Source organism: Diospyros lotus, chromosome 9, assembly GCF_014633365.1.
Source record: "Diospyros lotus cultivar Yz01 chromosome 9, ASM1463336v1, whole genome shotgun sequence".
Taxonomy (NCBI): Eukaryota; Viridiplantae; Streptophyta; class Magnoliopsida; order Ericales; family Ebenaceae; genus Diospyros; species Diospyros lotus.
In genome coordinates, this window is record NC_068346.1 from 11575086 (window position 1) to 11707480 (window position 132395).

A 132395-nucleotide genomic window follows, 5' to 3' on the forward strand; every position below is an offset into this window, starting at 1 on the left:
GCGTCAATTCTGTCTCCCTCTTATCTCTATTTTTTTAAAATTTTTTAATTTTATTATTATTATTATTATTATTTAGGGGCCCTATAAAATCATATATACCACACAAGACAATATTATCGAGTCAACCAAAATTATTTGCACAACGGATCAATTGCAAACTCCAATAAATCAATTCTTAAGTACACCTTACCCCTCAACTTGAATTGCGCATTATCTTCAATTGGCGATAAAAGGATAAAAGATAGGCATACTTGGCGGTTTTCAATGCATGAACTCGTATGCAAGAATTTTATTTAGACTGCACACAAAGAAACACTATTTAAGTAATGCAGAAAATGAACAACTTATATGTGTATATATACTTCTTTAAAAAAAAAATTATTATATTTTTATTTTATTATTTTTTTAGAGTTTTTTTTTTTTTTCCAATTAAGGATCAAATGAGTTGTTACCCACCTAATCGTATAATATCTCCCATTCACTACACCACTTTTAAAGTTATTTTCAAAATTATGTAAATTGATTTTTCTCATGAATGCACATACATATTTTGAAAATATATCATCTGGTGGTGTTGGTTTTATTACATCAGAGTACGATACATTAATTTGCATAAACACCTTACACATGTTTAGTTTAATTTGATCCCCAATAATTATCGACTAGCCTAAAAGATAGAAATTTAGGCTTAAATGTGGATAAACTTATGATATCTTCACATTTTGGCTCTCGGATTTTATCCTCTTCTTCCTCCCAGGTTTCTTCTTTTCTTACATCATTTTGGTCTTTTTCTTCCTCCCAAGTTTCATTGACATTTACCTCACTATGATCAACCACTCTCTTTTCTTGCACCAAAAGGTGTACTGTCCTAGGGGCATCAAGTTTCTCAATTATTTCTCCATTCCTTAAGACAGTCACTCATATGTCATGCTCCTGACTTTCACTTTTGATTATGGGTTTTATTAATGGGATTTGGAGTGAGTTGGGATGGACAGGCTCTGACATGCTTAAAGTCTGTGTTAGCTGTGTCAATTGGTTCCTAATGTCCTCTGTAACTCTAATGGTATGTTCTTGACATTTGGACATTTGGCCTTGCATAAATAGATTGAATGTATCTTCTAATGAACTCCCATGAGGGGGTTAATATGCATCGAATGTAGACCCTTCATTCGTTTGAAATGATTGAGGCTGGGAAAGGAAGTGCTCATGTGGTTGGGCTACAAAATCATTTTCCCATGAGAAATTTAGATGAAAGTGTGAATTAAGGTGATATGCATAAAAGTCCGAATGGTAGTTTTCCTCATGGTTCTGGTAATACATTCCCTCATAGTTGTGTGTGTGTGTGTAACTGGATTGACCATACAATACCTCCTTAAAAGCAGGTATTATAGGGCAGTCATCCGTCGAATGAGTTGAAGTTTCACACACAACACACCAAACCTCAATTTCATGGTAAGTGGGTAACAAATGGATAGTGTCTGGTTGCAAATTAAAAGTGGTTTTCCTAGGAGGGTATAGATAATCCTTAAGAGGTTTAGACAAATCAGATTCAAAATGATTATTTTCATCATGATATGTATCTTGTGCAGACAGATTGTAGTAGTATTGAGACATGAGTGTAAAGTTGACAATCAAATTGCAGGTAAAGAATCAAAATGATATGAAAATGCTGTTTAAGAATTCTACCTGATCTCAGTCTCATATACAATGCACAAACAAAAATAAAGTAAAAGAGAAACAGAGTTACTGATTTTATTAGGAGATGCTTATTCTTTTATTTATTTATTTTTTTTTTTTGTTCTTTTTGTTTTTGCCTTAATCTCTCCGGCAACGGCGCCAAAATTTGACTGCACTCTCACCCTGCAATTAAAACACAATAAAAACAAATCATAATAAAACTTTTATATTTTTTTTTATTTTAGTGAGAGGTTTATACTCGTCAGTGTACGAGTGTAGTTGTAGTCCAAATTTAAATTTATATTTTCTAGATGAATCCAGGTCGTCCACTGAGAGATTTATTTATGGCAAAAGAAAAAGAATGTCACACACACGCACACGCATTTGGACAAATTGGCAACAAGGTTTTTTATGGGTTTTTTTAGATAACAGATACTAGAAAATAAAGTAAGGCAGAAATTGAAATAAACATTAAACGTAAAAATATGAATTTGGATAGTGCTTGAGTTAAGACAATTTCAGTACCAACCCGTTGATTCCCAAATTTTAGCATAAAAGATTAGCAACATTAATTTAATTTCGGATATGAGGGTTTGTTATTAAATGCAATTACAATTAATATACAAAACAACTAAATTAATCATCCGGGTTTGAGTATGATAGCGTTTCCAGTTCTAGTAACTCTCATACATGGCATGAAAGCTCTAAGTTAGGCTTACCCTCCAATCCAAACCTAGTTATTTCTTAATAATTAAGACACACTCATACTGAAATTTAAATTAATGTTACTCATTTAAAGCGCAGCTTTCTTTGGGAATCATTGGCGTTGGACACTGTCCTTGCTTTAACCCAAGATTAGATTTAGCTACTCATCTCCATTTGAAAATTAATTGATAATAATTTAAATGACATAATTTGAATAACAGAATTTAAATGACGGGAATTAAAATAGTAGAAACTAACCGTCCATTTAGGCGGTGAACAATTAAATGATAAGAATTAAAATTACAAAAATTTAAAGGCATAAACTAACCGGCCATTTAGGCTGTGAATAATAAAGTAACCATAAATGACATAAGAATTTAAAAGAAGAAAGAAAGGAACTAAGATCACAAGAGAAAATACTAAAGAAAATGAGAGAGAACAAAAGTAATTCTCAAAGAGAGAATTCTAAGGAAATAACTAAATTTTGATTCAAGAATAATAATCACACTTATAAATGCAATCAAGTGAGCTATTTATAGGCCACAAGATGAATACAAACTACACAATTTTAATTATTTAATTAAACATAATTATATCTAATGGGCACTCATACACTTAAAGTTAAATGGATTTTAGCTATAATACACACCTAATATTAAATGGATTTTAGCTAAAATACATACCAATAAAGCACTCATAAAGTTAAATAGATTTTAGCTATAATATCCACCTAATAGTTAAATGAATTTTAGCTAAAAAACACACATAATAAAGCTCTCACATAAAAAAATAAAAATAGATTTCTATAAATTGATTTTTAATCTTCATTAGGATTAAAAATAATCCTTGGGTCTTCTCCAAATAATATCTTCCATGGGTTGCTCAAATTGGGCCTTAATTCTTCATGGGCTTGAATTCTTCATGGACTTTAATTCTTCATGGGTTTGATTTCTTCATGGGTTTAATTTTTCATGGGCTTGATTTCTTCATGGGCTTGAATTCTTTATGGACTTAAAGTCTTCATGGTTAAAAAAAAAAATAATTTAATGTTATTAATAAATTATATATTATATATATGTATTACACATGGCACATATATATATATTAGATTATATTATATATTATTATTATTTACTTTAGAACTTCATTTCATTCATCTTTCAATTTAAACTTGCATATAACCATAAAATATATATTAATATCTAATTTAAGCCATTTTTAAGATCAAAAGAAGGGTATAATTATAACAAAATTTTTACAAAATTAACCACTAATCACTCTTCACATTATAGTTTTTTTGGAATACTTTCATAATTGAGTAAACAACACTTGCCACCACATCATATGTGGAGCTCGACATTCGACTTTGAACCCATCATAAACTATACATTTACAATTTTTTGGTATGATAGACTAGTTAGATCCCACCTATTGTCTGGTTAAGTGCAATGAGTTGAACATCACATCCCTCACATTTTAGTTACTTGATTAAGTGAAAGCCGTTGAACACTGCCTCATCTCATGGTTAATAAGAGAAATCAAACAATTTTTCATGAAATGTAACCTCACATTTTAGTTACTTTGGCACACCCAATCAGACTAATGAACCCCTATGACAATGGAAAGCCACGGTAAATTAGATTTATCGTTTAGCTCTAATATTAATTTTAATGGGAAGATTTTTGGGTTTCTTATTTTAAGGTCTCATCAGATTAATGGTATCACACAACCATTGAATAATAAAATAAACAATAAATTAACCAAGATGACTATGGGTTTGTTCATAAAATAAACTCGAGCCTCCAGAATTTAAACTATGCCGCATATTAACTCCTTGATGGATTGTTGCTTCACTGCTTTAGCTACGATCAACTCCTTGACACCATCTTCATTTATAACTTTTGTAAAATAAAGACTAAAAGAAGCTATTAGAGATGTATGCCTCAGTACATACCTAAATGAATTAATTATTACATATTTGAATTAAATCAAACGAAACGCTGTAACATTCATTCATTCATACCAACCCTATACTCATCCTGAACATACATCCGCTTCTGTTATTTTAAAATAATTTTGAAAATATTTATCCTACATATGTCAAATAATACAGTCCGACATCCAAACAAGTATAATATCTAAATTCTCGTATTAATGTCAAATGTGAATTAACGCATAATCATAAAACGAAGCAATTAGAACATGTTGTCTAGCTGTCGAAATCGACACATCGATTAAATGCAATATTTGACACATACATCCGCGTATATGCATTAAATATCAAGCTGAGGCTCTAATACCACTGAAGGAAATTGCGTGTACGGCGATATGGACAAAAATAAAATTTTTGTCGTATATCAAATACACGCAACGGAATATAATATAGACGCCATAGACTAGTTTGGGTATTTAAGCAACACGCATATTTAACAATTGAATAAAGAAAAAATGTATACATGCTATTCGATGTAAGATTGGGATATAGAAACAATTTATGTACTGAGACCGTATCCACCTTATGTTGTGGTGGTCCTAATCTGTCCACATCTAGTATGTCGAATGGTATTGTTTCAGTCACCTCTTCCCATGTTAGACATAGAGATTTCGTGTATCACCAGTGCCTGTATCTCAAAATTATACGCGTAACAATTACATGTATAATTTCTGTGGCGGCATAATATTTTCAAAAGAAGTAGAGAAAGAATAAGCTGCACGCATAGGAGAGATAGAGAGAAAGTAGAGGCCATGCCTCATTTTTTTTATTCAATCCCCCATTCCCCTTTTTCTTCTTCTTCTCCTATTTGAAATATGCCCATGTTATTATGCAATCAATAATTGATTTCACTATACAATCAATAATTTAGTTCACTGTGCACTATTTGCAATCCGTCATCAATCTACTGTATAATCAATAATTGATTTCACACTATACACTATGCACTATCCATTATGCATTATTGGCATGAGAAACCAAGGTTCAACTTTTAACCAATCACTTCCAGAGATATTTTGGGTATACAATGTCGATACTAAACGCAACACTATATGGTGTGTGACTTTCTACATTCACTACCCGTTATCAATTAGATAACACCAAAATCCTTTTCGATATTAGTCAATCCCTTGATCCATCACCGAAACTTCTCTAAATCCCGATAACGTTCTGAGAGTTCCTAAATAGCGTCTAATAGCGGTTCAGTACAGTATATGTGGCAGTGAAGTTTCACTTTAAGTGAACCTATTACAGTTGACAATTACTGTGTGTTATAATCCTTATATCACCTAACGTCCCGACTAAGCAAGAGTCATGGAGTGACAAATTCACAATCTTAGTAACTATGTGTCAGACCTCATTAATGTGACTAGATAACACCTCAAAAAATATTTTTCCTGACTTTTAATTTGTCCTAGGCAAGGACTGTCCCGTCACATCAGTAGTACATTACATAGGATGTTTACCTCATCAAATATCGATGAGGGCAACAAATCTTATTCTCAACACTTGTCTCTATATATCAACAATACGAAATCATATAGATGAACGTTTCCACCTCCTGATTAGATAGTTTGGCTCATTAGCAAATCTCGCACACCAATACACAAAATAACCCTGCCGATTCAAGTCTAAGGATTAACATACCATCGCAACCTAATGACTTGACTATTATCCACCAGTCCATGTGATCAGTCATCGACGTCACATTCGACTGATCAACGTCCACCCACAGTTTGACTAGCGACATCTCATATCATATGGCGCGTGACACACCATCTTTCCATCGATATGCCTATACCAAACGAGGTAGTAACTCCTGAGGTAATCCATACTCGATTAATCGAAGTCCCTATCCAATGAATCTAAGAACTAAGAATAGTTTAAGAAATTCTGTTACCAGATAATCATGTCACACAATCTTAATATTTTGAGAATAAGATTCTCAGATAGAAGATCTAGATATTCAATCATATAATTAATTAGAGAAAATATGAATGAAGAAAACATTGTATTTTATAGATTTATACAAAGATATAATGAATGCATAAAAATAACCCCGCTAGTGGTTGCACTCTCACCCTGCAATTAAAACACAATAAAATTTATATTAGATTTTTTTTTTCTTTTATTTTGGTGAGAGGTTTATACTCGCCAGTGTACGAGTGCAGTTGTAGTCCAAATTTAATTTATTTTCTGGATAAATTTAGGTCGTCTATTGAGAGATTTATTTATGGCAAAAGAAAAAAAGGATGTCACGCACACACACACACACATCTGGATGAATTGGCAACACGATTTTTTTTGTGGATTTTCAGATAACGGATAGTAGAAAATAAAACAAGGCAGAAATTAAAATAGACATTGAATTTAAGAATATAAAATTGGATAACACTTGAGTTAAGACAATTTTAGTACCAACCCGTTAATCCCCAATTTTTAGCAGAAAAGATTAGTAACATTAATTTAATTTAAGATACGATAGTCTGTTATTAAATGTAATTAGAGATTATGATAGTTCTAGTTTAAACAATCTCCATACATGATATGCGGGATTCTAGTTTAAGCAACTATCATAAATTCGATTGCAATTAATATGCAAAACAACTAAATTAATCATCCGGGTTTTGGTATGATAGCATTTCCAGTTCTAGTAACTTCCATACGTGGCATAAAAGCTCTAAGTTAGACTTACGCTCCAATCCAAACCTGTTGATTTCTCAATAATTAATACACACTCCCACTAAAATTTAAATTAATGTCACTCATTTAAAGCGCAGCTTTCTTTGGGAATTATTGGCATTGAACACAGTTATTGTCTTAACCCAAGATTTGATTTAACTGGTCATATTCAGGCAGTGGATAAGAAAGATAAAAAATAACATAACATATAATAAAACTTCAGAAGCAAACTATACTACACCGCTTAAAATAAGAAGAATAGAAAGCAGAAATTAATCGGCCATACTCAGACGGTGGATAATAAAGAGACGGGAATTAAAATTGTAGAAATTAAATGGTAGAAATTAACCGATCATAATCAGGTGATGGATAATAAAGATGACAAAAATAATAGAACACAATTATATATAAGCTAAAGTTGAGAATTTGAGAGAGAAATTCTAAGAACACAACTATGCTTTGATTCAAGAATAATGATCTTCTACAAGTGCAACCAAATAAGCTATTTATAGTCCACAAGATGCAATACAAATCACACAATTTAAAAATTATACAACTAGACATAATTATATCTAATAGGCACTCACAAAACATCCACCTAACTAGTGGAAGAAAATTAGTTAAAACACACACCTAAAGAAGAACTCATAAAATATATATTTAAAAAATAAATAAAAATAGATTTTCACAAGTTGGGTTTTTGGTCTTCTTTATGTTGGATTTGGGCCTTCATTGTGATTAAAATGCTTGGGTCTTCCTTGTGTTTAAAATGCTTGGGTCTTCCTTGTGTTGGACTCCATTTAATAGTTGACCCAATTGCACTTGAATTTGAGTAGTAACGTTGGCCATCCGATTGATTATTTAACATCTTCAATTACGCGACAAATGTCAATTTTTTCATATCATCCTGACAATAGTACATAATGTGTATAATTATTCAATTTAAATATTAATATAAGATAAAAATAGGGATATGATTCATTAAGATTTAGAAAAAATTAACTCCTCATTAGTTAGATGTCATCCAAATCTAGCATTAAGGGCACACAACACTAACAGAGTTAACTCTATGAAATAGACAAACTTGGTCAGTCAGTCCACCACCACTAGAATACTATCCTTACCTTCTGACCTAGGCAATTCCTTTATGAAATCCATATACACACTCGCCAAGTTGGGTCTGGGATAGGCAAAGGTTGTAGTAGCCATGGATATGCCACTGTCTCTTATTTACACCTCTTGCAGGTGTCACAAGCTTGCACAAACCCCTTAACTTCTATTTTCATCCCCGATCAATGAAATATCTGCCTAACCTGCAAATAAGTGTTCTATGCCCTTGAATGTCCCCTCAATGGAGATTCATGTAAGGCTTGCTTGATCTTCTTTTTAAGTTCTGCTTTGTCCCCAATCACTATTTTTCCCTGGTACCTCAACATACCATCCACCAAAGTACCACTCAGTAACCACCAATGACATAGCTGTTGAATTCCCTTTTTCATGGCACCTTGAAAGTGCATCAGCTGCTACATTTTCTTTCCCCTTTTGGTACTATATCATATAATCCAAACCCATTAGTTTGGCCATTCTCGTCCTTTGTAGCTATGTTTGAAGCTTATGTTGCAACATAAACTTCAAACTTTCATGGTCCGTTTTGATTATAAATATGCCCAGTTCCGAGTAGTACCTCCAATTGTTAACAGCCACCAACACAACTAAGAATTCCTTTTTCATATATACTAAGCCCCAAGTGTTTAGGGCTCAAGATCTGGCTTAAGAATGTCAGTGGTCTTCTTTCCTAGACCAAGACTATCCCTACACCTATTCCACTTGCGTCTGTTTCCAGAATAAAGGGCTTATTAAAATTAGATAACCCTAACACTAATACCCTACTCATAGCGCCCTTTAATTTCTCAAAACTCTCTTCTACTTTTAGCCCCCGGTTGAATCTCATTTTCTTCAACAATTCAATTAAGAGCTTGCTAAGGACCCCATAGTTTTTTACAAAATGGCGGTAGTATCCTATTAGCCTTAAAAATCCCCTTAAGGCCCTCACTGAAGTAGGCCTTGGTCAGGACACCATGACCTCTACCTTTCTTGGATCCGTACTCACCCCCTCTTGTAATATGATATGTCCCAAATATTCCACCTACCCTTGACCAAATGTACACTTAGATTTCTTAATAAATAGTTGGTGAGATTTGAGGATGTCAATGGTGGTTCTGAGGTGAGTAAAATGTTGTTAAAAAGTAGGACTGTAAATGAGTATATTATCAAAGAATAATAGTATAAATTTTCAAAGATGGGGTTCAAAAATTCTGTTCATGAGAGATTGAAAAGTTGCAGAGACATTGGTGAGTCCAAATGGCATCACCAAGAATTCAAAGTGCCCATGATGAGTCCTAAAGACTGTTTTGGGAATATTCTTGGGTTTCATTCTAATTTGATGATAACCCAAGTGTTGGTCAAGTTTAGAGAAGAATTAGGCATGGTGAAGCTCATCCAAAAAATCTTCCACCAAGGGTATAGGAAATTTATCCTTGATGGTCATGGCATTAAATTGGCAATAATCTATGCAAAATCGCCATGATCCATCCTTAGGACTGGAGAAGCAAAAGGGCTTTAACTAGGTCTAATGATAGATTGTTGGAGCATATCTTTAACCATTTTCTCAATCTCATTGTTTTGAATTGGAGGGTAACAGTAAGTTCTAATGTTAGCAAGCTCTATTAATAGAGTGGTCAAACATTCTGGTAGGGGGAAGGGATTAGGGTTCAATGGAAAGATCCTTATACTCTACCAACAGTTTATTAATGAGATCCAAGTGGTGTACCTAATCTGGTATTCCCTAGGGTGTGCTGACTGTTAGGTATATCTCCCTATGCATTCCTTGATCTCCTTATACCTCCTCTACTACCACAATTGAGAAAATGTGTGCCAACCAAGGTTGTTAAAATCGGGATTTTAAGTGGGATCGACAAAGGGTCTATAAAATCGTATTGTAAAATAGAATCGTAAAATCGTAAGATTTTAGAGATAATTAAAAATACCCTTTAATTTTTGTAAATATATGTGTATAATAACATAATTTTGTAGAAAATAAATTAATATCATTTAATAACCTGATTATTCCTTATTATAATTCAAAAGATGATACTTTTAAAATATAGCTAAAAAACTAGCAGGTTGGTATAGGCAATTTAGAGGAAAAATATAGGTAATTTAGAGGTAAAATATAGCTTAAAATTCTTTAGAGTATGCTTCCAACGTCTTCCATTAGATTTAGATTGCAATTTTTTCTTGATTTAACATTGATTAAATCAAGTAATATCCCGATTTGAAGTTGGGTGGTCCATTAATTAATTACTTGTTTGTCTTGATTTACTTATGCAATCAATGTTAAATCAAGTAAAAATTATAATTTAAATCAAGTAAATTGAAACTTATGCAATTAATGTTAGATGCTATGTGATATTGGAACTTATGCAATCAATATTAAATCAAGTTCCAATTTAGAGGCAAAATATAACAATTCATTGCATAAGTTCCAATGTCAGATGCTATGTGACATTGAGACATTGGAAGCATCCTATAAATTACAACTTAAATCAATGGAGGTCTTTGAACCGTAAAATCGTTTGGGGATCTTTGAAACATAAAATCGTAAAATCGTACATGTAAAATCGAGATTTTATAGGATTTTATCCCAAATTAGATTTTACATGGGATTTGAATCGTTTGGGGGTCTTCGAATCGTAAAATCGTAAAGTCGTACGCGTAAAATCAGGATTTTAACAACAATGGTGCCAACTGATTCCACTTCCCCTTGATTACCTTTTATAACCTTTTCCCAAATATCATTTTGTAGGTTCTAGCCTCTTTCCCCCCTAATAATGTCATCTCTCTTCCTTCCTTCTCAAAGGACACCTCAGTTCGGTTAAAATCAAAGCTAATAGTTCTTACCCCCTTCATCCAATCCATTTCAAGAACCACACCATAACCCCCCCAACTACAATAGCCTCAAATTTGCTTCAAATCTTTTCCCTTGCATCTCCTAGCAAAAGCCATTGCAAGCTGATTTGCTCAGCACCCGTTAATAATTACAGTAGAAACATTAAAAAAAAAATTGGTTATAGTGGTCTAGTTCCTTTCATGACAGGTTCTACATTTGATTAGTATAAGATACTAATTATAAAAGATGATGAGTCATATGCCATAATCCATGAAATGAATATAGTATATATGTGGTGGATATTAGTTTAACATCTGTTGAATGTGACACAAGTGACAGATCACATGACTGAGAAGGTTAATGATATGTCATTGGCTTCGATTGTGTTATTGGTCCTTAGATTGGAGATAGGATAATTGTCTTATATGTTGGTGTCAAAGATTTTTCGTTGCGCGGAGCCACCCATATATCACAATGAGAATGTGCACTGTGTGGTCTCTATATAGTAAGGTATGGAGGCAAGTGTTTGATAATAGGATCTATTGACCTCCGTCGTGAGGTGAACATCCTATGCGATCAATACTAGTCTGTGATTGTATAAATCCTTGATCAGGGTGCACATGATTGGAAATGAGTTTTTAATTTCGAAAGGAATTCCAAAATATCATCTCAATCACACCATGCTAGATCTTGGTATAGTTATCGAGTCAATAAGTTTGATAAGTCCATGGCTATCACTCGATCAGAATGTCAGTCGATGAAGGGATTATAGTATACGAGAATCAAAAGCTCTAATAGGATTACCTAAAGTTTGACTTTATTATTGGTAGGATCGTCCTGACACAATGCTAGTTATCACTCAAGACTTCTCGAGGTACATCGAGGAGATGGAAAGATTTTTCTTGTAGATCAAAGAGTTTGATTGACGTCAAAGTATTTAACGTGTCTCAATTGCTACTAAGTGATGAACATAGAAAGTCACATACATTCCGAGTGTAGTGGTTGATTAGTGATGTAATGTTGTAATTAATTATTGATCATCATTAAGAGTTAATGATGACACCGTTATAGTTAATGAAATGAGTTTAATTAATGGGAGCAATTACTAAGTGTTAACAGACATGCTATTAAGAGTTAACGGGGGATTCGGTTTCATTATGAGATAATAAAAGGGCCATTAAGAGTTAAATGTGGGCCTAGATGCAATTTACAGAAAGTTGCAACGAGAGAACAAACTCGATCGATCGAACCTTAACCAAATCGGTCGATTGGTCCTCGCTAATCTGTTGCAAACCAGTTGATCATTTCCTTAAAACCGATCAATCGTTTCCTATAGCAATGGTCATGTTCGGGAATGTTCACTTGTTTTTTGTAACCAATTTCAGGAACGTGTGGATGAAGAGCAAGGTTGTTAAAATTGGTATTTTAAGTGGGATCGTAAGAGAGTCCATAAAATCATATCATAAAATCGTAAGATTTTATGGATAATTAAAAATATTATTTAATTTATATAAATATATATTTATAATAATATAATCCTTAATATAAGAGAAATACATGTACTTATTTCAAAATTACTTAATCTATCAATTTCAAAAATACAAAATAATATGAGATTTCTAAATATTAAGTCCATTTATCATCAATTTATTATTTATCCATCTATAATCAAGATTTCAAACAACAAACATTATCATCATTGTCAACAAACATTGTTCTTAAATATAAATAAAAATACTAAGTCATAAAAACAACAAACATTATTAAACTTCTACATTATGTCATTATAAGCACAACATACAAACTAAAATAAATCATTAGTAGAAATATTTAAATCTTCATCCAAGTCCAAGCTATGACCATCACCATCATCATCAACATCTTCTAAATTAATGTCATCTTCAAGTTCAAAATTGCCAGCAAAAATATCATTACTATCCAATTTTGAACCTCCTAAAGGCTTCGATGGGCCTTCATCATCATTTATGTCTTGGTCATACACCATATGATCTTCACCTTCATCTTCATGTTTCCCACTCTCCATCATTGTTGCACCAACGAGAATATATAAACCATTTCCATTGGAGGAATCAATATGGATAAACTCCTCTATTATCCATTCATCACTTGAGGATAGCTCATCAACGCCAAAAGTTTTTTCATCTTTTATGGATTGTCTATCTCTCAACTTTAAATTATACATTACAAAAACCAAGTTATTCATCTTCTTTTGATGCAAACAATTTCTTTGCTTTGTGTGAACCTGAAACATGATTTATAAAGTTATCACAAACCAATTGTTAGTTTGCATCAAAACATGGTGTTCAAATTTTAAAACATAATTAAAATAATGACTAAGTATATTTTGCTTACCATCTTAAATGCACTCCAATTTTGTTCACACCCAAAAGAGTTGCATGTCAAGCTCAACACACGAATAACAAACCTTTGCAACTCAGGACATCCATCTCCATAGGTGTCCCACCACTTTCTTGGAACCTTTTTATCCCTTGAACGCTTAGCAGATTCATGGCCAAATAACCCTTTTGCATCCTTAAACATATCAAGTTGCACATTTATTTTGTCCCTTTCATCTAGATCTCTAACCATTCTTTCAATGCAATTAAATTGTCCCAATTTTATTTTCATATCAAGTTTAAAATTTGGACTATAATGATAATGGGGGTTCAAGTAATACCCTGCAGCATGTAATGGCCTATGCAATTGAAATCCCTTTCTTTCATCAACAATCTTTAAAATTGGCTTGAAACTACATAAAAAATGATAAAATTAAATAAATAGGTGTATGTAAAAGAATGCAAGGATTGTAAAATTATAAAACCATATATAGTTAGTAACTTACTTTTTCTTTACATTGTTAAAATTTACTTTAGTCTTTTCTCTAGCTCAATCCATCTTCTCATAAAGAAAGCTTATAATTGGTTACTCATTTAAATCAACCAATCAAATAACTTTTACCAATGGCAATGCTGCCTTCAGACAATAAATTATATTTTTTCAAAATCTGGAATCTAACACCGTTTGTTGAACTCGTTTTCCATCTTGTTGAGACACAAACCTACTAGATGTCTATGTCTTTGAAGTGAACATTGTTATCAAAGGAGCTTTTAGTTCACCAAGGCAACCTAAAGTCAAATATATAGTTGCAAAGCGAGTAACAACTGGTCTTATCAAGTCTCTTTTTTTTGTAAAATGTCTCAACATAAAAATAAGAAGAGTTCTAGAATAAATGTAAATTGATATCCTCCTAGCCTTTGTAATGGTAGTAGAATGGACTTTGAGTTTCTTTTCAAAATCCTCTAGTATCAAGTCAATATAGTGGGCAGCACATGGAGTCCAATACAACCATTTTCTTTTCTCAATTAACATCTCACCTGCAACTTTACAATTTGCAGCATTATCAATTATAACTTGCACCGCATTCTCCTCTCCTACTTTCTCTACTATCGCATCTAACATCTCAAACACTTTGTCAGTAGTTTAGAAATATCATATGTATCAATTGAGGTAAAAAAAAATTGTCCCCTTTGGGCTATTAACTAAGAAATTACAAATTGAACGCCTCTTTTTATCAGTCCACCCATTTGACATAATTGAACAACTTGTTTTTTTTTCATTCAACTTGGTACTCCTCAAGCAATTCCACGGTGCGAGTTATTTCTTTTTTTAAATATTTCACTCTAATCTCGTGATAGGAAAGAGGTTTAAGTCCACATCTATATTTGCGTACCAATTCAAGCATCTTTGCAAACTTAAGATGCCTTACACAATTAAAAGGAATGGCACATACATAAAAAAAATCTAGCAGTTGGTAACATTCTTTTCTTAATTCCTTTTTCAATATATGATTAATTGTTGTTTAAATACTTCTAGTTGCACTTGCATATTTCCCCCTTTTTAAAAAACATCCAAACTAGTATTCTTACTCCTTTCTTTTGATGTAACATGTTGCACCTAATCACCCTCTTCATCTAAATCATCAATACCATGAATTATCTTTCTTTTTCTTTCAGTAGCTTCAGCATTCTTCACCAAAATTGTCAACATTTCCTTTTTAACATCATCTGGAACAATTACATAAGGCTCCACATCTTTACGAGTACAAGCTAAGTGATGTTTAAGGCCAAAAATACCATCAAAAAAGATCTTATCACAAAATTTACACTACACTTTTCTTGAGTTCTTATCCACATTAATGGCATATTGCCATCGCACATCAGACCTATTTCCTATTGTATTTTTTTCATAACTTTTGATTTTGAGGACCTAGATGTTGACATTCTTTATCAATTATTAGTAAATAGTAATCCTGTAAAATGTGATTCAAAATAAATTCGAACTAGAAATAAGGACAAGATAGAAATAATTTGCAAACTACTAATTAATTTTCTTTTAGTTAAAACAATAATGAAAATTTAAACCCAATCCACATAGTAATTCAAAGTGATTTTGCAATAATCGTCATTTTAACTAAAACATAAACACATAGTAATTAATTTCCATTCACAAAGTAACATTTCAAGCTCATCTCTAAACTTCGTTTCAAGCTCATAACATTTTAAGCTCATCTCTAAACTTTATTTGTAACAAACTTGTAATGTATGACATATATGCTCCAACTTGGAGCTTAGTCTAAGCATTATTAATGGTTTAGGTGTATTATCCATGTATTATATTTCTTAGTGTAACTACAAATAAGGCCAAACCTCGTTTGGTACCTAATATTCCTTCTTCTGCTCAAGCTTTACAAGATAAAACCAAACAAACTAATGGGCCTGTTTGTTGCAGCTTAAAAGTTGCAACTTTTAGCTTCTATCTTCAAAAAAGTTGGGATGTAGTGTTTGTTTCAACTTATGGAATTCTAACTTATAGATTCTACTAGCTTTTAGAAGAGGTAGAAGTTGGCTTTTTCAAAGCTGGGATACCCCAGCTTTTACAACTTCTGCTTAAATAATTACATTTTTGTGACAATTTTGCCTTTATTTTTAACAAAGAATTACCCTCTTGTCTACGCAATCATGAATTTTTCTTCTCCACCGCCATCTCCATTTTCAGATCTCTTCCTCTCTCTCTCACCATCTTTCTTTCTCTCTATACTCTAATTAATTTTTTTATAATACTTAAAACTTATATATATACACCAATTAATTTTTAAATTATCATTCTATAACTATTAAGGGTATTATGGATAATTATACAAAAATAAGTTATTTTACAGCTTATCATATCAAACACCACAACTATTTAACTACAATTTCTAAGAAGTTGCAACAAACAGGTTCACAACTTATTCTAAGTTTTAGAAGCTATAATCTAAAAAGCTAGAAGTTATAATTTCTTTAATTAAGCTACAACAAATGGAGCCAATATTTAAAATTGTGCTCTGATTATCAACTACAATGCAAAGGACTGTAGTGAGACAAAGGAAAATTCTACATGTGATTAGGCACAAATGCTTCCAATTAACTTAATAAGAAAAAAGAAAAATTAAGACTGCGTCATCTTTGTTGTTTTCAACCCATTTTTAGTTTTCAGTTTTCGAAGACAATGAAAATACGTTTGCTTTGTTATTTTCAAAAATATATTTTCAAAAACAAGAAAAAATTTTATAAAGAAAATTCAAAACAATAAAATATTTTTTTTGTTGTTTTCAACCAAAACAATCTCTAAATTCAAAACATGAAAAACACAATTCATTTTTCATGTTTTTTGTTCTAAAAAATAAAAGAAGGAAAAAATGAAGAAAAATTTATTCTTAAATTTTAAAAATAAATTTTTATATTTATTTAAATTTACAAAATATAGTATACCTATTTATAATTAAAAATATAAGATAATAGTATATTATTAAGTATATTACACATAAAAAATATAATAATATTTAATATAAATTATTACTCAGATGTGAGTAATTTATTAATCAAATTTATTATTTTATTTTAATAGTAAAATTTTATTAAAAAAAGTTAATTTTATCATTTAATAATCAAATTCATTGAATAAAATATCATAAATTAATTTTATTCAAAATTCTAAAGTAAACGCGTTTTCTAATTTTTTGTTTTAAGAAACAATTTTTTAAAATGAAAAAAATAATATATTTTTAATTTTTTGAAAACAGACTATTAAAATAGAAAATTAAAATAAATTTAAAATTCAAAATTAAAAATTAAAAATAAAATAATTTGTCATTAGTATACTTTCGTGTAGTTCAAGGTATACCAATAGCGTTATTCTAACTAAATAGCCTTCACATTAGCAACAAAATAGTTGTTGAATTTTTTATAGCATATCACTATTGTAATTAATCGTTGTTGATTTTTTCAATTCAAAATAGCTGTTGGATTTTTCAGTCAATTGATGCATTAATTAATCGTTGTTTGTTGTTTAAATGTTAATTTGTTTACAGCATCACTGTTGTTTGCAATCAGACGAACGAATTGTAAAATTGTTATATATACATGCCCACATTTACTAATAAAAAGACTTTTATTAACAGATATCTGAACCTAATTTTTCTAAAAGAGAACTGCAGTGAAGTGAAGTGAACAAAATGTATGCACAAAATATGCACCCAAAAATATATAATATTATATATATATGTGTATGTATCACTCACTATCTCACTCACATACTCAGCACAATACACATACAGCGATCGAACTTCAGGCGTAACACATAGCTCGACACAGCACAAAAATAGTAATCTGACTTGGCAAAAAACATATAGTCATGACTCATACCTTTGAGGCTTTGATTATTTGAACTTTGAAGGTGAAGCCGTGAACAAACGAAGAAGAAGCAGAGCAAATACAGAACAATCGCATGCAGCAAGCACCACCGACACCGCTGCACTAATCAACCACGTCGTAGCAAAGGAGAACTCTGATCAAGCACGTTGCAGCAAGCGGAAGCGTCAATTGCAAGGGTTGTAGCGGTCGATTAGGTTTGAAGGATGAGAAAACTTACGGAGCAGCAGTGCTTTATATATATATATATATATATATATGTTTGCTAGTTTCGTCTATAACCTGGAAATGGGGCCAGTTTCGTCTCTAACCTGAAAATGGGGCCTAAATTGAACTCGGTATACTCGGTCTGAGTTTACGAGTCCCACTCATGAGTTTACTTTGATTTTGCCACAAAACCGATGTAGCCTAAATTGAACTCGGTATACTCGGTCTGAGTTTACGAGTCCCACTCATGAGTTTACTTTGATTTTGCCACAAAATCGATACTACATCCGAGTTGAAGCGTTAAATGTTTGTTGACTCGTAAACTCTTAAATTGTATGAGTCAACTTGCGATTTTAACAACATTGATGAAAAGGATGACGAGAAGGACAGCGTGTGATTTACCTTCATTTCCCTCTCTCTCCCTTGTCCCCCCCCCCCCCCTCTCTCTCTTTCTCTTTCTCTCTCTCTCTCTTAGTCAATTTTGTCCAATTTGGAGGATATGTGAGGGTTTAAGTGTAAAAGGGAAAAAGAAGAAATAGCTCAATAACCTTGTTGCATTTGATGTTATTGCTCTCTCTCTTGGTTGTGAGCATTTCTTACTCTCCCAGATTCATAAACCCATCCTCTCTTCTTCCTCCCATTATTCCTAGTTTCTCCTTACTATTGTAGCAATTTCAATCCAATAGTGAGATTATTTGGATTTGAAACCCTTTTGTTTCTAACCCCAATTACAACTACATCACCTGCAAGAAGCTTGGCTAGTACATAAGCTTTCTTGCAGGTTTCATCCATTACTTGAAGCATGGACTAATTAGGGCTCTTATGTAAATGAGGGTCGGATTGGTCATCCGATTTTACTGTTCAAAGATGTTGTTCGAGAGCCGTTTGTTGAGGATGGAGCTGTCTCGGGTGGATTTCAACCTCTTCATCAACAATGAAACTTTCTAGTGAGGTATACATTCTAAATGCCCCATGGATGGTTTCATTTTTATTGCATATGGTTGTTAGATATTGGGTCTTTCAAGGTGATTTTGCTTTCTTCCGTTGCGTTTATTATGTATTTTCGAAAAAGTTTTGAAAATCAACTAAAACCCTTGCATGAACCACCAATTGTTGGCATTTTCTTTCAATTTCTTACTAGGGTTCCTCTGAGCATGGTTGACTCCAGGACCACCGTGTACGGTTGAGAAAGTTATGTGTCTACAATAGATAGAGTCTCATGTCCCCCTGCATAAGCGTGCCACGTGTCCTAGTCACAATCGAGGGGTATAAATACTCCCTGACCCTTCGTATTCTTGATATTTTTTAGACCCTTGAACTTCCTACACTACTCATCCACACAACTCACTCACAGAACTCACACCCCTTCAGTTTACCTGCACATTTCTCTTACGTACGTCATCCGTGCATCACACTTTCTCAGTTCACGCGTGCACCCTTCCATAGTTCACCTACGAACTTCTTTCGTTCCCAATACATGCATCCATACTGCATCTTCACTCTCATGGGATAGTATCTGACTTAGGCAACGGAGGCCCATGTAAGAGAAATCTTCACGTGCCTTTTGACTATCTTTTGCCATGCAATTTACCTCATATGAGCATCCCCAACTCTCATGGATAGTTGTGACTCCACCCAAGGATTGCCATCCAAAGACTCCATCTGGACACTTCTCTCGAGACTTCACTCGTGAACTTCATCATGAGAGATTACATCCGTAGGCAATTTCACCTCCACATACCATTTTTTTCGTTTCCCCGGACAATGGGTAAGGCCCCACGGCTATTAATTCCTTTCGGCCAGTCCTTACTTTTTTGTCTTGCCAGGTCTTATCGACTTTTTGCAAAGTTTTTACGAAATAAATAAATTTTAATTATTATATTCAAATAACAATAAAATGTAAAATGATTAATTCTTGTGAATGAATAATGACAAGAGAAACGAAAGAGTTTTGTGTTATTTCAAAAAATACAAAAGTGATGAATGTCTTTTTACTAAACGTTGACTATGGCGTATAAAATTTATCAAAATAATTTTGTAAACTCACCATTTTTGGTACTTAATTACCCGGAGGACATGCCCTTAGGCCCACCCTCGTTCACTGCCATCAAAGAAGAGGAGAGAGAGAAAGAGAGAGAGAGAGATTATGGACGTGGGGAGGAGAAATAAAAGGCAAAGCATAGCCATACATTATGCGAGAGGCTATCAATAATCTTATCCTTTTCCTCCCTCCTCCCATCATCAATATCATATTTCTCCAGCCACTGCCACTGATAACATTATGCTGCTCTCTCTCCCTCTCTCTGTCTCTACTAAAACTCCATTTTCCACCACAAACTACTACAACTACTACTACTATTATTACTCTTTCTCCTTCCTCCTCCATACACACACACACATATTATAAATACCACCTATTCTAACTGAGCAACTGCTTGCTTGCTTGCTTGCTTACGCGCGGCCATGGCGTCGGCTGGTCTCTCTGTCGTCAATTCATCCCTCCAGGTCTGTGCTCCATCCCAATTAATATTCTTATAGTTAGTTGTAGTTTGATGCTTTGATTGCTTCAACATATCTGTATATGTTATCTTACGTAGTATATATATATATATATGGGGGCGCAGGGCAACACAAGCAGAACAGGATTTTCCGAATTCTCCGGCCTCCGCAGCTCTTCGGCGTCGCTGCCCTTTGGCCGGAGATCCTCCGAGGACTGGCAGTCTCTCGTTGCATTCCAGACCTCTGTTGTCAGTGCTCTCTCTCTCTCTCTCTCCCTCTCTCTCTCTCTCTCTATGACAACATTCGGCTACTGCTAATATTGCGGCGTTTCATTCATAAGATTGGGAACATCATGTTAGCGAAATGCCTCTTAATTACGTTATTGATCAAAATGATGTATATTTAATTCGATTTTTAATAAATGTACAATAAAATTCTGTGATTTTAGATGGCAGTTTTTTTTTTTTTTTTTTTTTTTTGAAATAGAAACTTAGTAAATTAACTTGTAGTTGGAAATGATATAGGAATATAACCGCATACATAATGCATAAAAATGACTAATAATCATTTAGGATTTATCAAGTTAATTATATCAAATATCAAATCAAAACAAAAGACACATTATTATAAGAATTGTGATTAAGTTGTCATCATCATTCAATTAGTTGCAGCAAGCTGCATTATCTTAGCCACGAGAAATTTGTCAAAAAGATTTTTTGGGTGCAACCTCTGATGTTTGTTGTTAAAAAAATTTCTTTCTACGATATTTATTAACTTTTTACATTAGGTAAGAACACAAATTTTAGAAGATTATGATTTTCAATGGTAAAATATAATACAAATTAAAAGCAATTCTTCATTGATATTAGAAGTTAATGTGATGCTTATTCTTTAATTAATCCATTTTCATGCAACCATATTATATAGAGAGAGAGAGAGAGAGAGATGGTGTGAAGAATTGGTGATTATGGAATATATATTCTGATAGGTGGGGGGGAAGCAGAAGAGGGGAGTGGTGGAGGCGAAGCTGAAGGTGGCCATCAATGGCTTCGGTAGGATCGGCCGGAACTTCTTGAGGTGCTGGCACGGGCGCAAGGACTCTCCCCTGGACGTGGTTGTCATCAACGACACCGGCGGCGTGAAGCAGGCCTCCCACCTCCTCAAGTACGACTCCACCCTCGGCATATTCGACGCTGACGTCAAGCCCGCGGGGGACGAGGCCATCTCCGTCGATGGCAAGATCATCAAAGTCGTCTCCAATCGCAACCCGGCCAATCTCCCCTGGAAGTAATAATTAATAATTATTTAATTCATCATCGTCATCGTCATCTTCAATTCATTTCTTTCACTACTCGCAATGATTGGCTGCTAATCTGGTGATAGGGATCTGGGGATTGATCTGGTGATCGAAGGAACGGGGGTGTTCGTGGACCGTGACGGCGCCGGAAAGCACATTCAGGCTGGGGCGAAGAAGGTTCTGATCACGGCGCCGGGGAAAGGCGACATTCCGACGTACGTGGTGGGCGTGAACGCCGACGCCTACGACCCGGCCGAGCCCATTATCAGCAACGCCTCTTGCACCACCAATTGCCTTGCCCCATTCGTCAAGGTCCTCGATCAGAAATTCGGTAATATTACAATATCAACGTTAAACCCTAACCCACTCTGTCACTGTTGAAATTATCACGAACTATTGCCTGTCTCTTCAATACAAAAACCCATCTAAAATTGAAAATCTTCCTACCACAAAAATAAAATAAATAAAGATTCTCTATGCCTCTGTCTCTTCAATACTAGAGGGAGGAAGGGCTGCTTGCTTGCTCAATTAGAAGATTTTCACTTGGATTTTGGTGTAAATCTCAATTTCTATGTATCACATGACAGGCATCATAAAGGGCACAATGACCACCACCCACTCCTACACCGGCGACCAGCGCCTTCTCGACGCAAGCCACCGGGACCTCCGCCGCGCACGAGCAGCTGCTCTCAACATAGTCCCTACGTCGACCGGCGCGGCCAAGGCTGTGGCGCTAGTGCTGCCAACGCTGAAGGGGAAGCTGAATGGAATCGCGCTGCGGGTGCCGACGCCCAACGTGTCGGTCGTGGACCTGGTGGTGCAGGTGTCGAAGAAGACGTTCGCGGAGGAGGTGAACGCGGCGTTCAGGGACAGCGCGGAGAAGGAGTTGAACGGGATCCTGTCAGTGTGTGACGAGCCGCTGGTGTCGGTGGACTTCCGGTGCACGGACGTGTCATCGACGGTGGACTCGTCGCTGACGATGGTGATGGGAGACGACATGGTGAAGGTGATCGCCTGGTACGATAACGAGTGGGGATACTCGCAGAGGGTCGTCGATTTGGCCGACATCGTCGCCAACAACTGGAAATGATTATGATGATTTTGTAGTGAATTGATTCTGCCATTAACTTTGCTTTGTTATATATCCGTTCCACAGTTTTATTTCTCCTCCTCCTCCTCCTCCTCTTCTTCTTCTTCTTCTTCCGCCATTAATGCATCGATTTTCTTTAGATCTCTGCTTCGGCTGGGAATTGTAACGAGGATATATACATATGTTTTTCTCTTGTTTCTTGAAAACTGGGTTTTAGGAGGCGGCTTTGATTGTTAAAGGAGTTTTTATTTGAAATATTAATTTTAATGAAATGTTATTTGAATACACAAGTTTAATATTTTAATTGATATTTTATATTTATCTCATATATTTGTATTGACATGACAGCAACACATCAACATAAAATATTATCATAAATATCAAACTTAAATAACATTCCGTCAATTTGTCCTCATTGCATCATTGTTCTTTGCTAAACATGTAATTATACTGAAAAAAAAAAACCATAATTATACGAGTGTTGGGCGTATTATTGGTGTGGGCTGTCATAATACATCTTACAAATCTCAATACTTCATTCCATTCTCTAGATAGGGATTTAAATCCCTATCTAGAAACAATGAATCATACCGATCTTCAGCAAAGAAACCCAAGAAATATTCCTTGCTTTCAGAGAAGGCAACCTCGTACAAATGCTTAGTTAGTGCAAATATATATCATTCACTTCTCTTCTGACCCTTCCTTCCTTCCCCACCTGACAAAGTTTTAGATGATGACTCGGCAGTGCTGTTACCTGTGTCCTCAGTAGGGTTGGATAAAGCATCTGAGATGTTACTGGCATATTTCTTGATCCTCAAGGAGATCAGAATGCTCGACAAAATTCCGAGAAGCGGGAAGATATAAGATTGAATCTGAGATTTCTGAGACCGGGATGCTGAAGCCACTGCAGCACCAGCCAGGCTGCCAATTGACGTGTTCTGCAAGATCATAGGAATGCAGCCGATAACAGTTGGGAGAAGGAAATCCACAATGAACCCAACTCTGGTAGCAGCCAAGGCATAGTTTATAATGTAGGACGGTATTGGTGAGAACCGAGCAAGAAGAACAAATTTCCAGCCATCTTCTTCAACTCCCTTGGAAAGTATACGGAAATACTTGTTTCTCTGGGCCCACTCCATTGCTGTATTTGAATTTCTGAATACAAGCCTGAGAAAGCACAGGATGTTATGGTGGCTCAACGTACATGTACAGAAAGATCTCATTAAATGAACAACTACTACAAGTTTTTATTGTCTAGAGAGGGAAAAAAAAAAATCAGATTTCTTAGCATCACAATTCTAATCACTTCCATAAGATTATTCATCCAGCATGAACTGTTGAAGGACCAAAAATTCCCACTTGATGGCACTAGTAGATGCATGCATATCACAAGATTCGTGCCAGTCAGCACCTTTTAGCCGTACACTTCTCAGATCTTCACGTCATTGAGTTCTGACAAGTCTCCCAAGTTAATTCAAACAACATCATGGGAACCATGATGGTATGATGCCTGGCCCTGGATGAACATATTCACAAGGCAATGGTTTTGGTTCAGTTCAGCTAGGAAACAGTCATCTTGACTGGATTAAAGAACCTAGGCTCTATAACTAAAACTGGGTAAAAGAGGATTTCAGTACTCCAACTGTTGGGAATGCCGTCTTGTGGCTTGATGGGTTAAGACAAAAATTTGCTTTTGCATGATAATTGGAATTTTGTACTTGGTATCATTACAAAATGAATTTTGATATTCTTGGCAAGAGGCTCCATGGGATGACACATATCCTTTAACCCCAACTGACTCCTAGTTCCTAAACAAAAGCTTGAGTTGTTTGAGTCTATCTTGTCATTGACAGACTGAATCATGGAAGGATTTAACCAGTGCCTTCAATATTCTGAAGGCTCTACTTCAAATTAAGTAGGCAAGAGCCCTTGCCTGTCTACGTTGGATTACACTACTTTATGATGCAGGCAAGATGATTGGGACCCACAAAATAACTACTAAAGTTATTAGTTTCATTAATTGGGTATTTTTATTTATCTTGATACGTTTTAGCTTAAATAGGAGCTAATTGATTATACCATAAAATTTAAGCGGTATTATGTTACACAAGCATACTATAAAATGGGAATACATTATTATTAACATATAGATATATCTCAACACCCCATTTGGAAACCACCACCCAATCACAGTTCATTATCCATGTCACGGGATCTGAGAATCGGTATCTCTGTTAAGCAAGAATGTAGATTAAATAAAAGATGACTTATATCTATTTGCAAACGTTGATAAGCAAAAGAGCAAGCACCAATTAGTATGCATTCTCTTCCTCGCCTTCCCCACAAAAAACACTCTTTCACATCTCAGAGACATATTAGTTGTACATTCATAATGTTTAGGCACATTTCCCCAAAATGCTCCAGCAAAGTTAGCAGTATTGAACACATGATGTGATGTGTGTGATAATTGCGCAAGGAATAATCTGGTGACTGTTTTGATAGTTTTTATAAATAATCATCTAAATTCCACACACTCTTCAATATGCATAAATATATAGTGCAAGTGGCACGCGATAGCTATGATGAAAAATGAATTTGTGCAAGAAAGCCATCCGAGCAGCAAGTAGCACCATTAGCAAGTGTAAGAATAATTTATTCTATTACAGGTTGTTCCCAAACTAGAAAAGGAGAAATCCACATATGGACAAAAAACAATGAACAGAGATGCCAATGTAAATATATGTCGAGAAGTTCAGTTGTAGAGAGAAAGGTCCAAAAAACTAACTTTAAAGTTGTATGCACATTCATTGGATATGTGAAGTATTTTATGACAATTGAATGTAAATATGTAAATAACTTTTAGTTAATAGAAGATGACAAATGTAAATTGTGGCAAATATGCAAAGGTGACTGTTTTTCTAGAAATAAAAAATCTGATAGGGTTTCACTAATAAGGCATACCAAATTAATTAAGGTCATGACTTTCAAAATAGCAAAGACCAGAGGTGGCGTCCCCCATGCAGTTTCATCATCAACAACCTTATGCCCAATAGGGCGGTGTGCATGCAATGATCACCATCGTCACAAGACTTAATCTCACGAGATGGAGTTAGTTCCATGAATTAATGAATTCTCTCACAGCCATCTCTATCCATGATCATATCTTCTATAAAATCATTAGATTGCATCATGTCTAAGGGTTTCCCATCAAGGTTTTTTTTTTTTTTTTTGGGTGCTTTCCCAAGCCATCTTAATTGCATCTCAGACAATTGAAAAAAAAAAAAACTGTACCATGCATGATCTCATTTTTATGTATTTCTTATACGGCTATACATCCATCATAACATCATTATCTGAACTTTGCTCATACTTTATGCATGTTAGATACTTAATTGCTTAATTCCATGCACATGCAATGCATGAAAATTTTGTAGCTATCAATGAGAAAATTTTGGATATATGAGAAGAAGGCCATAGATGCATCGATGAGGCAAGTAGATGAAATCCACAAAATTTGTAGTAAAAGACAGAGAAGAAGACCCAAGAAAACTTGGTAAGAAACCCTTAAATATGGCATAAGATATAATGGCCTTACAAAGGATATGACTATGGATAGAGATGGTTGGAGATCTAGAATTGTGCAGCCAAACCTATCAAGTGGGATTAAGGCTTATGAGTGTTGTTGTTGTATTGTAATTCTTTCAATATCTTTTCAGATATATAACTTATCAATCTCAAATAATGGAAGTAAATAAAGACATTAGGAGGGAGTGGTCATTTTACAGTGACATATTGCCCTTTTCTCAAGTTAAATTAATTATATAAACATTGTTAGTAGAAGGGGGAAAAAACTCAAAACTCTATAAAATCACAGTGATATTGAGCTCGAACTAGAAGAAGGATGAACTGTATATAAAAAATTTGAAAAGTTTGACTTAACACACCAGGCCTAGGAGAAAGCATGGTTCATGAAATTTCAGTTAAACTGCCTTTGACTGAGATTATTTTGAGAAAGCTTGACCATGAAACTTCTTAAATTTGAATACTAGAAACCTAGATGCCATTTGAAGTGCAACAAAGGGCTTGAGAGATGATTATAACAAAAAAAAAGAAACAGCTAAGAAGAAAGAATAATTTTTTTTCGAAAGATACCACTATTTTAATGGAGGCAAAGAAAATGGAGGATCTGAAGGTTCAAAGATTCTGTGGACATGGACTCATTGACAAAGTCAGAAAAAATGTAGCTGAAGAAGGTAGTCTTCACTGTGGAAACAAACCTTTTAGTTCGAGAAAGCTTCCAATGTGAACAGGGTATTTTGAATAACAGTTTCCAAACCTTTTTTTTATACATTTACAATTTTGCTTTTGCTTGTTAAAAGCAAAAATAACAAATACAGGTCAATACGGCAATCAGTGTGGTTATTTCCAGAAACTACAAAATGATCGCTTTAATTTCTGCTTCCACAAATGGACCTCTTCACTTTTTAATTGTAGTATTACCAACATGGCATTCCTATTCATCAACGTGAGACACAGAAACAAACATAAAAATCTTTATCTCACTTCTGCAATCATAAATGAGGTTCTAGGAGAAACACAAGCAGGAATTAGATCCTCTAATAACTGAAGGGCTTAATTCACTACAATGACTCCACAATCTACACTAATGAGGTGCCAAGTACATGCCCACATAGGAAGCCAGTAATAAAAGGAAAGTGTTATTTGAGTTTTGCATTGAGTGGCTGGATATTCTAGAAGATCTCAGTCTTATTAGATTAATATTTGGCAGTGGCAAATTAGGAAATAAAAGGCTAATTGCATGTAATTTTTAAGTGAGGGGTAGATAGGGTATTCTGGGCATTCCTCTTGTAACTCACGCCTCTTATGTCTATAAATAAGAGGCGAGAGTCAGTCTGTCGAAGCCTTGAAAAACTGATCATTCTCATTGAGTATTGAGAGCTGTATTGTTAGAGAAAAGGTTGAGAGAGATCTTTGTAATCTGCAGTGAGAGTTCTTGATTGCTTCAGTGAGGGTTGTGGGGGTGTGCAAGTGGATTACTTGTACTGTTCTTCATCAAGATCATAGTGGATTGCTCTCTCGAAAGGCTAGATGTAGGACTGGTTTTAACCAGTTCAAACCAGGATAATTCTCAATGTACTTGTGTGGTTTGATTGCTCTATCTTTATCTTTTGTCAATTCTTTAATTTTCTATTTATGTTGTTTTGTTGAATTGGTGAGAGAGTGCTAAAGTGTGGGCATATTTGTTGGTTTATTGGGTGATTTCTTGGACCGATAATGCTCCCAATTATAACAGAAAGCATAAAAGGAAATATATGCCAAGAACAATTTTTCAATAAATATTCGCTCAGTGGGATAAAGGCTGGATGTGTTGTTGTTGTTGTTGTTGTATTCGCTCAGTGTACTAAATTAAGCACCAGGTCATTGTTCAGCACTAGAAGTCAAACCTAATGGGATTTCTGTATCAAATATATCAAAGGGAAAAAGCATCATGCTCAAGAAATTTTCTCCATCCCCAAAGGTTAAGCCCTGATTTTTCCTTTCATAGAAGTCATACCAGGGTAAGCTCAAGTCAATGTTTCAAAACTGTCTGAATCTTTTTTGGTTTTTTAACTCAGCTCATGGGCTATGCTTAAGTCAGCTTTAAAACTTTTTGATACTTTTTTTTTTTTTTTTTAAACTCAGATCTTCAATTCTTATTCCCAATGGAGTTGCTCAAGGTACTCCACTAGAAGTCCCCTGCTAGCTTAGAGATGATCTTTTTTTCTTGTTCCTAAAATTTGAATAAACAAATGTTGGCACAGGCTTTTAGTCTTCATTTCTTTTTGCTTTCTCTGAAAATATACTTCAAAAACAAGGGCTCAAAAATTAAAAAAATCAGGTAGTTCTAATAATTAGGGGAAGAATGAAGAATATTTGCCTCCAAGAGACAAGATGGGTTGGTGAAAAGGCTAAAATATTGACCGAGTCAAGATATAAACTTTAGTAGACAGGAAAAGATCACGTGAGGAATGGAGCGGAGATTATTACGAATAAAACTTTAAAGAATGAGATAGGGGATATGAAGTTATTAGGAGATAGGAAAATCATAGCTAAAGTTGTTCTAGGAAAAGAGACTTTGAATATTGTCAGTACATATGAACCATGAGTTGAATTGGAATCGAAGATGAAAGATGGAATTTTGAAAGGATTTACAGGGATTATTTCAAGGAATACTTAGAAGAGATATAATTATCATAGGAGACAACTTATATGGTCATGTGAGTAGAAGTGAATGAATATAGAGACATGCATGGAGGTTATGGCCTTGGAGAAAGAAATAACAGTAAATCTCATATAAAGTTTTTTTTTGGTTTAGGTTATCTTTAATAACACCACCTATTCTTCCAAGTTGGACTAAGTCTTAAAATGTTGTTGTTTATGGCCAAAAGCCAAAAAGATAAGTGTATCGTGTATTGGAAAATAAAAGGTTAGAAAAAGGCAAAGAAAAATTACATTTAGACAAAGCAATTCTACTTAAATCATATGGATTGAAATATGAAAAGGAAACCATTCGCCTTACTTCAAACTCTCCTATGATTGAAATTTTTTTATTCTATTTTCCAAAAACAAAAAATACATGTAAGATCATCAATTGACCACTATGACGTCAATTTACTATAGCCACTACAAATCACTAAAGCTTTGATTTGATTTATTATCTGTTAGGATTTCCATTAGTTAAGTTGTTAAGTCTCGGTAGAGGGCTTTGTATATAGCTGGAAAATAGTTTTGTATGTTTATATTTTATGTGTTTAGAATATAACGGAAATAACTTGTAGGAAGTTATTTCCGATAGTCCTTTTATTTCCTTCTATTTACATCTAAGTCCTTGGTTTGTAATCGCCTCTATCTCTTATAAATAGAGGCAGATAGGTTCTCAGGAGGGTGTGATTCAGCATTCATTCTTCTGTTTTTCCATCTTGCACGGGTTCTAGAGAATTGAGAGAGAGCAAAGGCTCAGTCCTTGTATTCTCGAGAGGTAAGGCTATTGTTCATAGCTAGAAGTGTGTGAGAGGGAGTGCTGTAATCTTGATCACTTTCTAGTGGATTTTGTCAAAGGCTTTGGCAGTCTGGATGTAGGGCATTTCCATGCCTGAACCAAGATAAGATTCTTGTCTCTTTACTTTTCAGTTATTGCTTTGGTTTTCTCTAACTTGTGTTATCCTATTTCTGTTCCTATCGGGTGAGAGTTGGTTGTGAGAGAGTGGGGTTTCTTGTGTGGTAATCGGTCCAAGATTCAACATTATCCATTAACAAATCAGCAGCAACGAGATATCCAGCCTTAATCTCACTAGATGAGGTTGAATATATGAATTCTAACTTACCAATCATTTCTATCTAAGGGTATCTCTTCTGTGAGGCCCTTATAATTCATGCTATACCTAACAGTCTCCCACCAAGTTTGTCTATCAACAAAATTAAGAAAAATAAAAATATATATATATATATAAATTCTTACACCCCTACACCTTATTCCTAATAAAAACCAACATAAAATCATTCTTAAAAATATTTAAGGTATATTTAATGTAAGGCTCTAAAGGAATGGACTTTGTTGCATGTAGAAAGATGTCATAGAAAGTATTAATCATGCATTATATTTTTTTGCAGTTTCTAGAGAGGTTTAAATTGCGTAATACACTCTTTAAATAAGCAAATGCATGAGTATAATTCTCAGGTTTGAAGTTCATTAAATAATTCTTTTTCCAATTGGGAAACTTTTTGCTTCTTGGATTGAAGATTCTATGTGGGGTTCCAACAAGGTGTGGAAGACTGCTCCCTTAGGATTAATTTGTGCTTGCAGATCTAGAGAAATAAAAGACTTTCTGGTAACACCAAGGCCTCCAGTGATTGTCTGAAGGGAATAGTGCATGCTACTTTTGGCTTAAGAGACCATATATTTCTTCAAATTGTATTATATATTATGCACTCCTTAGAACGTGTATAAAAGGTGCCAAGGCTGGATGCTTTGCATGCATTGTGCATCAAGGGATTTCAAATCCAGAGCCTAAATCCATGTAGTTCTTGGGAACCTAATGATTATGTGGATTTAGATTCTGATCAAAATAGGCAGCTGATTTTCAGCCTACAGGTTAAGGATTTGAACTAACGCCACAAAGGACGCAGAGAACTTGCATTCCACCAGGATCTTCTCCTGAAACGTTTCATGTCCCTACGATGCATTCTTAACATTTTCCCACCTCTTCCGAAGGTAGTAACAAACTAACAACTTATCCATGACTCGCATACATACGTATAAAGAAGGCAACGCATATATCTTCATACATATAACAGTCACAGGAAAAGTGAAAAATGCTGTTTTCATCACTGCATATGTGTTTGCGACTGGGGTTCTGCAACAAGCAGAGAGTACTAGAAACTTTCCAGCACAAGTGAGCAAGAAAGAGGAAATTTTATCAGATAGATGGATGTTTACGCATTTGTTTGTGGTGAAACAGTTGACTAGTAAAAGTGTACCTGCCGATCCAGAAAGAGAGGGAAGCGCCGAGGACCTTGGCGGAGAAGACGCAGAGGAGTGCGGGGAAGAAGCCGAAAAGGAGAGAAGCCCCTGCCTCGAAGAACACCGCGTAGGGAAGGCAGAGAGCTAGGGTTAGGGTGTGCAACCCAACGTAGGCGGGGATTGCCCATACTCCCAGCTGATCCGCCATGGCCCTGAGCATCTGCACCGCCGCCTCTTTGTCCCATCCCCAACCGTACTTGCTGCTCGCCGCTTTCAGCACCGCTATTATCGCCACCGCCACTCCGATCATTCTCGCTCTGCTCGCCACTTTTCCCATACCGGCGACAGAACCAGTCCGCTCTCCCAACGATCTATTTCCCGCACACCTTACATATTCAACTTTAGATATGGGGTAAAATTAATATATTAAATTTTAAAATTATAACTATTTACGCACTAAATTCTAAAATTATAACTAATTATTCACTTAAATTACTACTTACTCATTGAATTTTATTAAATGTTAACCATTAATCATTTATTATAACTCCGTGAGATCTTGCAAAAAAAAAAAATGTTCGCATGATTAATAGAATTCGATGTGACAAGGATAAATTTAACATACACTTACTAAATTTTAAAAATATAACTATTTATTTACTGAACTTTGAATTGCTATTACTTGTTCACTAAATTTGACTCAACGTCAACTATCTATCACCCCTTACATTTCCATTTGATCTTGAAATATATTAAAAAAAATTTGTATGTATTTGATATCATTTGCTTCTCAAAACTATAAGGTAAAAATTAAACCATTATTCAAATTAAAAAACTATTAATGCAAAACAGAAACAAAAAATATGTCTGTTTAGATTTTTTACCTTTGTTATGAATAATGAAATTCACAAAAATGTATTCAATAATGAGACCAAAAGCTAAAAATTGATTACAAAAATCGTAATTTTGGTATATAATAAAGGTAAAAAATCTAAGCAAACTTTTTGTTGTTACTTATGATTTGCATTAGTAACTTTTTTAATTTGAATCATTAGTTTAGTTTTTGACTTGTGATTTGAGAAGTAATTGATCTCAAAATGCTTACAATAAGTTTTTAATTTGTTTCAAGATTAGACGGTAATGCCCCCATAACATAACTTGGATGGTAAATGACGGGCCATAATATGTTGGTATCATTCTAGCGAACTATGAGTTCAAACCCTAGTTTGCATGAGGCTTATCCCGTGATTTACCTCATTATAAAATTAAAGGAATAAGCACAGAGGGACCGTGCAAGGGCGATAATGCCAATATCAGACAGTGATGTAACGAGTGTTTTAAAATCAGACGGTAATGTAAGGGGCGATGGATGGTTGACATTGAGCAAAGTTTAGTGAGTAAGTAATAACAATTCAAAAATTAGTGAGTAAATAATTACATTTTTTTAAGTTTAGTGAATGTATGTTAAATTTACTCTTGTCATGTCGAATTCCGTTAGCCACATATGTATTTTTCGTTTGTAAGATCTGACGGAATTATAACTAGTAATAGATGGTTAACATTGAGTAAAATTCAATGAATAAATGATAATAATTTAAAGTTCAATAAGTAAATAGTTATAATTTTAAAGTTGAATTAATGTATATTAAATTTACTCTTATATCTTATGTCGGTCTCCTCGGGATTATACTGAAAAGTAATTTTTTATAAGAATTATAAAAAATTTAAGGGCGTTGGATTGCACTCAGCCTTTAGATTTTTATTGTTGTTTTTCAATTTGCTTGTAAATAAAATAAGAATTTTGTTTAATTGTCTATCTTTATTTTTAAGAGTTTTTAACGCAACAAAATTGTATTATTTTTTGTTTTTTTACTTTTTAATTTAACTCTGGTTGATATTCAACTATTATTATTGATTAACTTCACAATAAAAATGTCAAGTAAACTAAATCTGAACCTACTCGTACTTTGGTAGTTGGATCAAATGAATAGCTTGTGAATTTTGATCGCAAACTCATTTTATTTCCTTACTTTCAAATTATGATATATTTCATAACCTTCAAATATTTTTCTTATAAAATTAAACTTAATATATTTTATATATCTAAATCAATTTAGTTTTTTAGTTACACAATTACTGCAAAATAATTATAAACTACTGGCATTCTAACTTCTAATGTCATATAAAAATATTTTTAAACTTGCAAATCTAATAAAAATTCAATTAACGCATTTTAAATATCTAAAATTATTTTTTATAGTTGAATTTGTTATATTTAAAACATTTTTAATAATTTATTTCAGACATGTAATTATATTAACACTTTGATTATTAACTACTTTTAGAAAGTGACTGTTTGTAATTATTTTCTCTATACAAATTTAGATTTTAGGTAGATTTAGTTTAGATATGTTTATGTAAAGTTAATAGTAAATTGAATGGAAAGTATATATTATAACAAATTTTAGATATATTTGAAATTGTAATTATTCTCATATTTTTTTTATTTACATATACATGATACCTCTTTGATCATTCATATAGTGAAAATAATTATAATAAAAATAAATGGAAAAGAAACAAATTAAATAGTTTTTTTATTTAATTTATTACAAATAAAAGATAATACTAATATTAAGATGTAATAAAATGCATTTTATTTTTGTTTTTAAAGTTATTTTATTATTAATAAGATATTATAAAATATAATATATTTGTCATCAATTAATAAAAATAATTTTAAATTAAAAATAAATATATTTATTAAATCTCAAAATATTTTTAACATTATTTACTAGTAAATAGTAGATAAAGAAAACTATTTTTGAATAACTATAATATAGAACCAGGGTATCAATGGTTTGTATTGGTTCGATTATGTAAGAATTCAGTAATCGAACCATTTTTAATAGTTTCAAAAAAATAAAAAGTGTAACTGAACCATCACATATATAAAACCAAATCATGACTAATCCGTCACACTGGACCGGTTTCGATTTTATCCAATTAACATTTAGGTTCTAAACATTTTCGCAAAATATGAAATTACAAACAAATTTGTTAATTAAAATAAACCCATAACTTCGTTAATGTTTCAAGTATTAAAGTAAAAGTAGAACAAAATAATTCATAAACTATCTCATCAAATGAGATTACTTCGACTATTTAGTATAGCAATAGTGTATAAAAGTCTATAAATAAAAGAGTTATTGAATCTTGTTAGTTTTATAGAAAGTGATACTATTTATGCGTATGTGTATATATATATCTAAAAAATTATAATATATATATAAGTATAATATTAGTTCTGATTCGGTTCGAACCATGATTTGAAAAAAAAAATCAATAACCAAATCAAATATATCAGTTCTTAATTTTTGTTAGAATCAAATTCTAATAATTGAATTATAAAACTAATCTAAAAGGCACATTCGATCCGATTTGATCAAATTACTGATTTTCGATTTTTTTCTTTTTTTTTTTTACACTCATAGAATAATTAGGATGACCGGCACTTAGGGTTTTTTAAGACCCACTCCTCCGCCGGCGTTGACCGCCGCCACCACACCGATAATCTCCCTCCGACATCCGCAACCATCATTGCAACCATCACACCGCCACCTTCTCTGTGCCGGAAACCACTGGTCTTGACGCAACCGTTCTCACAGTCGTCCGACAGCCATAGCCACCGCTTCTGTCATGCCGGCCACCGCCTTCCGTCACGCCACCGGCCACCAGTGCACCATCCTCTCCCTCCGTTCTCTGCTCTCCCGACCACCATCCGCCTCTCTAACCAGTCAATGTCTCCCCTTCTCCGATCCGTCCAGACGCCAGAACTACGAGGGGCCGGTCACCACCTCGCAGATCTCTGTCTCTCATCCTCTCGCCATCCACCGCGACCATGTCTCCTCCTTTGATCTCCGTTGGAGAAAACACATGACTCGACCCCCCATCTCACTTCTCTCTCTGCCATCGAATTCCACCATTGCCGATGCCTTTGGCCAGTGCCACTGCTGGGTATAACGTTAATTTAATTTAGTTTAATTCATTTTATGTAAATATTGTGTATTTAAAAGTTTCATGTATAACACATGTATATATTTGTGTATTTAATTTTATGTAAATATTGGGTTGTTGGGATGCTTGTTTGACTAAATGGATTTTGCAAAACGTCAAGGTTTGATTTAGGACACTCAACCCTCACATGCTATTCAATTTTGGATCAATCTATGTTTCTTACCACGACTCCTAAAACGATAATTTCAATTTAAGGGATATAAACCCTAAATTACTTGGAATTTTTTTGGATATTTTCTACACATTGTATTATTTGGCCAAAAATTGTTTTGTAAAATTGGGTGGGATTTTACGTTTAGCGTAAATCTTAATACTACTATTCCATTATTGTAAACCCATTGCAACAAACCTGGCACTATTTCTCCTCCAATCCTTGATTTTATTATGTGGATTTCATTAATTCCTAATCCCTTATTTTGAGGTAACTAAATTGTATTATGATTATAATTAGGGTCATACGAGGATACATCGGCATATGACTGGAAGATAGGGGTTAACAAAGTGGTGTTGGGAAGCTCGAACAAGGTAAACCTTTGACTTGCTAGTGTCGTTTATTTGAACTAGATAGAGTATGTAGCCTTGGATATTTAATCTTAATCTGTTTGTATGATCCTAGTATTGAACCGTATGTTGTCATACGTGTCTTTTTTATGACGCATGGAGTAGACCCACAGAGGGCTCGACTAGACTCATTTGTTTCGCTTTTCAATTGGGTAGAAAGTTGTCAGATCTTAAGGATCTTGTTATAATTGGGAGCACTGTCAGTCCAATAAATCACCCAATAAACTAACAAATATGACCACTCTTTTATGCACTCTCTCATCGATTAAAATATACAACAGAAACAGAAATTAAAGAATTGACAAAGATTAGAGTTAAGAGCAATTAACCACACAATACATCGAGATTTATACTAGTTTGAACTGATTAAAACCAGTCCTAAATCTAGCCTTGATAGAGAGAGCAATCCACTATAATCTTGATGAAGAACAGTACAATCAATCACTTACACACCCCTATAACCCTCATTGATACACTTGAGAACCCTCACTACAGATTACAAAGCTTTCTCACACACTTTTCTCTAATAGTACAACACTCAAGACTCAATGAGATCGATCAGATTTCAAGGGTTCGATAGATTGTCTATCACCTCTTATTTATAGACATAAGAGGCGCTAGTTACAAGAAAGGAAATACCTAGAATACAATACCCCTATTTACTCCTCACTTAAATACATGTAATTAGCCTTTTATTCCTAATTTGACACTGCCGAGTATTTAAACTAATATACTCGAGTTCTTTTAGAATGTCTAGCCACTCAATGCAAAACTTGAATAACAGATCTGGCAATGAATTCTCTCTAATTGGATGAGAATTAGTGAAAACAGAGGGCCGAGAGAGAGAGAGAGAGAGAGAGAGAGAGAGGGGATTGTATTCAAAATGAATTCTCTAGATGGCTCCAAAGGATTGGATCAGTTTATTTATATTGATCCCCTTGGTCACGCAGAGAATGCTCTTCTTGCCAAAACAAACAACCGCCCAAGTACAACTATATATAGCATCCATCTAAGTACAATGCATGGCAGCTTATAACTACCCTCAATTACTTGTACTAAGGCTATAGGTGCAGATACATGACAAATACCCTCCCCTCAAAAAATTTATTATCCTCAAGAAATACTAAGTACTGGCTACCCTCGGAAATTGCTTGAGCAGATTGGGAAAATATTCCCATATATTATTGTTTGAGTGGAGGTTAGACCACTTCACTAGCACTTGAGTTATAGGTGCTCCTTGTTTGTAGATGACTCGTCTATCTATTATAGTAGCTGGTTTCATAGTAGGATTGGTGTTAGCGTGTCTTGGTGGTAAAATAGGACTCACCTGATGTACTCCCATTAACTTCTTGAGTAATGATACGTGGAGCACCAGGTGGATTTGAGAATTTGTTTGTAATTGCAGTTTATAGGCTACATTTCCAAATTTTGCTATGATGTCCTGGACCTGATGTCAATGTTTTGAGGTAGGTGTGCCTTAGCTTCAAGTAACTTCCTCACCCACCGTGAACTCCCTTTCACTTCTCCCTTTGTTCGTGAACTGCCTCATATAGTTTTGGGTAGTGGTTAATTGCTTTTTGAGTTGTTGTAAGACCTATTGTCTCTGTTGGAGGTATGCATTCACTGCTGCCACGATAGTGGTTTCCCTTGTGGCTGTTAGGAGAGGGGTTTGTATCCAAATAGTGCTCACCATTGGGCTAGAGATAACCACTTGTGATAGCCCTTGGGGTGTAGGAAAAAAAGGCTTCAGAGGTAGGTCTCTATACATTGGTTGACCCTCTCAATCTGTCCATCAGTTTGTGGATGATAGGCTGAGGATATGTAGTTTAGCCCCTAAGGATTTCAACAAGGCTTGCCATAGTAAGCTGGTGAACACCTTGTCCCGATAAGACATTATAGTCTTGGGAGTCCCATGTAACTTAAACTACTTGATTAAGAAAGGTTCTAGCCACTTCTTGAGTTTTGTATGGGTGAGTAAGGCTTAGGAAGTGTTCAAACTTCATAAATCGATCCACCACTACCAATATGCAGTCTCTTCCTTTTGACTTTGGTAACCCCTCTATAAAGTCTATTGACACACTCACCCAAGCCTGTTCAGGTATAGCCAATGGTTGCAATAATCTCGGTGAGGCAACTGTCTCATGCTTACATCTCTTGATGTTATGTGTTTGCATCGAGTCTAGCCTAAAAGAAGTCAGTGAAGTCAAATTGATTCAAGCGGTAGTGTTAGTTAATTTGAGTTTAACGGTAACTTAATATAGACATTGTGTAGTTTTTTATAATCCTTGTATTGTTCGCCCAAATGCCTATAAATATAAGGCATAGGGTAGTTGATTGACATCATTCATTCTACATTTTAAGAGTGCTGTGAAATTGAGAGAAAAATCTAGAAGCAGTTAGCCTTAGTAATCTCGATTGTGATTGTACTCGTGCGAGAGGGATTCTTGTACTGATTTCATTCAAGATTCTAGTGGATTGGCTCTCGGGACAAGAGGCTGGATGTAGGATCATCATTGATGATCTGAACCAGGATATATCCTTGTGTACTCGTGTGGTTTGCATGTTTCTTCTCTTACTTTAATTCTATTCTTGTTGTTTTTTCTGTTTTGGGATCAAATTAGTATGTGTGTGTGACTATAAATTGGCAAGAACAAGTGATTTCCAGTGCTCCCAATTTCACAAATTGGTATCAGAGCACGGGTAACTCATCTAGAAAGCCAAGATTCATTAGTAAGCGATAGTTAGACTTGCAGGAATGGCTTCTACAGCCTTTGCCACTCGATATGATATTGAGAAATTTGATGGGAGAATGATTTTGGCCTTTGGAAGATGAAGACGAGGGCCTTGTTAGGAAATTTAGGACTGGAAGAGGCACTCGAAGGTAAGTCCAAAATGCTAGTCACCTATACCATTGAAAAGAAAAAGGAATTAGGAAATAGGAAAGAAGGCCTTTAATACTCTAATTTTGAGCCTAGGAGACAAAGTGCTGCGAGAGGTCTCAAAGATGAAGACTGCAGCCAAACTTTAGTTGAAATTGGAGAGTCTTTACATGACTAAATCCCTATCAAGTAGGTTGTATTTAAAGACAGTTTTTTACATTTAAGATGCAAGAAGGATAGAAACTTCAGGATCGCATAGATGATTTTAACAAGTTATTGTCATGACCCAAGAGGAATTAGAGGGGCAATGCTGTCATTAGTTACAATTGTTTGTTAGGAGATGCTATTCATTCTCTTAAAGTGCACATGGGTGTTGTTCTACAATATTCTACAAGTTGAACAGCCTATAAATAGGCCATAGTATGTAGAGAAATGTATGCTGAAATAATATAGTGAATTCATATTTTCTCTCATTACTTTCTCTCTCTTGTTCTTCCTTGTTCTCCCTCATTTCTCTTGATTTCTGCTCTATATCTCCCTCCAATTCTTCTCTGTTTCTCTCTCGAATTTTTCCCATTTCCTTCCTAGATTGGTATCAGTCGTTCGTTCCTTGGCGGTTCTCTCTATCAAGTAATTCCGATAGCTCTGGCCGTGATTCTGAAGTTTGTAGTAGTTAGCCAAGGCGATTTAGCGCCAATGATTTTTGACGAATTGTAGGAGAGGCCAATTCCTGGCCAATTCCGTAATCTGATTCAATTTGAGTTTTGAAGGTGAAGTTGGTGGTGATTGGGTGAGAAGGAAGACGCAATTCAGGAAGTGGAACAGAGGCAAATTCAGATCCAATGGTCCTCGGCAGGTTAATGAGGGTCGAAATTGCAGGCAACACAAGGCGAGCGACTCTCGGAACAGGTCTAGGTCATTGCATGTGACCGAGGTGGGAAGGAAGGCGTGATCAGAAACGGTTCAGAAGTTAATTCCGCAAGCAACGATTCTCAATTGCCTTGATTTCTATTGTGATTCTCAACTCAGATTTGGAAGTTGAGTGAGAGGGGAGTTTTAGGCAAATTCTAACTTGATTCCGTCACATTTTATGGGTTGTAGCAGAATTAACCAACATAGAAGGTGGAATAGGTCTAGGCGAGCGTGGAATTGAGATTCCAGGAGTAAGGAAGGCTGTCGATTTGGATCAATTTTCAGGAGCAAAACAAGGCTAAGTAATTTAGGCAATCCAGAAGCTAAAGACGAAGCAGGTGGTAGCCTCGTGGTGGGAAACTCGGCTGTGGAAATGGATAGCAACGATTCGATTGTGATTCCGGAAGCTCTTTGCGGTGAGACTTAGAAGTGTTGAAGGTGCAATCAATCAACTGCATCTGGTTGCTGCTTGGCAGTTAAGCGAATCAGGATAGGGCTAATTGAGGCAGATTTGTGAGGTTCCAATGACGGAAATCTGGTGAAGTTGGAAGTTGTGAGTAAGCGAACTTGAAGGCCAAACAAATTCGATCCTCGATTGCTGAAGTGAGGTTGAGGCGAGAAGGAAGCATCGGTCAGAAGTGGATATTGAGTAATCGCTGCGCATTGGAGTGCGATTCAGTCCGGAGAAATTCTCAGCTGACTTAATCTAATTAATTGAGCAGTTGCTTTGCCGCTGACTCTTGTTTGAGTTAATCAAGCAGATCCAGATCCAAATCTCAATGGATTTCGTTTGAGGTGGAATTAGGTTGGCTGAACTTGAAGTTGCTAAGGTTGCGAATTTGGAAACAATCGATTATTAGTAGGTCTTGGCGATTTATCGAAGCTATTTCAGTGACTAAATTTCGGTGAATGTGAAGGCCAAACATATTCAATCAAGCTTCGAAAGTAATTGCGTGGTAGAAGTTGTGGTTTTAGAATTGCGTAGCGGAAGTGTTGGTTTCAGAAGTTGTGGACAGATTTCCAAAGATGATTAGAACATGTTGTCTTCTGAAATTATCCAGAGCTAGCAGGTTGTTTGAAGGGTAATTGATTTGGAGGCCATCGGTAGCAACTAAAGGCTGATTCAGATCTAGCCTTTTGGGAATCTAAGGTTGCTAAATTTGAGTACCGGAATAAGTTTTCGGAGTGGTCCTTGGAAGCTGATCAAGGGGTTGTTGTAGTGGTGAATTTTTTTAGGGAATTGATCTGAGGAGATGGCCAAAGGACTATGTGCTGCAACAAGAAGAGGAATTAAGGACCTTAGTAGACAGCTTTATGATTTTTTGATCCTATTTTCATACAAATTCAAGGTGAGTATTCCAGCTGAATGTTTTTCAAAAGAATATTCTGCCTACTTAAGTCAGATTGGAGATGAGAGTTGTAACGAAAAGCATGTGCTACAGCCTAAAAGTTATATTAAAAGCAGCCAGCATACTGGAGGTATTCCTAAGGCTGATGTGTCCCTAAGATTAGGAATGGTTGATGCAAAGGAGGAAAACTTGGGACGAGGAGTTAGGGAAACTCACTCCACACCCTTGGGCTCGTGGATGAACATTCCTGCATTTGAAAGAGATAGGCCTAAATGATGGATTAGGCAGTGTGAATGGCGTTCCACCAATATTGAGTAGCTGAAAAGGAGAAAGTGAACATGGCTGCAGCTTATTTGGAGGGCGTTGCAGATGCTTGGTTTAAGAATTGGAGCCACAAAAGGGTGGAATTGAGCTGGCCACAGTTTGTGATCGACTTGTGTACTTGGTTTAGAGAAAGGACCAAAACTGATGTTATCAAAGGAGCTTCCAAGGCTGCTCATCAAGTAGTGCAGGAAGCTAATGAAGTAGCAGTGGAAGAGGAAAATGGTGTTTATGCAACTGATGAGAAGTATGAGGCTGAGGAGTGTCATGTCCCTAGGAGGATTAGAATGGTAATATTGTGATAGGGATATAATAAAGGGGTAATATTGTGATAGGCTTATATTAGTTTGTTAGGAGATATTTTAGTTAGTGGTTAAAAGCACATGGGTGCTGTTATGCAATTAGTTAGAAGTTGATAATGCCTATAAAAGGCCACTGTAAACAGAGGAATGCTTATGCTGATTTTGATAATTGAATTCTCAATTCTCTCCCAAGATTTCTCTCCAATCTCTCTCTCTCTCTCGTTCTTCTGCCATTCTCCCTCAATTCTCTCTAATTTCTCCCCCCATTCTTCTTCAATTTCCCCTCTATACATTCTGTTCTTGACCTTAATTGTATCGGATCCTTCTGATTTCTATTCTAGTCCTAGGCTAAACCCTAGGACCATAACAAATTGGTATCAGAGCATCGTTCCTCGGCTTTGAATTCATCAATTTTAGTAGTGAATTGAGGCAGATATGACTTGGCGAAGAAAGCTGATCAGTTTGCAGTGTGAAATTCCAGCGATACGAGCGACTATTGAGGAGCTTCAAAAGAATTGATCAGCCAACAAGTCTGATCTGATTCCTAAGGAACCAAGGACGGATCGTCACCAAGCGAGGTGTTCCTTAGAATTGATTGAGACGACTTTGAAGGACGGTAACGGAGTCAAACGAAGAAGGCGCGAGGCCTGACGATCACATATCGTTTCAACTTACAGGCGACACGGAGTGAGTGATTAGATCCGGAGGTTGTTGATCTATAGTGATCGGCAGTGATTTCCGCGATTGGCTTGAACCGACATGTGAATCCGGTGGCCCAAGTGAGTACATGTTGGTTGTTAGGCGAAGTACATCCAGTAACAGATTTGGAATGGGTGAGCCTTTGTCATATTGAATTTTGAAGGTGAAGCAATTCTGGTAAATTACAAGACCGAGCCAGTGGTCGCGACTAGTGGACGGTGATTGGGTGGGTCGCGACCGTCGCAAATCAAGATTGACAGTGGATAAATTGAGCTTCCAATCTAATTTGGAAGGTGTCTGTTGGATAGCAATTAGGCTCAGAGTTTAGGAGGACTTTGACAGTTATTGACCTAAGAGAATTCCGATTGGTTTTTGGGATATTGTTGCTGACGTGGTTGTCGAATAGGGAAGGCGAAGCAGGTTAGTCAATTCGAATTTCTGTTTAATTTTTAGAAACGGCTTGTAGAAATTGGTGGAACAGGCCAACGATTATTGGCCATGATTTTTGGCAAGCTGGGCAAATTCACTTATCAAATTCGTTGAAGCCACGCCAACTAATTTATGAAGGTGACAGAAGGTGGAATCGGATCTGTTGTTCAGTTTGCTGTTTAGCTGTTCACTTATCAGCTGTTTAGTTTGCTGGACAATTGAAGATCGCTAATTGTGCTGAGGTGATTGCTTGTCCTGGGCGACTGTTGTGAAGCAGAAGAGCCGGTGGATTGCGGTTATTTTCGAGGCTGGGCAGTGTGGGTCAGCAAGCCGAAGCAGATTTGGCAGAATTGGAAGCCAATTCATAAACTATTGTAGCTATCAAATTCTCAATTATGGAGAATTCTGTTAGTTGCAGTACAATCAAGCAAGGGAATTCCAGCGATATGGGGAATTCTGACGAGTGGAAGGAATACACTTGACTCCCGGCAATTCCTTAATGGTTGAGCTTGGATTTTGGAAGTGCAATTGAGTGGTTGGATAAGGCGAGTTTGACAACGATTCTAGCAGGTATAGGGAATCATTGCAGCAGGCGAGTCAAGAGAATTGGAAGGCCTAGGGGACTTTAGAAGGCTGATCAAGTCATTGTAATTGTGCGACTTCTTCTGCTGCTACAACGGACTTGACCTTTAAGTAGAATAGTGGCTGCAATTTGCCACTTAGTGGATCACTTTTAGAGGTGACTAGGTGAGGCAATTATAGAAGGAAAGTGTGGGAATTATGATGGAAAGAGCTGCGGTTTCTTGGCCTATTACTTTTCTAGCTAGTGAGATTTCGACCAGGAGGAGTAGTGCACGAAGGAGGTCAGTGGAGCCTTAATTGCAGTGGAACAATGCTGCAATTTTAGTGGGATGTCCTACTTGGAAGGTTTTAGGAAGCAGTGCCTACGTCAGACAATCAGATCCTCAATGGCAGTAGAAAAATGCTGCATTTTCAGTTGATTAGAAGCATCAAACATGGGGAAAGAATTTTGAGAAGGAGATCATCCAAGGGGATAAGGAAACAAGAAGTGGGATTCATGAAACGTGCGAGGAAATTTGTCGTATGTTCCGCGAGAAGTTACAGGAGTTTGCGATGATACTGACTAAGAAGTATCATTACAACTTCTCGCCAGAATACTTTGATGATTATCGCGGGAGTTTTAATAAAGAGGAATTCCTTAGAGTGGAGCAGTCGAAGGAGAAGTCAAGATTGTGGTAGGTCGATTCACTGCTTACTTTAGATTGTGGGCAGCAAAAGAAGTATTCTGATTTGAGCAGCAATGACAAGAAGGATGACTGCAATATTGAAAATGATATTGGCAGTGAAAAGCACTATCTAAAGGGAACCTGTAACAATCCGGTGGCTAGGACAGCAAGTACGAAGGAACAATTAGATTCGTTGGGAAAAGTAGTTCTCGATGAGGTTGTTTCAGATGATAATTACGAGAATAAAAAACAAGAGATGATTGATGCAGTCAATCAAATGATAGGAATGACAAAAGGCCACAAGGAATTGCTGGAATTGGGGATGAATTATGCAGCAACGCTTGAGAAGTTTGAAGAAAAAATAAGATCTCAAGATGCACCTATTGAAAGGCTGCAAGAGGAAAATGGGGTAGCATTTGATGAAGTGACAGAGGAAGCCAAGGCCAATTCGTTAGCTTCGTTGACTAGTGCAGGGACTGAAGGATTGCAGGGTGTCTAAGATCAGAATTCTATAAGAAAGGGAATGGGTGGTGGAGTTCTTAATGATAAGGTTCCATTGCCTATGGTTTTGGATAATGCTGAGGATTCCTTAGCTAATGATAAGACGAAGACAGCACCAGCAGGAGGAAGTCTTGCTGATCTTAAATGGTGTCACCATGTTGCTATCAAGAGTTTGGCTGGGAAGAACCAAGCTGCTACTGCTGCTTTGTTCGTTGTTGCTACAACTGGCCGATTAGAATTTCTGTCACCCTTGTTGAAGGGAGGATTGAAGACTAGAATTGATGTTGCAGTCTAGTAGGTTGTAAGTGGTGCCATGCAAGGAATTAATGGTACAGTGTTTGCTTATGGTGTTACTAGCAGCAGGAAGACTCATACCATGCATGGAGAGCAAAAGTCACCTGGGATCATTTCATTGGCAGTGAAGGATATCTTCAAAATTTCTCCATCTAAGCTGTGGAAGAAAAGGGGAAAAAAAAAAAACATAATGGAAGCTATGAAGGTTTGGCATGTCTTGGGGACAAGACATGTTTCAAGATGGGGAAATTGTCATGTCCCTAGGAGGATTAGAAATGTAATATTGTGATAGGGATATAATAAAGGGGTAATATTGTAATAGGCTTACATTAGTTTGTTAGGAGATATTTTAGTTAGTGGTTAGAAGCACATGGGTGCTGTTATGCAATTAGCTAGAAGCTGATAATGCCTATAAAAGGCCACTGTAAACAGAGGAATGCTTATGCTAATTTTGATAATTGAATTCTCAATTCTCTCACAAGATTTCTCTCCAATCTCTCTCTCTCTCTCTCTCGTTCTTCTGCTATTTTCCCTCAATTCTCTCTAATTTCTCTCCCCATTCTTTTTCAATTTCCCCTCTATACATTATGTTCTTGACCTTAACTGTATCGAATATCGGATCCTTCCGATTTCCATTCTAGTCCTAGGCTAAACTCCAGGACCATGACAATGAGGTCCAAAGAATGGGAATGATAATTGCAAAGAATGAGGAACAATCTGAATTGAATCAGGCAATTCAGAATGACAAGAAAGAAAAGGAAATTGTTGTAGAAGAGATTGAGGAAGAGGAGTTGGAGGGTGGCATTCAATCAGTTGACAGTCTCTCAAGCACTCCCACTGGTGTTGAGACTTATAATGTTATTGATCTCCGGAAGCAGCAGAGGAAGGAGCCTAAAAAGCCTCTTTACCAAGTACTTGGGGAGAAGGAGAAAAGGATTGCATCGAGCACCTTGTTTGGGACATCTCATATGGATGTCATTGGCACGGGCACACAAAACATGACAACAACTGCAAAAAGGGTTGATTTGCTCAAAGAGAAGTTTGAATTTCTTCCTATTGACTGGAAATGAGATGGTTACAGGAATGACAACTCCATTGGAACCATTTTCAATGGCAATAAGGAAGAGGTGGATGGCTGGACTTGGGGTTGTAGCTAGTTGTAGTACCGAGGAAGAAGGAAAGAGAAAACAAAAGAAATGGGTAATATGAGAGGAGAACAAAAAAGGGTGAAGAAGAAACCAGTGGGTGAAAATGGGCATCCGATGAATAGCAACGACTCAATGGTAATAAGTTTATTGGGGATAAGAAACCTTTCAAGGAGGGGGAATTGTCATGACCTAAGAGGAATTAGAGGGGCAATGCTATCATTAGTTACAATTGTTTGTTAGGAGATGCTATTCATTCTGTTAAATTGCACATGGGTGCTGTTCTACAATATTTTATCAGTTGAACAGTCTATAAATAGGCCATAGCAAGTAGAGAAATGTATGCTGAAATGATATAGTGAATTCATATTTTCCCTCATTACTTTCTCTCTCTCGTTCTTCCTTGTTCTCCCTCATTTCTCTTGATTTTTGCTCTATATCTCCCTCCAATTCTTCTCCATCTCTCTCGAATTCTTCCCATTTCCTTCCTAGACCCTAGCTAAACCCTAGGGTCGTGATAGTTATGTCTTGATTTAGAGAACATAGAAGTTAAGTATGATGATGAAGACAAAGCCCTAGTATTGCTGCATTCATTACCTAAGTCCTATGAAACCTTTGTAGATATACTCAAACACGGTAGACACACATTGACCCTAGATGATGTAATTGGAGCATTGAACTCAAAGGAATTACAACAGAAAGTTGAGGGCAAGAACACAGCAGGAGATGTTCTTGTGGTCAAGATTAGAACAGATAGAAGAGACCCTAGGGGAAGGGGTAGATCTCGGTCTAGGTTAAAGAATGGCAGAAAAGTCATTAAAAATGCTATCACTACCATGAAGAGGGGCATACTAAAAAGCATTGCCCTAAAAGAAAGAAGGAATTCCAAGATAAAATTAATCCTGAAATTTCATTCTCTATTTGTGAATTCAACTATGATAGTGCTGATGCCTTAGTTGTATATAGTAAGGCAGATAAAGAAGTTTGGGTTCTTGATTTGGGTTGTTCTTTCCATATGACACCCCATAGAGAATGGTTTCTAAACTATAGGGATATAGGTGGTGGAAAGGCACTATTGGGAAACAACCATGAGTGTAATATTAAGGGAATTGGAGACATTAAGATTAAGATGCATGATGGAATTATTAGAACATTCATTTCTGTTAGTTATGTTCCAGAATTAAAAAGAAACCTAATTTCTCTTGGAGAGTTGGATAAAAATGGCTATTCCTATAGGGGGGGATGGTGGAGTTCTAAAGGTATCAAGAGGCTCACTTATGTGCATGAAGGCTGTCCTCAAAAATGTGATATATGTGCTGCAAGCTTCCACATTGTGTGGTGATGCAGCTATAGGTGAAAACAAGACCTATGAGCACACTAGGATGTGGCATTTTAGGATGGCACATATTAGTGAATAAGGCCTTAGAGAACTGTCCAATCAAGGAATATTAGGTGCTGGAAATATTTCAGAGTTAGACAAATGTGAATCATGCATTTTTGGTAAGTCTATAAAGGTAAAATTCCCTAAGAAAGCTATGCATTCCTCAAAAGCCCCCTTAGAATACATTCATTCAGATTTGTGGGGCCCTAGTCAATCTTTAACACATGGAGGAGAAAGGTATTTTCTATCCATTATAGATGATTTCTCTAGGATGATTTGGGTTTATGTGTTGAAATCAAAAGATCATACTTTTGAGGCATTTAAAACCTGAAAAATTATGATAGAAAATCAAAAGGGTATGAAAATAAAGATCATTAGGACTGATAATGGTCTAGAATTTTGCAATAAAGATTTTACCCAAATGTGTAATGATGAAGGCATCCTAAGACACCTAACAGCCTCTGGAAACCTTAAGCAAAATGGCTTAGCCGAGACAATGAATAGGACCTTACTTGAGAGGGTGAGATGCATGTTATTCCATGCTAGATTGCTTAAGATTTTTTGGTGTGAAGCTGTAGCTACTGTTGCATATGTAATAAACAGGTCACCATCACCTGCAATAGGATTTAAAACACCTTATGAAATGTGGAGTGGATATAAGCCTAGCCTAGACCACTTAAGAGTGTTTGGGTGTATAACTTATGCCCATGTGAAGCAAGGTAAATTAGAACCAAGAGCTAAAAGATGCCTATTTATTGGTTATCTATCAGGAGTTAAGGGGTACAAATTATGTAATTTGGAAGTAGGAATGTGTCAGGTTCTTTCATAATTGAAGAAGAACCGAAGTAGGCGGGAAAGTCGAACAAGAAAAAGAAAGGGAAAGAAGAGAGAAAGAGAGAGAGATAGAATTGAGAGAATTAGGAGGGAAAAGATCATTGGTAATTTCCTCACATGATCCCCATTCTCGGTGGTATTCTCTTATTTATAGGAGAGGTAGTTATTTACATCTTCTAGAACAGCCAAGTGGCCATGTGCACTTGGTTCTAATCCCTTGCATATAGCCTCTATACAATCGTGTAACTACCCAACTAACCATGTGTTCCCAATTACAAGATTACCCTCTCGGGCTGTGACAAAATGCCAAGGACTATAGTGAGTAGGGATGTAACTTTTGATGAGAATTCCTTCATAAGAGATATTAAGATAGAGGACCAAAAGGATGGGAAAGGAAAATCTAAGGCTGTGGAACTAGAACAGCAAGATGAAACCCATGATGCTGCCATTGACAGTCAAATTGATCAAGTAGCAGACCAACAAGAAGATAGTGCTGGTTCCTCTAGCTTAGATAGTGATCCAGACCTAGAGAGATATAATGTAGCTAGAGATAGGCAAAGGAGAGTGAGTAGACCTCCTATAAGGTATGGATTCTCCAATTTAGTGTCCTATGCATTGTCAAGTGCAATGGAAGTTGCTGGAGGAGCCTCTTACTTATGAAGAGGCTGTTAGTTCAAGAGATTCAAAGAAATGGCTTGCTGCCATGGAATCTCTTAAGAAGAATGATACTTGGACCTTGGTTAATAGACCCTTAGATAAAAAGGGTGGTAGGCTGTAAATGGTTGTTTAAACTCAAAGAAGGAGCAAAAAGTGATAAAAAAATCTAGGTATAAAACTAGGTTAGTAGCAAGAGGATTTACCCAAGTTGTTGGGGTAGATTTCAATGAAGTTTTCTCACTGGTAGTGAGAAACACTTCCATTAGAATTTTGCTTGCCATGTCTGCTCATTAAAACTAAGCCTAGAGTAAATGGATGTAACCACTGCATTCTTTCATGGTGAATTAGAAGAGGTCATTTTAATGGAACAGCCTAAAACTTTTGAAGTTAGTGGTAAAAGCGAGCAGGTATGCTTGCTGAAAAAGTCCCTATATGGGCTAAAGCAGTCCCCTAGGTAGTGGTATGGAAAATTTGATACATTCATGTTAAATCAAGGGTTCAAGAGAAGTGTATGTGATTCCTATGTTTACCTAAAGCATATTTATGCTAAGATCTCAATTTATCTCTTCCTTTATGTTGATGACATGCTGATTGCAAGTCAATCAGATAAGGAAATTCAAAGTTTAAAGCTGAAGTTAAAATCAACCTTTGAAATGAAGGAGTTAGGAGAGGCTAATAAAACTTTAGGGATAAAAATATCAAGGAATAGGTAGCAAAGAATGCTCCAGCTATCTCAAAAGTCCTATCTTGAGAAGCTAATTAGGAAATTTCCCATGCTTGATGCAAAGGAAGTGAATGTTCCTTATGCTCAGCATTTCAAGTTATCTCATGTGCAATCCCCCATTGAGGAAGAGAGCATAAAGGAAATGAGCAAGATCCCGTATTCAAGTGTTGTATGAAGCCTTATGTATTGTATGGTGTGCACTAAGTCGGATTTAGCCCATGCCATGAGTGTTACAAGTAAGTTCATGGCTAATCTGGGAAAGGATCGTTAGGTTGCTATAAAGTGGATTTTTAGATACCTTAAAGGAACAATCTATATGGCTTTAGCTTATGGTGGAACAATTGTAGAAGAAGAGTCTTAACATTCTAGGATTCACGGATGCTGATTATGTAGCAGATTTAGACAAAAAAAAGGTCATCTACAGGGTATGTTTTCAAGCTATAGAATTCAACCATTAGCTGGAAAATCAATTTTCAATCTATGGCGGCTCTTTCAACCACTGAGGTTGAGCATATAGTTGTCATTGAAGCTATAAAAGAGGCCCTATGGTTGAAAGAATTAGTGAGTGAATTACTAGAGAACGATGTTAAGGCTATCCTAATGTGTGATAGCCAAAGTACTATACATTTAGCTAAGAATCAAGTGTACCATGAGAGAACAAAACATATTGATGTAAGATACCATTTTATCAGAGAAGTACTTGAGAAGAAAGAAATAGATTTGATTAAGGTTGCAGGTGAAGAAAATGCAGCTGATATATTCACTAAAGTCCCTATATCTAAATTGCATCATTGTTTAAGGTTTTTGTAGGTTCTTGTGTGTGAATGATCAGGTTTTTGTATGTAGGTCCTAAAGGAGAACAGGTGTGGAATCGGTTTCGGGCAACACTCATGCAAATGGTGGAGAATTGTTATGCGTTTGCATTAAGTCTAGCCTAGAAGAAGTTAGTGAAGTCAAGTGGCATTGTTAGTTAGTTAATTTGAGTTTAACGGTAACTTAATATATGAGGGGTATATTAGACATTGTGTAGTTTTTTATAATCCTTGTATTGTCCGCCAAAATGCCTATAAATATAAGGCATAGGGCAGTCGATTGGCATCATTCATTCTACATTTTACAAGTGCTGTGAAATTGAGGGAAAAGTTTAGAAGCAGTTAGCCTTTGTAATCTCATTTGTGATTGTACTCGTGTGAGAGGGATTCTTGTATTGATTTCATTCAAGATTCTAGTGGATTGGCTCTCAGGACAAGAGGCTGGATGTAGGATCATCATTGATGATCTAAACCAGGATATATCCTTGTGTACTTGTGTGGTGTTGGAGTTTTGTCTAGAATATTGAGGCAGTGACAACAGTGTTTTTTGTATAGGTTATTATGCGATTTTAGAGGGTAGAGATAGACGATGGACTCTCTTGTAAATAGCTGTCAAGCTGTGGGTAAAATCGATAATATCCATTCTTTAATAGCCTAGGAATTGACGCCCTAAATATTTTATAAATAGAGAAGGAGGGCTTGGCATTAGGCACATAATTTCAGTTGTTTCTTGAGAAAGCTTTGAGAGAAGAAAAGCTGTGTAATAGAATAGTTTTTGTAATCTTGAGAGAAGGCTTGTAATCGAGGGGGTGCAACTGATGTACGATCATTCTTTATGAATCAAAGAAGGCTGCTCTTGGAGGGTTCTTAAGGCTGGATGTAGTGCCAATTCAATTGGCACGAATCAGGATAATCTCGATGTTCTTGTGGATGTGTGGTTTGCGTTTCTGTTTATGTTTCTTGTTTGTTTTAATTCTGTTTATGTTTATCATTTTCTATTGACTCTATCAAATCTGTTCCTAAGATCAAATCCGTGAGTGTGTGAGAGTGTGGTAGAATTCCTGTCCATGAAAATAGTTCTAGCGACCCTAGGTATATCATGTGGTTTGCATGTTTCTTCTCTTACTTTAATTTTGTTCTTGTTGTGTTTTCTGTTTTGGGATCAAATTAGTGTGTGTGTGTGTGTGTGACTGTAAATTGGCAAGAACGAGTGATTTCTAGTGCTCCCAATTTCACACTTGCAAATGTCACAGTCCATAACAAATTCTATAATCGAATCCTTGAGCTTAAGCCAATAAAAAGTTGCTTGACCTTATGATAAGTGTTTTGTATCCCTAAGTGTCCCCCCAGGGCGAATTCATGTAAAATCTATAATATTGTCTTCTTAAGTGGCTCACACTCCCCATTTACCAACCTGACTTGATACCTGATCAAGCCATTTGTTAAGTGTATACCCTTTCTTGCTTGAGGGGTCCAAAACTAGTTGCTCCAACAGAGTCTTGGTCTATTCATCCATCCCATAACTTGCTTTGACTTCTTTGTACCAATTTGGAATTATAATTGTGATGGTTGCCAAGGTTCCTTCTTCCGGGCACCTTGAGAGGGCATCAGTTGCAATATTTTCCTTTCTCCTCTTGTACTGGACATATTCTAACCCCATCAGCTTGGTCATCTCCTCTTTCTGTAAACGTGTGTGAAATTTCTGTTGCAATAGGAACTTCAAGATCTCATGATCCGTTTTGATTACAAATTGGCCCCCTTCTAAATAGTGTCTCCACTGCAAGTAACACTGCCAATAACTCATTTTCATAGATGCTCAAGCCTGCATGCTTGGGTGCTAATGCCTAGCTGATAAATGCTAGGGGTCTCCCTTCTTGCATTAAAACGACCCCAATGCCTGTGCTACACGCATCAGTCTCTAGGACAAAGGTCTTACTAAAATTTGGCAACCCTAGCACTAAGGCCTCACTCATTGCCCTCTTCAATAGCTCAAAGGTTGCCTCAGCCTTGGGGCCCCACTTGAACGAGTCTTTCTTCATCAATTTTGTAAGTGGCTTGCTAATCACCTCATAGTCTTTTACAAACCTCATGTAGTAGCCAGTTAATCCTAAGAATCCCCCCAAGGCCTTAAGGATGGTGGGCCTTGGCCACGTAATCATAGCTGCTACCTTCCTTGGGTTAGTGCTTACTCCCTTACTCGAGATAATGTGTCACAGATATTTCACCTGTCCTAGTGTGAAGGCACATTTTGACCTTTTGATATACAATTCGTTGATTATGAGGATCTCAAATGCAATCTTTATGTGGTCAAGGTGTTGGTCAAAGGTCTAGCTATACACAAGTATGCCATCGAAAAAGACAATGATAAAATTCCTTAGGTAAGGTTCAAAAATCTGATTCATCAAGGATTGGAATGTAGATGGGGCATTAGTGAGACCGAATGGCATCACCATGAACTTGTAGTGACCATGATGGGTTCTGAATGCGGTTTTTGGCAGGTTTCATTCGAATTTGGTGATAGCCTGATTTGAGGTTGAGTTTAGAAAAGATCGTGGCATGTTTCAACTCATCTAATAGGTCTTCAATGATGGGAATTGGGATTTTGTCTTTAACTATCATGGCATTTAATTGGTGGTAGTCCACTGTCACGATCCTAGGATTTAGCTAGGGTCTAGGAAGGAATTAGGAAGGATTTGGGAGGGAAACGGAGGAGAATTAGAGGGAGATATAGAGCAGAAATCAAGAGAAATGAGAGAGAACTAGGAAGAATGAGAGGGAGAAAATATGGAGGGAAAATATGAATTCACTATATTGTTTCGGCATACATTTCTCTACATGCTATGGCCTATTTATAGGCTGTTCAAGTAATAGAATATTGTAGAACAGCACCCATGTGCACTTTAATAGAATGAATAGCATCTCCTAACCAACAATTGTAACTAATGGCAGCATTGCCCCTCTAATTCCTCTTGGGTCATGACAATTTCCCCTCCTTGAAAGGTTTCTTGTCCCCAAGAAACTTATTACCATTGAACCGTTGTTATTCATCCGATGCCCATCTTCACCAACTGGTTTCTTCTTCGCCTTTTCTTGTTCTCCTCTCGTATTACCCTTTTCTTTTGCTTTCTCTTTCCTTCTTCCTTAGCAGAACTACGACTAGCGGCAAGCCTAAGTCCAGCCATCCACCTCTTCCTTATTGCCATTGAAAATAGTTCCAATGGAGCTGTCAATCCTGTAACCCTCTCATTTCTTGGCATAAGAAGAAATTTAAACTTCTCTTTAAGCAAATCAACCTTTTTTGCAGCTGCTGTCCTGTTTTGTGTGCCCGTGCCAAAGACATACGTATGAGATGTTCCAAACAAGGTGCTCAGTGCAATCCTTTCGTCTTTCTCCTCAAGTACTTGGTAAAGAGACTTTCCCAGCTCCTTCCTCTGCTGCTTCTGGAGATCAATAAGATTAGCAGGGCTGTCCTCCTTCCTTGCAGCTGCCATTCTCGTTCTTAGTACCTTATCAGCCTCATACTCCTCCTTAGTTGTATGAACACCACCTTCCTCTTCCATGGCTACTATATCAGCTCCCTGCACTTCTTGATGAGCAGCTTTAGGAACTCCTATGACAACATTAGTTTTGGGCCTTTCTCCAAACCGGGTACACAAGGCATTTACAAACTGTGGCCAGCTCCATTCTACCCTTCCCCAGCTCCAATTCTGAAACCAAACGCATGGAATTCCACTCAAATTAGCTGCAACCATTTTTACCTTCTCCTTTTCAACTACTTGGTCTTGGTAGAACACCCGTTCATATTGTCGGATCCACCATTTTGGCCTTATCCCTGTCAAACATCGGAATAGCCAATGGAGCAAAAGTGGGCAAATCGGCACTTGGAATTGAGGTCGACAAAGTCCAATTAGTAGTCTGAAATTTATGTGAACACATAATCAAAAAATCGTCCAGCTGCCTACGAAGGTCCTTAACTTCCTTTGTTGCAGCAATTAGTCCTTTGGCCATCTCCTCAGTTCAATTCCTTGAAATTACACCCTATAACAGCTTCTTGATCAGCCTCTAAGGATCCCTTCGGAAACTCCTCCTTGAATTAAAATTCAGCAATCTTTAATCCCCGCAATCTAATTCAACCTTGCAATGGTTGCTTTTAGTTTAGCAACCTCAATTCTTACTGTTGAACAGCCTCCAAATCAAATTCTCCCAATTCCGATGCGCAGCAATTACTCAATATCCACTTCCGACAGAAGCTTCCTTCTCGCCTCAACCTCACTTCAGCAATTGAGGATCGAATTTGTTTGGCCTTCAAGTTCGCCTACTCACGGCTTCCAACTTCACCATAATTCTGTCACTGGAACCTCACGAATCTGCCTCGATCATCCCTATCTTGATTCGCTTAACTCCCAAGCGGCAACCGAGATGCAACCGATTGATTGCACCTTCAACAATTCCGAGTCTCACTGCAAAGAGCTGCCAGAATCACACTCGAATTGCTGCTATTCATTTCCACAACTGAGTTTTCAGTCACGAGGCTACCACTTGCTTCGTCTTCAGCTTCTGGATTGCCTGAATTGCTTAGCCTTGTTTCGCTCCGAGCAACTGATCTGTAATCGACATCCTTCCTTACTCCTGGAATCTCAGTTCCATGCTCGCCTAGACCTATTCCCCCTTCTATGTTGGTCGATTCTGCTGCAACCCATAAAATGTGCTGGAATCAAGTCAGAATTTGCCTAGAACTAACCTTTCGCTCAACTTCCAAATTTGAGTTGAGAATCACAATTGAAATCGAGGCAATTGAGAATTGCTGCTTGCGGAATTCTCCTCTGGACCGTTTCCGATGGTGCCTGCCTTCACAACTTGATCACAGGCAATGACCTAGATTTGCTTTGGATAATAGCTGAAGTCACATGCAGTGGCCGCGCCTTCCTTCTCGCCTCGCTCAAGGCTATGATGCTTCCTATTCTCCCGAATCAACACTTCTGATCTGCAATTGAATTGTCGATTATCGAACTTGCTTGCAACTAATCGCTATCTACCCATGGTCCAGCGGATTCAATTATCGCCCAGGCCGGTGCCTTCTTCTCCACCCAATCACCGACCTCTAGTTGTCGAAATTCACCTGAATTCCGTGCCTCAATTAATTGGATCGGCTCTGCCTCAATCAACTGCACATGACCGCGTATGTTCACAGTCACCGTCGGAATCGCCTTCCAAGTTTTGAACGCAATTTACCAGAATTCATAGTCGGAATCAATTCCAAACTCCGCCTTCAAGATCCATTTCCGATCCCAAAACCCGTTGCGCCACTCTGATAACAACGTTTCTGCTGTGCCAATACTTCCAGAACTTGATTGAATCGATTCGACCTCCAATTTCAAGACAGATCAGATTACGGAACCAGCTCCGCCTACGCAATTCAAATCTGAGACGAAATTTACAACCACAAGACTACCTTACCTCTTGACTGAATCAAGTCAGATATAACCTGGCCATAATTTGCCGAAATTCCACCAACCTCTATTTAGTCGAATTTGATAGATTCACCTCAAGCTCCACTGCAAATGCCAATGTTTTGCTGTTATGAACTTAATTGCCTCTTCGTCTCCAATTTCGAGCCCGAAGTGCTTTGCTTTGATTAATTTTCTAGTCACCAGAATTGCATCCAGGACTGTTGGAAATTAATCTGCCCTAAGCGTCGGAAATCCCTGCTTCGATCAATTCCGCAATCTATTGTCTGAATTTGCTACGGAATCGCCTTGGTCAATTGCTATGACTTCCCATTCACAGCTGAAAATCGTCGGCTCTGATACCAAATGTCACGACCCTAGGATTTAGCTAGGGTCTAGGAAGGAATTAGGAAGGATTTGGGTGGGAAACGAAGGATAATTAGAGGGAGATATAGAGCAGAAATCAAGAGAAATGAGAGAGAACTAGGAAGAATGAGAGGGAGAAATTATGGAGGGAAAATATGAATTCACTATATTGTTTCAGCATACATTTCTTTACATGCTATGGCCTATTTATAGGCTGTTCAAGTAATAGAATATTGTAGAACAACACCCATGTGCACTTTAACAGAATGAATAGCATCTTCTAACCAACAATTGTAACTAATGGCAGCATTGCCCCTCTAATTCCTCTTGGGTCATGACATCCACATAGAAGTGCCATGATCCGTCTTTCTTTTTAACCAGCAAAATGGGTGATGCAAAAGGGCTGTGGCTTGGTCTGATTAGGGATTTTTGAAGCATTTCCTTGACCATTTTTTCTATTTTTATCTTTTGAGTAGAAGGGTAGCGATAGGATTGGATATTGATTGGTTTTATGTTAGGTTTAAGGTTAATAGAATGGTCAAGGTATCTGTTGGGGGGTAAGGAGTTAGGTTCTACAAATAGATCCTCAAATTCAACTAATAGCGTATTAAGAAGGTCAAGTTTTTGTACCTCCTAATTGGGTTGGGGCAGGCTGCTAACAACCAGCATGAGATCCCCTTTCTGTCCTTCATCCTCTTCCATCCTGTGTGTGGCTTGTATGGAAAATAGTTGTGCCACTTGCGTCATTTTATGCTCGAGTATTTTTTGTAGTCACTCCCTAGTGATCATCTTACATATTCCTACCTTCTTATTGCCTGTGAGGGTCATTTTTTTGCCTTCCTTCTCGAATGTCACCTCCATCCTATTGAAGTCAAAGTTGATTGGGCTTACATGTTTCATCCAATTTACTCCCAGCACCATCACATCCCCCTAATTTGAGTAACTGTAGGTCGGCCTCAAATTCCTCTCCTTTCATCTCTTAATAAAAACCAACACATGCTGATCTATCCATGACCTTATTGCCATTGGCTACCATCACTGTCAGGCGTTCAGTGTTGACAAGGGTGCACTTCAACCTTCAAGCGTACCCTTGTCTAAAAAGCTGTGGGTATTCCACTGTCAATTAGAATCATTAACTTGCAATCCACCACCTTCCCTTCTGTCACGGAATCGAGGACGACCCAGGCCAATTTTGCTGTGGATTTATTTACTGTTGTTGTTTCTCTTTATTGTTTAAATTGTAATTTTCTTTTCCAGCTGTTAGTTAGTTAGGAGGAATGTCTAGGTGTAAAGGTGGCTAGGATAAGACAAAATAGTTTGTTATGGGGCTGTGATCTGCTATTGCAGCACCCTAGAACAAGCTATATAAGCTCAAACTTTTCCTTGTATGAGATTATCGATTATCAAGAAAGAATACAGTCCTTACTCTCTCAACTTCTCTCTCTCTCTCTCTTGTTCTTTTCCAATCTCTCCCTTTCCTCCCACAGATCTTTAGCTATCTCTTCCCCTACACATTGAATTAGAAGGATTATTACTATCACATTCCATAACTGTGACATTTCGTATCAGAGCATCGATCCCGGTAGTGGAGTAACTTTGCGTGAGAGATAATCGAAGGGACTCGCATGAAGAATATGGAGTCACAACTCCAGCAAGTCACTTCGACCATGGGAGAGTTCCAACACTGCGTGGATCGTTTGGAACAGGGATTTGAGAAGAATTATGAGGCGATCGGGGAACTAGAGCGTAGGCTCGAAGGTGGTTTGAATTAGATGAGGGAAGATATCAACCAGATGAGAGAAGAGATGGGGAATCAACTTCAGCGGTTCATGCTGATGTTCACCCAGAAAAACCAAGTAAGAATAGCCCTTGGCTTCCCTCCTAGAACTAGAACAAAACCTATTTTACATAATGAAAGGATAAACCAAGGAAATGGTGCTTCTAAGATTGAGGTTGAGTAGGACGATGAGATCGAAACGAAAACAAGGAGGGGATGGGAGGATAAGTTTACTCCACCTCAACCCGGATTCCCCATGCCACAAATGGAGATTCTGGTATTCGAAGGAGCTAATCCTAGATGGTGGATTAGGAAGTGTGAGCGGATGTTCGAATGGTATAATGTGCCAGCAGAAAGAAGGGTGGCCTTAGTTGCTGCCTACTTTGACGATATGGTAGATGCATGGTTCCAATGGTGGACCTGAACGAGGGAGAATTATACTTGGAGGGAATTTTCAGAAAAGCTATGTGAAAGGTTCGGGGAAAGGACCATGTCAGACACTATAGAGGAATTCAATAAGTTAAGGCAAGCGGGGAATGTGGGGTCTTACTTGAGACATTTTGAGGAGTTGAGGTCCTTAATGAGTAACAATGACCCTCACCTGTCGGAAGCCTACTTTGTTTCTAGCTTCCTTAGCGACCTCAATGAGGATTTGCGACCGATGGTAAAAATGATAAGGCCCCGGACAGTGGAACAAGCAGCGAAGAGTGCCAAGTTGCATGAGCGGGTGGTTGAAGCTCTTATGAAAAAATAGAGACAACAACAGAAAGTGACATCCGGGGGAAATTGACAGCAAAGGGACTTATAGAGACCCGATTAAAGGAAATATAGTGGGAAGCAATGTTGGTGGTCCGTATCAAAGGGGACGATTGGAGGAGCCTAAGAGGCAACCGGACGCATGTTACAAGTGCGGTGATAGGTACTATCCTGGACACCAATGCAAACGTTAACTATTGCTGCTGGAAGGAGATAGAGATGGTGAACTGGAGGTGGAAGAAGGAGGAGATGTAGAAGATTTCAGGGATATTAGAGGGGAGAATGATGGAGAAATATCCCTCCATGCTCTCAAGGGAATCACCAACAACAAGATAATTAAGGTTGAAGGGAAGGTGAAGGAGGGCAGTTTGTTAATTTTGATTGACAGTGGAAGCACACATAGTTTCCTTGACGATAGCACTACTAGGAAGCTAAAGTGCCAACTCACTGGAACACCGTCCCTGAGCGTGGTCGTTGCTAATGGAAATTGGGTGTTGAGAAACTTGGCCTGTTTGGGATTCATATGGGAAATGCAGGAAGAAAAATTCGAGGCAGACCTCAGGTTGTTGTAGCTAGGAAGGTGTGATGTGGTGTTAGGAGTGGATTGGATGAAAGAGGTGAGTCCCATAAGCTTTGATTTCAACCGTATGGAAGTTTCCTTTGAAAAAGAAGGGAGAAGAATGACGCTTACAAGTGGACAAGAGGTTGCCACCTGCAAGATGATCACGGGTAAGAGGCTGCAAAGGGTCCTCAAGAGCAAATGGAGCCAGTTCACACAACTGTTTTCCATTGTGGAAGTGGAGGAGAATCTTAAGGGGGAAGGACTTGGGGAGGTACAACTCACTGTCAGCCACCAGCAAAAAGGTGCCGACCAGGAATGCACACTACCCTTTATTGATGAATTGTTGGCAGAATTTAAGGACCTCTTTGTGGAACCAAAGACCCTTCCCCCTAACCGAACTTTGGACCGTGCCATTAACCTAAAACTGAATGTGGAGCCAGTCAATGTCAGGTCATACTATTATACCCCCGTTCAAAAAACTGAAATCGAAAGGATGGTAAAAGAAATGATGAGCCAATCCTTCATTAGACCAAGCCAAAGCCCTTTTGCTTCCCCCTATCCTGTTGGTAAAGAAAAAAGATGATTCTTGGTGCTTTTGTGTAGATTATTGCCTACTTAATTCTCTAACCATCAAAGATAAATTTCCCATACCCCTTGTTGAAGACCTTATGGATGAGTTACACCAAGCCAAGTTCTTTTCTAAGCTGGATTTGCGCTTAGGCTATCACCAAATAAGGATGAAGCCCGAGGATATCCACAAAACAGCCTTCCGAACTCACCATGGCCATTTTGAGTTCTTGGTGATGCCCTTTGGGCTCACCAATGCCCCAACCACTTTCCAATATCTAATGAACCGGATATTTGAACCCTATCTAAGAAAATTCATCCTTGTGTTCTGTGATGATATCCTTGTATATAGCCCCACCTTGGACCAACACCTCACCCACCTAAGAACCACTTTTGAGGTCCTTAGAAGAAACCAACTATTCATCAAAAGATCTAAATGTGCATTCGGCTAGGACTAAGTGGAATACTTGGGACACTTAATTTCAGAGAAGGGGATCAGTACCGACCCAAGAAAGGTGGAAGCTATGCTTAGTTGGCCAAAACCCACTACAATAAGAGCTCTTAGGGGATTTTTAGGGCTCACCGGTTACTACCGCAGGTTTGTTAAAGGGTATGGGGCCATGAGCAAACCACTTACAAACTTATTAAAGAAGGGAAACTTCCAGTGGGAGTCGGAGGCAGACTCTGCTTTCGAGGAACTGAAGATGGCGATGAGCAGGGTACCCACATTAGGGTTGTCGGACTTCAACAAACCTTTTGTGCTTGAGACGGATGCTTGTGGAGTTGGGATTGGCGCAGTTTTGATGCAAGATGGCGGGCCATTGGCTTTTCTAAGCCAAGCCCTCAGTCCTAAACACCTCGGACTGAGTATTTATGAGAATGAATTCTTGGCTGTTCTAATGGCTGTGGAAAAATGGCGCCATTATTTGGAGGCGGGGAGGTTCATAATCAAGACGAATCACGAGTCTTTGAAGTTCTTACTCCAACAAAAGCTTCAAACTCAACTCCAAAAGAAGGGGATGGCCAACCTGATGGGGTTGGACTACTCCATTCAATATAAGAAAGGGAAGGAGAACTTAGCAGCATATGCATTTTCCAGATGCCAAGAGGAAGCAAGTGCAACTGCACTGACTGTTGTAATTCCCAAATGGTGTAAGAAGGTGGGGGACAACTATGAGGGGGATGACCATATCAAAAGCCTGCTGGAAAAACTGGCTCTGGGAAGCAGTGAGGCAGAAGGATATACAATGGTGGATGGTCTGCTGAGGTATAAAGGCCGGATAGTAATAGGCCACAAGGAGGAGCTCAAGAAGAAAATTCTGCAGTCCCTTCATGAGTCCCCTTTAGGGGGACATTCAGGCATCCAAAATACCTACTTGAGGGTGCGACAGCTATTCTACTGGCCTGGGCTTAGGGTGATAATTAAGGATTTTGTTTTGGGGTGTGATACATGTAAGAGGTGCAAACATGAGAATGTGGCGTACCCAGGGCTACTTTAACCCCTACCCATCCCAAAACAGCCATGGACAAGTGTGTCCATGGATTTCATTGAAGGGCTGTCAAGATCCAAGGGCAAGGATTGTGTAATGGTGATCGTGGATAGGCTGACCAAGTTTGCACACTTTGTGGGGTTAGCGCACCCCTATACAACCCAATAAGTGGCTAGGGTGTTCACTGACCGAGTAGTAGCGATGCATGGGGTTCCTAAGACTATCGTATCAGATCGGGATAAGATCTTTACTAGCCACTTTTGGAGGGAGTTAATGAAGAACATGGGGACAGAACTCAACCTTTCCAACTGCTTATCATCCCCAATCAGATGGGCAGACAGAAAGGATGAACCAAAGCCTTGAAACCTACCTCTGCTGCATGTGTTTACTGAAACCTAAGAGTTGGCATAGGTGGTTAGCTCTAGCGTAGTGGTGGTATAATTCCAGCCACTGTGCATCTATAAAAATGTCCCCCTTTGAAGCTGTATTTGGGTTTAAACCACCTATCTTACCAACCACCGAAGAGTGTACCTCAACTGCAATAGTTGAGGAGTATTTCCAGCAAAGGAGAGGGGTGTTACAACAACTCAAGTAGGAGTTGGCATCAGCCCAAAACCGGATGAAGCAGCAGGCCGATAGGAGGAGGACTGAGCGAGAGTTTGAAGTGGGAGAAAATGTACCTACGGCTGAGGTACCCTCATCTTGAGTCCATCTCTCAAGGACTAGTCTCTAAACTCAGCCCTAAATACTTCGTCCCCTTCCTCGTAACAGCCAAGGTAGGCAAGGTGGCTTACCGTTTGCAACTTTCCGAAGGATCCAACATCCATCTGGTCTTTCACATTTCCTTACTAAAGAAGACAACTGGATAGGCGAGTGAACCCGAGGCTACTCGTTTTACCCAGGGAGAAGGAAGTTATGAAGGAGCCAGAGGCTATTTTGGACAAAAGAGTCACCTACCACCAAGGGGCCCCTCTTATTCAAGTGCTGGTCAGATGGCAAAGAGGATCTGTGGGGGAGGACACCTGGGAATACCTTCCCCAACTACTACAACAATTCCCTAGAACAGCTAGCCTCTTAAACATTTCTTGAGGACAAGAAATTGTTGCGGATTTATTTACTGCTGTTGTTTCTCTTTATTGTTTAAATTGTAATTTTTTTTTTCCAGCTGTTAGTTAGTTAGAAGGAATGTCCAGGTGTAAAAGTGGCTAAGATAAGACAAAATAGTTTGTTATGGGGCTGTGATCTGCTGTGGCAGCACCCTAGAACAAGCTATATAAGCTCAGGCTTTTTCTTGTATGAGATTATCGATTATGAAGAAAGAATATAGTCCTTACTCTCTCAACTTCTCTCATTCTCTCACTCTCTCCTTCTTTTCCAATCTCTCCCTTTCCTCCCACAGATCTTTAGCTATCTCTTCCCCTACACATTGAATTAGAAGGATTATTACTGTCACATTCCATAACTGTGACACCTTCCACCTTGATTATTTTGCTATCGGTCAGTCCTCTTAAGGCGTGTAGGGATCTTTCCCCGTTATCTTCCTCCTCTTCTTCATGTGAATCAGATGTCTCCTCTTCCCCTACTTCTTCTCCTTCTAATAAGAGCAGCTGTTTTTTTGCATTGATGCCCTAGGTAGTACGTATCACCACACCAGAAATAAAGTTTGACTTGCCTCCTCTATTCTATCATCTTAGCTCCTCGAGTAGTATGGGTTGGTAATGTCAAGCACTTGGCCGCTTGATTCCCTCTACTCATCTCCTTGATATATCCTTTACTCCCTTGTGGTAGCACGTTATGATTTCCCCCTTTGGCTAGTAACCTTTGCTTCTTCATCAGAGCCTCCATCGTTAACTCATGCAACCTTGCACTCTCTGCCGCATGCTTGAGGGTCTTAGGCTGTACACTTTCACCATTGGTCTTAGCTCTTAGCTCAAGCCACTTATGAAGCTTGAGACAAAGTATGCTTCTGTCAGATGGGGGTTGTGGTTCAGCATGAGTGACTTCAACTCTTCGAATTTGAGCTGGTAGTATAACACTAATCCCTCTTGTCTAAGCTTATTGAACTCCTTCACTATGTCCACTAGGCCTCGATCTCCAAATCTCTCACATATCTCCTCCACAAAATGGGCCCATTGGCACTCTTTGAATTTGAGTTGGTAGTCCAACACATTCTCCCCTATAGCTCCATCGGATCTCCCCCAAATTCAAAGGTTCCGGTAGCCCAATGATTCATCCCATGTTCAGGTAGGATCGGGTCTGATCTCTCCCTAGGAGAAAAATCGGATGAAATTCTTACCTAGTTCTGTGTGGCCAACATCATCATGAAGCCTTGGAGTTGTTCTCGAATCTGGCTTCCCATCCAACTTCCTATCTATCAAAATGATTGCCTTATGGTTCTTGTTGGACCCGATCTCCAACTGATCTGCCTAAGCTTGTAAATCAGCTACCGTCGAGTCGAATTGTTGCATGTGAGATTCAAAATTCTTCATCCGAGTACTGTTTGCCATCAAACAAGATTTGCAGGGAACCACTCCAGCCTAGGACGTGCTCTGATACCAAAATTGTCAAATTGTAAGTATCTGACAATGAATTCTCTCCAATCGGATGAGAATTAGTGAAAACAAAGGGCTGAGAGAGAGAGAATGATAAAGAGAGAGAGGGAGAGAGAGAGGATTGTATTCAAAATGAATTCTCTGGATGCCTCAAAAGGGTTGGATCAGTTTATTTATGCTGATACCCCTGGTCACGTGGAGAATGCTCTTCCAGCCAAAACAAACAACTGCCCAAGTACAACTGTATATAGCATCTAAGTACAATGCATAACAGCCTATAACTACTCTCAATTACGTGTACTAAGTCTATAGGTGCAGGTACATGACAAAAGGTTATGTTATGCTTAACTCTATATTTCTGCACTATTTAGGCCTTGTTTGGCCTTGCGGTAAGGCAATTGCTTTGAGGTGAGTTTGATTAGATAAAAGTGATTGGTAAAGTTATCAAGTTAAGATGAGTTTCAATTGCAACTCTTTGTTAAAATACTAAAGTTGAGTTGAATTAGAATGTTAAATGTCTAAAAAGGACATAAACATTATAATTAAACATAAATATGTAAAAACTAAATTAATTACATAAACAATCATATATAAATATTATTATTACATGTAAAGTATATCTTAGCAAATTTTTGTATAATTTGTGATTACAAAATATATAGTTTAACAAATCTATTTTATAAAAATATTTATAAGTAATATGAAAATAAATATATTTGTTAAAATATATATTATATATATAAATATAAAGTAAGGAAAAGGGTAAAAAATGTTTTAGTTATTATAAAAGGGTAAGATTGGAATATGTAGAAAATGTTCTCTCAAACTCAACCTCATCAAAATTGTTAGGTTGAGTTTTGGCCTTAACTCATCCCACTTTACATTGAGTTGGGTGAGTTTGAGTTCACCAGACACAAAATTTTGGTTTGGCTGGCAAACTTATGCCATCCCACTTCTCAAGTCAAGGCCGAACAGACCCTTACTATTGTTTCATGCATAACTCTTATTTGTTCATTTTATATGAGTTATAAATTAATTAGTCAAATGTTTTAAAAGGCTAGTGAAATATTTTCATCCCATTAAGAGAGATATTGGCATAAATTGATTTACTATTCCATGGTACACATTTTGCTTACTATTAATGGACCGTTGTTAAATTGTTTAGTGTATATTGTTCTTGATTATAGATTTTTTTATTGCATTAGATTGGATTTGCTTTTTTGTACTTACTCCCTTGAACTATTCTTTCTTGCTTTACATCATGTATGTATTATAGAGATACACTCTCTATATTTAGTTTACATAGTATTATACTAGTATCCATACTTTCCTGGGTTCATGTCTTACTGCATTCTCTCCTAGTAGGCATCACATACCTTATATTTGCGAGTATAGAGGACTCACCCTAGGGGCAAATCTACTAGTGAGCTGCTCTGGGCTGCCCACTACTAGATTCAATTTTTTAGTGTAATTTTTTTTTTAATGAAAGCCCAGCCCAAAAAAAATTACAGCCCATGCTAAAATCTATGATGTGCAACTCTCCACTCCTAGCCATAACCCATTTATAAGTAAAAAATTGTAATCCCAAGACCAAACCCACCCAAATCCTATAATTAATTTCAACCAAACCCAAATAATAGCTTTTTAAAATTAACTTTTATTATTAATTTCAAACCCAAATCCTATCATTAATTACATAAGAATTTTATTACATTAACTTTTTAAAATTTCAGCCTCACCCAACATATATTCCTAGATCCCCCTTGACTCACCCTCTTTGTTTAACATTTCTTAGGGTATTTTGGTATCGATGTAGCTGATCCTTCGATATGGACTATCGATATGCATGTCTCTATATTTTGTTGTATAGGCATGCTTTGTGGGGACACACTTGAGTATTATGGCTTTATTACATGATATGGCCTGTACTCGTATTTCAGGATTAATTGGTGTACATAGATATACATTTACATTATTTTTTGTACCTCTTATTTATGGGATATTATTGTATACTTAGTTATAATGTTACACTGTTATTCTGAATGTAGATTAGACTCTAATTCTAATATATGTATGATGGATGCGCATTCCTATCACCCTACTATTACATCTTTTGAAATGATTCATGTCCAATATTATTATTAGATATTTATTAGCTATAGATGTTTTCTTGTTTTATAATTTGTACTTTTGGGGGCTTATGCTCCTAGGATAAATGCTAGTTGTGAACCCTCAAGGTTGTAACAATTTCGTGACTGAGTTTCCCGAATCCCTAAAGTCAAAGATGTCATTTGGGTGGTAATTGCCCAATGGCTAAGTTAGTGCATTTTATTCCATATTGAACTCCGCAGTTTTGCTTCAGAGCCTATGAATGACACTATCACATTTCTTAAAGTCTCAATTGTAGTTATGATGGATGACGAGTCCATCTTTATTTCCTATTTTTGTGAAATGCTACATTAGGCTCTTGGAACTCACTTGTTTGATCATCGTTTTCCTGTTGCATATGGATTGATAGTTCGAACTAACTCTAAACTATACATTGAACATGCATTATCTATCTTAATTGTATTTATAGTACTAGTTGCCATCGCTTGTGTTATGAATAAACAGAGATAGCAGATCTCCTCATACACAGTCAAAATCAAGCACTGATGATATCAACTAATCTAGCTGAGAGTATAAACACAACACAGCAGATATTAAAAGCATAAACGAAACAAGAGGCACACGATTTATAGTGGTTTACCCCAAATAGGGGCTACGTCTACTTGAGCTCCGGTGAAAAGAGCTCACTCCACTATATACTCAATCCGATTACAACCATACACGAAATCAAAACAAAAACAACCCTGGTTCTCTATACAAAATGCTCAGAATCATTAACAGATTAGGAGCTTACCTAGAATCAAAAAATCAGAGAACACATATGGACAAGAGGAAGATGAACTGTACAGAGATTTACAAAGAGAGAGAGAGAGAGAGAGAGAGAGAGAGTAAAAACCCTAAATGACAACTCTCGGCCAAACCCTTCTTTTCTTTCGTCTTCCCCGATCAAATCATCAATCTTGAGGTGAGAGATAAATAATGCATCTGGATGGCTGAGATCGCACACGATAAAGAAAGCTGCAATGGCTAGGATGAAATCATGCAAGAGAACAGCTGCAGGCTACGCGACAAAAGCCAAAAGCCAAAAGCCAAAAGCCAAAGGGCTTGGGCTGGGCCAATGGTGGCTGCCAAATGGCCCTCCAGTGGACGCCCAAATGGGCAGCCCATGGTTGCCAAATGGCCCCCCAACCTTTTGGCCTCATTTGGTGTTTCACAAAAATATAACAAACTCCAGCTTGAAACATCAAATGACTAAGTAATCAGATATGATATATAAGTGTAGCATGCTACAATTCTCACCTTCACTGCTCTAGATGACTAAAATAATTTAGCCATCATCGATATGCAACAAATTCAAGCAATGCTTGAATTTAGTTGCAGTCAATACCTTGGTGCCCATGTCAACAGGATTGTTGGCTGTAGAAACTTTCTGGATGCCCACAATTCCATTGGCTATCATTTCCCTTACATAATGATATTTCACATCCACATGTTTGGTTCGATCATGATACCCAGGATTTTTGGACAGGTGAATGGAACTTTGGCTATTCGAGAAAACCACCACTTTGCTTTGAAGCAAGTGGATTTCCTTGAGAATACCTTGAAGCCATCAGTTACAGCCACGTACTCTGCCTCAGTAGAGGACAGAGCAACAAGTGGCTGTAGTTGAGACTTCCAGTTGATGCAATTTCCATCTAAGGTGAAATAAAAGGTAGTGGTGGATTTTTTGGAGTCTCTATCCCCTGCAAAATTAGAGTCAACATACCCAAAAAGATCAAGTGCATCAAACCTTTTCTTAAAATTTAAACCAATGCATACAGAACCATTTATGTACCTAAGCAAATGTTTTAAAGCATCCCAATGAATTTTCCCAGGGTTTGACATATATTGACTAAGTAATGAAATTGAATATGCAAGGTCTGGCCTGGTACTTATCATTGAATACATAATTGTTCCAATTACATTTGCATAAGGGGCATTTTCCATTTTTACAATTTCAGAATTGGATGTGGGACACTGTAATTTAGATAAAATAAAATGTCCAGCCAAGGGAACTATAAGATTTTTACAATTTTGCATTCCAAATTTATGAACAGCTTTTACCAAATAATCATGCTGATGTATTTTGAGACTATTGTTGCTTCTATTTCTCTCAATTTTCATTCCTAACATTTTCTTAGCAGGGCCTAAGTCTTTCATATCAAAGGTTGCATTTAACATTGATTTTTACTCCTTAATTTTTGACTTAGACTTGCTAATAAGTAGGATATCATCTACATACAACAGTAGATAAACAGAAATATCAGTGATCATAAAATAAAAACAATTGTCATATTGAGTTCTAACAAAACCAGCCACTAGAACGAAATTATCAAATTTTTTGTATCATTGTCTTGGGGCCTGTTTTAAGCCATACAGAGATTTTTTCAACAAACAGACATGATCAGATTTTTCAAAAACAACATAACCAGTGGGCTGAACCATGTAAATGTGTTCATCAAGGTCTCCATGTAGAAATGCAGTTTTAATATCTTACTGTTCAAGTTCTAAATCAAATTGAACTACAATTGTAAGCATCATGCAGATTTTCTTAAATTTAACCACATGAGAGAAAATTTCAGTATAATCTATTCCTTCCCTTTGTGTAAATCCCTTAGTTACTAGTCTTGCTTTATATCTAATAGGGTCATTAGAAGACATACCTTCTTTTAGTTTGAACAACCACTTACATTGGATCAGCTTTTGATTTTCTGGACGAGGGACAAGAACCCAAGTTTTGTTGGCCATGAGAGCGGCCATTTCTTCGTCCATGGCTTGCTGCCATTTTTGACTTTCCTGTGAGTTGACAGCCTCCTCATAAGAGGAAGGCTCACTACTCCTCATTTCAACACCTGCCACCAGGGCACAAAATACTAAATCTGAAAAAGCATACCTAGCAAGTGGTCTTATGGACTTCCTGTTTCTATCTCGGGCAAGTTGGTAATCACCAAGATCATGTTGAGGGGAGTCATGTTGCTCCACCTCAATCTCAGTTTCACCATATTGTTCCTCATGATCAATTTCATGATTAGAGGTTTGGTCTGAGTTTGATATGGGTGAGGGATCACCTTCTGGTTGAGGTTCTGGTATAACTAGAGCACCAGGAGGGTTATCATTTATAACTGGGTGCTCCACCTCTATTTGGGTTCCTCCTAAGCTGATAAAATTATTTGTGTCACTATGTTGGTTTGATTCTTCAGTGTGAGATAATTTGCAAGGGAAGATAGCTTCATTAAATATAACATCACAGCTAATGATAATTTTTACACCCTTGGACTGTCTTTCCCATAGCCTATATCCCTTAGTTCCTTCCTGATACCTAACAAAAACACACTTTGTGGATCTAGGTTCCAGTTTACTTTCTGACTGGTGAGCATAGGCTTCACAGCCAAAAGTTCTTAAGTAATTTAAGTTTAATTTCCTTCCAGTCTACTTTTCTTCAGGGCATTTAAAATTAAGGATAGTAGAAGGACTTCTATTTACTAGGTGTGATGTTGTAGCTAAGGCCTCTCCCCAGAAGGATTTAGGCAAACCAGATGTGAACAAAAGGCACCTGACTTTTTCAAGGAGGGTTCGGTTCATTCTTTCAGCCACCCCATTTTGTTGAGGTGTGTTCCTAACAGTTTTATGCTTGATTATACTATGGGAGTTGCAATATTCATCAAATTCTCTGTTACAGAATTCTAACCCATTATCTGTTCTAAGGGTTTTGATTTTCCTGTCAGCTTGATTTTCTATTAAGATCTTCCATGTTTTGAATTTCTCTAATGTTTGATCTTTAGTTTTTAATAGAAAAACCCACACCTTTCTAATAAAATCATCTATGATAGAGAGAAAATACCTGTTGCCGCCATGGGTGGGGACCTGGGAAGACCCCCAGAGATCTGCATGTAAGTACTCAAGGCATTCCTTCGCCAGGTGAGTTCCCTTATAGAAACTCATCCTGTGTTGTTTGCCTAGCACACATGGTTCATAAAAATCAAGGGTCTCAGCAGACACTGAACCAATGTATCTTTGGTTTGACAGTGCCTGCAAACCTTTCAAGGTCATGTGACCAAGTCTCAAGTGCCATAATTCTGTCTTATCAGTGTTAACATAGCATGCAGAGTTTGATATAATAGAGGAGTGAAAACAACCATTTAAAACATATAAACCATTTTTCTTTGAACCAGTTAGGATTAAATCTTCTCCTTTAAAAACATTCAAAGAACCATTTTCAGCTTTGTAAGAAAATCCTAACTCATCAAGAGTACCGAGAGAAATCAAATTTCTTTTAAGACCAGGTACATATCTTACATCAGTGAGTGTTCTTACTTTGTTGTCATGCAACTTAAGAGTAATATCACTTTTATCCTGAACACTACATGAATGGTTGTTACCCATATACACTATTCCACTTTCTCTGTTATTAAAGTTATGAAACCAGTCAATATTAGGGCACATATGAAAGGAGCAGCCAGAGTTCATGATCCATTCATTTTTAACAGAATTAATAGGTACATTAAGCACTTTAGCTAAACAGTTAGAACTATTAGCTGCTACAGTTACATTGCCCCCTTGCTTTAATTTTTTCAAATAATCATAACAGTATTTCTTTATATGTCCCTCTTTCCTACAGTGGTAACACTTCCATTTTTGTTTTTGTTTTCCCTTTTTATCTTTCTTTTTTCCCTTCTGCCTTGACCCATTAAGTTGTTCAGTATTCACAGTATAATTTCTTTTATCAGCATTTCCTTTTACAAACAAATTATTGCCCGGTTTCTTAGAAGTACTGAGTTCTAGTTCTCTAGCCTTAATACCAGAAATAACAAGTTCCATACTAGGGACTATACCAGTATAACGTAAAGCATGCTTCACTACATCATAATCATCAGGTAGAGAGTTTAACAAAATCATGGCTTCACTAATATCACCTAAAGCCTGATCAGTACCTCTTAATAACAAAGTAAGTCTAGTAAATTCATCTATGTTTTCATCCATAGACTTAGAGGTATTCATCTTAAAGTTAAACATGCCTTTTAAATAAACCAAATTTGGAGCAGACATTACAGAATATAAAGATTCTAATCTATTCCAAAGATCAAGGGGTAGAGTTATATCGTCAACCTTACGGATTACAGAATCACCGAGATGGAGGAATATCAGATTAAAAGCCTCTTCTCTGATTTCATCAGTTCGAGCTAGCTGCTCAGGTGACCATTTGCGGTCATCTGGCTCGAGTGCTATAAGCACTTTGTGATGAGAGAGAAAAACCCTCATCTTCTTTTTCCAACTTCCGAAATCCCCCTTTCCATCGAATGTACCGATTTCAAATCGGGTTGTTGTCATTTTCGTGTTGTACGAAAAATGCCCAAAAATAAATCCTAGATTACTGACTGAGACCTGTACAACAAACTCCCGCTGACAGAGTCTCTTTTCAGAAAACCCTAGGATTTTTTAAAGAACAACACCGACACAGAGAAAGAAAGGAAACCCTAGATTTCGAGAAAAAGAATCGAACATGATTTTGACTCAAAGACTTTGGATACGCAAACCAGAGGCTTTGATACTACTGTTACGAATAAACGGAGATAGCAAATCTCCTCATACACAGTCAAAATCAAGCACTGATGATATCAACTAATCTGGCCGAGAGTATAAACACAACACAACAGATATTAAAAGCATAAACGAAACAAGAGGCACACGATTTATAGTGGTTCACCCCAAATAGGGGCTACGTCCACTTGAGCTCCGGTGAGAAGAGCTCACTCCACTATATACTCAATCCGATTACAACCATACACGAAATCAAAACAAAAACAACCCTGGTTCTCTATACAAAATGCTCAAAATCACTAACAAATTAGGAGCTTACCTAGAATTAAAAAACCAGAGAACACATATGGACAAGTGGAAGATGAACTGTACAGAGATTTACAGAGAGAGAGAGAGTGAGAGTGAGAGAGAGAGAGAGAGAGAGTAAAAACCCTAAATGACAACTCTCGGCCAAACCCCTCTTTTCTTTCGTCTTCCCCGATCAAATCATCAATCTCGAGGCGAGAGATAAATAATGCATTTGGATGGCTGAGATCGCACACGATAAAGGAAGCTGCAATGGCTAGGATGAAATCATGCAAGAGAATAGCTGCAGGCTACGCGACAAAAGCCAAAAGCCAAAAGCCAAAGGGCTTGGGCTGGGCCAATGGTGGCTGCCAAATGGCCCTCCACTGGGCGCCCAAATGGGCAGCCCACGGTTGCCAAATGGCCCTCCAACCTTTGGGCCTCATTTGGTGTTTCACAAAAATATAACAGCTTGAATTTGATAAGATTTGCTCAATTTGAGCAAGCTTGTAATAGCCATAAGAATTCATGGTTATTGATCGAGAATATTTGAGACTATCAGTAAAATAAGAAACGAGGTCAGGCATAAGAAGCAAGCTTAGCCTTCGATAGAATTACCCTCGAAATAAATGCATATATTGTTAATGTGGCATATTGTCTAGCACTACTATCGCTTGTAGGTGGAGTCTTTTGTATTCTTCGTAACCATGCGTTGGTAATATACACTAAACCCATAATATGTATTCCCACCCTAGATTATACGAAAGTACTCAAGGTTTGCTAGTGATGGGGTAGTTTGTCTCTGTTTTAATGGACCAATGTGGAGACCCTATCTAATTGAGATTTGTTTAGAACCATGGCAAAGGCACTTCTATGATAAGGTTATGCAAGAAGCATGAAATACCATGATGGGAGAGTACCCTATTTGTCTTAACCCTGGGAAAGTTTGGGGACAAATTTTTATAATGGTGAAAAATGTAAAGACCCGAAGATTTGAGGAAATTTAAAAAATTTGAAATTAAATAAAAAAGTGGCAAAATGGATGAAATAAATAAATAAGGGAATTTTTTTTATCGTGTTTCATGTAAATGTTTTGAGTATGGGTATTATTTAAGGCTCTCTTTGGAATGAATGAACTTGAAATTTGGAATTCATTTGTAAATGAATTATCATATTTGGAATGAATCAACTTAAAATTGTTAGGATTGCATATAGAAATAGCACCAATACCCCCGCGAAGGGGGGGGGGGGGTGAATTAGGCTATTTAAAAAATTGATTGAAGTTTGAAATCCTTTTTGGTGAAAAATGAGATTTTAATGCTTGTAAGAGAATTGCTTAGAACTATAAGTAAAATAAGAAAGACACAAGTGATATATAGTGGTTCAGCTTAAACTAAGCTTAATTCACTACCTTACCTCCTCACTAAGGATTTTTCAACCAATCCACTATAATTCTCCTCTCTTTGGATAGGCGCTTTAGTTAACAAGTTAGGAATTTACAACCTCTTGCTTAGACAAACAAGCCCTCTAGCAACAAGTTAGGTATTACAACCTCTTGTTTAACCAAACAAGCTCTCTAGTAACAAGCTAGGAAATACAAACCTCTTGCCTAAAATAAGCAAGCCCTCTAGTTATAAGCTGGGTAAGATAGAGAGTGATACAATTGATGAAAGAGTTTGAGAGACAAACCTCTTAGTTACAAATTCTTCTCACAAATGAATACAAGGCTTGGAAATAAAATTTTACAAAGTTAATGCAAAGCCTTGGAAGAGAAAAATGAATGGAATAATGAAGCACAAAATGAATAATCACTTGAGAGCTTGTAATATGATCACTTCACTAGTTTGAATTATCTAACTTCTATTTATAGTGGTTGACGTGATCTTGCAAGAATATAGTCGTTGGTAGTGGGAAGAACACTTTGGATTAGTGGAAAAACCAGCCGTTGGGGATTCTTGCGACAAAAATGGCCGACAAATACAAGGCATCGGTTGACAATCTAAGAAATAATTGTTGACACCGTCTTGCAAGGCATTCTGTCGGTTGACAGATCATAGATGATCGATCGACAAACAGAGGCTTAAAATGCAAAACATGAAAGGGTAATCCTTCTGATGGTTGACAACTTTGAAGCAAACGGTCGACATATTTGGTAAATAGCATTCGGTCGACAGATCCATTTGGATCAGTAGACAGATTAAGACAAAACATCAAATTTTAAGGAACTATCATTCTGTCGGTCGACAGATCAAAGAGGATCGATCGATAGATTAATGCAAAACATCAAATTTTAAAAACTATCATTCTGTCGGTCCATAGATCAAAGAGGATCGATCGATAGATTAAGGCAAACTAGCTTAAGAAGTCGATAGATGGCTTGTTTTTTCTTGAAGGATATTTACTTCATTTTATCAATACAAGACACCAATTTTAAAAGATCTTTGGGGATAATTTTGAGAGATGTTAAACTTTGTTTTTCCAATCTCCTTTGATGAACAAGACAGTTTTGTGTTTTGAAAATGTGATGCTCATATAAGGTGAAATTGATTTTAGTTTTGAAAAGAAACACATACATAATTTTAGGTACACAATTTTTCATCATCAAAACCTTATCACAAGAGTAAAATATAAAAAATATGGAATTAAATTGAATTCCACGAATCTATGTTTGGAGTGAATCCATGATTAAAGTTTCATTTACTTTTATTTCCTAAAATACCCTCGATATAATAACCTTGTTAAAGTAAAGAAAAAACAGCTGTTGTATTACTCCAAGAGCCTAGAGAAAGTTAGTATATATCAAGGATAAGTAAGGAAGGAAACAACACCAGCTGGATACCTTTTGGGCTGAATGTAGGCAAAGAACTCCCGGGTTAAGTGTGATTGAGTTGGGGAAACTCAAGGATGGGTGACCCCTTGGGAAGTTCGCGTAGGCCCATCAGGGTAAGTTGTTCCGGTCCTTCCTATCGCTCGAAACAGGATGTTATAGGTGGTATCAGAGTCGACCTTTAGTAAAGGCGGTCCAATGAGGGTGGGGAGTGGTGCCAGGGCTCGAGGGACTATCCAAGGAGCGACTTTTGACAGGTTTTTAGGATGGCAGCCCCCAAATGGGAGAAGATCTTTGACCAATTGTAAGGTCACATGACGAGGATGTCATGTGCTCAAGGGGGGAAGAATGTAATACCCCAAGAGCCCAGAGAAAGGTAGAATATATCAAGAATAAGTAAGAAAAGAAACAACATTAGTTGAATACCTTTTGGGCTGAATGTAGGCAAAGAACTCTCAGATTAAGCGTGTTTGAGCTGAGAAAGTTTAAGGACGTGTAACCCCTGGGAAGTTCGCGTAGGCCCATCAGGGTAAGTTGTTCTGGTCTTTCCTATCGCTCGATGCAGGATGTTACAACTGCTATCTGAAAAAAATGAAGAAAACATATATACATATTTTAATATTCTATGATGTATATGTATATATTAATTTTGAAAATTATTTTTGGAATTAGGAATTAACTAGTTATGTTCAACAATTTTAAAATAACTAAATATGAATAATATAAGTGCTCGAATAAAATTATATTGAAAAAGCCTTGGCTTGCAATCTCCAACAGTGACCTTGGAGTGCTGAGGGCCGACGACGAAGATAAAGACAAAGTTTGGTGGTTAGGAAAGTGGGTGAAGGTATTTTTGTCCATAAACAAATTTTATTCTCAAGCTGTGGAATTCATTTCCAAATTCCACTTGGTTTCGTTGGTATAGTTGAACTCCACAGAATTCAATTTCACAATTTTTTTTTTTTTCATTCCGAACATAAAAAGTTGGATCTAAATAAATTATAGAATTCCACAATCATCCCAAATAAGGGGTAAGAAATAATCCAAATAAGATGACTTTATTTTTTTATTTTATAAGAGAGCTTTTAAGTTGTAATGCTTTTAAGCTAATAAGGTGTTTGGATAAAATGTGTTCTACTGATGCTAGTTATATAGTTATGTGTTTGGTAGAAGAAAAATTTATAAGTTGTAAGAAATTATAAAATGGCCAAAAAGGTATACTAGTTTTTACAAAGAAATCCGTAAAAAAGTAATTTTGTGATACATAATTAATTGTATTTTATCACAAAATATACCGTATGTTGTTAATAGTTATATAATAAATTTGATATTTAACTAATAAATATGATTTATTCTAATTGATAAAACTATATATGGATATATTTTCAAAGATATTTGTGTTGAGGTTTGCCTAGAGTTTTCTGATTAGAAGATCAGTGGAGCGTTGATGGCTTTTGGCTGGAAGTTATTAGACAGTTAGGGTTTCTTTAGCCAAAGTGTAATTAATATAAACTTTGGGGGTCTAATTGTAAATACCCTATAGTTATTAGTTATATAGGGGGTTTCGCCTCCTCTATAAATAAGAGGGCAAGGCAGCAGTCTAGGAGATCATCTCTCTTGTCAAGTTCTCGGTTACTATTGTGAGTATTCTTTGTTCTAGAGAAAGTGAGGCATGTGTATTGTGTTCTTAAGCTTTCTTGGAGTGAACAAGGGTTGTACTTGAGCGATAGGATTGAGAGAGGGCTTGGGTTTTGTACTGATCAGTTTCTTCTCAATAAAAGCTGTTGGATTGGGGTGTTGGACTGCTAGATGTAGAGCCAATTAAATTGGCTTGAATTAGGATAAATCTGCTGTCTCTTTTATGGTTTGATCTTTTCAATTCTGTTATTTTCTTTTCTGTTGTTCATGTTTTCTATTCTTACATTTACACTGCATCCGAGAGTGTTGGAGAGGGTTTATGTGAGGGTTTTCTCGCCTAAGGGTATAATCTAAGAGTCCTAAGGTTAATAATTTGTAGTTATGAAACCCATTGTTAACAATGTAGAAAGAGAGAAAGAGAGAGGGATTGACAACTGACAGTGGTGACGAAAAGAGGATGATTGAAGGAGATAGCTATGTTAAGAGATCTAGAGTTGTTAACCAAAGAAAGAGAAAGAGACACGGGTTGCAAGTTGTTGCAGCGAGATCAATGGCGGTGTCGGTTGGAGAAAGGGACAAAGGTAGGAGTGATATGGCTAACGAAAGGCAATCACATTAGCGAAAAAGCAATAGGGATGGTAGGGACATTTGATGTAATGTTTAGATTCCTTAAGCGTAAATTGGTATTTTTGTCAGTCAATAGAAGTTGTTTTCATATGCTTGAAAGCTCTTAGAAAAAAAAGTTGATGAAAAAGCTTTCAAGTTGCATAACTTTTAAGCTCCAAGAGAGCTAAAAAGTGGTCAAATCGCTTTGCTAAACAGGCTCTAATACACCCTAACCTGGTTGCCTATTCTTGGATTGATGTTGTTGAATAACTATTACATTGTGTATTTCGAAGGCTTGTAGTTGCTTTGCATTGTATGATAGCCCCTCCAATTCTTATTATCATCTCTCTCTCTCTCTTTCTTCATCTTCTTTTTTTTTTTTTTTTGTGGGCGACTCCAACCAGTTGTTCTCCAACTTTGGCTTCTTCGACCACCACAATTCCTATTCTCCATTGATCTTGGTTGTGGCATCCGTGTACACCTGTTGATTATAGAACCTACTGGTTCCAAATTCGAAAGTTATTACTAATGGTTGTAACATTTAAAAACAAAATTATTTAGGTGATTAAGAATATTTTCATTAATTTTATCTTAATTGGTTTTTAATTAACGTTGTTAGTGTTGAAACTTAATGGAAAAGGTGTACTGACAATAAAGGGAAAGTATTGGGACATCTACGACCATAAACAAACCACATGGGTGTTTGAGCAAAAGGCCAAACTATATAGGATGTGAGGGCAATTTACCCTAACATATACATTTAAAATATGTGAAAGGGAAAAAAGGGCCATGGGCTAGCCATTTGGCTAGACTGGCCCAATATGGGTTAGCCCACAAGGGGCAACCCATTAGGGTAAACTCAAACTTGGCTATAAAAAGGACTCTAAGGCTTCTTAGTGCTTTTGTGATTTTCCATTTGCTACACAAACCCTAGCCCCCTCTCTCTCACACACATGTGCACACATAGCTCCCGATTGCTGTTCACCCAATCTCATCATCCCTGTTCACCCAATCTCATCATCCCTTCGATCTCTCTTGATTTGTGTTTCCTTTCTCACCGATCTATTCCTCTCAGTGTCTCTACGTCTTCCCTTTCTTTTTTCGCCTCCTTGCTGTCGCATCGTTGCCATCAACACCGCCTCCCCTGTCCTCTAGTCTGATTGCTCTCTCTCATCCAAATCTTGGTAAGAATCTTCATACTTAGTAAGAGATAAGAGTCTTAAATGAGTGTTTTTATTTCAAGGTCATAAAGGAGAAGTCTTCCATATAAATCTATACTTCCTTTCCTTTAATCAACTCACCCTTTCTTTTCTCTAATTTCTCTCTATCATTGAGTTTATATGTGAGGATGAGATATTGAAGAGGTCTTCTAGAGTTGAACATGCAAGACACTATACATCATCATACAAGGAATTAGAAGATTGATCAAGGTTTTTCGCATCTCTATCTCTAGATCTCTTTGATCTTACCCTTCTTTACTTTCTTGAGTTTATTTTTCTTTATCTAAAATTTGAAGTCATTCTAGTTTTTTTTTTTTTTTTTTCAATTTTTTGTACTAGTAATTTCATTTTTGTAAAGATTTAATTTAGCATTATTCCTTTCCTTTGTTTTTAGCATTCCAAATTGTTGAGTTAAATTATATCCCATTTGGTACTTCTATAAAAATAAGCATATATAGAAGTTTTAAACCAAACTCGTGGTCACCGAAAATTAAATCGAAATTTTGGTAATCTAGGAAGGAAAAAAAACAATCTCATTGAAATTTCAATTAATTGAAGCATTTAATTTTAATAATCTCTTTATTTTGCCTTAATTCATTTGATATATTAATGTGGATAGAAAATGAGGTGCCATGGGGACACAGGGCATGTGCCTCTTTATGATCCCCTCCCCCAAGTTATTTTAGTAAGTAATAATTGCCTACTCCATAGTTAGCAAGAGATAGGAGTCATAAATTGAGTGTTTCTTTTCTTTTTCTTTTTTTGCCATAAAGGAGAAGTCCTCCATATAAAACTACCCTTCCTTTCTTTAAATCAACTCACCTATTTTTTTCTTTGGTTTCTCTCTAGCATTGTGTTTATACGGGAAGGCGCAACACTCTAGACATCATTTGACAAGGACTTGAAAGATTGCTCAAGGTTTTTCACATCTCTCTCTCTCTGATCTCGCATTCTCTCTCTTCCTTTTTCATTTCTTTATTTATAGTTTGAAGTCTTTTCATTTTCTTTATTTTTTGGTGTTATTATGTATCCATATTTAAATTTGTAGATATTAATTATAACATTTACATTGATTGTGATTTTACTAAATCACTTTTGTTTAACAAATGCGTTGGTTTTCTTTGGTAGCCGCAACAATATATTTGTTCATAACATGGTTTTACACCACAGCTATGGCCCAACAAGGAAGGGCCCAAAGCAAAAGAATTTGTGAAATCATGAATGCACCCTATAAAACAAAATACCCATTCTAATATGAATATAGATTTGGCAAGTGTCATGTCATATCAAGTGACAACTTTTTGTTTAACCAGTATAAGACGCAAGATTTTTCGAGGTTCGTTAAATTGCCAAAATATGATGCTACATCTATTTATTAATCAAATATATATATTTTTTTTGTAAACTTGTATTTTGTTCTCATTTTTGTTTTAGTTTATTACTTCCTCAAGTGGTTTAGCCATTTTTCTTCCCATTTTTGGTAATTAACCATTTTATTAGTCTAACAGGCTTCTCATGAAGAAGACACAACTATTGTCTATCGACCAGAACACAAAAACAACCAATGCCCTTATTACATAGTTAAGCTTTGAATCAACAAGAAGATAAAATCAATTACAATCACCAGATCATAACCTAACGAGGCAAGTTTTAGCACAGTTAGTATAAAACATAAACGGCAACTTCTACCAGCATAATTTACCCCCTAATGAACTAAATAGCACCAATGCAATGTTCACTTTGTAAAAATCTTTTCTCGGGGAGTTGACTTTCTAGTCTTTGTGACTTCAACCTATGGGATTGAGGGTTGGTTGTTTAGCCTAAGGTGACGCATTCAATGTTGTATCTCGGTTTTCTTTTCAGGGAAGATACTATCAATGGAGGTGAATTTGTAGGTAGCTTCCATTAATGCTATGTCATTGGTGGGAAAGATTCATGTAAAGAAGATGCTAAGTCCTCAGGTGGTGAAAGCTGTACTATGAGAATCATGGGGATTGACATGTTGAGTAGCAATCATAGCATGGGATAAGAACATGTTTGTCCTTCATTTCTCGAATAAAGGTGATATTAAAGTGGTTATGAGATGCCAACCATGCAACATTAATGACAAATTGCTACTTTTGGAACAAATAGAGGAGAAAATGATACCTGTAAAGCATAGCTGCAAAGAAGAAGTAAGGATTTGACTTGCTAATTGATCCTTTGCCATCGTTTACTAGGGAATTAGACTGGAATATTAGTGTGCTGAGTTTTTCTGGGGTTGAGGTACAAGAAATAGGATATAAAGGTATCGATGAAACTTCCAAGTTAAAGGCAGGTAGCTACTGATGAGAGGAGAGGGATTCTCCGGTCTTTAGCGAGACCAGGATAAGCTCTTATGGCTCTGTTGTAAGCAAGAAAGATCTGACTTTCATACACAAGTTGGGGTATCAAGTTTGAATCACAGAAAGGTTTTGCTTACAGACATAGAAGAATGAATTGAATTTATGCCAGAGACAACTGGGATGTGATATGGCTTGGATTCAACTCATCAACTAGAATGCAAAGTGGCAGCTCAAAGTGGGGCTTTAGCCAATTTCACCAAGGGTTTACGAGGTGATTAGGGACTGCCCGAACTTAAAGTTGACTCATAGGGAAATCTAATCCAGCCTTTTCAAATAGCAAGAATCGAATTGTCATTGAAAGCAGATGCCATTGGATCCAACTCGAATGGAAGCTTTGGACTGGCTAAGTGCTGTTGAAGGAATAATTGCAGCTATCTCATCCAGATCTGTTGTTGGAGGAGGATATCTTGATGAAAGGGAAATGTCACTTTCAGATTTGAGTCTTGCTTCAAGTTGTGGATGTTAGGGCAGGGGCATAATGTCACATTCCTAGGGTTAGCTAGGATTGTGATAGGAATTAGGAGAGAAATCAGAATTGAAGGAAGGGGGAAATCAGTAGAAAGAGGGAGAGAAATTGAGAAAAATGGGGGAGAAACAAGAGGGAGATTGGAGAGAAATCTTAGAGAGAAATGAGAGTTTCATTCATTTAATTCAAGCATAATCCTCTCCTCTTACAATTGGCCTTTTTATAGGCATAGCTAGTTGTTTAACTAATTTCTAACAGCACCTATGTGCTCCTAACAAATAACCAAATATCCCTAACAAACTCTGATACCCTATTACAATAATGCCCCTTTTATTGCTCCTAGGGTCATGAGAATTTCCTCACCTTGAAAGGTTTCTTGTCCCCAAAAAACTTATTATAATCGAGCTATTGTTTCTTCATTCAATGCCCGCTTTCTCTGTCTGTTTAATTTCTCTTTCTTTCTTTCTTTCTCCTTCTAGGCCTCTTCTTCTTCATTCTTATGTTTTCAAGATCAATTCCAAATATAAATTGGCCCAGAATTTCAATAGGGAAAACTTCATCGAGTTCCAGCTCAATACAACCACCCCCGGTAATAGCTATCCAATCAAGCTTGGTCTCCAATCTATGGACATGATCAGCCACTTCTAGATTGACATAGCTAGTAGTTGAACCTTGGACTAGTAGCTGAACCTTGGAGTCTAATAGAAGGACCATGCATGTTCGTGACTTCCGTTAGTACTTCATTACCGTCCAATACAAGTTAGGAGAGAAGATCTACAGCCATAGTTGCTATTATTATATCCCTATTTAACACACAGCTATGCTCTGCTGCAAAAATATCAACAATAGCCTTGAAATGCAGCAATGGAGGATTGTAGACTTGCCTTGAATACTCATACCAAGGCTGTTTGTGAGCATTAACATTAGGAGCTGCTGCCACTTCTATTCCACCCAACGATTTCTCAACCACTGACACTTGGCCTCCAACTTGACCTTCTTCCCTAACATGATTTATAGCTCGATTAGGCTATGCATCTCCAGAATCATCAGCTTCTTGTTCTTGTAAAGTGTGGCCAACCCCAATCTCCTCGTGTACTTGGTGAAGAGGCTTTTCTGGCTCCTTCTTTTGCTGCTTCCAGAGATCAATAGTATCAAGTGTCTCAACACTAGTAAGAGTGCTTGAGAGGTTGCCAATTGATTGAGTGCCATCCTCCAATTCCTTTTCCTCACTCTCTTCTTCCACCTCCTCTTCTTCCTCTTCTCCTTCTTCCTTAAAGTTGGACTGATCTTGTTGCAGAATCCCAAAAACATCACCCTTGAGAACTTCTTTTCCAAAGGAATTGATGTGTTCCTTTAATTCTCCTTTTGCATCTGTCCTATCCACCTGATTGTTACCGATTCTCTTTGGATAATGCCATTCACCACCAATACCATTTCCGATATTGTAGTCATCCTTCTTGTCATTGTTGCTGAAATCAAACTACTTCTTTTTCTGCCCAAAATCTAAAGTAAGCGATGAATCGCTCTTCCATAGTCTTGACTTCTCCTTCAACTGCTCCATTTTAAGGAATTCCTCTTTATTAAAAATTCCATAATAATCCTCAAAGAATTCTACAGGGAAGCTATAATGATACTTCTTAGTTAGTATCATCGCAAACTCTTGCAATTGCTCGTGTATCATACGGATGAATTCCTTGCTCGTATCATGTACCACTCTTCTTGTTTCCTTGTCCAAGTGGCTGATTTCATTCTCAAACTTCTTTTTCATCGCTCTTCAATAGTCAAACTTGAATCAGGAGCAAGTGAAGTCAATGGTCACAGAACAAGCAAAATCTGCTTTGAAATTGGCTTTTATGAGTTGGCGGAATTTCGCTAGAAGCTGTCGATCTAGATCACAGTCGAAATTCGCCTAGCTTTGCTTGTTGCTGAGATAGCTAGATTAGAGTCGCCTCTGAGATTCCTCTAGGTGTTGTCAGAATCACAACCAAGAAGCGTGGCCCAATGGATTGCAGTGACTGAACCTAGATTAGCTCCAATTTTGCCTTCAATACTTGCCTAATCCAACTGCTCAGTTGCGCCTCCAAAATCTGAGCCTAACCATTAAGAAATTATCGGAATCACAATCAGAATTGCGAGACCTTCGCCTTCAAGATTTGTACAAGAGCTCGCTACTGAGATTGCCTAGCTCGTCTTGTTTGGAAATAGTCGAAATTCGTCGATGATCTACTGTGACCTATCGCGATGATCACAATCGCTATCTGATTCTCGACCCATTTGATTTTTCCTGCTGAAATTGCCACGAATTCTCAAGCCGAGAGCCACTCCTCCGTCGGATTCACGAGAAGCTGAATTCGCCTGCAAAATTGAATACGAACCGTCGATCGCCTGTGGAATTAGCTTTGTTGCATTGCGGTTATAAATCACCCATCACGCTTTTGCTGCGTCGCTTTGATCTGCCTTCACCTTCGGAATTGCGATTGCCTACCCGCTGACAATCATCTTCATGCATCGGAATCTAGTTTTGAGAATCAATGGCCGAGAATTAATCCTCAGCCAAGAGACCCACCCAAACTTGCTGAAGTTCTCAAACTCACCGAGTCCGTTGAATCACCAGACCCTAGACTATAATGACTGAAATTGATTGCACTAGCCCTCAAATCGAATCGGAACCACAACCAAGGATTGCCTGCTCTGATATCATTTGTCACATTCCTAGGGTTAGCTAGGATTGTGATAGGAATTAGGAGAGAAATCAGAATTGAAGGAAGGGGGAAATCAGTAGAAACAGGGAGAGATATTGAGAGAAAGGGGGGAGAAACAAGAGGGAGATTGGAGAGAAATCTTAGAGAGAGAAATGAGAGTTTCATTCATTTAATTCAAGCATAATCCTCTCCTCTTACAATTGGCCTTTTTATAGGCATAAATAACTGCTTAACTAATTTCTAACATCACCCATGTGCTCCTAACAAACAACCAAATATCCATAACAAACTCTGATACCCTATTACAATAATGCCCTTTTTATTGCTCCTAGGGTTATGACACATAAGTGAAATTCACTTTTGTGACTTGACCCCATTCGGCTAAGTTGGAAGAAAAAAATGTGATAGTTATCCTATTGATTCACTTTACTTTTGGGAAGCCCATTAAATGGTTTTCTTTTTTAGGGAAAAGTAAGCACAACTCACGCACGACACAAGAGGCAAGTTCAAATCAATCCCAGACTTAGAGCGAAAGGGGTCCCGTTGCATTACCCAACTAGAGTGAAATATTACGCCGTGGCATTAATTGTTTTAGGCAACTATACAAAGGATTCGTGGATCTGAACCTATGGGTGAAAAACCCTAAGTAGCTATGGGGTCTTGATGTACTTGGAACAAAGACTGCTTACTTGAGCATGGCAGTTTGGTAGTTGTTCAATGATAGCATGAGATCCTCGCTAAGGTTTCGGGTTAGATAAGGGCATATACGTTGATGCTAACAAGGCAGATCTGATCAATCCACACAAGCACGATAAAATAGATTAAGAGCAAAGTGAGTTCTCAATTGCATTACAATTTCATACCACACTAATGCTTTTATGTCATTGAGGGTGCTGATTTGTGACCATGGATTGGTTAACAACTTTTTAGAGTTGAGAGTGTAAATGCCTGGTTTGATTTCAAAACCTATCCGTTCTGGGGCATTTGATTTGCTTTTTATTGCTCTCTTCCTTCGACTACTTCATAACCCTTCTAGGCTGCGTTGACTCTTTGAATGCCCTTTTTGAATTGCCTTGGATCAGTCCTATACTAGGTCATAATCAACCTATTCAAACACATTAGAGTTTTGGACTTGCATATAGTGGCTTCTTACAAACAAGATGAATGTTGGAAATGTGAGAGCTATAGCAAGCTTCATAGGAGTCCCAACTCATGTTGATATAGAAGTCATTGCAAAATGTGGATGGTTTGAATGCGTAAGAGTTAAATTACTCTTCAACTTCAATCAACCACTTACTGAAGTGTTGAAAATCACCAAAACAAAGTAGTTAGTTTAATAGTTAAATTTTCTCTTGAACGATTAGGTGATATTTGGTATCAACGTGGCATCTTATATCATGTCTTCATTGAGTTTAACAAAAGGAAGGCTTAGATTTCTTTGTCAATAAGTGCAAAATGTATCAAAAACTAGAATTGCCAATGTTTTGCTGACAAGGAAGGAAAAAAGAAAAAAGCCTGTGTTTAGTTAGATGCAGGGATAAAAGAGAGAGTGGAATAAGGAAGATCACAAGCGAGCAAGTGAAACTTTAGGCAGATGGGATATAGAAACTCCAAGTTGCAAGGAAGTAGACATGGTAGGTAATATTAGTTGGCTCTGACGGAAAAATGTGTCGAGGCATTAAGAACCTAGGTGTTATGTACTAGGAGGGTACTTAGGTAAACTGTAATGATGTGTTCTCTCTCTCTCTCTCTCTCTCGTCTTTTTGATCTCTCTCTTCCCTATTAATCTGTCGCCCTCAATTCCTAGGAAATTCTCTTGAATTTCTAGTATTCATTGTCAATTCAAAAGGAACTCCGAATTTATCATTGCTAGATCCCCGAGGATTTGACAATTTTGGTATCAGAGCATTTCTTGGGCCGCGGAGGTTGGAAGTAAGCTGCGATGGCCGAGGAAACAAGAATGAAGAGTCTCGACACTCAGGTGCAGCAATTTGGATCCATGACGAGCGATCTCTAGAATAGGGTGGATCAGCTGGAATTGGGATCCAACCGGAATCATGAGGCTATTTTGGTGGTTGATCGAAAGTTAGAGGCAATGGTCGCACAAATCCGTGATGAATTAGGATGGAGACGGAGACCGAGACCTAGGCTGGTTAGCACCAACAAGGTATGCCCCTGCCACGGTTGGAAATACCGCTATTCGATGGCCTTAGCCCTCGCTGGTGGATTAGGAGGTGCAAACGGGCATTTGAATGGTATAGGGGTGGTCGAGAGGCAGAAGGTGGTGGAGGCGGCCGTGTACCTTAATGATGCTGGTGACGCTTAGTATCAGGGGTGGTCCAAAGTCAGAGGAGAGTGCAGGTGGGAGAAATTTGCAGAGGAGCTGTGCGAGAGGTTTAGGGATCGAGGCCTATTTGATGTGGTGGAGTTCAATAAACTTAAGTAGGTACGACAAACACAATCAAGGAGTTCAATAAATTTAAGCAAGAAGGGTCAGTGATAAACTACCAAGCTTGTTTTGAAGAATTAAGGTCTCTAATGATGAATGAACATCCCGCCTTGACTAAAGATTATTTTGTTTCTAGTTTCATCCGCATACTTAATGATGAATTGAGGGCAGTGGTTAAGATGATGTAACCTGCAACTGTTAAGTAGGCTATTGAGAAGGCAAGATTACAAGAAATGGCCTTGGAAGCAATCTTTAAAAGCCACCACATCCCAGTAGGAATTAAACCTTCAACAGGTCAATAGTTGGATGGAAATCTGGGGATTGGAACATCAGGATGGAATCCTAGGGTTAATACTTAAACAAAATCCCTGGCCATGGACTAGAGGAGGCAGCTAGGGTTGTGCTATAGGTGTGAAGAGAAATTTAGTCCAAGCCACCTGTGCAAAAGGCAATTGCTGTTTATGGAAGGATTGGAGGAAGGAGAAGAAGTCAAAGATGATGTAGGGGTGGGATGAAGGACTAGCATTTGAGATTTCTTGAGGACAAGAAATCTTAAAGGGGGAGGGAATGTCACGATTTAGGCTAGTTATATTTTATTTTTATTTTTGCAAACATGTATTAATTAGTTATTTACAAATTAGTGATAGTTGTGTAGTCTTTGGGAGCAATTACTCTAGTGGAGGAAGTGGAAACTACTTTGTTAAAGTAGTGGAATAGCCTCTATATAAGGTTGTACCACTCTTGTACGTTTTTTAGGTTTTGATTAATTGAAAGTTAATTCTCTTTCTGAAATTCTCTCTTTGTCTTTCTCGGATCTCTCTATTTCTCTCTACTCCTCGTCTAAATTCTCCTTTCTCCTTCTCAGTTCTCAGTTCTACTTCTTTATCAGTCTGATTCTTCCCCCTTTTTTCCTCTCTATTTCTCCCTCTCTTTCAATTCTCTCATCAAAGGAATTACAGTCAAGCTCGGGTTCCTGACAAAACAATTAGTTGTGGCTAGGTCTAGTGTTGAGGTTGAGTATAGTGCAATAGCCGTAGGTGCATGTGAACTGTTATGGGTGCATAAGGTTATGACAGAGCTAGGATTGCTTAAAAAGAAGCCACTCTTACTATATAGCGATAACAAAGCTACAATTAGCATTGCTAATAATCTTCTTCAATATGATAGGACTAAACACATTGTGATTGATAGACACTTTATAAAGAAGAAACTAGTCAATGGACAATTGTGCATTCCCTTTGTTCAGTCAAGGCATCAACTGGGAGATGCCTTCACCAAGGCGTTACACAGCAAGGACTTCATGACTATGATATTTAAGATGAGTATGGAGGATATTCATGCATCATCTTGAGGGGGATTGTTGGAATCTCATATAAAACATGCAAGCAAGATAGCTGTTACAGCTATAAATATATAGTTATTATGCAAAGGTTGACCATAGTGGTGCAAGGCTGTAAATGGTTATTTCTATGACAGTAATCAAGGAAAACAACAAAGCAATCAATCTAAAATAATCATGAATGTATATATGCTATAATTAGGATGTTTCTTGGGTATACTTCCCTTATGTATTCTTTCCTTTTTTAGATTTCTAAATTGTAAATTTTGTGGTTATAAATAGAGAATAATCCGAAGAGGCAAGGTGTCTTTTGCCTATAATTTCAAAGCCTAATTGCTACTATTTTTACATAATCCATTAAGGAAGAAGAAAAAAGATAGAATTAGAGGAAGGAATACAAGAGTTTATATCTATGACAAAAATAACGCAAAAGCAAACCTACAAGAGAGTCCAAAAAAAAAAAAGTAAAGGTCCTATCACTACCTCAAGGACCCCAAGGCTATAATTGTAAATATAATAGTAGTTAGTTTAAATGCTTTTACCATATTGTACTCTAGGTTGTTGTTCATGTTTGTACCTTTCAGTAACAGCCTACAAATAGGCTAGATGGGTTAGAGAATAGATACAGATGAATGATAATTTGAATTTCGGTTTCTCTCTGAAATTGTCTAATCTCTCCTATTTCCCTCTGATTCTCTCTCTTTCTCTATTTTGGCTGCATTTCCCCTTCAATTCTCCCGAGTTCTCCTTTTTGTTCTAATTCTCCTTCTAATCCTCTTTGTTCTCAGTTCTTACTCCCTCAGATTCTTCCAATTTTCCATCCAAACCTTAGGAACATGACAATTTGTATCAAAGCTGACGATTCTCGGCTATGATTTCAAAATTTTTACCAGTTAGATCAAGGTCTAGAATTGGACAACAATTGTTACTAGCAATTTAGGGTTGCTGATTTCACGAATTTTAATCAAGTCTCAGCTGCAAATTTTGGCACTTGTTCAAATTTGAAGGCAAACCAGAGTAAAGCGACTCTTGGTTTGAATCTTGAAGGCGAAGTAGGATGATGATTCTCGACTATTAATTTCGACCTCGAATCAAGTTGAGTTTTGAAGGTGAAATAGGGAGTTGTGACAAGGGAGTCGATTCTCAGAAAGCTCAACAGAGCCGATTGAGTCATGGAAATTTGTGGATACAGAGGTGAATTCTTCTCAAAAGCTCAATAGAGCCGATTGAGTCACAGAAATTTGTGGATACAGAGGCAAATTCTCGTCCAGGTGATACTCATAGTCTATTTCGCAAAGCAACTTCTAACGAGCTAGTTGATATATAAACGATCGATTTAGAGCATTTCCTTGATCAAGCGATTCCACCTATGACCTCAATTTCGATGGCAGACGACACTAGGATGAAATAGATGGAGTCGTAGTTGCAGCAGGTGACAACGATGATGACAAAAATGTAGATCCGTATAGGATCTATAGAATTGGCGGTGGAAAAGAAGCTGGATAATGTGGTCGGCCAATTGCAAGAGGAAGTCAATCACACGTGCGAGGAAGTCGACAATTAGATACGCAAGCAGATGTAGAGTTTTATGATGATGTTCGCAATTGATTTTCCTCTTAGGGAGAGATCAGATCCGATCTTACCTGGAAATGGAACGTTCCAACCATTGCTGGTTCTACCTCAAATTCAGAGGATCTGGTAGCTCTGCTGATTCTCAGCCAATTGGCAGGAAGTTGAAGAAGTACCTGCAATGGATCAGGAAATTCAAGATGACTATCTCGGCAACAGTTTTGATCATGAGATGGTGGATTCATCTGTTGGAGATATATTGGTAGCTGACGCTACAAAGGAAGGCAGTTTGCTTATTCATAATTTTTCTACTATAACTCAGGATATTGTTCAAGTCAGAGAAGTCATTAAGGCACCACTGAAGGAGAAATTTGTGATAATGACTTCGGTTACTGAAGAAATCTTCTTTTGAAAGAATAATACTCTGTCAATTATTCTCTTGAGAATGCCACAAATATATACACAGTGAATCCTAAGAATTCTCCTAAATTTTAGAGATTAGATTCCTATATTTTAGGACTAGATTACAACAACATTAAATACAAACAAATCTAATAAAAAGGAAAGATAAGATATAACAGTAATATAAATAAAGATAAATCACAGAGGATAAATCAGATGATAACGAGTTTAGTAGCTCGACAACTCGGCCATTAGCTCGACAGCTCGGCCTTCCATCAGCTCGGAAGCTCGGCCTCATTAGCTCGGAAGCTCGGCCTCATCAGCTCGGCAACTCGGCCTTCCATCAGCTCAACAGCTCGATCTTCCATCAGCTCAGCAGCTCGACCTCCCAACACTCCCCCTCAAGTTGGGGAATAGATACAAGTCATTCCCACCTTACCAATTAGTAACTCGAACCCTGGCCTTGCAATAGTTTTTGTGAAAATATCAACCAGTTGATTAGTAGTTGGGATGTAGGATAAGCTGATTCTTCCTTCTTCGATTTCTCTCTTTATAAAACTCTTGTCAATTCTTACATGTTTCATTCGGTCATGCTGAAGCGGATTCTTCACAATACTGATTGCAGATTTGCTATCACTATAAACTTTTGTTGGTTGAGATAAGGATATCCCCAAGTCTTCCATCATCCTTTCCAGCCAAATAACTTCACATATCCCTTGAGCAATAGCACGAAATTCGGCCTCGGCACTGCTTCGAGCCACTACGGATTGCTTTTTGCTCCACCAAGTAACCACATTACCCCATAACTTGGTGCAATAACCTAAAGTTGACCTATTACCCTCACGTGAACCAGCCCAATTAACATCCACAAAACATTCAATTCTTCTTTCATTAGTTTTCCTGAATATCAGTCCTTTCCCAGCCGTTCCCTTGAGGTAACTTAGAACATGGAACACTGCATTCATATGTTTTTGAGTAGGAGAATGCATGTATTGACTTATGACACTTACTGCATAAGCTACGTCTGGCGTTGTAAGTGACAAAAATAAATTAGTTTACCAACCAACCTTTGGTACCTTTCTTTTTTAACAAGAGTGTCTTCTTTTTCTTCGACATTTCCAACCCTAGAGGAGTACCAGCCGGTCTACATGCTAACATCCTAGTTTCCTTTAACAAATCAAGTGTGTGCTTCCTTTGCGAGATGAATAACCCTTCTTTACTCCGGGCCACCTCCATTTCCAGGAAGTATCTCATGACTCCTAGGTCTTTCACTTCAAATTCAGTTTTTAATTGCTTCTTCAAATTTTCAATCTCCTGTAAGTCATCTCCTGGCACAATAATGTCATCAGCATAAACAATTAATATGGTCTTTTTTCCTTCTACTGTAGACTTTATAAACAGGGTACGGCTAGCTTGCCCTTGCTTATATCCCAAACGATTGAGAGTCATGCTAAATTTCTTAAACCAAGCCCTTGGAGATTGCTTTAATCCATATAGGGATTTCTTTAATTTGCACACATTTCCACTGCCAATTTCTTGTTCAAATCCTGGGGGTATTCTCATATATATCTCCTCATCCATGTCACCATTCAAAAATATATTTTTAATATCAAATTGAAGTAGAGGCCAATTAAGATTAACAGCAAGAGAAATTAATACCCGAATTGAGTTGAGTTTGGCCATAGGAGCAAAAGTCTCCTCATAATCAATCCCATATGTTTGAGTAAACCCTTGTGCAACCAATCTTGCCTTGTATCTTTCAACACTTCCATCTGCATTATGCTTTACTGTGAAAACCCATCTACAACCAACCATCCTTTTGTTTGAAGGTAGTTTAACAATCTCCCATGTGTTATTTTTCACCAAGGCACTCATCTGCTCCATAGCTGCAACTTTTCACTTAGGATCACTCATAGCCTTTTGAATATTCCTTGGAACGACAATGCTATCAATACTTGCAACAAATCCCTTGTACTGAGGGGATAACTTAGCATAATTCAAGTGATTAGACATAGGATACTTGACACAAGATCTTATCCCTTTCCTTAGAGCAATAGGCGTAGCCCAATCCAAATAATCCTTGCTAGTAGACTCATTCTCAATGCTGTTTTCTGATAGACTAGCATCTGGAAGTGATGATTGGTTTTGCTGTCCCTCAGGATGGACCTTTGAACGTCTAGAATATACTTGCAGAGGATTTTTAGCAGCTGAATATGGAGTTGAAACATGAGATTCAGCTATAGTTTCTGGCTGAGAAGATGGATTAGGAGAAATAGGAGAAGAGCTTGAAGGATCTGCCCTTATGCTATCGGAACTTGAAGGCCTAACAGGTGCAGAGGCCAAAAATTCTCCCCCTTGAGAGCATAAGGGCGGAGGAGCATCAAGGGAAGGATTAGGATCCGGGAGGGATGGAGATGCAGCAACTGAAACTGGTGAGGGGTAAAATGATTGGTCTTCATAGAATCTGACATCTGTGGAGACCAAGACTTGTCTTTTGAGTGGGTGATAGCATTTGTAACCTTTTTGGGGGGGAGAGTACCCAATAAAGATACATTTAAGGGCCTTGGGGTCTAACTTTGTACGATTAAAGCCGATTATTGCGAACATACACAGTGTAGCCAAAAATTTTTGGAGGAAGAGAATGTAAGTGGCTAACAGTTGGGTAGAAAGAACAAAGGACAGCAAGAGGGGTCTGAAATTTTAGGGTCTTTGAGGGAAATCTATTGATCAAATATGTAGTTGTAAGGATTGCTTCCCCCCAATAGAAATGTGGGACATGGGTGGTGAACATCATAGCGCGAGCCATTTCTAGAAGATGTTTTTTCTTTCCGCCACACCATTTTGCTGTGGTGTATATGGACAAGAGCTTTGATGTAAAATGCCATGTTCGGATAGATAATTTGTAAGGTCATGAGAGAAATATTCTCGACCATTATCAGTACGAAGAATTTGGATGGAAGTTTGAAACATCTTTAAGATGAGTTTGTGAAATTTCTTAAAAATGTTGCAAGCTTCAGATTTTTCCCTCATAAGGTACACCCAACATGCCCTAGAATGATCATTAATAAAGGTTATAAACCACTTAGAACCATAAATATTAGAGGTTTTAGATGGTTCCCAAATATCACTATGAACTAAATGGAATGGTTTAGATGACTTATAGGATTGAATTGGATGAGAAGAACGAGATTGCTTGGCAATGGTACACTGTTCACATGAGAAAGTTTGATTTTTATTAATGAAAAAATGTGAATACAAGAATTTAAGATAAGGAAAACTTGGGTGACCTAAACGATTATACCACAACAAAATCTTGGCATTGGTTGCGGCTGTCAAAACAGCCTTATTTGTAGAAGAAAAAATCCTATCCTCTGTTAAATAATAAAACCCATCCTTAGCTCTAGCATTGCCAATCATCCTCCCCGATACTTGGTCCTGAAATAAGCAATATGAAGGAATGAAGGTCACACAACAATTCATATCTTGAGTAATCTTATGGATTGACAATAAATTGCATCTTAAACCAGGAACATGTAAAACTGATTTAAGTTTTAAACCAAAAATACAAATTGTTCCGTGTTCTTTGGCTGGAGAGGGGGTACCATCAGCCATTGAAATGTTTATAGAGTTGTCACAAGGGGTGTATTCTGTTATTGAACAGGCTGAACATGCCATATGGTTAGAAGCACCCGTATCTACTATCCATGTATTCTTAGAAAGTTTGTTGGAACTTAGAGAGTAATGGGGATTACCTTGTAAAACAATAGCTTCCATAGGAGGGCTTGGAGACGATATACCTTGATTCAGCAGCTTATACAAGCTTTGAATCTGCTCCTCTGATAGGTTAAGGCTGGTACTACTTCCTGCTTCCTTTGGTGCATCAACTATGTAGGCAGTCCTTCCACTCTCCTTTTTTCCTCTTGGCTTCCAGTTAACTAGTTTCCCATGAATTTTCCAACATGTTTCTTTGATATGATATGGCCTTTTACAGTGGTCACACCACAGCTTCTCTCGTCCTAGATTCTTTGGTTGACTCTCTTCTTGTTTAAAACTTGCTAAAGTAGAATTTTGGTGAGTTAAAGGGGACTCACCTTGCTGATTTAGCATTACATTTCTTCGGCTTTCCTCCTTCCCAACCTCAGCAAAAACTTCTCGAAGTGAAGGCAGAGGTTTTGTACCCAAGATTCTGCCTCTTACTTCATCCAAATCATGGTTAAGGCCATGTAGAAAATCAAACACCTGATCCTTCTCAATCATCTTACTATATTTTGTACTATCCGCAGAACATTCCTAATTAATGGTGTAAAGCAGATCCATCTCATGCCAAAGTTCAACCAAAACATTAAAGTAATCTGTAACATTTAAATTACCTTGTCGTGTGGTCCTAATGGTAGATCTGATCTCAAAGCATTGAGATGAGTTATGTAAATTTGAGTATATGTCTTGGACCGAATTCCATATCTCCTTTGCGATTTTATAGAATAGGTAGGTTCTTCCTATTCTAGGCTCCATCGAATTAATTAGCCAGGCCATTATGGTGGAATTCTCGACTTCCCAGGTACCATATGTGGTTACTGTGCTCGGTGGAGAAGGAGTAAAGCCTGTTAAATAATCGGCCTTGCCTTTTCCCTTGATCACCAGCATAACTGACTGAAACTATTCCCTAAAGTTACTCCCATTCAACTTATGGTGAGTAATCTGTATAGGAAGATGATCAATTGAGTTGCTAGAAAGATTTGGAGAACTTGTGGCAGAAGCCTCGGTTAGAGTGGGATTAGGTTGAGTATCCGCCATTGATGAAACAGGGTGTAGACAGAAGAAACAAATAAAACTGATTGATGAAGCAAGGTGTGGACGGAAAAATAGAATAGAGGCTGCTTTAGGATCGAAGAGCAGGCTCTGATACCATGAAGAAATCTTCTTTTGAAAGAATAATACTCCGTCAATTATTTCCTTGAGAATGCCACAAATATATACATAGTGGATCCTAAGAATTCTCCTAAATTTTAGATATTAGATTCCTACTTTTTAGGACTAGATTACTACAACCTTAAATACAAACAAATCTAATAAAAAGGAAAGATAAGATATAATAACAATATAAATCAAGATAAATCACAGAGGATAAATCAGATGATAACGAGTTTAATAGCTCGGCAACTCGGCCATTAGCTCGATAGTTCGGCCTTCCATCAGCTCGAAAGCTCAGCCTCATCAGTTCGGCCTCCCAACAGTTACAATTGTTAAGCAACTAGAAGAATTGCTACTAGCTAATGTCCAAGAATTGAACCTTGAGAGGAATGGTTTTGGGAGAGAAGATTCTAAGAGCACTATTTCTTTGCCTTTGGTTTCAGAGAAAGTTGAGGAGTCCATAGCATTGGTAAAAGCATGTGTCAAACAGCTTCTAAAGCTGGTTTTGGAAGAGAATGTTGCTGCTGAAATGCTTATTGCTACCACTCACTAGCATAATTTTTGTATGAAGGTTAAGGAAATTACTAGAATTATTGGAGAAGAGAGCCTTGACATGGAGATCGTAAAGGGATACATTTTATATTTACAGGAAAGGCAAAAGAAAGAAGAGAAAAAGAGAAGAGGGGTAAACTAGATAGTGAAGGCAAGAATTGGATGAAGAAAATAGTGGTTGTTGCTGTAACGCAAAGAGGGGGGAATTGTCATGACCCCAAGGATCCCCAAAGCTATAATTGTAACTATAATAATAGTTAGTTTAAATGCTTTTACCATATTATACTCTAGGTTGCTTTTCATGTTTGTACCTTTCAGTAACAACCTATAAATAGGCTAAATGAGTTAAGAGAATAGATACAGAGGAATGATAATTTGATTTCTGGTTTCTCTCTCAAATTCTTTGATCTCTCTCTCGTTTCCCTATAATTCTCTCTCTTTCTTTGTTATGTCTGCATTTCCCCCTCAATTCTCCTAAGTTCTCCCTCTTTCTATCCTAATTTTCCCTCCAATCCTCTCTATTCTCGGCTCTTAACTCCCTCGAATTCTTCCAATTTTCCATCCAAACCTTAGGTGCTTAGAATATGACAAGTCCATGAAAGAAACACTTTGTTAAAGCACTAGGATTTTTGGATCTTTGGAGATAATACATATTGATCAAGGGCTAATGTAGCTCTGCTTTTTCCTGTTTGGTATGCCTCTTTTGCATGCTTCTTTGATTTGTTGTTTCTAGTTTATACCTATAGGAGACGAGTTCTTAGTTTAGTATGTTTTCTTAGTGTTATCATTTTATCTTGTATTGTAGCCTGCCATGCTTATCTCGATGTCAAACAACCAAAAAAAAAAAAAATTACCATGCACTTTCAAGTAATGAACCACAAGCCATCAACCATCACAAGTTGAAACGAGGGCATGGTATAAAACAAGATAGAAGTCAAGTTGTAAACTACAACCAACCACCAAAAATCAACAATTGTAAACCAATTGAATAACCACCTTAGGACCATTACGACTTCTCTTCGGTAGAACCAAAACAAGGTGAGAAAAATTCAATCCAAGATCCCAAGTTGCAAATTATAAGAGGATGACCCTATTCCAGTAATCTAGCACCACATTAGATATTGATCATTAGTCGTCATGCCATGAAGCGTTATCATACTCCCCAAGCATGAAGTCCAAGATATCATTACTTACAAATCGTTAATGTTTCAAAAATAATTGCTAATTAAATTTCCTATTTTCCTTCTTTTTTTAAAAAAAATCATTCTTGATTGGATACTTTTATTGTTGATATATACCACAATTTAAAGTTTTATTAATCACAATTTGTATATATTTGTCAATATTTCCATATCTTGAAAGACTATCATATTCAAACTAACTTTTTAGTTAGGGATAATAAATGGTTTGTTGCAGATTTAAATTGTTTACTTATAGTCTTAATGTAACAAATGAATAGTTTTGGATATATTTACTTTATATTTGTCAAGTTGTATTTTGCTTAACATGTTTAGATACATATAAGTTTTTCTTTTCTTGCCTTTTTTTATTATTATTATTATTATTTTTTTGCTTGGTGAGGTACATACATGAATAAAACAAAGCAAGATCAAGGATGGCAAGGGTTAAAGGGTAAAGATTTTGAGTCCTTTGATATCAGATAACGCATTCCTACAAGCAAGTTGGCAGGCTGAAGTGTACCAGTGAAGTTGGTTCTTTGACTCCATGTTGCAAGTTAATAAGCTGGGGAGTTGCCACATCTAGGTACATGGAAGAGTTTCCACAAAGGAAAACCATCTTTTATAGCGATGAAATCCTTGATGGCAGTGAATATTGAGCAGTGGAGGTCTAAAGGGTTGCAAAGGGACAACATCAACTACTACTTTTGCATTTGATTCGAAGCATACTTTCTTCCAATTACAATCTCGAGCAAGGATGACAACTTGCCAAATAATTGTTGCTTCTATTGTTAAGCTAAAATTCACATAGTATGGACATGTATGGAGAAGAATGATATGGCTTAATTTTGGACTACAATGCCAAGAGCAAGGTAGTCATTTGAGAAGAGCTAGCTAGCTAGCTAGCTTCCATATTTATCTTGTTATATCCTATCGAAGGGGGATGCCAAGGGGAATTAATCAAGAGATTGCTATATTATTTTTAGAATTTATATAATCGCTGGCCACCTCCAGGCCATGCCAACGCCATCCCTGGCCACCAGGCCACGTTCGCACCATCACAACCACCACCATGTTGGCACCATCATCTTTTGTTGAAGTTGAACCCCATCTCAAAATCATGATGGGATTTGCAGAATCTCATTGTGAAATTGCGGTCTTACTAGAAGAAGAAGATTAGATGGTGGGTTTTTGTTTAGGTTGGTAATTTTTGGATTTCATTAAGGGTAACTTTGTATTTGTGGTGTGGATTCCATGGAATGGGCATTTCTTTCCATAGTTGTAACCAAATATTGTTTTTGTTGGATTCCTATTCCCATTCCCATTTTATCAACCTCGATTTCGTCCACCCAAACGAGCCCTTAAGGTGGTTGGCAACACCATGAACCACTGGTTGTGAGTCCCCTTCAAATTGAACATAACTCAAATTTGTTCTTAGAAGCCAATATAGTAGCTTGTCGTAACTCAACTTTAATTGCATCTTACAAATTGCAAATCTTAAGAATGTTCAGAGAATTAACCACTAAGCTATCTTGAGACTTAAGAACAACTCCCACCAACATTAATTGATTAATAAATTATTCAACATCAAAATTAATTTTAACGCTCATATTTCTTTTTCTTACTCAATGGATTAAGATCCACATCAAGAACAACATATTCTCTTATCAACTTTTAATCTAAGGTCCTTGGGAAGATGCAATCTATCGAAAGGTACCTATTCTAAGTGGGTTTGGTCCTAATATTTCCACGCATGCACAATTAACAGGACCAAAAGGTTAATAGGCTTTTGTGAATGGAAGAAAGATTGACAAGAATTTTAGTGGGTTGAGGATAAGAAAAGGCCAATATGAGAAATTAGATGGCAACCATCTATCCATGAAATTTGCTAGAAGTCAAACCACAATATTCATCAAATTTGCATGGCCAAAAAGATAATGCAACTCATCATTAATGGGGATATGCTTAATGATTTCACTCATTGGGGGTATAATATTAGAATCAACTTTCCACAACATCATTTTTAGCTTCCTATGGATGGGGCTTTTCCAAATTTTCATCCAAGGAAAATTTGGGGTGGAGGAGTGAAGCCATTAGTAGTTTAGTTAGAACTCATAGAGAAAGAAGAGCCCGCATGATCTACCCAATGCTAAGAGTCCTTGTAAGGGAAACAAGGGATTAAAACATTGAGAACGGTAGAAACTAAAACAGGTTCTAAGATATGCAACAATCTATGAAGGATCCATTCTTACCTAACTAGGCAATTGAGATTGACAATTGGTACTCGTATTGAATAGGAAGGATCATTAGAAATGCTTGAAAAAAGACAGACATGGAACCCATGCTTTAAAAGGTTTCCCGGATGAAGGATTGACCTCTGGATTCTAGTCTGAATATGAGGATTGGACTATTTGGAACCCTTGAGAATTATAATACTTGTTGGTGCGAAACCCCATGTAGGCATGCCAACCTAGGTTTACCTCTTGGTGAGTTATTCTTTTGCTATAATTAGGTGTTTTTTTTTTTTCTTCTTAACTTGGTAGTGACTCGCAAAAATCTTGCACATAAATGTATCTCAATACATTTTCTCATGAAAGATAAACGTGCAATCTTTGTTTCATACCCAACATGCTCTACATTTCAACAAAAGCTCCTCTTACCTTGCTTTGTTGTTGAAGACTAGGCTTGAGAATGTTAGACGTGGCTTTCTTTCCATCTAGCTTTCTTCCTTTTTTCATTCTACAGCTTTGTTGAGCATTGTGGTGATTTCAGCGGGCAGGACACTCTCTTCTTCCACACTTCCTCTTAGTTAAACACTTAGCAAAATGGAACAAGAAACTTTTTCTCCTCTCTTCCTTAGAGCTACCAAGACACAAAATCGATGGGTTTTGTTGTGCTTTCCTCTTTGTTACTTTTGTAGTCTCTTGTTGAGATTATATCTAAGCTTTTGTTTTTCATCTTAATCCAAAGGCAAAATTCATTCTTGCACCATCTAAAGTTTATTTAAGAAGTTTTATATCTTCACAAATTCTATCTTCTTTAATTGCTAGATTAGTCTCCAACCCTTGATCACATATCATCCAAGGGCTATAATTTTTCTCTTCCACTAACTTCAAATTAGTTAGAAAGACTCCATCTAAGCCACAAAAACTAGTTGATTTGATGACTAATGTTTATGTAATTAGTGGCGGAAATCAATCCTAGCCTTTTAATGGGTCCAATCCTATGGCTTATATTAAGGCTACGTTTGGTACGATGAGACGGAGGGAAAGGAATTCACTTCTTTGTTTGGTTAGCACAAAGGAATGAAATGGCCCATTCCCCTAGGGAATGGCCATTCCATCAAAATCATGGAAAAGCTTTCGATCAAAAAATGGATGGAAAGCTCACCTATTCGATGGTATGGTGACAATTACTTTTTTACCCTCACAATATTCTTTTAATTGCAAAATGACACACATATATAACTCACAAATCATGTTTTACTTTTTCATCAACCCATCTTTTTGAAGAGCCTCTCCTAGTCACCGTCGCTTGCTTGCATCCACCACTTACCATATTTTACTGTCTGTGACGTATATATTCTCTCTTTTGAAGTCAACTGCTTGTTTCTGGCATTATTCGCCATCTTCCACTACAAACCACTATCTCCCTTTGTCTTTTTCCGTCGACCATCGCAACCTTCTGCCTCCTCTAAACCATATCTTCCCAAAAACCACCATACACCACCCCTCCAATGCCATCAGCACCACCACAACCCACCTTCCTTATCTCGCTTAGCCAATAGTCGTTGGGAACCACTTGTTCTATGGCCTTTCATCTCCTACGGCCAGATCTGGTCGAAATTTCCACCTCCCTACTCCATCTTTTGTTGCTTATCATTGGTTTCATTTGTCTCTGAAGTGGATATGGCTGGATTCGTCCTTACCTGCCCCACCTCTACTATCGGCACTATCGTGACCCACCCTCTTCTCTTTTGTTGGCGTCAAATGTCGCAAACCACCCCTCCCTCTCGTCCAGTGCCAAATCTAGCAGTTTCCATTTTTATTTAAATTAGGTAATTTTTATTGATTATTTTTACCTAAAAAGGCCAAAAACAATTCTTTTTACATATATTCAATAATTATATGATTATTTGGAATTAAATATCAATTTTATAAGATTTTTAATTTTTATAATGTTAAAGGGCATTTTTGTCAACTGGTTGATTTGTATCATTCCATTCCATCAAAATAAAGACGTACGAAACATAGTAACGAAATGGAATGGTCATTTTATTGCTGCTCATATCAAACATTTCTATGGAATGGAGTAGCCATTCCATTCCATTCCCACTCCCATTCTCTTTCTCATTCCCTTTTTCTCACCCTCCATTCTGCCCAACCAAACAAAACTTAAGGGTATCCAAGGTTCCTTAAAAAGTTATCTCATTTCCCATATTTTTTGTTAATTTTCTTAATTCTTTTATTTGTAAAATCAATTCTCAACTATGTAATTATTTTTTGTATAAGCAACCAATTTTAAACTCCTTCCTTAATGTCTCTGCAAGGCCATCGTCACTCTTCCATTCCCTTAGTTTCCTTAAGAAGCTTCATGATTTTCCATAAACTCCGTAATTTTCCGTCAACCTTTTATAGTTTTATGTATAATGTATTCACATTTAAATCCCTATATCTACATGTCTAAAGTACTCTAGCTCCACATTTAACTGATTAACCCAATTTTTAATTCTTTTTTCTCTAAATTGGGTTTCTTCCTCTCTTAATACTCCATATAATCTCAATTAAATGTGTATTAAAATTCTATAACCCAACTTTATCATAACAACATATCTAATTCCGCAGTCCTTTGTTTTTAGGTAAGTTATTCTCATTCCATATTAATTCACATTATAGTCTTAAATTTAAAGAAAATCTCATATACAAAAATCTGGGCCATTACAATACTTTATGAAAATGTTCACCCATAGAGGAGATGATTTCCTTTTTGCCCTGTTAAAATATTTTATCATTTCTTAGATTGAAGGGCTTGCTTCTTAAAGCTAAATTTTAATGAATAGGCTACAACTATACAAGTTGTAACTAATCCTCTACAAAATGAATAGGCTACAACTATTATGCAAATGAAATTGCTACATCCTTCTGAAACCCTAAGAACCTGACATTTTTCCTGCCCTTGAAAATTTTCTTGTCCTTAAGAAAAAAGAAAGAAGCTGAGCAACACAGGAAATTTGATTGAGCAAATTTGGCAATTATTCCTAAGTATTAGTAGAGGTAAATTAGAACTAGAAGTAGCAGCAAAGCCAATGGTTTTCTATCAGACCAATAGAGTGTGGAATTCCATGCAATTTCCCATAATTTCACACCAGAGTTGTATACATCTGACTTCTCATTGGATGGTTCCTCATAGGGAACTTCTGGAGCCATCCATTCAGGAGTTTCGGCTGTCGAAAAGAACAATTCTCCCATGAAAAGAACAATATTTGGATGCCGCAAACGCTTCATAATCATGACCCCCTCAAAAATTCCTGCAATCGCTCTAGGTGGAAATCTTGATATATAAGAATCTTTATAGCAACATCCGAGCCTTGCCAATCAACACGATGGACAACACCAAAGGAACTTGCTCCGATTATCTCTTTCAGAACCAGATCACTCCATGGTGTATCCAATTCTTCCACCTCCAATGAAAGGTTTTGAGTTGGTTTAGCTGGAAAAAATTTGACCTTCCTTGACAAACCTAGAATCACCTTGGACTGTAATGTCCTTTGGACAAGAAATGCCTACAAATGGCTGAACTTCTCCATGACCAAGTAGAGGGAGATGCTTTAAAGGAAGAGGATCTTTAACTGTGTTCATTGAGCTTGTGATGAAGACAGGATCATATGATTTGAACAGATTCAATTCCCAGTCATGAACATCTTTGTTGCTGCTTGAACTAGGCACCTTGCTGTGTTCATGAGCAGATTGCTTAGGACATGTCATGCTAGCAGCATCACCATCAACAGCTTCTAGAATTTAATCAGCCTTCTCCTTCAATAGAAAGTCCTTCGGCAAGTTGATTTGAGAAATTCTATGAATCACTCCATTTCCTGGTAGGAGTGGATATGATGTTTCCTTAGAAGGCAAATCTGCAGGAAGACTTATTTGATACAATTTCAAAAACATCATCGTAAATTCATCTAACCTCCTATTAATTTCATCCACAGAGACTTCCAACTTTTTGTCCAACGCGCTGATGGCCTCAATGTTCTGGTTTAATCCTACTTCCAAAGAATTCACTTGAATTTGCAGATCTGAGATTGTTGCATCCATCTGTTGCAATTGAGACTCTAACTGTTTCGTGTGAGTTCCATCAGCAATGGCGGAAATTGTACAAGAAACAGATTTCGGTGGCCTAAGATGAGAGTTCTAATACCAATTTGTTAGGATCCTGGACTTGACATTGAGAATTCTCAGCCAATGGGGAGAACTAGGGCAAAAAGTGGTAAGAACTAAGGCAAAAAATAGGGAGAATTTAAGAGGAAAATTGAGAGAGAGAAAAACATAAAGGTTGGAGAGAGAGAAACAGAGAATTATGAGAGAGAGAATTGGAGAGAATTTGAGAAACTAAAATTTAGTATTTTCATTTAATGAGTTTCTAAACAAATTGGTTAGCTTTATATAGCTAACCAATCAATAGTTACAAATCAGTTACAAGTTGTAATTGTTCCTCTACAAATTTAATAGGCTACAACTATTATGCAAATGAAATTACTACATCCTACTAAAACCCTAGGAACCTGACACCTTCCCCCACCAGGAGGAATGCATGCTTGATGCTTCTATCAAGCTGATATTTTTGGGGTTCTTAATGCTTGACATGGCACCATGTGTTAAGAGAGAGGTACTCATTAACTGTCAGAAAAAGAGCCCTACCCATGTAAGAAAGCTCGTGAGGCTTCCGACCTTTGAGCTTCACCTACAATTTATCGAGAATGGATCTACAAAAGTTACTTTGAGCCTATTGGACAAAGAGAAGCACCCCTAAATATGAAGCATCACCCAACCATTCTTTTTCTCTTCATCATGTAGTGGTGGTGGTGTTTCTGAAGAAGACGGTGGATTTGGACAAATATAAACTCTTGATAGAAAATTGATTTGTAAATCTAAATGTTGTTACGTCGCTTCAACATTCTCTGTGTAGGTTGGATAGAAGATACATTCTCTGTGTAGGTTGGATAGAAGATGAATAGCTCATTGGCATGCATGAAATGTGATAAAGGGGCAATTTGCCCTTTAATCAACATGGTGCAACAACTAAGAAAGAACTTAAGTCCCTACTGCCATGTTGAAGAGAAGAGGTGGTTGGATCTCCTTGACTAATCTTCAAGAAGGATATAATCACACTCTATGGGTGCTCCATTTAGAAGAATGGAGTATGAAAAAATTGATAGGCTTAGGGGTCTTTGAAAACTCTATCAAAAATTTCCATTCCATTCCATTTTGTCATTTTTATTCCAGTTCATTAATTTTCATTTTTGCTAAGGAAAATGAAAATTAAAAATGTTGTTTGATTTTATTGTGAGCTATCAAGAAAATGAAGTGAAAATTGAAAATAATGTTTGATTTTCTACATTTGTGTTCAACATTAAATTCATGTTGTGCGCAATATAAAATATTGGTATACTTGCAGTCATTCAAACATTACAATTATTGGTTTTAAATTAGATATGAATAATTTAATTAAGTAATAAAAAATCTAAAATAATAGATATATTTTTTAAAAAAATTATATTGGATCAGCCGGAAAACAGGCAAATTTGACACTCATAGGCTAGGTGCAGTCCTCGGCCATGGCGGCAGTGTTGAAAAACTAGTTGGGTCTAGTGATCTGGTGAGCCCTCTGCAAAAACGATCGAATCTGGTCGATCCTCAGAGCCACTCATCGCCGAAAGACCTGTGAGCTAGGTGCGATCATCAGCCATGTCTATGGTATCTCTGGATCTGCTATGGAGAGCCTGTAACTCACCATATTTGCTTGAGTTTTCCATGAGGATGGCCAAATCTGGTAAATGGTCACTTGAGCCGCCCGTTGTCGAAAATACCAGTGACTTTAGGTGTAGTCATCAGCCAGATCTACATGGTCCATTTGACTTGGTTTGGAAAGATTGAAATCGTATTGGAGCTGTTGAGTTTGCCATGCTAAAAACGTCACCAGAAATGGGAGTCAGGTTGTTGATGTGGCTCCAATGCAGGGATGTTGGAAACGTCGTGGTGTTGGTGCTCACTGACCGTCACAAGGAGGAAGGCCTTCTTAATTGGGTGGGGAGGATGAGAGAGGATGGTGGTTACTTTTGAGCAAGAATGAAAAAGAAAAAAAAAAAGAAACAGATTCCATTTTTTCTATTCTATTCCAAAAGTTGCTGCAAAAATTTTGAAAGCAGAATGCAAAAACAGACCACTTCCACTGTTTTCATTCCTAAATTTTGGAATGGAACTGAAATTCTGAAAGTGCTAACGTTTTCAAAACAGGCCCTTAGTGTGCAATCAGATGCCAAAATTGAATTCTCACTCTTACACTCTGGGAAAACAGTCATGTGATTCTATGTGGCAAAACTAAAAATTCCTAATAATCCCATAATTCCTTAGTTGATATCCAACAAAAAAAAATAAATTGTATAATATGTTGTTGATATATATATTTTTCTAAATGATACCAGGTTTTTTTGTTACTAGTTGAGTGTTAACCTATTTCTTGCCTAGTGTCTAATCAAAGTGAATTAACGAAAAGGATTGAAAATCTATTTTTCCTGACCAATTTTCCAATCCTCCATCCTCTACATTTGAAGCATGTTTGATTCTGTTATATATATACATATATATGTATATATTGCGCTTATTATCAATGTGTGAACTCTAAACATGCTACTAAGTTTTATTGTTAATTTTATGCAATGTCATAGGATGCAGTTAGATGTTTATTACATGGCTAAATTTTTGGAACCTGTATTCAATCCTCCATTATCCTTATCCAATCTTGATGCCTTCATTTCATTGAACTATTATGGCATTTGTTGTTTATGAATGAGCACTAAATATATTACTTAGAATTATCTTTTAGCTGTATGTTTTTATGCCTTTAAGGGTTACAAACACAGATTTTTGTAGAACTTTTATTTGATGAAAGTATTCATTGATACTCAATGACAATCTTAACATGCTTCCAAAAATGATCAATAAGGAGACCAAGGGAAGGGGTACTATTTCGTCCTTCATTTATGTTATTATAAACTAAAAAGGATTGTTTTTGCATTGAGTGTATTATGTTAGGTGGTTAACCATATAAATGCATTATTAATTTCTGCAGTAGTTATAGAGGAAGATGCAAGGGAAAGAGACGGCTAAAGATGAAGAGGCAATACCTATGACAGGGGCAATGCATGTGACTCCTATGTCCTTCAGACTCGATGAAAGCCATCTCATACACACTGTGGAGACTGATGAGGTGATGTCTTTCACTGTCTTTAATGGCCCTATCAGTTTTTTTCTGGCTTGTGCTATATTTCTTTATTTCTGAATTACTTCTTAGGACACAGTTGTGTGATATATATAAATGATTCCATTAATATGCAACTTATTATAGACTGCTTATTTTACTAAATATGATTGGCCAATTCAGACTATTCAATATCATATGATGCAATTGGAGGTTTATGGACCACTAATTAAGGGAAAAATTAAAACCATTAACTTGAAGACCTCCTTTAATGTGTTATGGAAGAAAATTAATGATGAAAATATAGCAACAAAGAATCAAATCAAGAAAGCATGTCATGTCCCTAGGCTGCCAAGATGGATTTGTGGGATTTGGGATTAAAATTCTTATATATGTATAAGCAAAAATAATAATATTACTAAAATCATTAATTACATTGAAGACTGCGGGCACTACAAAGTTTGCAAGGAATAATAAGTTAGATTCCATTATACTGCTTGTGATGATGCAAACAAAAGTATAATTTTTTCTATTTAAAATTGATTACACAAGAATGCACCTTTCAGTCCATTGCCCCCCCCAAAAAAAGAGGACAGTATTGAAGATGTTATTTGGGCCAGTCACATCTCTTACAAATTATAAATTTCCTAGAAGCAACATCACATACCTTATGGGCAATGACAAGGGTGCTGTAAGGTTTTATTTGTCAAAGTGAGGGTCTTAGTTTGGCTGCTGTAGATTTCTTTGTGTTTGGGCTGGGTCGGGTTTTGTTGGGGCCCTCCTGTTACTTGTGGTTTTTATTTTCTATGATAGTATCTATTTGTTTGGGACATGCGTTTCTGTGCTGTTCATTGGCCTGGGGTGTTAGGTTTTGGGGTATTTGTCCCTTTGTGGTGTAATGAATTCAAAAAAAAAAGTAGCGATCATGCATAAATAATTTTATATTAATTCATTTAAATTTTAGATATTGTCATTATTACATAAAGCTTTAAACAAATAGATAATGAATACCCAAGCAAAAAAACAATAATCGGTCACTTCCCCAAAAATAATTTGTAAGAGTAACCAATGATTGAAACATTGTCTAATATTTTGATATTATTGGATGGCCCCTTGGTTTGAGCTTTTGATCTCTTTAGATTTGCATTATAGTAATAGTAACTTGAGAAATGAAGCATATTCCTTGCGTTAGCCATAGCCATTTTTAAATTGTTCTCATGCTTCCAGTTCATTTTTGGGATAATTACTTCTTGTTGAAAGTACCGACATAATTAGTTTTAGCTTTGATGTTCCTTAATTCAGTGAGTTACAGTTAAACTATTTTGGCCATGCAACCAGCATTTTATGGCCACATAATGTATATAGGTATCTTGTGAAGAAGGCGATATGTTATTAGATTATAAAATCATTTTAAGTTTTCAATTTTGGGAAGGATGACCATCATGACATGAAAGATGAACTTGTTGAATGAAGTATGGATGCCTACTTTCTTTCCTAAATCAGAATATATCTCAACCTCCAGTTGTTTAGAAAGTGATTCGTGCCTTTTTAGAAAGTTTCTAAAACTGTTCTTTGTATATTTTGTTTCTTTGTACAGTGTATGGATTATGTTTCTATTTGTTTGTAGTTTCCTAAAAGTTGTAGTTCTCTTCCCTATTAATAGGGAATGTAATCCCGTACATATCAATAAGAGAATATAGATAATTGCGTTGTTCTTCTCCTATTTTCTACCTAGTATCAGAGCCAAATCTCTCTGATTATTTGTTGGGAGCCTTAATTACCCCATTCTCTTCTTACGCGAGCCTTCATTGCTACGTTTTTTTTTTTCCTCCGTTCTCTCTTGATCTTTTCTGCTAAATCTCCCTGTAATGTCAGAAATCTCTGAAACTGCTTCTCCTATGTCTACAAAAGAAGCAATGCCAATTGAGCAACCTACGAATGGGGCTTCAACTAGCAAGCTACCAAGGATGCACCATTCCTACCGTCTTGACAATGAGAATTATCTCCAATGGTCCCAATTGGTGAGAACCCTTTTGAAAGGAAGAGGGAAGTTATCCCATCTCACCAGACTAGCACCTAAGGCGACAGACCCTCACTTTGCTACCTAGGATGTGGAAGATTCAATGTTGATGTCCTGGCTATGGAGTGCAATGCTTCTTGAGGTAAGTAAAAACTATATGCTTTTATCTACCGCTAGAGATATTTGGGAAACCGTGAAGCGGACTTATTCTAAGGTGCAAGATGCATCGGTTGTATATGAAATTAAAACCAAAACCAGTAGCACGAAGCAAGGTTCTTTAACTATAACTGAATATTACAATCGAATGAATGGTCTGTGGCTGGAATTAGATCACTACCAAGATATAAAAATGGTGTGTAGTGAAGATGCTATCATTTTAACCTCTATGTTGGAAAGAGATAAGATAGTGGAGTTCTTGGCAGAACTTAATCCTGAGTTTGACCAAGTAAGAGCACAAATACTTAGGTAGGAGAAGATGCCATCTCTGAATGAGGTTTATTTTATAGTAAGGAGTGAAGAACACAGGAGATCAGCTATGTTTATTGATCATAACATGGAGGGATCTGCTATGGTGAACAAAATACAGGGTGTATGGATGAAGTCTCAGCAAGGCAGAGATCAGCCTACATTGAAGCAAACTAAGGAGGGCTTTGGTGTTCCTACTGTAAGAAGTCGAGGCATACAAGGGACACGTGCTTCAAGCTACATGGTAAGGAGTCAATACTTAACTGAATAGGAGGTTTTAAGAATCTGCAGCCCAAAAATCAAATGAAATCCTATCTTTCAACCAAAGAACTAGAGGAGCCTACTGAGAAGGCTAAATCAACAGCTGCCACAAACCTAGGAGAGCTAAATGCAGAAGAAATTGGGAAACTAAAGTCTTTCTTAAGGACTCTTCAAGGTGACTGTTCTTTGGTCAAGTAGGTATGTGCCTTAATTCTAAGTCCTTTAATGCCTCATATACAGCTAGGAATAATCTATGGATTTTAGATTCTGGAGCTGCTGATCACATGACACCTAACCTAAAATTATTTGAAACCTTTGAATCAATATCTACAACAACAACATATCCAGCCTTTATCCCATTATGTGGGGTCGACTACATGAATTCTAGACTTCCATGTATTTCTATCTTTTGTCATATCTTCATTGAGATCCATACACTTCATATCAAACTTTAATGTCTCCCTCAAAGTTTTCTTAGGTCTGCCTCTATCTCTTTTTTTGATTAATTGTTCCATTTCATCAACTCTCATCACAGGAGCGTCTTTTGGTCTCCTTCTCACATGACCAAACCATCTTAGTCTAGTCTCTCTCATCTTCTCCTCTATTGGCACTACTCCTATCTTATTACGAATAACTTCATTTCTAATTTTATCTTTTCTTGTATAGCCGTACATCCATCTTAACATCCTCATCTCTGCTACACTCGTCTTTTGCTCATGTTGGTATTTGACTGCCCAACATTCTGGGTCGTACAACAAAACTGGTCTTATAGTTGTCCTATAGAATTTTCCTTTCAATTTTAATGAGATTTTACCATCACATAACACCCCCGATGCATTTCTCCATTTTAGCCAACCTGCCTTAATTCTATGTGTGACATTCTCGTGAATTTCTCCATCTTTTTGAATCACTGATCCCAAATATCGAAAATGGTCTTTTCTTTGTAAGATTTGGTCTTCCAATTTTATTATAACATTCTCCACTCTTGCATTCTTACTAAATTTACATTCCATATATTCTGTTTTCTTTCTGCTTAATTTAAATTCCTTAGATTCTAAATTGTTTTTCCATAACTCAAGCTTAGTGTTCACTCCTTCTTTTGTTTCATCCACCAACACTATGTCGTCTACAAATAGCATACACCTTGGCATCTCTGTTTGAATATCATTAGTGAGTTCATCCATTACTAAAGCAAATAAGTATGGACTTAGTGCAGAACCTTGATGCAATCCTATTGTAATTTTAAACGGTTCAGTATTCCCTCCGCATGTTCTGACCCTTGTCTCTAACCCTTGAATCAATATCTAGCTCTGGAAAAATTACAGTTGCTAGTGGCCAAGCTATCCCTATAGTTGGGCAAGGAAATGCATGTTTGAACCCATCTCTACCTGCCCAACAAGTGCTTTATGTGACTAGCCTCTCCAACCTACTTTCAGCTCATAAGCTTACCCAAAGCCTTAATTACTATGTAATTTTCTCACCTAATGATTGTGTGATTCAGGACCTAGCCACAAGAAAGATGATTTGTGCTACTAAGGCACTTAATGGGTTGTACTACCTACAAGGGAGCAGTGAGCCCCCTGTAGGAGATCAGTCTATCTTAAATTACTCCTCTTCTTTGCTTACTTCTACTCAGTCCAATATTTGACTTTAGCATTTTAAATTAGGTCATCCTCATTTCCTTATGTTAAAATCCATGTTTCCAAACATATTTAAAGGAGTAGATATCACTGATTTTCATTGTGATGTGTGTGAATTGTCCAAACACCATCTGCTGCCTTATGCTATCAACAATAAACTTTCCTTGTCTCCCTTTTCTTTAGTGCATTCTAATGTGTGGGGGCTTTCTAGAGTCCCTAATTGTTTTGGCGCCAAATGATTTGTATCATTTATAGATGATTGCACTAGGATGACAAGGGTTTACTTACTCAAAGACAAAGCAACCATCAACCATATTCTATCCCTATTTCATAGAATGATTCTCACTCAATTTGGGGTTTCTATTAAAAGGTTTAAGACTAATAATGCAAGGGACTATTTTAACCATCATCTCAATCATTTTTTCCAGCAAAAGGGGATTGTTCATGAATCCTCTTGTGTGGAAACTCCCAACATAATGGAGTTGCTGAGAGAAAGATGAGACATCTCCTAAATGTTGCTAGGGCTCTCTTGCATCGTCATTTAGTTCCTAAAACCTTTTGGGGTGAAGCAGTATTGAGTGTAACCTATTTAATCAATAGGGTTCCCTCAAGAGTTCTAATTTAACTCTCCCCATTTCAATGTCTCTCTACCCACTTTCCAGAAATTGGTTTGCATGCTTCTCTTCCTCTCAAGATATTTGGTTGTGTGGCCTATGTCCATGTATATAAACATCATAGGGATAAGTTTGATGCCCGAGCCCTTAGGTGTGTCTTCCTTGGCTATTCTCCTACTCAAAAAAGATACAAGTGCTATCATCCTCCTACCCGAAAGGTCCTTGTATCTAAAGATGTAACTTTTGTGGAAAATTAGTCCTTTTTCAAGGTTCCTACTTCTAATCCTCAGGGGGAAAGTGTTTCTGTTGATCATAATCTTCCTATTCTAGAAGAGTCTCAGCCTTGTCAGCTTGATTCTTCTTTGGATCCTAACTCTTCTTATTCTTCTATTTATTCTAATTCCAAAACAACAGATTCAAGAGACTTGGAACCATCTCCTAATTCTCCAATCTTTGTTCAGCCAAGAATATCTCTTGTCTGGTTCAAAGGCTCACCCTATGTCTATAAAAGGAAGGAACAACCTAACTACTCAGGTGCTATGCAGGATCCATCATCTACCCCTTAGTCAGGTTTGGAACTCACTTAGCATTCTGATTTGCCTTACCCTACTGATTATTCTAATCTTGAAAACTTAGACTTGGATTTGCCTATTGCTATTAGGAAAGGTGTGAGGAGTTGTACACAACACCCTATAGCCAAATTTGTTTCTTATCACAGATTGTCTTTGAAACACAAAAGTTTTTTGTCCTCCCTTGATTCCATAGTTATTCCTAAGATTGTAGAAGAGACATTACAGAATTAGAATTGGGTGTAAGCTATGCACGAAGAAATGAGGGCCTTAGAAAATAATGATACTTGGGAAATGGTGTCTAGACTGAAGGGGGTTCAAGTTGTAGGGTGTAAATGGGGGTTTAATGTGAAATACAATGCTAATGGTACATTGGAAAGATACAAAGCTAGATTAGTGGCTAAGGGCTATACTCAAACGTATGACATAGATTACTTGGAGACATTTGCATCCGTGGCAAAACATGACTACAGTGAGGGCTCTCCTATCTTTTTCTAGTTGTTATGACTGGGAGTTGATGCAGCTAGATGTGAAAAATGCTTTCCTACATGGTGACTTGGAGGAAGAGGTGTTTATGAACCCCTCCCCCCCAACCTGGTTTTTCTAATGAAGTTGCAGGTTATGTTTGCAGACTAAAGAAAGCTCTGTATGGATTAAGGCAATCCCCAAAAGCTTGGTTTGATCAATTCTCAAGGCCTATGAATGCAATGGGGTATTGGCAAAGTAGAAAAGGATTTTGTGCTATATGAAGGCAACACCTGGAAAAGGTCTATTGTTTAAGTTAGGGCAGAAGTTGGAAGTCAAGGAATACACTGATGCTGACCACAGAGGTTCACTTGTTGATAGGAGGTCCACTATCGGCTACAATGTGTTTTTGGGGGGCAATTTAGTGTCTTGGAGAAGCAAAAAATAAGGGATTATGGCTAGGTCTAGTGCTGAAGCAGAGTTTAGGGCAATGGCCCTTGGCTTGTGTGAGTTAGTTTGGTTTAAAATTGTGCCAAGTGATTTGAAAATCCTTAGTCATTATCCTATGGAATTAATGTGTGACAATCAATCAGCAATCAACATTGCACACAATTTGGTGCAACATGACCGCACTAAGCATATTAAGATTGATCGCCACTTCATCAAAGAAAAGATAGAAGCTGGAGAGATTTGTATGTCTTTTGTCCCTTAAGAAAATCAGCTAGTTGATTTGCTCACCAAATGATTACCTCTCAAGCGGTTTGAAGAACTTGTAAGCAAGTTGGGAATGATAAATATTCATTCACCAGCTTGAGGGAAAGTGTTGAATGAATTATGCACGCCTACTATCCTTCTTAAATCAGAATAGATCTCAACCTCCAGTTGTTTAGAAAGTGATTTGTGCCTCTTCAGAAAGTTTCTAAAATTGTTCTTTGTATCTTTTGTTCTTTGTACAGTGTATAGATTATGTTTCCATTTATTTGTAGTTTCCTAAAGTTGTAGCTCTCTTCCCTATTAATAGGGAATGTAATCCCATACATATCAATAAGAGAATACAGAGAATTGCATTGTTCTTCTCCTATTTCTACAGTTTTTCTCCTATTTTCTACAGAACTGCATACATGTACCACTTGTAATGAACATTTCTCATTAACTTGTCACTGAAAGTATTATTTTTTTCAAAACAGAGCCTCGAGTTAGAACTGGAAGTGGCAAAGTCTATGAGAAAAGAAGAGATTGAGGAAGCGGCAAAGTCTATAAGAAAAAAAGAGATCAAGGAAGTGGCAAAGTCTATGAGAAAAAAAGAGATCGACGCTGCTGTTGCGAAGGTAATTAGGCATTTTAATATCCTCAACATGATGGAGTGAGACCTTTCTATTTTGTTACTATTTTTTATGTTATTTATTAAATGGGGAAGCTTCAGGGGTTTTATTCTTTATATCCAACAAGTAACTTTCTTGCTTCTGGACAATAGCTTTTCTCTTAGTATTTATCAAGACTATATGTTGTCCAATGTTTTCTTAGTTTACATGTTCAATCTCAAATAAACATACATTTTGTATCCATATTAATTAAATGTAAGCCTAAAATCTTCGTGATTTAGTAGTAAAGCCATAATATGGCTTTATATGCTTTCATATGGCATTTCTTGTATTTTTGCTGGACGGTGTTTGCTAATTGACTTTAAATTTGTATATATAGATAAGAGTCCTTGGAGATTCATTAAGATCACTGTTATTTTGTTTTCTGTGGCATGCTAGTTATCCTTGGAGGAGAGGAAGTGTGGGTGGATCGAACAACCAAAAAAACGCAGTAACGGAAAAACAACTGACAAAGTAATCAACTTCATTTCCAATTTTTACTTGTTGCCGCTTTACTTTACACAACACAACCACACAAGCAAACACCTTTATACACATGAGCTAAATTAATGTTCTTTGGCACAAACAATTTGTAAAATAAATTTCATTTTAGTACTATTATCATATACAATCATGCTTTTTCCCCCCTTATAACACTGACAATTTGTAAAATAAACTTCATTACAGTACTATTATCATATAGAAACAGGAGAGATGTGCAGATCTCTTATTGAGGTGTACAACTTCATTAAGGAGGGCATTCCTATTCGGTCGATGAAGAAATTCAAAAGCACACTTGAAGAAGCTTCTAGTGTAAGAATGAGTAATGTTTTGTATTTGGAAGGTAAAATTTAATTAATTCATTTAGTGAATGATTGTTTTGTGTTATTGTGCAATATTCTTGAAGGTTAAGAAGAAAAGAGGAGCATCGCTTTTGAAGAAAATTGTAGCAGGCTCCTATGATTTGGTGACAAAATCAATTTGTCTAGACCAAGGGTTTAAGGCTTCAAGTGGTAGTCAATCTTTTGCATTTCAACTTTACCATATCAACTATGTTACTGTTTATTTATGCTTTTATGAATCATATATAATTTGGGATCTTATGTTCCTATAAATGAAACAGAAGGCATGTCTGCTGATGTGGTTATGAAACCTCCAGATGTTGTTCCAGGCCAAAATGACCCAGGTGTGTTTCACACATTGATATTAAAGCTTTAAGTAGTAGTCAATCTTTTGCATTTCATCCTTTTACCATATCAAGTATGGTACTGTTTGTATTTCCTTTGATTTCATGATTCATATCTTATTTGGGATTTTATTTTCTTATAAATGATCCAGCAGCAGTTAACGAAGCTGCAGATGTTTTAGCTGAGAATGCCCAAGTGGTGCCGTACATCATATATGAGTTTCTTTGAGATTGCCTTCAAGGGTCCCTCTGGGCAAAGGAATTAAAGCTCATTTCATATATATATATATATATATATATATATATTTGAACGCATGTTGATGAAGGGTGTTTTTTGTGAGCAAACCCTCCATGGTTGTGATAATAATGTGTATTTTGAACTTTTTATTGCCTTTTTGGTGGTGGTTTTAGTTATCCTGGTGTCTCGTTGTTGATGGTGTTTATTTTATTTTATTTTTTCAACTGGGAAAATGTTATATAAAAAGGAAACCAATAGAAATGAACACCAACAATAAGCAGAATTAAATTATTGGGATCTAACCCCGAACCAAATTGAGTTGGATGTATATTGTGAACTACACAAGTTGCTATGTTAATGTGGGTTTTAACGGGTTAACCATAGTTTATCCCAGCCACAATAGGTATTTATTTTGCACATAAAGAAGCTTTGAGCAGCTCTCTCCCCGGGGTGGGCCCCCCTCTCTGATTGCGCTTTGTTTCAAATGGTTAAACGCGTGAGTGCCATTTTGTTCACCCCTTAAATGGGGGTGAACGTAACCTGTTAGTTTAGGGGGAGGGCAACAAAGTCATTTTAAGGGGAGTCTCTCTCCTCAAGAAATTTATCTCGTTTTTCTCAATCCTCTCTTCTCTTCCCTTGCTCTTGTCGCCTTCTTATCGTAGTCAAACTTCTCACTGTCACCTCCCTTCTTGTCACCTTCCTCTTGTCATTGCATCTTTTTTTTTTGTCATCGTCGCCTTACCTTGTCTCTCGTGCGTTAATCGTCGTTGCATTCTCTCTTGTTGCGATGGTGAGGCAACAAGAGGCAAGGTGAGGTGGCGACAACAAGAAAAAGGCGGTGAGAGGTAGTTGTTGGAGAAAAAGAGAGAATGGGAGAGATGAGAGAGAAGTTGTGTTAATTTTAACCCAAAATTGATGGGGGGTTTGGTGTTAATTTTAACCCCATTAAAAGGTGGTGAACAAAATCACATTCAAATGCATCCTCCCCTGTTGTCTGTGTTATCAAGTTCACTCAGTTTTGTAAGTTATCATTTAAAATACTTCTTTTGATGTCAATTCTCTTTTCCATAACTTACCAAAATATTGAAAAACAAAACCAACCTTTAAGTACCCCAAGGAAGAGGAATAAAGATGTTTTGGTCTACCTCTAATTAAATTAGCAAGTAGAAAACGAATCTATTATACATAGAAATTTTTATTATGCCATTTTGTACGTCACTTGTAGTGTAATACCAGCAGCTTACTAGTAAACAATTAAAGCATAAGATGACCGGCTGGTAGCCGCCGGTGGCCCTTGTCGCCGAACTCCACAGCGGCCGGCCGGCCGGCCGTGATACTAATGAATTAAGTTTGTTATTTTTATTTTTTATAGTTTTGTAAGATCTCGAGCTTGCAGCACAGGTGCTGGGTTACTGCAACTATATCCGTACGTCCGGTGGAGGTAGGAAGGCGTCATTGTCAAAGGCTGCGCTGGAGCATCTCCTGGAGCCTCTTGAAGGACTCCAGTTTCTGCAAGCGCATCCGCTTGTGGAACTTCATGATGAAGAGGTCCGCCACGTGATTGATCTCGTCTTCCAGCTTGAATTCCTCTCCTCCTTCCCTCGCATTCCTCACCAGATCGATCACCGACGCGTTCGGGCCCCCCAAGTCCAGCTCGTCCTCCTCCTCTTCTTCGAACAGCGAGTGCCTTAGATCCGGATACTTGTCCTCCTCCTCCTCATCCTCGTAGTAGTAGTACTGATAATCACGATCATCGCCGCCGGCATCCTGATCATGAACCAGCTGGGAGTGGCTGGAACTCGCGGCGGCATTGTGGAGTACGATCGCCTTGCTTTCGTCGTACTCCTCCTCCTCCTCCTCGTCGCCGCCGCCGTGGCTGCCTGCGCCGTGTTGGTGGCCCAGAATGGCCTGAATCTTGTGGGAGAATGAAGGCAGCGAGAACTTTCGGTTCTTGAGCAGGGAGAGGACGAAGGCTCGAGCTTTGAGGGCGTTGGCCTTGTTTCGGATGGCCATAGATTTGGCTCTGGCGACGGAGGATAACACGGATATGATGCGTTTCGCGAAACTATAAGCACTGCTGCTACTTGAGGAGCCCTTCTTCATCTTGGCTGCTGGCGGCTTAACATGCAAGAGTACAGTTTGCCGGGTGGGATGATCACCAGAAAATAATCAGAGAAGTGGAAGTGGAAAGTGATGGTATAGCAAGAGAGTAGTAGTAGGGTCAGTAAGTACGTAATTGAGAGAATTATGGAAGGAAGGTGATTGGTTTACGTAGTAGTTTAGCTAGGCAACAGGCAATAATAGGCAAAAGGCAATAGTACGTACATGAATGAATGAAGAAGAACCATTACCATTAGATTAGAGGACGCTATCGTCGGGGTTTTATAGATAGAATGAGAGCTTAATTCGGATTGAAGGTAGGTGGCTTCTTCTTGGGAGTTGCGGTAAATAATATAATTTAAAGGAAACCTCCTCCGCTAAGCAATAGAATATGTTTCCCCCATCTTGCCCTCCCCCGCACGTGCCCAGCACAAACCCGCCAAGGTGGTACTTCGTTGTTGTGTGATTAATGGCAAATGGTAAAGATTTTGAGGTTTCAGAGATGGATTTTGGGCGTCACGTTCATTATTTTGTATGGTTTGGCGGTATTTTAGTTCTATAGATTATTATTTTAATGAATAAAGATTTATAAAATTATTAAAAAAATTTGTAAAGAGTTCTTTTTAAAAGTCACGACTAATAAAATAAGTGTTGGTCTAAATTCTCATGAAACTACTACTTATATTTATCTTATTAAGTAACAATGGAATAACCTCATCAAATTAACCATCCTCTTGGAATTTTTCCCTTTTATTTCTTGTGTTAATTGAGTATCATATTTGTCATGGCCTTTTGTTCTTCAACAAGATATTTTAAACCTTTTGATTTTTTTTTTTCCTTTGAATGGTAGATTGAGAGAAAAAAAAGCAATCCATTCTTTTGCTTAAAGTATAGGATTCCCACGAATGTTGGTTTCACCTGACAAATAATTAGTTTTTTTGTTTTTAAAGTTGCTTTTGTCTCTTAATTATGGCTATAGCCTAATCTTTATGTTTCTTAATGTTTTTTTTTTTGTTGGCTAATGTATGTCTACAACCGACCCTTTTGTTATTTTTGATGGCCTATATCTCATCTTTAATATTAGTAAAAGAGAAACACATATGTGTGTGTTTACATAAAACTAAGGTTTAAAATTATCTTGCATGAGACACAAGTCAAGTGATTGGGTTACAATAAGTTAGGATTCACGCCAATAAATTGTGAGTTCGATTCATTGTCTTGCGTAGTGAGGCAAATGCTTCACTTGTGATTCATTTCTTCTATCGAAATTGAGGGAACGAACGACGAGAGACCGCACAAAAACAATAATCCCAAAGTTTAAAATTATCTCATACTGCATTTACTAAAATATATCTCCGATGCGAGAGCACATGCTACTAGGGGCGGATCTAATGGGAGGGTCGCAGCCCGTGCCAGCCTCAACCCTCTCCCAGATTTATCGTGTTAATCTAAACCATTTGAGGGAGAGAGGGAGACTCAAATGATCTATGAATTTGGGGTCAACTTTCTTTCATATTCGTTCCTAAATCTGCCCATACATACTACTTAAAATCACTTTTTAAATGTGAGTTTTGTTTATTTTTATTTATGTAACATGGACTACTATGGTATAACATGAATAGAAAAATAAACTATATTCATTATTAAAAATTTGGAAATTTTGATAACTAACAAAGGTGACAACCATAAAGCCTACATGGTTGAATGATGAAATAACTTTTCCTTCCCAAAGAAGACCAGAGAGAAGGTTTGAGGAAAAGTAAGAGAGAGATCTTACGACAAGACCATGAAAGCTAGTTATTGACAACGTTGTGGGGGCATCTTCCTCGTAAGTTTGGCGCTGCTTTTGATGAGCCGCCAGCCACGTGATCACAACATTTGTCATCAGTAATCAAAGGGTTTTTTCAAGTAGTGACATTCATACATACAATTATAATAATTGACTTATATATGATTTCACTAAAGTAGTAATGATTTTAAATTATAGTTATTTTTTTAGAATGAATAATATTATTTATTTAAATTAAAAATAGAAGAAATACTTTCTCATTAAATAATAAAAGGATGTAAGTGTTGATATCTTTTTATTCTCTAATAAAAATATGTCACTTAGACTAAAAATTATAATTGTACTTTATTTTTTAAGTTGTCATTACTTTAGAAATCAAAATAAAAATTGAGTGTGATTAGTACGAAGTTTTTATTTTTTAAAATTAAACACAAATTATTTAGGAGAAAAAAAATATCAAATTACTAAACATTATGTTAAATTTTTACATCAGTAAATGAAAATGAATACAAAATAAATGAGAGTCTTATGGCTCTGTTAATTGGGGGTCGTATTGTGTCAGTTTGAGCTTAGGTGTATTTTTTTCCTTACTTAACAGTAATAATTCTAACTTTTTTTTCCAAAAAAAAAATTAAAAACTCTAATACTAATCTATCAGAAAATCTCTCAAATTTGCTTGTAAAGTTGGCAAAATACACATTTTTCATCCTTACTTGCACGTTTTTCTCATTTAAACACTCAAAACTTTTATTGTTTCAATTACATTTTTAAACTATATATTTCGAATTAATTATACTCCTAAATTTTTTATTATTTTAATTATACTCCTGAACTATACTTAATTCCTTGTCCTCAATAAGTTTGTCGAGATATGCAATGAATTCGAAATTGTATAATTTAATAGTATAATCGAAACAATAGAAGTTCAAGAGAATAATTAATTTGAAATTGCATAGTTTAGAGGTGTAATTGAAATAACAAAAAAAAAAAAATAGTTCGAGTGTCTAAATAAAAAAAAACATATTGTATAAAAACTAAAATATGTATTTACCCTGTAAAGTTAAAAGGCAAGAGAAAGCATTAATAATTGGGCAATTTGCCCCCAGGCACAACTGGGTGACAAATGAGGCGACTGTATGTCATGCTGGAGGTCATCAGCGTGAATTCAATTTCTGGGGAGGGTATTTGCTTTCTTTTTGAGGAGGAAAATGCTATTGGTACACCTTTGTGTATATCTTGGGCTACATAAAGGTGTATCAATGTCAAAAATATCCCTCTGAGGCGCGTGAGGCGCATGGAGAGGCGCAGGATATTTTGGTCATAATACCCCTTGTGTAGCCCAAGATGTACAAAAATTATGTACATGTAGCATGACTCTTTTGAGGAAGACCTTGATGGTGAAATCAGTGGATCCCACTTCAAACCCTGATCAACCAGACATATCCTGTGATTTATCTAGTAGCAGCGTTGAGGGGCCGGGATTGCTATTCCCAGACTTATCAGGCGCAAGCCTGGAACTGGTTCATAAAATAAAAAAAAAAACAAAAGAAAATAATTGGGCAATTTGATTGAAGAGTGGGCTGTGAACTGGGTTTCAATTCAAGAAGGGCTTTCGAATTGCTTTCGGTGGTTTAGCTTTCGCCGTGGCTTACAAAAGGAGCTGAAAAATAGGGCATCCGGAAAAGGCCCAAGAAAAAGTTGGAAGTGAGTGGATGGATGCACTAGAAGTAGTTTCCTTCTTTGCATGAAGAATCTCAACACTTTCTCTTTATCTCTCTTAATTTTCCAAGCTAAATCAGTTGGCTATTTTTTCCTTTTTTATTTTTAATTAATTAGCTGGCCCAAATGTCCCCTTTGATTATGCTATTTGCATGAATAAAATAAAATAAAGTAACTACTTCTGCCCTTTTATTTTCTGTGATCTTTAAAGAGAGATGGTTTCATTGAATGATCATATAATTAGCTTCTTTATATAATACACAGAAAAATATAAACATGTACAGTATACCAATAACTAAAGTGTAGATCAAGATGTCTCAACAAAAGATGTTTAGATCAATATATATATATATATATATTCTTATGACTTTTTTATTATTTTTTTATTCACTCAAGAAATCCCTCTAATCAGTACTGTCTACTCGCAAGTAGCAAGTAAAATCATGGGCGGCTGGGTGCCTGAAAGTGGTGGGATAGATGAGAAAAATGTTGGATGTAATTGCATTTAGAAAGGAGATGAGCTATGATAATATATGTTGTTGTTAAGGTTCTGATTTAAGATTTAGTGACACTTGTGGCCAACACTATATATATATATATATTATTAAGACATTCACTTATGACAAGGGGCGAATCTTAGAGCGGATCTGAAAAAAGGCTATCCCATAGGTCATTTCAATCCCTTTCCCTTCAAATGGGCTAGATCTACAGGATAAATCTGAGAAAGAGTTGAGGCTGGTACGGGTTACAACTCATTCTAAATTTGCTCATGCTTAAAATTATTGTTATAAGTAGTTTGAAGACATATCACCAACAATAATTACTAATATATTACTTAAATTAGTTAGTTGGTTGTAATTATAATCTAACCCTTCAAAATTGAGGCGCTTTGCTGCAAGTACAACTGAGTTTGAGGGGCCAGATACATGCACTAATTTAGAGAGTTGGAATATGAGTGTAGTTTGAGTTTTAAGTAATTTGTATTTGTCAAATAAAGCTTTGGTTAATCATAATTAGTGGAAGATTTGTTTTTTACAGTAATAATGAATATAAAATTAACTCTCTTTTAAATATGCAAATGTTAAGATGACTCAAAAGTAAAGTGTATGTATAAAGGTGGTCATACATACGAAAGCTGTCATCTTGTGCATGTATGTAGGGTAAATTACACAAAGTTGCCACCTTGTCCATGTATCAAAGGTTAATTACACTTATCACCTCTAAGAATCACAAAAATGCAAAAAACTATAACAAATACTTTTCCCCTATCTCTCTCTCTCTCTCTCTCACACACACACACACACACACATTTCTCTTTCTTTCTATTTCTGCAACCCTATCATGGTTGTAGTTATAACACCCTGATGCATATTAAAAAAAAAAAAAAAACTTATTTTAGATATAGAAAAAATCCATCTCTAAACTTACAAAAATTAGTCTCTAAATAGTCAAAGTTAGAATTAAAGACAGAAAAATAGTCATTTCAGAAGGCGTCATGGCTAACGTGTTAAAGATGAATTTTCATTTCAATATCTAATTTGAGACAAAATTTTGTTTTGTTTTTGATGAGAAGATGAAAATGAGAATATGAGAAGACAAATGATCGAAACAACGATGAGAAAATAATGACAAGATGATAACAATGATAGATATTTAATAGCAACGCCAACACGACAGAGAAAGGCAAACCCTAAACCTAAAAAATTTTACCAAAACAAAGAAAAAAAATAAGGTTTGGAGTTAAAATCAAATCTTATCTAGAGACAAAAAAAATTATGTCTCTAATGTTGTCTTATAACCAGATAAAGATGAAATATTTTCATTTCTACATTTGTCTCTATTCAAAAAATAGTATTAGAGAAAAAAAAATTCCTTCTAAGATGGGAAAATTTCCATCTCTCATTTCGTCTTTGAGATGAAATTGCATAATAAAGACATATCTAATTTGTCTCTAATGTTGTCTTTGTCCAAAAATTATCATTTTGCACATTAGAGATAGGAATAATTTCGTCTTTAAAATTATTTTTGTTTAAAAATTACTATTTTAAAAACACAAAAGAGTTAATTTTAGAGACAAAATAACATATTAAAGACGGAATTGCATATTACAACAATTTGTTAATAGAAAGGAAGAAAGTAATTCATGATCATGAAACTAAAATGGGTTAATCTTGGAAACAAAGAAAGTAATAAGTACAATTTAAATAAACTCCAAAAATAATATGTGAAATTTATTTTTTATATAATCAAACTCACCACTCCGCCACTTTGATTGTATTTGGTCTCGATGTAAGATAAGATGAGATGAGTTTGATTATTAAAAATATTTGATAAAAGAGTATAGTTAAGTTGAATTAGAATGTTAATGACTAAAAATAATATAAGAATTAAAATTATGTATAAATGTATAAGAATTAAGTTATATATCAACTAGTTATATACAAATTTTATTATTATGTGTAAAGTATAGTTTAACAAATCTTTTTATAATTTGAGCAAGTTGCTTTAAATTATTAAACGAATAAAAAGACTAGTTATTTAGAAAAATATTACAATTTTTTTTTACTAAATTATGGAAAATAAAAGACAAAATATTTTTAATAAACTATGATCAAATTAAGTTGGGTATTTTAAGAAAAGATTATTTATGAAAAATATATTATTTAAAATATATTTTTTAATAAATTTGTGTATAAATTATAATTACAGAATATGAGAGTAGTATGAAAATAATTTTTTTAAATAAAAGAAAGAAAGAAAAAAAAAAGAAAGAAATTTAGTTAAGAGTTTTTATAAGGATGAAAGTATTAAAAATTCTATTAATTCTCCTAAAAAGGGTAAAAGGAATACATTGAAGACAAATTTTCTAACTCAACCAAACCTCATTAAGGTAGGATCTAGCTCAACCATTACAACTTATAAGCCCAAATTAGTTAAGTTAAAAATTTTAAAATATTATTAAATACTCAATTTTAATATTAAAATTAAGAGCAAATCTTACCCAACTTAACTAAATAATCGTTTATTGGAATGCAAGAGGGACCGTTTCTTAGGTCGTATCTTATTCAAAAATTACTATTTCAACAGAGACGAAAAAATATCTCTCTATTTTAAAAAATAAAAAAAAAATATTTATTTACTTTTAAAGAGGAAAATTTTCTATCTTTAATTTCGTTTTTAAGATGGAGTTATATATTAGAGTTGGATCATCTTCCATCTACATAGAAAAATATATACAAAAAAAATTGCCTTTAAAGACAAAAATATTCTATTTCTAAATTCGTCTTTGGGACAGATTGGCAAAATAAAGACAAAATAATTTCGTCTTAAAAACCGTTTCAAATCAAAATGATAACTTTAGATAGAGACGGAAACAAATTTGTCTCTATACAAAATATAATCTTAAAATCATTAAAAATTAATTTCTTACCTTCAAACACGGAAATATTTTGTTTATAAGTTTGTCTCTAATATGGAATTGTAACTTTGAGACGAACTAGTCTATCTCTATTGAAACATTACTACTTTTGTTAGAGACAAAAAAAAAAAAAAATCTCTGTATAAGAAATTATATTAAAAAGTACAAAAAAAACTATTTTTTTCCTTTTGCATTTATAGGCAAAAAAAGTTTAGATCGCTAGTTATTTTTAAAGTTTAGTTACAAAATTTGAGACAAATTTTGTTTTACAACAAAGACAGATTTTTTGCTAATACTTTCCCATATTCAAATACAAAACTAGAGACAAATTTCGTTTTCCAATTTAGTGACAGAATTTATCCATTTCTAATTCTGTCTATGTTCTCCTCCACTAATACTAAAATCCAAATTTTTAATTTTTTTATTTCATCTCTGTTAAAAACGAAATTTAATTCCCTCTCTAAAGTTAGTTACTAAATATAATTTTTTTTGTAGTGATATTTTTAAAATATTTCGGGGCTTAAAGAAATAAATTCAAATTTTATTTGAAAAATTCGAGATTGAGATTTGAGTAAATTTGTGTGAAATTAAGAATTATTTAATTGATCAAAGAATTAGTTAAAAGGTGCCAAATATATGTACAAATATATATAGTGTTATGCCCACTAAAAAAAAGCCCAAATATGATCAAATGAGCCTGTGGTACATTAGGTAGGCCCATCATGAGATAAATCAAAGCAGATGAAGATGGCTAAATGACTAAGGAGACAATTTTGGCCTAGTGAAGGCCACTCGACAAGCTTGCTAGCTGAGTGAGGGTCACTTGGCAACAACCAATTGCACATAGGCAATGCAGCCGTGCGCCGCGCAAGAGGCATTGCGTAGAGCTGTGCGTGGCACCAAGAGACCCTTACCCGGGTGCGGCACTGAGAGGCCCCCGTGTGTAGGGCAAGAAACCCCTGCACCTGCGGTCGCCCATGCCATGCTTACCTAGTGCCCTTAGCCATGTTGCGCGCATCAAATGACCTGCAGTTGTGGTTCCTCGGCCCCACTATCGGGTGCTACAATAACCTGAGGTTACACCATGACCTATCTCGAAAGTCAGTTGTGCCCTACTAACAATAAGAAGTAAAATAATTAAGGCACCTTGGGTGGGTCCAGGTTTCGTCACCTTCGTCTTAAGAGATCTTGAGTCCAATAATGCATTAGTAATAGAGAGCCACTCGAGTCTCACACTGACCAAGCCTTAGGATTTAAACCAATTAGCTAAAATTTAAAATTAATTCCCAACCATCATATGCAAAAATCCATTATCTTAAGTCTCAGCTGTCACCATCAATTTTAATACAAAATAGTTAAATTATATTAATCACAACCACACTTGACCTAAACTCTTTTATGGTTTGACACCCTTATCAATCGGTGGGTTGTCAACAAACACTGCTTTCTTTTACTGGACTCCGAGCCATCTATGTGGTTAGTGAAAAAAAAATAGGTGAGTCTTGAAACTCAATAAAGACAATATGTAATGTAGTAAATTAATATTCATAACAAACATAGATAAACGTAAAATGAATCATGTATGTAGGCTTGTCCACTGCATCCTAATCCAAATTTTGGTGGCCCTTAGTAGTTCTTTTTAGGACCCCATCTCGAGATTTACACGATCAGAAATCCAGTCTCATGTCTAGGTACTTCATCAACATCACATGTAAATCATGATAAATAATTTACACACAAAATATATTAAACCTTTATCGAAATTAACTAATTGCATGCCCCGTCAAACCATCAAACGAGCTGTGATTGCATCCCAAAATTCCCTTAACAAATAAATTAAATAATATAAGGATACAGAATTAATTAAACGCAATCATTATCATATGTTGTCCTTATTTTTTTGTATTTTATTTACTTACTATCGCTCGCTCGTAATTCCAACAACGTTTCCTTAATTTTTTTATTGTTTTTACACCTCATCTGCTCCTATTTATAGGCAATTAGAGGGGTAAATTGGGTGGCCAAATTGGCCTTTGAAAGTGGTGAAATTTAGCCTGAAAATATGAAAAGTTAAAGTGGCTTGGCGGCCAAGGCGAGGCTCCCAGCGTGCCCCACGTGGCGCCACCCAGCGACAGCACATGGCTGCAGCATGCCCCCCTTGAAACGCGTCATTTAACGCCTTACTTGATTGGAAAAATTTTAGCCATTTTTCCTTTCGCGCGTAGGGTCTCAATCCCGCGTCCCAAGCTACCACCTGTGCTAGCTGCTTCCCCTACCCCCATTTTCAGAAATCACATTTAAACCCCTAAATTTCTTAAACTTTCAATTACTCCCCAATTCCAAAAATACATTAACACCACTAATCCTCAATAAATCATAAATAAATTATCTTAAATACATAAATAAATTATCATTAGTTTTCCCCAAAATCAGAAATGTTACAGCAGTTGTGCCATGCCAGACTCGCGCCATGCAAAAGCCACATAAGAAGCCTATCTAATTAAGACTCATGCTACAGTAGCACCCACTTTGAGAATTTTTTTACCTAAGTCAGTCCCCCTCAATAAAGGGCTCTAGAAAGGGTGCCAGAAGACAACTCTTATCAGGAAGTTATCTTAAAAACTCAGTCGTAATCTACTTCTCCTCGAATGACTCAATCGAGGTCTCCCCCTCAAAGGTTGTGTCCTCAAGCTTTACCTCTTCAGCAAGTTCCAAATCAAGAAAGGGATGAGGGCTGCTGGAAATCGAGAAATGATAGGCAAATCCCTGAAAAAGGGAAACACCTAGAAACCGTGGTGAGTACATCCACAGATGAAGATCGAGCTTTATCAAGGTTGAGGAAAAATAATGAAACTGAGAATCCTTCGGCACTCAGTGCCCGAGAAGCAGTTGATATGGAGAAAATGATTGAAAATGTTTTGGAACGGAAGAGGTTGTTACCCATATCAAAAGACTAACCATGAAGGAGAATCAATTTTGCCTCGACTATAATGGATAGACCCATGCCAAGAAAATTCAAAATGCCTCACCTTTCTACGTACTTAGGCAAAGACGACCATCATAATCATGTTCAAAGCTATGAGTCCTTGATACTGTTTCATGGATGGGAAGATACAATCATGTGTTGGGTTTCTCTGTCCTTAACAAATCATGCTTATGCTTGGTTTAATGGTTTTGCTAAGAGATCCATTTACTTTTTTGACCGATTGAGGGCAGAATTCATCAAGTCTTTCATTATTAACAGCCTCCGAAAAAGGACTGCACATATCTACTTAGCATTTGACAAAATGATAAAGAAACACTCAAACTATATGTTAATTGTTTTAGAAGTGCAACATTGGAAGTGCAAGATTTACAAATGGGTGCGATAACCACTATGATACTCCAAGGAATGACATTAATACCACTAGAAAAATCCTTAGCTTTGGATTAGCCTGCATCGCTGACATACTTATTTGTCTAAGCTAACAAGTATATATTACGAGATGAGGTAATGTGAATAGTTAGAGGAAGTGTAGATAGAGATAGGAAGAAAAAAGGAAAACTTCAACGAAAAGAAAAGTCAAAGGGAAGAAAAGGCCAAAAGACATGACGAAACTCATCTATTCTAGTTCAAAAGGATTATACCCCGCTCATAGATTCATGTTCCAATATTTTAGTAGCTATTGAAAGATTAGGCTTCATTAAATTCCCCATGAAGACTAACAAGTCTATGGGGAGAAAAAAGGATGCCTTTTGCCAATTCCATAGTACTCATGGCCACTTCACTAACAAATGCCAACACTTAATGAATCAAATAGAGACTCTAATCAGGAAAGGGAAACTGATAGAATTTGTTGACACAAGAGCCCGGAGGGAAGAATAGATTGACTACCTTAGAGGATAAGGATAAGAGCATAATTCAAGGCGAGAAGAGTAGTAAAAAGAAAATAATCTTTTTTAAGAAACATATTTCATCACTAAAAGCATTCAGAATCCATGTAAGCACCCTCGCCCAGATATCTCAACCACCCGAACTACCCAAACGAAAGTGCTTACGATAGGGGAAAGAATGAAATACAAGACAAGAACTATCCTGGCATGAATACACAAGAATTAAAACAACGGAAGCGAAGCTATATATACATGTATGCACTACGGGTACCCCGCTAGCATAACGGTCACAAGATAAATAAATGAATACAGACTCCTGTGCCGATATACACGAGACACGAGAAATGACTTGGTACAATAAAAAATAATAAAGTAAATCCTACTCAGACATCAGAGTTGACGGGGACTGACAAAACTGCATGTACATCATACCGATTCTGCCGCTAGAAGCTGACTCTCTTTCCCTTGACCCACGCTGCTATTACCTGGAATGATGGAAATCAAAGTGAGTCGAGAGACTTAGCAAGCATACAGAAAGAAGGTCAATAGGCTGAATAAATCCAATAAACTCTCTCCAGAACACCAACCCCCAAGCACACACAAGCCATGAGACGCACAACACAGTATAAAAGCGTAAATAAAAGCACGTATCGATCATTGGGGCCCACACAAGACACACAGCACCCAAGTCCCATACCAACCTGCCACTGCCTTGAAAGGCAACGTATATCTCCAACAAACTTGTGCGCGCCATCCCGGGTCGGTACTCCCGTTACCTGAATGCTCATGTCGGTCTTCCCGACACCCGAGCTGTAGAATAACCGAGCCATAGACTCCCTCGGAACGGTCATCCCGTCTGAGATCTGAGAACTGTCGGTAACCATGCAATGCACATAAAAATACAATGGTATAGTGAGCATCAACGTGATACACTGGCGCCCATACATCCAAGCATTAAGTCATGCTCCGCCCATATAGTAAACCACACGCGATGCATATGCCCATGCCAGATGCAATCTAACCAAGCTAGTATGTTCGTGACCAAGCATACTCAATAAATGAATACCCCAACATGCATCTCGTACCCATGTGCATATCAAATCATGAACAGTAATACAACATATCAAATCATGTAATAAATCACATACTGGCAGAGCTAATCAGTAGTGTTCGACACATGTCAATGGTCAGTGACTAGGAGTATCCGCCCGACAGTCCACATCAGGGCCGTATGATAGACTATTCCAACGTCACCAAACAGTCGACTACTGCCCCACTACTCGATAGCCCTAATCGAACCATAAATAAACCCACACATCTAGGAACCTAGTCCCCAAGTTAGGTTCGGCATCATTCCGAAAGGACTAGAGGTGGTACAAACCCCCGTAGGCTCACAACAAATAAAATTCTAAAAGTTTCGAATTTAATTTAAATTAAAACAAATGAATAAGAACTCAATAAATAATGTTAGGCGCCGAATTAGAGTAAGTGAGGTGATAAAATACGAGTAACCATGGAGTCTCTCACGGCAATTAAAGAACATGAGGATAGGGTTAGGAACTTGCCTTTACACGGCCGTTTCTTGCCTTTCTTGCACTCTCGTTGCGAAGTAAAATGTTTTCCTGGCAATAAATAAATTCGTAGCTTCTATTAAATAAATCTAATCGTATAATATAAATAATTTAGCTGTATAAAATTCTTAAACATATACGCTTCTAATACTTTTTACCCATGTAGGCACACCGCAAATAAAACTCCAATGAGTCTCATATTTAATTTAAATTAAATCACGCTAATAAAATCCTCGTTTCATATAATTAATATGCGAAATCGAAACGAATTGAGGGAAGATGAGGGATTCACAAAATGGAAAGAGATCGCAAGGGTAAATGGGAGCTTGCCTCGTTTAAGCTGATTACAGCGTTTTTATGCTCGCATGTCACCAAATTAATACACGTTGTAAATTAATATAAATTCCCAAAATTAATAAAATTGGACCCAAAATTAAATTTCAACCGTAAGAAATTATTAATACTCATTTCTTCACTAACCTGGCTAATTAAACTTAGATTAAACTACGTTTAATCTACATTTTCTTCCATTTCGCGCGCTGCTTCTTTTCTATTTTCTTCCCTCCATTTCCTTTCTGATCTGTGCGTGAAATCAGCCCAAAATGGGCCTTAAATTGGCCAAAAATGAATGGCCAAGTGGCAGCCGCTGGGCTGCGCGAAAGGCCACCACTTTTGGGGCTGAAACGACGTCGTTTCGATGCCTCATTGGTCGATTAAAATCGGCAAAATCCCCCAGCCTCGCGCACACCCACGCAGAATCGATCCCACAACCTGCTACACACCGCCCTTGTGCACGACAGGCACCCACGCAGAATCGATCCCACAACTTGCTGCACACTACCCTTGCGCGCGACCACTCGGCTCCGACTGTTCCCTCATACATATATCTGCTCCAATTAAATTTAAAGTGAATTGCGGCTATTTCCGCAAATCACGTTCAGCACCCATAGTTTCCATTAATTACTCACACACCCAAACTTCCATTTCTAGGAAATTGCGTTTAAACCCCAAAACTTTCAGAAATCCCCTAATTCAATTTATTTTATTATTTTTATAAATACTTCCCAATAAATAATTATTTTATTTTAACAATAAACACTCAATAATTACCGGAAATACAAATTAAATCAATATTTCCTTATTTCCATAAATACCCCTAAGTAATTTAATTTACTACCTAAATTTCCTATTTCCTCAAAACATCATAAATTATTATTTTTTCTTAAATCTCCAAATACCCAATAACGACCTCAACATTAATATTTATAATTATTATTTATTTCTAATTTTCGGGATGTTACAGTCCATATGTACGTTTTAGGGAAGTATCATAGGCAAAGTCAATAATCTTAGTAATTGTGTTATTTAATAATGTACGAATAAAATAACTTTTACCTTGTTGTAGTCTGCTTTTGTGTATTTTATTTTTCAGGACAATGAATGCACTAAAAATGGTCAAAACTTCTATAAGTAAGCAAAGCCTAGCATCAAAATGTGGAATACACGAGAACGATCTAGGGCTCGTTATCCAAAAATCAAAGTGCAAAAGCGTTAGAACAATCCAAAACCCGAAGCGTAAAAATGTGAAAACAATCCAAAAGTCGAAGCACAAAAGCATGAGAATGGTCCAAAAATCAAAATGCAAAAAATGTGAGAATGGTCAAAAAATTAAAAACGCAACAATTGCCAGAATGATAAAGGGAAAACCTAGCATCAAGAGTGCAAAATGAGTGAGATCGGATTAAAAATTAAAATGCGAAAGTGCAAACATGATCTAAGATAACCTAAGATCAAGAATGATATAAATGCGAAGAACAATCAAGAATAACCTAAAGTCAAAAGTGCAAAATGCATAAGATCGGATTGAAACAAAAAATGAAAAAGCGCAAGAATGATTTAGGGCATATCATCAACAAAGAATTAGGGAGTGAGCATGATACTCGTCTATCATTCACAAAGGATTGATGAGTGAGCACAATACTAATTTTTTTAGCAAAATTGAAGTGTAAGTGGTTAAGTTTTGAATGATTTATGATTTAAAAGCTAAATTGTAAAATTTTATATACTCCGTGAGTTACTAACATGTTATACTAAAAAACAAACACAAGCCTAGAATTAGAAGCGCATAAAAGCATGAGAATGACATAGAAAGTTGAAACGTGAAAGCACAAGAATGATCTAAGACAAACCAGGCATCGAAAGTGCAAGAATGTGCCAACATGATCTACGGACCACTGTTTAAGAGGATCATGAGGATTGATGGGTTACAGAAAACAAAAACCTCCCGAAAGTACAAAGTTCAAGAATCCTTCGACAGAGTGACATTATCTCAAATGACTGGGGAGCAAAATTGAACTTAAGAAGGGAATGATGCAAGAAAAAATGAGGGAGAAAATTTTCTAAAGCAAAATATTCAAAAGCTTATTTATTTGGGCAAGAAATTCCACAAATGAGATTACCGTACCAACATTATCTATCAAAAAGCAATTAAGGTCAAGTTCTCATCAATTGACATGGATCCTCAACACTTGAATTCGTCAGTCATCTCAAGGTTCCCTTAGTCACTTGAGTAGAAAAGGAATAAAAAGCCCTTGAGATAAAGAAAATTAGTATCAAGGAAAAACCCTTAGGAAAAGTCCCTAAGAAAATATAAGCTGACAGTTACTCTTTCTATTGGGAAACCCAGAGAAAAGAGTAGAGAGTGATTGTTATGTCCAATAAAGAAAAAAACCCAAGTATACTAAAACGGGCCCACGGTACATTGGGTAGGCCCATCATAGGGCAAGATCAAAGTGGATTAGGATGGCTAAATGGCTAAGGAGACAATTTTGGTCGAGTAAGGACCACCTGACAAGTTGGTGGGCCAAGTAAGGGTCATTTGGCAGCAGCTAGCCCTACATGGGCCGTGAGGGTTGTGTGTTGTGCGTGTCGCGCGAGGGCTACACAACTGCGTGTAGCATTGAGAGACCCTTACCTGTGCACGACTTTGTCTGTTAGTTGTTAACATTTACCAACTGCCTTCGCCTTCGCTTATTGTTAACCTTTTTCCTTTGCTTGCTGTCAATGCCTTCATTTGCTATCTCCCAACAACCTGCACCTACCTTATCGCTAGCCAAAAGTTGTGGCGGAGATGATGATTGATTTGCACACATCTGAGGGGTATTTTAAGTACTTTAGCACACATGCATTACACACGTTAAATCAACTATGATCAAGTATGTTATTGATTTAAAATTACGTAATTTAAGGGTGTAATTAAAATAAAAAAAATTAAGTATCTATGGATTAAAATATGTATTTGACGATTTTGAAGGGCTTAATGCATATTTTAATCCCTTGATTAATCAAAAAAATGGCTTTAAGGATATCGACTAAATTGTGCTC

General features: G+C 36.8%; 4 protein-coding genes across 5 annotated transcripts; 2 read left to right on the forward strand and 2 right to left on the reverse strand.

The window, feature by feature from the left end:
* The first annotated feature begins 20249 nt into the window (after window positions 1-20249).
* On the forward strand, window positions 20250-23075 carry LOC127809879 (glyceraldehyde-3-phosphate dehydrogenase A, chloroplastic). The gene is made up of 5 exons (XM_052349033.1): window positions 20250-20488; window positions 20608-20730; window positions 21471-21769; window positions 21866-22110; window positions 22367-23075. The coding sequence occupies exons 1-5, from the start codon at window positions 20447-20449 to the stop codon at window positions 22867-22869; spliced, it is 1212 nt and encodes a 403-aa protein (XP_052204993.1). The 5' UTR covers window positions 20250-20446; the 3' UTR covers window positions 22870-23075.
* A 180-nt stretch (window positions 23076-23255) lies between these two features.
* Window positions 23256-31775, reverse strand: LOC127809880 (uncharacterized). The gene is made up of 2 exons (XM_052349034.1): window positions 31408-31775; window positions 23256-24036 (listed from the first exon to the last, which is right to left on the reverse strand). Exons 1-2 carry the CDS (start codon window positions 31725-31727, stop codon window positions 23547-23549), a joined length of 810 nt encoding a protein of 269 aa, XP_052204994.1. The 5' UTR covers window positions 31728-31775; the 3' UTR covers window positions 23256-23546.
* A 3098-nt stretch (window positions 31776-34873) lies between these two features.
* Window positions 34874-114761, forward strand: LOC127809117 (uncharacterized). 2 transcript variants are annotated; one of them, XM_052347807.1, is made up of 10 exons: window positions 34874-35407; window positions 35919-35992; window positions 79143-79211; window positions 105594-105731; window positions 112944-113084; window positions 113517-113591; window positions 113805-113930; window positions 114025-114130; window positions 114241-114303; window positions 114456-114761. In XM_052347807.1, the coding sequence occupies exons 4-10, from the start codon at window positions 105609-105611 to the stop codon at window positions 114530-114532; spliced, it is 711 nt and encodes a 236-aa protein (XP_052203767.1). In that variant the 5' UTR covers window positions 34874-35407; window positions 35919-35992; window positions 79143-79211; window positions 105594-105608; the 3' UTR covers window positions 114533-114761. The 2 variants fall into 2 exon arrangements, with proteins under 2 accessions (XP_052203767.1, XP_052203768.1); XM_052347808.1 differs by having other exon boundaries at window positions 34875-35407; window positions 114459-114760.
* Window positions 114762-115999: 1238 nt separating this feature from the next.
* On the reverse strand, window positions 116000-116644 carry LOC127809250 (uncharacterized). The gene has a single exon (XM_052348012.1). The coding sequence runs from the start codon at window positions 116642-116644 to the stop codon at window positions 116000-116002; it is 645 nt and encodes a 214-aa protein (XP_052203972.1).
* Window positions 116645-132395: the final 15751 nt, after the last annotated feature.

Bases quoted from the DNA above. Each gene is read 5' to 3' on its own strand.
- LOC127809879 (XM_052349033.1), top strand. From the start codon at position 20,447: ATGGCGTCGGCTGGTCTCTCTGTCGTCAATTCATCCCTCCAG. The intron at 20,489-20,607 runs GTCTGTGCTCCA...ATGGGGGCGCAG, and splicing joins TCGTCAATTCATCCCTCCAG to GGCAACACAAGCAGAACAGG. The intron at 21,770-21,865 runs GTAATAATTAAT...ATCTGGTGATAG, and splicing joins CCGGCCAATCTCCCCTGGAA to GGATCTGGGGATTGATCTGG.
- LOC127809250 (XM_052348012.1), bottom strand. From the start codon at position 116,644: ATGAAGAAGGGCTCCTCAAGTAGCAGCAGTGCTTATAGTTTCGCGAAA.
- LOC127809117 (XM_052347807.1), top strand. From the start codon at position 105,609: ATGCAAGGGAAAGAGACGGCTAAAGATGAAGAGGCAATACCTATGACA. The intron at 113,085-113,516 runs GTAATTAGGCAT...GTGGCATGCTAG, and splicing joins TCGACGCTGCTGTTGCGAAG to TTATCCTTGGAGGAGAGGAA. The intron at 113,592-113,804 runs GTAATCAACTTC...ACTTCATTACAG, and splicing joins ACGGAAAAACAACTGACAAA to TACTATTATCATATAGAAAC.
- LOC127809880 (XM_052349034.1), bottom strand. From the start codon at position 31,727: ATGGGAAAAGTGGCGAGCAGAGCGAGAATGATCGGAGTGGCGGTGGCG. The intron at 24,037-31,407 runs GTACACTTTTAC...GTGCTTTCTCAG, and splicing joins CTCTCTTTCTGGATCGGCAG to GCTTGTATTCAGAAATTCAA.